At 39.3% G+C, this 144,179-nt stretch overlaps 1 long non-coding RNA gene and 2 pseudogenes across 1 annotated transcript; all 3 read right to left on the bottom strand.

Moving 5' to 3' along the window:
- Nucleotides 1-89,127: 89,127 nt before the first annotated feature.
- LOC140627477 (uncharacterized) lies at nucleotides 89,128-136,780 on the bottom strand. The gene is made up of 5 exons (XR_012026193.1): nucleotides 136,520-136,780; nucleotides 133,571-133,648; nucleotides 92,957-93,010; nucleotides 90,679-90,839; nucleotides 89,128-90,280 (listed from the first exon to the last, which is right to left on the bottom strand). It is a non-coding gene; the product is annotated as an uncharacterized lncRNA (long non-coding RNA).
- LOC140628684 (ubiquitin-conjugating enzyme E2 E3 pseudogene) lies at nucleotides 104,417-105,116 on the bottom strand (annotated as a pseudogene).
- Nucleotides 120,327-122,090, bottom strand: LOC140627819 (zinc finger protein RFP pseudogene; annotated as a pseudogene).
- Nucleotides 136,781-144,179: the final 7,399 nt, after the last annotated feature.

The raw sequence follows: 144,179 nt of genomic DNA, 5'->3' as shown, positions 1-144,179 counted from the left end.
TCTTTTTTCCTTTTTTCTTCCTTTTTCCTTTTTCTCTTTTCTTTCCTTCTCTCTCTCCCTTTTTCTCCTTTTCCCAATACAACTTGTCTTTGGCCACTCTGCACTGAGCAAAATGACTAGGACTAGAAGGAAAACCTCACCTCAAAAGAGAATCAGAAAAAGTTCTCTCTCCCACAGAATTACAAAATCTGGATTACAATTCAATGTCAGAAAGCCAGTTCAGAAGCACTATTATACAGCTACTGGTGGCTCTAGAAAAAAGCTTAAAGGACTCAAGAGACTTCATGACTGCAGAATTTAGATCTAATCAGGCAGAAATTAAAAATCAATTGAATGAGATGCAATCCAAACTAGAAGTCCTAACGACGAGGGTTAACGAGGTGGAAGAATGGGTGAGTGACATAGAAGACAAGTTGACGGCAAAGAGGGAAACTGAGGAAAAAAGAGACAGACAATTAAAAGACCAGGAAGACAGATTAAGGGAAATAAACGACAGCCTGAGGAAGAAAAACCTACGTTTAATTGGGGTTCCCGAGGGCCCCGAAGGAGACAGAGGGCCAGAATATGTATTTGAACAAATCCTAGTTGAAAACTTTCCTAATCTGGAAAGGGAAACAGGCATTCAGATCCAGGAAATAGAGAGATCCTCCCCTAAAATCAATAAAAAACATTCAACACCTCGACATTTAATAGTGAAACTTGCAAATTCCAAAGACAAAAGAAGATCCTTAAAGCAGCAAGAGACAAGAAATCCCTGACTTTTATGGGGAGGAATATTAGGGTAACAGCAGACCTCTCCACAGAGACCTGGCAGGCCAGAAAGGGCTGGCAGGATATATTCAGGGTCCTAAATGAGAAGAACATGCAACCAAGAATACTTTATCGAGCAAGGCTCTCATTCAAAATGGAAGGAGAGATAAAGAGCTTCCAAGACAGGCAGGAACTGAAAGAATATGTGACCTGCAAACCAGCTCTGCAAGAAATTTTAAGGGGGACTCTTAAAAATCCCATTTAAGAAGAAGTTCAGTGGAACAATCCACAAAAACAAAGACTGAATAGATATCATGATGACACTAAACTCGTATCTGTCAATAGTAACTCTGAACCTGAACGGGCTTAATGACCCCATCAAAAGGCGCAGGGTTTCAGACTGGATAAGAAAGCAGGACCCATCTATTTGCTGTCTACAAGAGACTCATTTTTGACAGAAGGACACCTACAACCTGAAAATAAAAGGCTGGAGAACCATTTACCATTCAAATTGTCCTCAAAAAAAGCAGGGGTAGCCATCCTTATATCAGATAAACTAAATTTACCCCGAAGACTGTAGTGAGAGATGAAGAGGGACACTATCTCATACTTAAAGGATCTATCCAACAAGAGGACTTAACAATCCTCAATATATATGCCCCGAATGTGGGAGCTGCCAAATATTTAAACCAATTAATAACCAAAGTGAAGAAATACTTAGATAATAATACACTTATACTTGGTAACTTCACTCTAGCTCTTTCTACCCTCGATAGGTCTTCTAAGCACAACATCTCCAAAGAAAGGAGAGCTTTAAATGATACACTGGACCAGATGGATTTCACAGATATCTACAGAACTTTACATCCAAACTCAACTGAATACATATTCTTCTCAAGTCCACATGGAACTTTCTCCAGAATAGACCACATACTGGGTCACAAATTGGGTCTGCACCGATACCAAAAGATTGGGATCGTCCCCTGCATATTCTCAGACCATAATGCCTTGAAAGTAGAACTAAATCACAACAAGAAGTTTGGAAGGACCTCAAACACGTGGAGGTTAAGGACGATCCTGCTAAAAGATGAAAGGGTCAATCAGGAAATTAAGGAAGAATTAAAAAGATTCATGGAAACTAATGAGAATGAAAATACAACCATTCATAATTTGGGATGCAGCAAAAGCAGTCCTAAGGTTGAAATACATCGCATTACAACCATCCATTCAAAAACTGGAAAGAACTCAAATACAAAAGCTAACCTTACACATAAAAGAGCTAGAGAAGAAACAGCAGGTTGACCCCACGCCCAGCAGAAGAAGAGAATTAATTAAAATTCGAGCAGAACTCAACGAAATCGAGACCAGAAGAACTGTGGAACAGATCAACAGAACCAGGAGGTGGCTCTTTGAAAGAATTAATAAGATAGATAAACCATTAGCCAACCTTATTAAAAAGAAGAGAGAGGAGACTCAAATTAATAAAATCATGAATGAGAAAGGAGAGATCACTACCAACACCAAGGAAATACAAACGATTTTAAAAACATATTATGAACAGCTATAAGCCAATAAATTAGGCAATCTAGAAGAAATGGACACATTCCTGGAAAGCCACAAACTACCAAAACTGGAACAGGAAGAAATAGAAAACCTGAACAGGCCAATAACCAGGGAGGAAATTGAAGCAGTCCTCAAAAACCTCCCAAGACACAAGAGTCCAGGGCCAGATGGCTTCCCAGGGGAATTCTATCAAACGTTTAAAGAAGAAATCATACCTATTCTACTAAAGCTGTTTGGAAAGATAGAAAGAGATGGAGTACTTCCAAATTCGTTCTATGAGGCCAGCATCACCCTAATTCCAAACCAGACAAAGACCCCACCGAAAAAGAGCATTACAGACCATTATCCCTGATGAACATGGATGCAAAAATTCTCAACAAGATACTAGCCAATAGGATCCAACAGCACATTAAGAAAATTATTCACCATGACCAAGTAGGATTTATCCCCGGGACACAAGGCTGGTTCAACACTCGTAAAACAATCAATGTGATTCATCATATCAGCAAGAGAAAAACCAAGAACCATATGATCCTCTCATTAGATGCAGAGAAAGCATTTGACAAAATATCGCATCCATTCCTGAATAAAACTCTTCAGAGTGTAGGGATAGAGGGAACTTTCCTTGACATCTTAAAAGCCATCTACGAAAAGCCCACAGCAAATACCATTCCCAATGGGGAAGCACTGGGAGCCTTTCCCCTAAGATCAGGAACAAGACAGGGATGTCCACTCTCATCACTGCAATTCAACATAATATTGGAAGTCCTAGCCTCAGCAATCAGGCAACAAAAAGACATTAAAGGCATTCAAATTGGCAAAGAATAAGTCCAACTCTCCCTCTTCGCCAATGACATGATACTCTACATAGAAAACCCAAAAGCCTCCACCCCAAGATTGATAGAACTCATACAGCAATTTGGTAGCATGGCAGGATACAAAATCAATGCCCATAAATCAATGGCATTTCTATACACTAACAATGAGGCTGAAGAAAGAGAAATGAAGGAGTCAATCCCATTTACAATTGCACCCAAAAGCATAAGATACCTAAGAATAAACCTAACCAAAGAGGTAAAGGATCTATACCCTCAAAACTATAGAACACTTCTGAAAGAAATTGAGGAAGACACAAAGAGATGGAAAAATATTCCATGCTCATGGATTGGCAGAATTAATATTGTGAAAATGTCAATGTTCCCCAGGGCAATTTACACATTTAATGCAATCCCTATCAAAATACCATGGACTTTCTTCAGGGAGTTAGAACAAATTATTTTAAGTTAGAACAAATTATTTTATCCTTTGCACAGCAAAGGATACAGTCAGCAAAACTAAAAGACAATCTACAGAATGGGAGAAGATATTTGCAAATGACGTATCAGATAAAGGGCTAGTTTCCAAGATCTATAAAGAACTTCTTAAACTCAACACCAAAGAAACAAACAATCCAATCATGAAATGGGCAAAAGACATGAAGAGAAATCTCACAGAGGAAGACATAGACATGGCCAACATGCACATGAGAAAATGCTCTGCATCACTTGCCATCAGGGAAATACAAATCAAAACCACAATGAGATACCACCTCACACCAGTGAGAATGGGGAAAATTAACAAGGCAGGAACAACAAATGTTGGAGAGGATGCGGAAAAAAGGGAACCCTCTTACACTGTTGGTGGGAATGTGTACTGGTACAGCCACTCTTGAAAACTGTGTGGAAGTTCCTCAAATAGTTAAAAATAGACCTGCCCTACGACCCAGCAATTGCACTGTTGGGGATTTACCCCAAAGATTCAGATGCAATGAAACGCTGGGACACCTGCTCCCCAATGTTTATAGCAGCAATGTCCACAATAGCCAAACCGTGGAAGGAGCCTCGGTGTCCATCGAAAGATGAATGGATAAAGAAGATGTGGTTTATGTATACAATGGAATATTGCTCAGCCATTAGAAACGACAAATACCCACCATTTGCTTCAAAGTGGATGGAACTGGAGGGTATTATGCTGAGTGAAGTAAGTCAATCGGAGAAGGACAAACAGTGTATGTTCTCATTCATTTGGGGAATATAAATAATAGTGAAAGGGAATATAGGGGAAGGGAGAAGAAATGTGTGGGAAATATCAGAAAGGGAGACAGAACATAAAGACTCCTAACTCTGGGAAATGAACTGGGGGTGGTGGAAAGGGAGGAGGGTCGGGGGTGGGGGTGAGTGGGTGACGGGCACTAAGGGGGGACACTTGACGGGATGAGCACTGGATGTTATTCTGTATGTTGGTTAATTGAACACCAATAAAAATTATTTTATAAAAAAATAAAATAAAATAAAATATCTATACTCTATCCAAAGCAATTTACACATTTAATGCAATCCTTGTCAAAATACCCACAGTATTTTTCAGAGAGCTAGATCAAATAATTGTCAAATTTGTATGGAAACATAAAAGACCTCCAATAGCCAAAGCAACATTGAAAGAGAAAAACAGGGATGCCTGGGTGGTTCAGTGGTTGAGCATCTGCCTTTGGCTCTGGGCGTGATCCCCAAGTGTAGGGATCAAGTCCCACATCGGGCTTCCTACAGGGAGCCTGTTTCTCCCTCTGCCTATGTCTCTGCCTCTCTCTCTCTCTGTGTGTGTCTATCATGAATAAATAAATAAAATCTTTAAAAAGGAGAGAAAAACAAAGCTGGAGGCACAACAACCCTGGACTTCAAGTCATATTATAAATCTGTGGTAATCAAAACAGTATACATAGTTCTGCCTATTTCTTAAAATGGTTAATTGCTCCAGTGGTATACTCTTTCTCTTTGTGTATCCAGCATACTAAGTTACATTACAGAACACATATTAAACAGTTAGTTTCAGGATGATACTAACTTATCTTTGAGTGCGTATAAAGGTTCCACCCTTTTTCTCCTCTCTTTTATATGTAAGATAGATTATTTATTATTACAATTTGACTATTTTTATGTCTTGTGCTCATTTGAAATTTATATTAGATATTAGTTACTGTTTTTTATTTTTTCTTTGACATTTATACTATGGTTGAATTTTTAATATACTATCCTAATACAGTAACAGTTTTCTAATTCATTTTTCAGTTTTATAAGTTTGTTGTGTACTTTCATATGTTTTCACGTTTTTTAGCATCATGTTATTTCAGCTGAAGAACTTTGTTAGGAGGTGGATGAAGGTCAGAACTGTAGTCTCTTGATGGAAAAGGTACTTCTTAAAAAATATTTTCTCTTTTTTTGAGAGAGAGAGAGAGAGAGAGAAAGAGAGAGTGGGGTGGGGAGACTGCAGGGCAGGGAGAGCAAAAAGAGAGGGACAAACAGACTCTTTGCTGAGTGCAGAGCCCAACGTGAGGCTCAATTCCACAACCTGAAGACCATGACCTGAGCCAAAGAGTTGGATGCTCAACAGATGGAGCCACCCAGGCACCCATGAAAAGGTACTTTAATACAGAAAAACAAAACAAGCCACTCCATACTACTCACAGAGTTATATTCCGGGTAACTTAGAGAGATAATTGGGGGGGCGGGCAGCAGATGGACAGATGATCCAGGTGGTATACCTATTTTTTAACGCTTTTTTCCAGACCTTAATTCCCAGTTTTTATGGAGTGAGTGGGATGGTGGTGAGGTAACAGAGAAATTTTCTAAAGTGATTCCAACTTTGTGCCAGAGGGGATTATACTAACCACTTAAAGTGGCCCCCATTGTATGCCAGAGGGAAGAACAAGATAGAGGGTCAATAATGGAGTCATTGTAACCAGCACTACTCCAAACACCTTTCAACATTTTTTATCAAGGCATATAATGAACTTTCTCAGCTTTTGTTTGTCTTAGAATGTTTTTGTTTCTCCTTAATATGTGAAAAATAATTTTGTTACCTGAAATATTCTTGGCTGGCAATTTTTGTCTTCCAATATTTTGAATATGTCACTCCATTCATTCCTGGCCTAGAGGAATTCTGCTGAGAAATCAGCTAATATCAAAATGGAAGACCCTTGGTAGGTAACTTTTTTCCCCTCTGGATGATTCTTAGATTCTTTGTCATTGATTTTTTACTTTTTTTTCTTTTTTTCATTGAGAATATAGGGTGTTTTATTAGCCCCACTGACATCTTTGTCCAAATCCTTCCCAAGGTTTCAGAGTTCCCAACTTTTACTTTTAAATATACTGTCTGCCCTATCTCCCTCTTTTCTCCTTCTGGAACCCCAATATTCCTACATTTGCTTTCTTCATCTAAATAATTAATTACCTTTCATTTTTAAACTGCATTATTTCTATATTTCTATCCTCCAAGTAATTTATTCTTTCTTCAATATGGTCTTCTCCACTATTTATCTGATTCTTTTAATTCTTTAGATCCAGAATTAATGTTTTTAAGTTTTAGTCCCTCCTCAGGCTGCTAAATGTATTATTTCTAAATTCCTATAATCCATGTCATTTTATTTATTCTTTCTTCCATGCGGTTTACCCTTTTACAGATATTCTCCATTGCTCTCTTTAGTTCATTCATTGAAATCTTCAACAAAAGAATTAATATGTTTCTTTTTTATAAATAATTTCAATCTTATTGGTAAATAATTCTTTGTTAAACTTATTCCTGATTTCATTGAATTGTCTTTCTGAATTTTCTTGTAGCTCATGCAGTTACTTAATACCAGTGATTTTGAATTTTTATCAATAATATTGCAATATTATGTGCCTATGGTTTCATTACCTAGAGAATTATAATTTGCTTTTTGTAGTACCATAGTTACCTTAATTTTGATATTGTTTGTAGCAGTGTGCTTCTGCTTCCATTTTTAATATAGCAATAAACTCCTTAACCAAGCTTTAATTTATTTTTGTCGTTACAATTCACCAGGGTGACTATTAGAAACGTTTCTTTTATATCCCAGAAATCGTGCTATAGCTCAAGCTTGTGGTTTCTCTTTTGTCTCCTGACCATGGCCTCTTTACTGAGCATGAATCCTATCTAGAGAAGCTTGAGGTTGTGGATACACTCACGAGAATGCCCACAGAACCAAGAGAAGAGTAGAGATATATGTGGGTTTACCACTTAGTGCTTTGAGGATGCCCACAGGTTTGTTGGAGTTTTCCAGTAGGGTACTCCCAGATATACATGGGTAGTCTTCTTGTTGAAGTCCTGAAGCTGATAACAGTAACCATGCTCCTTAAAAAAATCTTTTTATTAAAATTAAATTTGGTTAATATATAGTGTATTATGAGTTTCAGGGGTAGAATTTAGTGGTTCATCAGTTGCATATAACACCTAGTGCCCATTACTTTAAGTGCCCTCATTAAATTGATGACCCAATTACACATCCCCCCCAACCATCTCCCCTATGTAACAGTCCATTTGTTACCTGGAGTTAGGAGTCTCCATGGTGGGGGACAGGGCAAGATGGTGGAGGAGTAGGGTCCCCAAGTCACCTGTCCCCCAACTGACCTAGACAACTTTCAAAGCATCCTGAAAACCTACAAATTCAACCTGAGATTTAAAGAGAGAACAGCTGGAACACTACAGAGAGAAGAGTTTGCACTTCTAACAATGTAGGAAGGTGGAAAAAAGATAAAAAAGAATGCACGGGGGGAGGACCCCCATGAGGAACCAGTCTAAGGCTAGGCAGCAAAAGCCTCCCAGAACAGGAAAGCCCAGTCCCAGAGAAGCAGGAACTTTAAAAATCTGAACCAAATTCTTCCCAGAAGGAAAGGCGCTCAGCAGGGAAATTGGGCAGAATTGCAGGGCAGGCGGTGGAACCTCCAGACTCCTGGAGTCCCTAACAGAGGAAGTGTGCTGGGGTGAGAGCACAGTACAGTCGGTGGGCCCAGCTCGATAAAGGGGCTGGAGCATGTTCCCAGCAGGGCCTCAGAAGAAGCTCAGGCAGCAGCTCCGGGTGGAGGGGGCTGCACCCTGCTGCCTTTGGGAGCTTTGGCCCCAGAGCGAGATTCCAGCAGTGCAATCCCCAGACCCCAGGACACCAAGCAGACACAGCCAAGGATCCTCCACCCCCGGGACGGGTGGAGGCAGGTAGGGCCAAGGACAAGGGGGATGCACCTGCCACCAGGTGCCCCCCCAGCAGTGCAGATCACCCCAACCCACCCCGGGAGCATCTAGGCCAGGGCCAACAGGAAGCTAAGGTAGTTACTGTGGGATCTGACTCCAGAGCTAGAGAGCTGGCCACTGCCAGTGTTGTTGTTCCTCCTGGTGTCACCATATACCTGGGACAGAACCGGGCCTCCAGTGAACAGGGGCCTCACAGGATAAACAGCTCCCACTGAGCCGTGCACCTGGCAGGGGGCAGGGCAGCTCCCCCAGATGCACACACCTGAGAAACAGCACAGCAGGCCCCTCCCCCAGAAGACCAGCTGGAAGGACAGGGAAAGAGCAAGTTCTTGGCCAAGTATGGCTGGAAAGCTCCAAGGTAGTCGAGGGATTTACAGTATATACAACCAGAGGATGCCTCTCCTTTTATTTTTTTCCCTTCTTTTTCCAATACAACTCGTTTTTAGCCACCCTGCGCTGAGCAAAATGACTAGAAAGAAGAACTCACCACAAAAGAAAGAACGAGAAACAGTGCTCTCTGCCACAGAGTTACGGAATTTGGATTACAATTTGATGTCAGAATGCCAATTCAGAAGCACAATGATAAAGGTACTGGTGGCTCTAGAAAAAAGCATAAAGGATCAAGAGACTTAATGACTGCAGAATTTAGATCTAATTAGGCTGAAATTAAAAATCAACTAAATGAGATGTAATCCACACAAGTCCTAACGACAAGGGTTAATGAGGTAGAAGAAAGAATGAGTGACAAAGAAGACAACTTCATAGCAAGGAAGGAAGCTGAGGATAAAAAAGAAAAACAATTAAAAGACCACAAGGAAAGGTTAAGGGAAATAAATGACAGCCTCAGCAAGAAAAATATATATTTAATTGGGATTCCAGAAGGCCCCAAGAGGGACAGAGGACCATAAAGCATATTTGAACAAATCATAGATGAAAACTTCCCTAATTTGGTGTAGGAAATAGGTATTCAGATCCAGGAGATAGAGGGGTATCCCCACCACTAAAATTAATAAAAACCATTGAACACCTCGACAGTTAATAGTAAAACTTGCAAATTCCAAAGATAAAGATAAAATCCTTAAAACAGCAAGAGACAAGAGATCCCTAACTTACATGGGGAAAACTATTAGATTAACAGCAGACCTCTCCACAGAGACCTGGCAGCCCAGAAAGGGCTGGAATATTCAGGGTCCTAAATGAGAAGAATATGCAGCCCAGAATACTCTGTCAAGCAAGGCTCTCTTTCAGAATAGAAGGAGATATAAAGAGCTTTCAGGATAGGCAGAAACTGAAAGAATATGTGACTACCAAACCAGCTCTGCAAGAAATATTAAGGGGGACTCTGTAAAATAAAGAGGAAGTCCAAGGAAACAATCCACAAAAACAGGGACTGAATAGGTATCACGATGACACTAGATTCATATCTTTCAATAGTAACTCTGAATGTGAATGGGCTTATTGATCCCATAAAAAGACACAGAGTTTCAGACTGGATAAAAAAAAACAAGACCCATCTATTTGCTGTCTACAAGAGACTCATTTGAAACTACAGACAGCCACAGTCTGAAAATAAAAGGTTGGAGAACCATTTACCATTCAAATGGTCCTCAAAAGAAAGCTGGGGTAGCAATCCTCATATCAGATACATTGAAGTTTATCCCAAAAACTGTACTAAGAGATGAACAGGGACACTATATCATACTTAAAGGATCTATCCAAAAAGAGGATCTAACAATCATGAATATTTATGCCCATAATGCGGGAGCTGCCAAGTATATCAATCAATTAATAAGCAAAGTTAAGACATATATAGATAATAATACACTAATGCTGGGAGACTTCAACACAGTGTTTTCTGCAAATGACAGATTTTCTAAGCACAACATCTCCAAAGAAACAAGAGCTTTAAATGATACACTGGACCAGATTTCAAATGTATACAACTTTACATCCAAACTCAACTGAATATACATTCTTTTCAAGTGCACATGGAACTTTCTCCAGAATAGACCATATAGTGAGTCACAAATCAGGTTTTACCCAATACCAAAATATTGGGATTGACCCCTGCATATTTTCAGACCATACAGCTTTGAAACGGGAACTCAATCACAAGACGAAATTTGAAAGAAAATCAAACATGTGGAGGTTAAAGAGCATCCTGCTAAAAGATGAAAAGGTCAACCAGGAAATTAGAGAAGAATTAAAAGATTCATGGTTGAAGATACAACCGTTCAAAATCTTTGGGATACAGCAAAAGCAGACTAGGAGGGAACTACATCACAATACTAGCATCCCTCAAAAAATTGGAAAAAAAAAACCCTCAGATACAGAAGTTAACCTCACACCTAAAGGAACTGCAGGAAGAACAGCAAATAAAACCTACACCCAGCAGAAGAAGAGAGTTACTAAAGATTTGAGCAGAACTCAGTGAAATAGAGACCAAAAACCTATAGATAAACAAAACCAGGGGTTGGTTCCTTGAAAGAATAAGATAGATAAACCATTAGCCAACCTTATTGAAAACAAAAGAGAAAAGACTGTACTAAAATCACGAATGAAACGGAGAGAACACCACCAATACCAAGGAAATAAAATCTATTTTAAAAACATATTATGAGCAGCTATATGCCAATAAGTTAGGCAATCCAGAAGAAATGGATGCATTTCTGGAAAACCACACACTACCAAAACTGGAAGAGGAAGAAATAGAAAACCTGAACAGGCCGATAACCAGGGAGGAAATTGAAGCAGTCATCAAAAACCTCCCGAGACACAAAAGTCCAGGACCAGATGGCTTCCCAGGGGAAGTCTATCAAACGTTTAAAAAAAAAAAACATACCTATTCTACTAAAGCTGTTCAAAAGATAGAAACGGATGGCATACTTCCAAACTTGTTCTATGAGGCCAGTATCACCTTAATTCCAAAATGAAAGACCCCACCAAAAAGGAGAACTATAGACCAATATCCCTGATGAACACAGATGCAAGAATTCTCAACAAGATACTAGCCAATAGGATCCAACAATACATTAAGAACATTATTCACCATGACCAAGTGGGATTCATCCCTGGGATGCAAGGCTTGTTCAAGACTTGTAAAGCAATCAATGTGATAGATCATATAAACAAGAGAAAAAACAGGAACCATAGGATCCTCTCAATAGATGCAGAGAAAGAATTTGACAAAAGATAGCATCCATTCCTGATCAAAACCCTTCAGAGTGTAGGGATTGAGGGAACATTCCTCAGCATCTTACAAGCCATCTACGAAAAGCCCACAGCAAATATCGTTCTCGATGGGGAAACACTGGGAGCCCTTCCCCTAAGATCAGGAACATGATAGAGATATCCACTCTCACCACTGCTATTCAATATAGTACTAGAATCCTAGCCTCAGCAATCAGGCAACAAAAATAAGTAAAAGGCATTCAAATGGCAAAGAAGAAGTCAAACTCTCCCTCTTCGCTGATGACATGATACTGTACATAGAAAACCCAAAAGATTCCACTCCATAATTGCAAGAAGTCATACAGCAATTCAACAAGTGTGGCAGGAAACAAAATCAATGCCCAGAAGTCAGTGGTATTTCTATACACTAACAATGAGATTTATGAAAGAAAAATTAAGGAGGCAATCCAATTTGCAATTGCACCCAAAAGCATAAGATACCTAGAAATAAACCTAACCAGAGAGATAAAGTATTTATACCCTAAAAACTACAGAACACTTCTGAAAGAAATTGAGGAAGACACAAAGAGATGGAAAAATATTCCATGCTCATGGATTGGAAGAATTAATATTGTGAAAATGTCAATGTTACCCAAGGGCAATTTACACATTTAATGCAATCCCTATCAAAATACCATGGAATTTCTTCAGAGAGTTGGGACAAATCATCCTAAGATTTGTGTGGAATCAGAAAAGACCCCGAATAGCCAGGGAATATGGACAAAGAAAAGTAGAGCCAGAGCCATAACAATGCTGGATTTCAAGTTGTACTCCAAAGTTGTGATCATCAAGAGAGTGTGTATAGGACACGCACAGACACATAGATCAATGGAACAGAATAAGGAATCCAGAAATGAGCCCTCAACTCTATGGTCAACTAATATTTGAGAAAGCAGGAAAGACTATCCCCTGGAAAAAGGACAGTCTCTTCAAAAAATGGTGCTGGGATTATTGGACATCCACGTGCAGAAGAATGAAACTAGATCATTCTCTTACACCATACACAAAGAGAAACTCAAAATGGCTGAAAGATCTAAATATAAGATAATAATCCATCAAAATCCTAGAGGAGAACACAGGCAGCACCATTTTGAACTGGCCACAGCAACCTATTGCAAGATATATCTCTGAAGGCAAGGGAAACAAAAGTAAAAATGAATTATTGGGACTTAATCAAGATCAGAAGCTTCTGCACAGCCAAAGAAACAGTCAACAAAACTAAAAGACAACCTACAGAATGGGAGAAGGTATTTGCAAATGACGTATCAGATAAAGGGCTAGTATCCAAGATTTATAAAGAACTTATTAAACTCAACAGCAAAGAAACAAACAATCCAATCCTGAAATGGGCAAAAGACATGGACAGAAATTTCCCAGAGGAAGACATCCACATGGCCATCAAGGACATGAGAAAATGCTCCACATCACTTGTCATCAGGGAAATACAAATCAAATCCACAATGAGATACCACCTCATGCCAGTGAGAATGGGGAAAATTAACAAGACAAGAAACAACAAATCTTGGAGAGGATGTGGAGAAAGGAGAACCATTCTGCACTGTTGGTGGAATTTGAAGTGATACAGCCACTCTGGAATACAGTGTGGAGGTTCCTCAAAGAGTTAAAAATAGAACTATCCTACAACCCAGCCATTGCACTGCTGGGGACTTACCCCATACATACAGATGCAGTGAAACACCGGGACACCTGCACCCCGATGTTTATAGCAGCAATGTCCACAATATCCAAACTGTGGAAGGAGCCCCGGTGTTCATCGAAAGATGGATAAAGAAGATGTCGTCTATGTGTACAATGGAATATTACTCAGCCATTAGAAACGACAAATACCCACCATTTGCTTCGACGTGGATGGAACTGGAGTGTTTTATGTTGAGTGAAATAAGTCAATCGGAGAAGGACAAACATTATATGGTCTCATTCATTTGGGGAATATAAAAATAGTGAAAGGTAATAAAGGGGAAAGGATAAAAAATGAGTGGGAAATATCAGAAATGGAGACAGAACATGAGACTTCTAACTCCGGGAAATGAACTAGGGGTGGTGGAAGGGGAGGTTGGTGGGGGGTTGGGGTGACTGTGTGATGGGTACTGAGGGGGACACTTGATAGGATGAGCACTGGGTGATATGCTATATGTTGGCAAATCAGTCTCCAATAAAAAATTATACCAAAAAAGTCTCTATGGTTTACCTCCCTGTCAATATTCCCCTTATTTTAATTTTCCTTCCCTTTCCCTAATGTCCATCTGTTTTGTTTCTTAAATTTCACATATGAGTGAAATTATATGGTATTTTCTTTCTCTGGCTGAGTTATTTCACTTAGCATAATACATTCTAGTTTTATCTACATCATTGAAAATTGCAAGATTTCATTCCTTTTGATGGCTGAGCAATATTCCATCATAAATATATATACTGCCTCTTCTTTATGCATTCATCTGTCAATGGACATCTGGGTCTTTCCATAGTTTGGCTATTGTAGACATTACTACTATAGAATTTGAGATGCATGTGCCTATTCAAATCACTCTGTTTTAATCCTTTGGATAAATACCGTAGTGCAATTGCTGGGTCATAGGGTAGCTCTATTTTAAACTTTTTGAAGAACCTACATATTGTTTTGTAGAGTGGCTACACCTGTTTTCATTCCCAGCAACAGTGTAAGAGGGTTCCCCTTTCTCCACATCCTCAGCAACATCCGTTGTTTCCTGGGATGTTCAGTTTAGACATTCTGACTGTAGTGAGGTGTATTTCTTTATAGTTTTAATTCAGATTTCCCTGATTGCAAGTGATATTGAGGATTTTTTCATGTGTCAGTTAGCCATTTGTACATCTTCACTGGAGAAATGTCTGTTCATCTCTTTAATTTCTTGACTGGATTTTTTTGTTGTTTTTTGGTGTCGATTTTGATAGATTCTTTATAGATTTTGGATACCAACCCTTTATCTGATATGTCATTTGAAAATATTTTCTCCTATCTCATAAGTTGCCTTTTAGTTTTGTTGTGTTTCCTTTGCTGTGCAAACGCTTTTTATCCTGATGAAGTACCAATAGTTCAGTTTTTCTTTTGTGTCCTTGGCCTTTGGAGACGTGTCTAATGAGAAGTTGCTGCAGCCCAGGTAAACAAGGTTGCTGCCTGTGTTCTCCTCTAGGACATTCTGATGGATTTCTATCTCACATTTGGGTCTTTCATCCATTTTAAGTTTATTTTTATGTATGGTGTAATAAAGTGGTCTAGTTCCATTCTTCTGCATGTGGCTATCCAATTTTTCTCAACACCAGTTGTTGAAGAGATTATTTTTTCCATTGTGTATTCTTTCCTGACTTGTTGAAGATTAGTTCACCATAGAATTGGGGGTCCATTTATGTGTTCTCTATTTTTTCCATCAATCTGTCTGATTTTCTGCCAGTACCATACTGTCTTGATGATTACAGCTTTGTAATACAGCATAAAGTTCGGAAATATGATGACTCAGGTTGGTTTTCTTTTTCAACATGTCTTTGGCTATCCAGAGTATTTTTGTGGTTCTATATAAATTTTATCAGGTTTTTCCAGATATGTCAAATATTTTGATGGTACTTTGATAGGGATTGCATTGAATTTATAGGTGCTTTGTGTAGCATAGACGTCTAAACAATACTTCTTATTCCAATCCATGATCATAGATTTTTTCCCCATTTCTGTTTCTTACTCAATTTCTTTCATAAGTATTCTATAGTTTTCAGAGTACAGATCTTGTACCTCTTTGGTTAGCTTTATTCCTAGTTATGTTATGGTTTTTGGTGCAATTGTAGACTATATTGATTCCTTGATTTCTCTTTCTATTACTTCCTTGTTAATGTATAGAAATGCAACAGACTTCTGTGTCTTGACTTAATAGCCTGCAATTTTAATTCCTGTATCATTTCTAACATTTTTAAAAAAGATTTTATTTATCTATTTATTCATGAGAGATGAGAGAGAGAGAGAGAGAGAGACAGAGACACAGGCAGAGGGAGAAGCAGGCTCCAAGCAGGGAGCCTGATGTGGGACTCCATCACAGGTCTCCAGAATCACACCCTGGGCTGAAGGTGGTGCTAAACCGCTGAGCCACCTGGGCTTCCCCATTTCTAGCAATTTTTTGGTGGAGTCTTTGGTTTATATAGAGTATCATGTCATCTGCAAAGAGTGAAAACTTGACTTCTTTGCTGATTTGGATACTTTTTATTTATTTTTGTTTTCTTATTGATGAGGCAATGACTTCCAGTACTATTTTGAACAACAGTGGTGAGATGGGACATCCCTGTCATGTTTCTGACCTTAGGGGAAAGGCTCTCAGTTTTTCCCTGTTGAAGATGATATTCACCCTGAGTCTTTTGTATATGACTTTTATGGTGTTGAGGCATTTTCCCTCTATCCTTACATGGTGGAGGGTTTTTATCATGAAAGGATTCAGCATTTTTTCAAATGCTTTTTCTACAGTATGAGAGGGTCATATGGTCTTTATCCTTTAATTATTAATGTAATGTATCATGTTGATTGATTTGTGGAGGTTGAACCATCCATACAGCACAGGAAAAAAATCCCTGGTCATGTTAAATAATAATTTTAATGTATTGTTGGATCGTATTAGCTAGTCTCTTAGTGACAATTTTTGCATCAATGTTCATCAGATATATTGGTCTTTAAATATTTAGTGGAGTCTTTGTCTGGTTTTGGGACTAAGGTAGTGTTTGCCTCAGAGAATGAGTTTGGCAGTTTCCCTCCCATTTATACTTTTGGAACAGTTTCAGAATAGATATTAATTCTTCGTAAATGATTAGTAGAATTCCCCTTGGAATTTAAGAGGAATCTACTATTTAAGGCCTATAGTCTTGTTTGTTAGGAGATTTTTGATTATTGATTCAATTTCTTTGCTGGTGGAGATAAAAGAACTAAAATCTAGTAAGGCCAAAATTTAAAATCCTATTGCCTAGATGCAGTCCCAAGTGCAACCATAAAAATGATGATGGATGAAACAGACAATAAAATCAGTGACATAGAAAATAAAATTATGTGGGTGGGGGGAGAGGAAGCTGAAAAGTAAATAAAACTATTAGATCACAAAGATAGACTTAGGAAACTCAGTGATTCAATAAAGCAAAACAACATCTATACTAATGGAGCTGAAAAGTAAATAAAACTATTAGATCACAAAGATAGACTTAGGAAACTCAGTGATTCAATAAAGCAAAACAACATCTATACTAATGGAGTCCTGTTTCTTTGGTATTTATACTAAATAAAACTATTAGATCACAAAGATAGACTTAGGAAACTCAGTGATTCAATAAAGCAAAAACAACATCTATACTAATGGAGTATACAAAGAGCAGAAAAAGGGGGAAGAATGTTTATTTGAATAAATTATAGCTGAGGACTTCCTTAGTCTGGTGAAGGAAACACATTCAAGTACATGAGGCACAGAAAAGTCCCATCAAAATTAACAAAAATTATTATTTTTTTTAATAAATTAATTTTTTATTGGTGTTCAATTTACCAACATACAGAATAACAGACAGTGCTCATCCCGTCAAGTGTCCCCCTCAGTGCCCATCACCTACACACCCCCACCCCCTGCCCTCCTCCTCTTCCACCACCCCTAGTTCCTTTCCCAGAGTTAGGAGTCTTTATGTTCCATCTCCCTTTCTGATATTTCCCACACATTTCTTCTCCCTTCCCTTATATTCCCTTTCACTATTATGTATATTCCCCAAATGAATGAGAACATATAATATTTGTCCTTTTCCGATTGACTAACTTCACTCAACATAATACCCTCCAGTTCCATCCATGTTGAAGAAAATGGTGGGTATTTGTCGTTTCTAATGGCTGAGTAATATTCCATTGTACACATAAACCACATCTTCTTTATCCATTCATCTTTCAAAGGACACCAAGGCTCCTTCCACAGTTTGGATATTGTGGACATTGCTGCTATAAACATCGGGGTGCAGGTGTCCCGGTGTTTCATTGCATCTGAATCTTTGGGGTAAATCCCCAACAGTGCAATTGCTGGGTCGTAGGGAAGGTCTATTTTTAACTCTTTGAGGAACCTCCACACAGTTTTCCAGAGTGGCTGCACCAGTTCACATTCCCACCAACAGTGTAAGAGAGTTCCCTTTTCTCCGCATCCTCTCCAACATTTGTTGTTTCCTGCCTTGTTAATTTTCCCCATTCTCACTGGTGTGAGGTGGTATCTCATTGTGGTTTTGATTTGTATTTCCCTGATGGCAAGTGATGCAGAGCATTTTCTCATGTGCATGTTGGCCATGTCTATGTCTTCCTCTGTGAGATTTCTCTTCATGTCTTTTACCCATTTCATGATTGGATTGTTTGTTTCTTTGGTGTTGAATTTAAGAAGTTCTTTATAGATCTTGGAAACTAGCCCTTTATCTGATACGTCATTTGCAAATATCTTCTCCCATTGTGTAGGTTGACTTTTAGTCTTGTTGGCTGTATCTTTTGCTGTGCAAAAGCTTCTTAGATTGATGAAGTCCCAATAGTTCATTTTTGCTTTTGTTTCTTTTGCCTTCGTGGATGTATCTTGCAAGAAGTTACTATGGCCAAGTTCAAAAAGGGTGTTGCCTGTGTTCTTCTCTAGGATTTTGATGGAATCTTGTCTCACATTTAGATCTTTCATCCATTTTGAGTTTATCTTTGGGTATGGTGTAAGATAATGGTCTAGTTTCATTCTTCTGCATGTGGATGTCCAATTTGCCCAGCACCATTTATTGAAGAGACTGTCTTTCTTCCAATGGATAGTCTTTCCTCCTTTATCGAATATTAGTTGACCATAAAGTTCAGGGTCCACTTCTGGGTTCTCTATTCTGTTCCATTGATCTATGTGTCTGTTTTTGTGCCAGTACCACACTGTCTTGATGACCACAGCTTTGTAGTACAACCTGAAATCTGGCATTGTGATGCCCCCAGATATGGTTTTCTTTTTTAAAATTCCCCTGGCTCTTCGGGGTCTTTTCTGATTCCACACAAATCTTAAGATGATTTGTGCCAACTTTCTGAAGAAAGTCCATGGTATTTTGATAGGGATTGCATTAAATGTGTAAATTGCCCTGGGGAACATTGACATTTTCACAATATTAATTCTGCCAATCCATGAGCATGGAATATTTTTCCATCTCTTTGTGTCTTCCTCAATTTCTTTCAGAAGTGTTCTATAGTTTTGAGGGTATAGATCCTTTACCTCTTTGGTTAGGTTTATTCCTAGGTATCTTATGCTTTTGGGTGCAATTGTAAATGGGATTGACTCCTTCATTTCTCTTTCTTCAGTCTCATTGTTAGTGTATAGAAATGCCATTGATTTCTGGGCATTGATTTTGTATCCTGCCATGCTACCAAATTGCTGTATGAGTTCTAGCAATCTTGGGGTGGAGGCTTTTGGGTTTTCTATGCAGAGTATCATGTCATCGGCAAAGAGGGAGAGTTTGACTTCTAAAAGAGCTAGAGAAAAAACAGCAGATGGACCCTACGCCCAGCAGAAGAAGAGAGTTAACTAAAATTCAAGCAGAACTCAACGAAATCGAGACCAGAAGAACTGTGGAACAGATCAACAGAACCAGGAGGTGGTTCTTTGAAAGAATTAATAAGATAGATAAACCATTAGCCAACCTTATTAAAAAGAAGAGAGAGAACACTCAAATTAATAAAATCAAGAATGAGAAAGGAGAGATCACTACCAACACCAAGGAAATACAAACGATTTTAAAAACATATTATGAACAGCTATACATCAATAAATTAGGCAATCTAGAAGAAATGGACGCATTCCTGGAAAGCCACAAACTACCAAAACTGGAACAGGAAGTAATAGAAAACCTGAACAGGTCAATAACCAGGGAGGAAATTGAAGCAGTCATCAAAAACCTCCCAAGACGCAAGAGTCCAGGGCCAGATGGCTTCCCAGGGGAATTCTATCAAACGTTTCAAGAAGAAATCATACCTATTCTACTAAAGCTGTTTGGAAAGATATAAAGAGATGGAGTACTTGCAAATTCGTTCTATGAGGCCAGCATCACCTTAATTCCAAAACCAGACAAAGACCCCACCCAAAAGGAGAATTACAGACCAATATCCCTGATGAACATGGATGCAAAAATTCTCAACAAGATACTAGCCAATAGGATCCAACAACACATTAAGAAAATTATTCACCATGACCAAGTAGGATTTATCCCCGGGACACAAGGCTGGTTCAACACTCGTAAAACAATCAATGTGATTCATCATATCAGCAAGAGAAAAACCAAGAACCATATGATCCTCTCATTAGATGCAGAGAAAGCATTTGACAAAATACAGCATCCATTCCTGATCAAAACTCTTCAGAGTGTAGGGATAGAGGGAACATTCCTCGACATCTTAAAAGCCATTTTTCAAAAGCCCACAGCAAATATCATTCCCAATGGGGAAGCACTGGGAGCCTTTCCCCTAAGATCAGGAACAAGACAGGGATGTCCACTCTCACCACTGCTATTCAACATAGTATTGGAAGTCCTAGCCTCAGCAATCAGACAACAAGAAGACATTAAATGCATTCAAATTGGCAAAGAAGAAGTCAAACTCTCCCTCTTCGCCGATGACATGATACTCTACATAGAAAACCCAAAATTAACAAAATTTAGTCAACACTTCGACATATTATAGTGAAACTTGCAAATAAAAAGGATAGAGAGAAAATCTCTAGTGTCTTCTATGCTTTTTTTCATGCCCAGCTATTATAACAGTTTTAAATTCTAGTTCAGGGCAGGGCAAGATGGCAGAGGAGTAGGTGCCTCAACTCACCAGGTCCCATCGACTTACCTAGATAACTTTCTTTCTTTCTTTCTTTCTTTCTTTCTTTCTTTCTTTCTTTCTTTCTTTTCTTTTTCTTTCTTTCTCTCTCTCTTTCTTTCTCTCTTTCTTTTTTCTTTCTTTCTTTCTTTCTTTCTTTCTTTCTTTTTCTTTTTTCTTTTTTTGATAATTTTCAAATCATCCTGAAAACCTACGAATTCAACCCAAGATTTAAAAAGAGAAAAGCTGGAACGTTACAGAGTGAAGGGGTTTTGCTTCTAACAAGGTAGGAAGGCTGAAAAAAAAATCAAGCGGGGGAGGGGCTCCGCGAGGAGCCAGGCTAAGGCGGAGCAGCAAAAGCCTCAGGGACAGGAAAGCCCAGCCCCGGAGAAGTGGGAACCTTAAAAAATCCACACTGAGTTCCTCCAGGACGGAAAGTCGCTTAGCAGGGAAATCGGGCAGAGTTCTCCAGGAGGGTCATTGGAGCCTCCAGTCTCCCAGAGTCACCAACAGAGCAAGTGCGACCCGGAGGAGAGCGCACCATAGACCGTGGGACGATCTCGATGAAGGGCTGGAGTGCGCGCCCCGTGGGGCATCGGGAGAAGACCGTCAGTCAGGCGGCAGCTCCAGACAGAGGTGTCTTCGCCCTGCTGCCTTTGGTAGCCACGGCCCCAGAGCGTGATTCCAGCAGCACAGGCCCCGGATCCAAGGGTCCTGGGCAGAGAAATCTGGTGATCCTGCACTACCCCTGGGACGGCGGAGGAGGGGAGGGCACAGGACAGCTAGGACACTCCTGCCGCAGGGGACCCCTTAGCTGTGCAGATCAGCACACCTGCGCCACCCCTGGAGCACCTAGGCCACTGCAGACAGGGAGACTGCAGTAGTTACTACAGGGAGCTGACTCCACAGCTGGAGACCTGGCCACTGCCAGCGATATTGTTTCTCCAGTGTCATGGTGTGCCTCAGAGAGGCAGGGCTGCAAGAGAAAAGAGGCCTCATACGGTAAACAGCTCCAACTGAGCCCAGCACCCGGTGGGGGGGGGGCGGGGCAGTTCCCCCAGGTGCACATACCTGAGAATCGGCACAGCAGGCCCCTTCGGGAGAAGACCAGCTGGAAGGACAGGGGAAGAGCAAATTCTTGATCAAGCAGTGCTGGAAATCTCAAGCAGAAGTCGAGGGATTTACAGTATATAGGACCAGAGGGTACCCCTCCTTTTTGTTTCTTCCTTTTTCCAGTACAACTCGTTTTTATATCAGACTGTAAATTTCCATTTCTTTCTCTTTTCCCATCTTAACTACAATATTTTACCACCTCTTCATTTTTAAGATTCTTCCTTTTTCATCTTAAAAGCCATATACTAAAAGCTCACAGCAAATATCATTCTCAATGGGGAAACACTGGGAGCCTTTCCCCTAAGATCAGGAACAAGACAGGGATGTCCGCTCTCACCACTGCTATTCAACATAGTACTAGAAGTCCTAGCCTCAGCAATCAGGCAACAAAAAGAAATAAAAGGCATTCAAATTGGCAAAGAAGTCAAACTCTCCCTCTTCATAGATGACATGATACTGTACATAGAAAACCCAAGACTCCACCCCATGATTGCTAGAACTCATACAGCAATTTGGCAGTATGGCAAGATACAAAATCAATGCCCAGAAGTCAGTGGCATTTCTAGACACTAACAATGAGACTGAAGACAGAGAAATTAAGGAGTCAATCCCATTTACAATTGCACCCAAAAGCATAAGATACCTAGGAATAAACCTAACCAAAGAGGTAAAGGATGTATACCCTAAAAACTACAGAACACTTCTGAAAGAAATTGAGGAAGACACAAAGAGATGGAAAAATTTTCCATGCTCATGGATTGGAAGAATTAATATTGTGAAAATGTCAATGTTCCCCAGGGCAATTTACACATTTAATGCAATCCCTATCAAAATACCATGGACTTTCTTCAGAGAGTTGGAACAAATCATCTGAAGATTTGTGTGGCACCAGAAGAGACTCTGAATAGCCAGGGGAATATTGAAAAAGAAAACCATATCTGGGGGCATCACAATGCCAGATTTCAAGTTGTACTACAAAGCTGTGATCATCAAGACAGAATGGTACCAGCACAGAAACAGACACATAGATCAATGGAACCGAGTAGAGAGTCCAGAAATGGGCCCTCAACTCTATGGTCAGCTATCCACTGGAAAAAGAACTGTCTCTTCAATAAATGGTGCTGGGATTATTGGACATCCACGTGCAGAAAAATAAAACTAGACCATTCTCTTACACCATACACAAAGAGAAACTCAAAATGGATGAAAGATCTAAATGTGAGACAAGATTCCATCAAAATCCTAGAGGCAACACGCTTTTTTGAACTTGGCCACAGCAACTTCTTGCAAGATATATCTATGAAGGCAAGGAAAATGAAAGCAAAAATGAACTATTGGGTCTTAATCAAGATAAAACGCTTCTTCACAGCAAAAGAAGCAGTCAACAAAACTAAAAGACAACCTACAGAATGGGAGAAGATATTTGCAAAAGACCTATCAGATAAAGGGCTAGTATCCAAGATCTATAAAGAACTTATTAAACTCAACAACAAAGAAACGAACAATCCAATCATGAAATGGTCAAAAGACATGAACAGAAATTTCATCAAAGAAGACAGACATGGCCAACATGCACATGAGAAAATGCTCTGCATTCACTTGCCATCAGGGAAATGAAAATCAAAACCACAATAAGAAACCACCTCACACCAGTGAGAATGGTGAAAATTCACAAGACACGAGACAAATGCTGAAGAGGTTGTGGAGAAAGGGGAACCCTCTTGCACTGTTGGTGGAAATGAGAACTGATACAGCCACTCTGGAAAACTGCCTGGAGGTTCCTCAAAGAGTTAAAAATAGAACTACCCTACTCCCCAGCAATTGTACTGCTAAGGATTTACCCCAAAGATACAGATGCTTTTAAAAACAAGACACCTGCATCCCATTGTTTATAGCAGCAATGTCCACAATAGCCAAACTGTGGAAGGAGCTTCGGTGTCCATTGAAAGATGAATGGATAAAGAAGATTTGGTCTATATATACAATGGACTATTTCTCAGCCATTAGAAACGACAGGTACCCACCATTTGCTTCAACATGGATAGAACTGGAGGGTTTATGCTGAATGAAGTAATTGGAGAAGGACAAATATTATATGGTCTCAGTCATTCAAGGAATATAAAGAATAGTGAAAAGTATTATAGTAGAAAGAAGAGAAAATGAGTGGGAAATATCAGAGAGGGTGACATAAAATGAGAGACTCCTAACTCTGGAAATGAACAAGGAGTAGTGGAAGGGGAGTTGGGGGGGGGATGGGGTGACTGGGTGATGGGCACTGAGGGGGGCACTTGATGGGATGAGCACTGGGTGTTATGCTATATATAGGCAAATCGAACTCCAATTAAAAAAAAAAATCTAGGGGCAGTCCCGGTGGCTTAGTGGTTTAGCGCCACCTTTAGCCCAGGGTGTGATCCTTGAGATCCTGGATTGAGTCCAACGTAGGGCTCCCTGCTTGGAGCCTGCTTCTCCCTCTGCCTGTGTCTCTGCCTCTCTCTATCTGTGTGTGTGTTGTGTCTCATGAATGAATAAATAAAATATTTTAAAAGAAAGTATACAGAAAAAAATTCTACTTCAGCCATCTTAGTTTTATCCATATTGATTAAGTCTCTGAGTACCACCTCCTGTTCTTTCTTTTGAGATGAGTTTCTTCTTCTTGTCATTTTGTCCATAAAAGAAAAGAAGAAAAAGAAACCTACAGAAACAACTATAAGAACAAGAACAATAACAACACAGAATAAGCAACTATATCTGGTTGTGTTTTACTCTGCTTGTTACAAAAAAGATCCCAAAATAAGAAAGGACCCCCCCCACACACACACACAATGAAATACAATGAAAGGATATAAAAATTTAAAACTATATTGGTTTTTAGGAAAATATGAATTTAAAATGAATAAAAAAGAATTTAAAAATAATAAAATAATTGAAAAAATAATACTAAGAGTCTAAGGAATAAAAGTTCAAAGAATGCTATATGCTGTTTTCCCCAAAAGCAGAAACTTTGCTTTATGATCAGTAAACTTGGTGAGAGTACATTGTTTTTTCTGGTCATCTGGTAGATGAGTCTGTTGTGCTGATTTTCAGGTGCATTTGCCCTAGTGGCAATGCTTCTCCAAGACACAGGGAGGCAGGGCTTGCTTGGTATAAGAATCTCCAGACTACACTAGATGGCGCTGTTTTACTCCCTTAAGGCTTTCAGCACTGATGGGCAGGATGAATATGGCTGCACCCTGTCTCTAGCCCCAGAGCTGAACATTAGCACCTCTCACTCTTCAGTAAGCCTTCACAGTAGAGCAATCAATCATTTTTGTCTTCCCAGTTTCCATCAGAATTCTGTGTTCACCTGCCCTGTGACTGAGTTTCAAAACTCCAAATTTTGTGACTCCTGTGGTGTGTATCCCTGCTTTTCCTCCCGCGGTTGGGGAGGAGGGTTTTGCCACTCTTCTGCCTTTTGCTGGACCCATCCCAGGAAAGCTGTTGCACAACCATACAGTAGTTTGCAGTTTATGGCAACATAGAGTAGAAAACTAGCACCTAGACTTGCTTGTCTCAGCTGGCTTCTCCACTCCTATGCCCAGGAACTCTACTACACTCAGGAACCACCTATTCTTCTTGCAACCCTGGAGATGCTCAAACCAGGCTGTCACACCTGGGATTCCACCCTGCTTCACCACCTGAGCACCTTTAAATTAGAGATATCCTCCACTGTAGCAGACTTTTAAGAGTTCTGACTTTTCACTCTACTGTTTATAATAGCTCACAGTAGCCTCCTTAAGCAGGCTCCCTCCCCTCCACCATATCCTCAGCTGTATCACAGGGGATTCAAGTCTCTGCACCTCCTGCCTTCCAATAGATGGTCACTTTTCTACTTACCTATTTGAAGCATTTTTTTCACTCAGATTTCTGGTTGATTTCTCCAGTGTTCAGAAAGATTTGAAAACTATCTAGTTGAATTTGAGGGACAAGACAAACTAGGGTCCTCCTACTCCTCTGCTATCTTAACCTCTCCTAGCATCTATGCTCCTTTAATCCCCTTTGATATTCTTATCTGCTGTCTTTCCTTTTTCCTTCTTCCCCTCAATCATGGCAGTCCTCCCTCAAAAATAAGGGTATTGTTCAGGGAAACAGTTTTCTCCAGCCATGACCTTCAAATTTAGGGTAGCCAGGCAGTCACTCACTGTTTTTCACCTCCTCTATGAGAGAAATTGCTGCTGCTGTTGGCACTGAACTTTAACATCTGTGGTATCACTTTGGGGAGGGGTCAGTTTTAGCAGAGATCCTCCCTCACCTCTGTGCTCAAACTAGTTTCCACCCCACTCTCATTCTGTACTGGAATCTCCCCTGAGACAGGCTAGACTTCTAAGCACTCTGTCTCACTCATGAGTATGTGCCCCAGTCAGTAATTTCCAGGTTTTTTAATTAATTAATTAATTTTTCATAAACTGTGGTAAGTATGGCAGGTTTTCTAACATGCTTTGATCCTCAGTTCTTACCAAGGTCTTGTTTATTTTCAGATACAAAGCTGGGCACAGTTCTTCCTAGTTTGCTTGATTTAGGGTGTTGAGATACTGTTTTTAATGTATGAATATCTACTTAGTTTTTTTAAAAAGGGGCAAGATAGGATGAACAACTTATGCTGCCATGATATTCTGTTTGAGCCATTTTAAAACAAAATATATAAGAATTGATTATGTCAGGCTTCTTAGCTACTAGATCTCAGCTTGCAGTGAAATAATAAACAACATTGGATAATTTACATAAAATACATTCGATGGTCTCAGGCTTTTTATAATTTAAAGTATATTTCATTTCATAATGCCTGAGTTTGGAGCCAGCAATTAAACATCTTTAAGACCCAGAATCATGATGGGCACAAACTAGGATTTCAAAACCTATTCTTCAGCCAGCCTTTTCATTTAGCGGGAGAAAAAAGAGAAATAAATTAGAAAAAAGAAACTACAGATTTTATTAAATTTTTATTTATTTATTCTTTTGTTTAGTCTCTGCTTTATTATGGCCCCTTTCTCTTTAGTGTATGTCCCTGGCTATCTATAAAACATAGTGAGTACTTTTCTACCCACATGCACCAGGTGTGTTAACAAGTTAACAGATCTCTCCTTTAGCAGCCAGAAAGTAATGTAGGGCTTGAATAATATACCTGTGGATGTGTCAACACTGGCAATAGGTCAATACTGGCAAAAGTAGAAACTTCTTAGTTAAGAAAGAGGCACAGCAACAGTGTAGGGGTTAATATAAGCAAACATAGTCCTGTTTAGCTCATATAGAAGTCTATACTTAAACTTTACTCGTTAGTAATAGTTTTACACCTAGAACACACTGGATAATTAAAAGGTGAGGTGGTCACAATCAGTAACCTTTCTTTAATATATTAAGTCAACTATGAAAGTCCATTAAGTGTTCAGTAGCATTATGTCTACAAAAACTACATATCTTAATTTAAAAACACTATTGTTATAAATGCTAACTTTTATCTGAGCTTTCAGTGAATCAATCTTTTTCCTTATGGAGGGCCTTCATGTTTCATCAGGGTTGATCGTTGCTGACTGAGAAGTGTAATAGTTGCTGAAGGTTAGATTGGCAATCTCTTAAAATAAGAAACAATGGTGTTTTCCATATCATTTGACATTTCTTTTCATGAAAGATTTATCTGTAGCCCACAAGGCTACTTCATAACATTTTATCCAAAAAACTTCTTTGAAAATTGGATTCAAACTTCTCAAAGCCTGCTGCTGCTATATCAACTAAATTGGTTGAAATTTCAACCATCTTCAAAGCATCTTCACCAGGAGTAGATTCTATTCTAAGAAACCATTTTTTATGCTCATCCATAAGGAGGAACACCTCATCCATTAAAGTTTTATCATGAGATTTCAGCCATTCAATCACATCATGAGGCTCCACTTCTAGTTCTACTTTTCTTGTTATTTATACCACATGTGCAGTTACTTCTTTCTTAAAGGAAGAAGCCTTGAGCCCTTTAAAGTCATACATAAGGGTTGTATTTAACTTCATTTAATTTCCAGCTAATGTTAGTATTTTGACATCTTCCCGTGAATCATGAATGTTCTTAATGACTCCCAGAATAAGTCCTTTCCAGAAGGTTTTCAATTTACTTTGCCAGATCCATCAGAGGAATCTATGTAAACTATAGCTTCACACAATGTATTTCTTAATAAGATGTGAAACTAAAAATTACTTCTTGATCCATGAGCTACATAATTGCTGTTGTGTTAGAAGGTGTGAAAACATTAGTCTTGTTGCTCATTTCCATCATAGCTCTTTGGTTACCAGGAGCATTGTCAATGAGAAGTAATAGTATTTTGAAAGGATTCTTTTTTCTGAGGACTAGATCTTAAATGTGGGGTTAAAATACTCAATAAACCACCAACTGGAAAACCGTGTGGAGGTTCCTCAAAGAGTTAAAAATAGAGCTACCCTACAACCCAGCAATTGCATTACTGGGGATTTGCTCCAAATATACAGATGCAGTGAAAAGCCAAGACACCTGCATCCCAATGTTTATAGCAGCAATGTCCACAATAGCCAAATTGTGGAAGGAGCCTCAGTGTCTATCAAAAGATTAATGGGTAAAGAAGATGTGGTATACATACACACAATGGAATATTACTCAGCCATTAGAAACTATGAATACCCACCATTTGCTTTTAGGTGGATGGAACTGGAGGGTATTATGCTGAATGTAGTAAGTCAGTTGGAGAAGGACAAACATTATATGGTTTCACCCATATGGTGAATATAAAAAATAGTGAAAGGGATAATAGGAGAAAGGAGAGAAAATGAGTGGGAAATAGCAGAGAGAGTGACAGAACATGAGAGACTCCTAACTCTGGGAAACGAACAAGGAGTAGTGGAAGGGGAGGTGGGCAGGGGGATGGGGTGACTGGGCGACAGGCACTGAGGGGAGCACCTGATGGGATGAGCACTGGGTGTTATACTATATGTTGGCAAATCGAACTCCAATAAAAATATACAAAATAAAATAAAATATTCAATAAACCATGTTGTAAACAGATGTACTGTCATTCAGGCTTTGTTGTTCCACTTATGGAACACAGGAAGGGCATATTTAGCATAATTCTTAAGGTCCTTAAAATTTTCAGAATGTTTTTTTTTTTTTTTGTCTTTTTTTTTATTTATTTTTTTATTTTTTTTAATTTATTTTTTTATTGGTGTTCAATTTACTAACATACAGAATAACACCCAGTGCCCGTCACCCATTCACTCCCACCCCCCGCCCTCCTCCCCTTCTACCACCCCTAGTTCGTTTCCCAGAGTTAGCAGTCTTTATGTTCTGTCTCCCTTTCTGATATTTCCCACACATTTCTTCTCCCTTCCCTTATTTTCCCTTTCACTATTATTTATATTCTCCAAATGAATGAGAACATATAATGTTTGTCCTTCTCCGACTGACTTACTTCACTCAGCATAATACCCTCCAGTTCCATCCACGTTGAAGCAAATGGTGGGTATTTGTCATTTCTAATAGCTGAGTAATATTCCATTGTATACATAAACCACATCTTCTTTATCCATTCATCTTTCGTTGGACACCGAGGCTCCTTCCACAGTTTGGCTATCGTGGCCATTGCTGCTAGAAACATCGGGGTGCAGGTGTCCCGGCGTTTCATTGCATTTGTATCTTTGGGGTAAATCCCCAACAGTGCAATTGCTGGGTCGTAGGGCAGGTATATTTTTAACTCTTTGAGGAACCTCCACACAGTTTTCCAGAGTGGCTGCACCAGTTCACATTCCCACCAACAGTGTAAGAGGGTTCCCTTTTCTCCGCATCCCCTCCAACATTTGTTGTTTCCTGCCTTGTTAATTTTCCCCATTCTCACTGGTGTGAGGTGGTATCTCATTGTAGTTTTCATTTGTATTTCCCTGATGGCAAGTGATGCAGAGCATTTTCTCATATGCATGTTGGCCATGTCTATGTCTTCCTCTGTGAGATTTCTGTTCATGTCTTTTGCCCATTTCATGATTGGATTGTTTGTTTCTTTGCTGTTGAGTTTAATAAGTTCTTTATAGATCTTGGAAACTAGCCCTTTATCTGATATGTCATTTGCAAATATATTCTCCCATTCTGTAGGTTGTCTTTGAGTTTTGTTGACTGTATCCTTTGCTGTGCAAAAGCTTCTTATCTTGATGAAGTCCCAATAGTTCATTTTTGCTTTTGTTTCTTTTGCCTTCGTGGATGTATCTTGCAAGAAGTTACTATGGCCGAGTTCAAAAAGGGTGTTGCCTGTGTTCTTCTCTAGGATTTTGATGGAATCTTGTCTCACATTTAGATCTTTCATCCATTTTGAGTTTATCTTTGGGTATGGTGAAAGAGAGTGGTCTAGTTTCATTCTTCTGCATGTGGATGTCCAATTTTCCCAGCACCATTTATTGAAGAGACTGTCTTTCTTCCAATGGATAGTCTTTCCTCCTTTATCGAATATTAGTTGCCCATAAAGTTCAGGGTCCACTTCTGGATTCTCTATTCTGTTCCACTGATCTATGTGTCTGTTTTTGTGCCAGTACCACACTGTCTTGATGACCACAGCTTTGTAGTACAACCTGAAATCTGGCATTGTGATGCCCCCAGATATGGTTTTCTTTTTTAAAATTCCCCTGGCTATTCGGGGTCTTTTCTGATTCCACACAAATCTTAAAATAATTTGTTCTAACTCTCTGAAGAAAGTCCATGGTATTTTGATAGGGATTGCATTAAACGTGTATATTGCCCTGGGTAACATTGACATTTTCACAATATTAATTCTGCCAATCCATGAGCATGGAATATTTTTCCATCTCTTTGTGTCTTCCTCAATTTCTTTCAGAAGTGTTCTATAGTTTTGAGGGTATAGATCCTTTACATCTTTGGTGAGGTTTATTCCTAGGTATCTTATGCTTTTGGGTGCAATTGTAAATGGGATTGACTCCTTCATTTCTCTTTCTTCAGTCTCATTGTTAGTGTATAGAAATGCCACTGACTTCTGGGCATTGATTTTGTATCCTGCCACGCTACCGAATTGCTGTATGAGTTCTAGCAATCTTGGGGTGGAGACTTTTGGGTTTTCTATGTAGAGTATCATGTCATCGGCGAAGAGGGAGAGTTTGACTTCTTCTTTGCCAATTTGAATGCCTTTAATGTCTTTTTGTTGTCTGATTGCTGAGGCTAGGACTTCCAGTACTATGTTGAATAGCAGTGGTGAGAGTGGACATCCCTGTCTTGTTCCTGATCTTAGGGGAAATGCTCCCAGTGCTTCCCCATTGAGAATGATATTTGCTGTGGGCTTTTCGTAGATGGCTTTTAAGATGTCGAGGAATGTTCCCTCTATCCCTACACTCTGAAGAGTTTTGATCAGGAATGGATGCTGTATTTTGTCAAATGCTTTCTCTGCATCCAATGAGAGGATCATATGGTTCTTGGTTTTTCTCTTGCTGATATGATGAATCACATTGATTGTTTTACGGGTGTTGAACCAGCCTTGTGTCCCAGGGATAACCTACTTGGTCATGGTGAATAATTTTCTTAATGTACTGTTGGATCCTATTGGCCAGTATCTTGTTGAGAATTTTTGCATCCATGTTCATCAGGGATATTGGTCTGTAATTCTCCTTTTTGGCGGGGTCTTTGTCTGGCTTTGGAATTAAGGTGATGCTGGCTTCATAGAACGAATTTGGAAGTACTCCATCTCTTTCTATCTTTCCAAACAGCTTTAGGAGAATAGGTATGATTTCTTCTTTAAACGTTTGATAAAATTCTCCTGGGAAGCCATCTGGCCCTGGACTCTTGTGTCTTGGGAGGTTTTTGATGACTGCTTCAATTTCCTCCCTGGTTATTGGCCTGTTCAGGTTTTCTATTTCTTCCTGTTCCAGTTTTGGTAGTTTGTGGCTTTCCAGGAATGCGTCCATTTCTTCTAGATTGCTTAATTTATTGGCGTATAGCTGTTCATAATATGTTTTTAAAATCGTTTGTATTTCCTTGGTGTTGGTAGTGATCTCTCCTTTCTCATTCATGATTTTATTAATTTGAGTCTTCTCTCTCTTCTTTTTAATAAGGCTGGCTAATGGTTTATCTATCTTATTAATTCTTTCAAAGAACCAACTCCTGGTTCTGTTGATCTGTTCCACAGTTCTTCTGGTCTCGATTTCGTTGAGTTCTGCTCGAATCTTTATTAACTCCCTTCTTCTCTTGGGTGTAGGATCTATTTGCTGTTTTTTCTCTAGCTCCTTTATGTGTAAGGTTAGCTTTTGTATTTGAGTTCTTTCCAGTTTTTGAATGGATGCTTGTATTGCGATGTATTTCCCCCTTAGGACTGCTTTTGCTGCATCCCAAAGATTTTGAACGGTTGTATCTTCATTCTCATTAGTTTCCATGAATCTTTTTAATTCTTCCTTAATTTCCTGGTTGACCCTTTTATCTTTTAGCAGGATGGTCCTTAACCTCCATGTGTTTGAGGTCCTTCCAAACTTCTTGTTGTGATTTAGTTCTAATTTCAAGGCATTATGGTCCGAGATTATGCAGGGGACAATCCCAATCTTTTGGTATCGGTTCAGACCCGATTTGTGACCCAATATGTGGTCTATTCTGGAGAAAGTTCCATGTGCGCTTGAGAAGAATGTGTATTCAGTTGAGTTTGGATGTAAAGTTCTGTAGATATCTGTGAAATCCATCTGGTCCAGTGTATCATTTAAAGCTCTCGTTTCTTTGGAGATGTTTTGCTTAGAAGACCTATCGAGTATAGAAAGAGCTAGATTGAAGTCACCAAGTATAAGTGTATTATTATCTAAGTATTTCTTCACTTTGGTTAATAATTGATTTATATATTTGGCAGCTCCCACATTCGGAGCATATATATTGAGGATTGTTAAGTCCTCTTGTTGAATAGATCCTTTAAGTATGATATAGTGTCCCTCTTCATCTCTCACTACAGTCTTTGGGGTAAATTTTAGTTTATCTGATATAAGGATGGCTACCCCTGCTTTCTTTTGAGGACCATTCGAATGGTAAATGGTTCTCCAACCTTTTATTTTCAGGCTGTAGGTGTCCTTCTGTCTAAAATGAGTCTCTTGTAGACAGCAAATAGATGGGTCCTGCTTTTTTATCCAGTCTGAAACCCTGCGCCTTTTGATGGGGTCATTAAGCCCGTTCACGTTCAGAGTTACTATTGAGAGATATGAGTTTAGTGTCATCATGATATCTATTCAGTCTTTGTTTTTGTGGACTGTTCCACTGAACTTCTTCTTAAAGGGGAATTTTAAGAGTCCCCCTTAAAATTTCTTGCAGAGCTGGTTTGGAGGTCACATATTCTTTTAGTTGCTGCCTGTCTTGGAAGCTCTTTATCTCTCCTTCCATTTTGAATGAGAGCCTTGCTGGATAAAGGATTCTTGGTTGCATGTTCTTCTCATTTAGGACCCTGAATATATCCTGCCAGCCCTTTCTGGCCTGCCAGGTCTCTGTGGAGAGGTCTGCTGTTACCCTAATACTCCTCCCCATAAAAGTCAGGGATTTCTTGTCTCTTGCTGCTTTAAGGATCTTCTCCTTATCTTTGGAATTTGCAAGCTTCACAATTAAATGTCGAGGTGTTGAACGGTTTTTATAGATTTTAGGGGGGGATCTCTCTATTTCCTGGATCTGAATGCCTGTTTCCCTTCCCAGATTAGGAAAGTTTTCAGCTAGAATTTGTTCAAATACATATTCTGGCCCTCTGTCCCTTTCGGCGCCCTCGGGAACCCCAATTAAACGTAGGTTTTTCTTCCTCAGGCTGTCGTTTATTTCCCTTAATCTATCTTCATGGTCTTTTAATTGTTTGTCTCTTTTTTCCTCAGTTTCCCTCTTTGCTATCAACTTGTCTTCTATGTCACTCACTCGTTCTTCCACCTCGTTAACCCTCGTCGTTAGGACTTCTAGTTTGGATTGCATCTCATTCAATTGATTTTTAATTTCTGCCTGATTAGCTCTAAATTCTGCAGTCATGAAGTCTCTTGAGTCCTTTATACTTTTTTCTAGAGCCACCAGTAGCTGTATAATAGTGCTTCTGAATTGGCTTTCTGACATTGAATTGTAATCCAGATTTTGTAACTCTGTGGGAGAGAGGACTGTTTCTGATTCTTTCTTTTGAGGTGAGGTTTTCCTTCTAGTCATTTTGCTCAGTGCAGAGTGGCCAAAAGCAAATTGTATTGGGAAAAAGAGAAAAAGAGAGGAGAGAAAGAAGGAAAGAAAAGAGAAAGAGAAAAAAAAGGGAAGAAAAGAAAAAAAAACGAGAAAAAAGAAAAAAAAAAGAAGAAAAAGAGAACGAAAAAGAAAGGAGAAAAAAAGGGGGTGGGGGAAGGAAACAAATCAAAAAGCAAAACAAAACAAAAAAAAAAAAAAAAAAAAAGAACCACAGGGGAGTATCTTCTGATTCTGTGTTCTTTAAGTCCCTTGGCTTCTCTTGGAAGTTGTCAGTCTAGCTGATCTTCTGGGGGAGGGGCCTGTTGTGCTGATTTTCAGGTGTTAGCAGTTGGGGGAGCTGCTGTGCCCCTGCCTGGTGCAGGTCTCAGTGGGGGTTGTTTACCCCGTGAGGCCGCAGGAGGAGCAGCCCCAGTGGCGGGGCAGCTCTGGAAACCTGGATTCAGCTCCGGCAGGAACTCCGTCTGCAGGGCCTGGAGGCTCCGGGCGGGGCCGCTGATCTGCTCAGCTGGGGCAGGAGCGTCCTTGCTGTCCTGGGCCCTCCCGGCCTCTGCCTGTCCCGGGGGAGGCGGGATCCTGGGCTGTGTCCCGCCGCCCTGTGCTCCGGAGCCTGCGCTGGTGGATTCGCGCTCCCGGGCCGCGCAACCCCCTCCGCGGAGCCGCCGCCCGAGCCCCTCCGAGCTGCTCCCGGGGCCCCGCAGCCCCCTCCGCGGAACCGCCCCAGAGCCCCTCCAGCTGCTCCGGGTCCCCCGTGCGCGCTGCAGCCCTTAGGGAGCTCGGCGCACTCTCCTGGGCGCGCAGTTGCTCTGTCACTGTCCCAGGGAGCCCGAGGGCATCCCCGCCCTCCTGGGGTCCTGCTCCAACTCCCCGCGAGCCCCTTTCCGCCCGGGAAGGTCGGTGCAGCTCCTGCTCCTCCGGGACGGGGCTCTCCTGTCCTGGGGACACTCGCCCCGGCCTCAGCCCGGCTCCTCGCGGGGCCCCTCCCCCTTGGAGGCCTTTGTTCCTTTACTTCTTTTTCCCCGTCTTCCTACCTTGATAGATGCGCGAACTCTTCTCACTGTAGCATTCCAGCTGGTCTCTCTTTAAATCTCAGGCCGAATTCATAGATTTTCAGGATAATTTGAAGGTTTTCTAGGTAGTTTGGTGGAGACAGGTGATTTGGAGACCCTACTCTTCCGCCATCTTGCTCCTCCCAAAATTTTCAGAATGTTAAATGAACTTCACCTTAAAGTCACTAGCTTTATTGGCCCCTAAAAAGAGAGTCAGCTTGTCTTTTGAAGCTTTGAAGTCAAGCATTGACTTCTCTTTAGCTATGAAAGCCCTAGTTGGCATCTTCTTTCAATAGAAGTCTGTTTTGTCTACACTGAGAACCTTTTGTTTAATGTAACCACCTTTATTAATTATCTTGGCCAAATCTGGATAACTTGTTGCAGCTTCTACATCATTATTGGCTGTTTGACCTTGCACTCTTGTTTTGGAGATGGCTTAATTCTTCAAATATCATGAGCAATCTTCTGCAAGCTTCAACCTTTTTATATGTAGTTTCCTTACCTCTTTCAGGCTTCATAGAGTTGAAGAGAGTTAGGGCCTTACTCTGAATTAGGCTTCACCTTAAGGAAATGTTGTGGCTGGTTTGATCTATCCAGACCACTAAAACTTTCTTTCATATAACCAATAAGACAGCTTTACTTTTTTTTTACCATTCATGTGGTCGCTGAAGTATCATTTTTAATTTCCTTTAAGAACTTTGCCTTTGCCTTCACTTTACTGTTTGTTGGAAGAGGCCTAGCTTCTGGCCTATCTTGGCTTTAAACCTGCCCTCTTCACTAAGCTTAATCATTTCTATCTTTTGATTTGAATTGAAAGATGTATGACTTTGTGTGTGTGCGTGTGTGTCTGTGTGTGTGCATGATCATTTTGAGGCCATTGTAGGGTTACTAATTTTTCTAATTTCAATACTGTCATGTCTCTGAGAATAGAGAGGCCTGAGTGGAGAGACAGAGAGGGAGAGAGAGAGAGAGAAAGAGAGAGAGAGAGAGAGAAATATGAGGGAGGGAACTGCTTGGTCAGAGGACCAGTCAGAATACACAACATATATCCATTAAGTTTCCTGTCTTATATGAGAGTTTTCACTGGGAAAACAGAGGACAAATTATCCCAGTCTTTATTATGGTTACATCATGCTGTTCTTTTTTCCTCTTGAAGACACCATTCCTATTCCCTAGGCTTATCCCTCCTTTTGATCTCTTGGGTATATTCCTCCATCTCCTCTTCTCTCTTTTAGGAGTTTGATTTCCTAGATCCTCTCTGTGAGACATCTTCACGAGAAACTGCCATAAACAGGCCCCAAACAAATCTCCTGGTGTGAAGAATTCTTTTTTTTAATTATTTATTTATTCATGAGACAGAGAGAGGCAGAGACACAGGCAGAGAGAGAAGCAGGCTCCACGCAGGGAGCCCGATGTGGGACTCGATCCCGGGTCTCCAGGATCAGGCCCTGGGCTGAAAGCGGCACTAAACCACTGAGCCACCAGGCTGCCTGAGAATTCTTTTAATAGAATGGTCATATCTGTTGTAGGCTTCGGAAGGGCAGAAATATATATTTTCTGGACTTTGGCTACTTTAAGTAGTGCCTGCATTATCTACCTTATCCATTCTTTTTTTTTGCCATAGTGTTCTCAAGGGATAGGATGTCTTCTCATCAGAGTATTTCAAGTTACCAGTGGCTATGAAGAGTTCCTTCTGACTGGGTGATCCCTATATATATTTCCTCATCTCAGATATCCCATTCTGATTGCTATATGCTGGAGTTTAAGGGTTTTAGGGCCAATTAAGAGAAAATATAACCAGTTACACACACAAGAGGGAGGGGATCATAGAGAGGGGGCTTGCATGTCTAGATGATATTGCTTTGTAACATGATCAGAATCTCCAATGGGCATAGAATCTTGGGGGGCTTATAACTGCAAGTGATAATGCCTTTGAGCATGGTTTCATAGGGTACATAAATCACAAAGTCTCTAAATGGCTAAATACATGCTTGTTTCGGGTATTTTTAAAATAATTGGATGTGTAGAAATTTGAAATTTAAGCAGGCTGACTTTTGAGCCCATGTATCTCAATCAGCCTGTAGTGAATAAGCCACATGGAGGCTACTACAAGAAGAATAACTTTGGCTCATTTATGTAACTATTTTGGTATGCCTTCAGGCCAGATTCTTTTTTCTTCATTCTTTTTTTAATTAGGTGTTTGTTTTTTTTTAATTTAAGTATAATGAACATACTGTGTCATACTAGATTCAGATGTACAATATATAATGATTCAACAATTCTATACGTTACTCTCTGCTCACCACAAAAAGTGTATTTTTAGTCTCCATCTAATTCACTGATTTATTTCACTTAGCATTATACACTTAAATATATCAAGTTGTTTAAAATGACAAGATTTCATTTCTTTATGGATGAAAAATATTCATTTATATATCTTCATATACAAATATTTGTATATATTTATATATATTCAAATATATATATCACATCTTTTTGTCCCTTCATCTAAGGATAGATACTTGGTTTGCCTCCATATCTTGGTTATTTTGAACAATGCTACAGTAAACATAGGAGTGCATATTTCTTTGCAAATTAATGTTCTCATTTTCTTTGGGTAAATATCTAGTAGTGGAGCTACTGGATCATATAGTAATTCTATATTGTTTTTTCTTTTCAATACTCATATTGAATAATTTCAATGACTTATCTTCAAATTCATTGATTTGTTCCTTCTGCCTGCTCAAATCTTCTACAAAAACCCTTTAGTGGATTTTTCATTTAAATTATTTTTTTCAGTTTCAAAAATTTTTAAAGATTTATTTATTCATTTTAGAGAAACAGAGAAATAGAGAGCGTGGGCTGGGGAGGGGCAGAGGGAGAGGGAAAAGAAGAGAAGTAGACTCCCTTCCAAGGCTCTATCTCATGACCTGAGCTGAAATCATGAATCTGACACTTAACCAACTGAGCCATCCAGCCACACCCCAGAATTTTTTAAAAGATATTTATTTATTTTTAGTGTGAGAAAGTGAAAGCAGGGAAAGGAGCAGAGGAAAAGAGTCTCAAAGAGACTGCTCCCCCCCCACCCCAGGAGTGGGAAGCCTGACGCAGGTCTCAATCTCAGGACCCTGAAATCAAGACCTGAGCTAAAAACAAGATTCAACACTACAAACGATGTATCAGACAAAGGGCTACTATCCAGGATCTATAAAGAACTTATTAAACTCAACACCCAAGAAACAAAAAATCCAATCATGAAATGGGCAGAAGACATGACCAGAAATTAAACCAAAGAAGACACACACATGACCAACAAGCACATGACAAAATGCTCTTAATCATTTGTCATCAGGGAAATACACATCAAAAACTCAATGAGAAAAAACCCAATGAGATACCACCTCACACCAATGAGAATGGCGAAAATTAACAAGACAGGAAATAACAAATGTTGAAGAGATGTGGAGAACGGGGAACCCTCTTGCACAGTTGGTGGGAATGCAAACTGGTACAGCCACACTGGAAAACAGTGTGGAGGTTCTTGGAGAGTTAAAAATAGAGCTACCCTACAACCCAGCAATTGCACTACTAGGTATTTATCCTAAAGATACTGATGTATTGAAACTCCAGAAACCTGCACCTCAATGTATATTTCTTTATATTTTTTAAAATTTTATTATTGGAGCTCGATTTGCCAACATTTAGCATGACACCCAGAGCTCATCCTACCAAGTGCCCCCCTTATTGCCCATCACCCAGTCACCCCAATCACCTGCTCACCTCCCCTTCCACTACCCCTTGTTCATTTCCCAGAGTTAGTTGTCCCTCATGATATCACCCTCACTGATATTTTCACTCATTTTCTGTCCTTTCCCTTTATTCCCTTTCACTAATTTTCATATTCTCCAAATGAATGAGACCATACAAAGTTTGTCCTTTTCTGATTGACTTATTTCACTAAGCGTAATACCCTCCAATTCCATCCACGTCAAAGCAAATGGTGGGTATTTGTCATTTCTAAAGGCTGAGTAATATTCCATTGTATACATATACCACATCATCTTTATCCATTCATCTTTTTTTTTATCCATTCATCTTTTGATGGACACCGAGGCTCCTTCCACAGTTTGGCTATTGTGGACATTGCTGCTATAAACATTGGGGTGCAGATGTCCCAGAGTGTCACTGCATCTGAATCTTTGGGGCACATCCCCAGCAGTGCAATTCCTGAGTCGTAGGGCACACCTATTTTTAACTCTTTGATGACCCTCCACACAGTTTTCCAGAGTGACTGTACCAGTTCACATTCCCACCAACAGTGCAAGAGGGTTCCCCTTTCTCCACATCCTCTCCAACATTTGTTGTTTCCTGCCTTGTTAATTTTCCCCATTCTCGCTGGTGGGAGGTGGTATCTCATTGTGGTTTTGATTTGTATTTCCCTGATGGCCAGTGATGCGGAGTATTTTTGTCATGTGCTTGTTGGCCATGTCTATGTCTTCTTTGGTGAAATTTCTGTTCATATCTTTTGCCCATTTCATGATTGGATTGTTTGTTTCTTTGCTGTTGAGTTTAAGAAGTTCCTTATAGATCTTGGATACTAGCGCTTTATCTGATAGGTCATTTTCAGATATCTTCTCCCACTCTCTAAGTTGTCTTTTAGTTTTGTGGACTATTTCTTTGGCAGTGCAGAAGCTTCTTATCTTGATGAAGTCCCAATAATTCATTTTTGCTTTTGTTTCCTTGCCTTCAGGGATGTATCTTGCAAGAAGTTGCTGTGGCCGAGTTCAAAAAGGGTGTTGCCTGGGTTCTCCTCTAGGAATTTGATGGAATCTTGTCTCACATGTAAATCTTTCATCCATTTTGAGTTTATCTTCGTATATGGTGTAAGAGAATGGTCTAGTTTCATGCTTCTGCATGTGGATGTCCAATTTTGCCAGCACCATTTGATGAAGAGACTGTCTTTTTTCCAGTGGATAGTCTTTCCTGCTTTGTCAAATATTAGTTGAATGTAGAGTTGAGAGTCCACTTCTGGATTCTCTATTCCGTTCCACTGATCTATGTGTCTGCTTTTGTGCCAAAACCAAACTGTCTTGATGACCACAGCTTTGTAGTACAACCTGAAATCCGGCATTGTGATGCCAACAGCTATGGTTTTTTTAATATTCCCCTTGTTTAGGAGTCTTTTCTGATTCCACACAAATCTTAAGATGGTTTGTTCCAACTCTCTGAAGAAAGTCCATGGTATTCTGACAGGTATTACATTAAATGTGTAAATTGCCCTGGGTAACATTGACATTTTCACAATATTAATTCTTCCAATCCTTGAGCATGGAATATTTTTCCATCTCTTTGTGTCTTCCTCAATTTCTTTCAAAAGTGTTCTGTAGTTTTTTTGTTAATAAATTTGTTTTTTATTGGTGTTCAATTTGTTCTGTAGTTTTTAGGGTAGATATACTTTACCTCTTTGGTTAGGTTTACTCCTAGATATCTTATGCTATTTGGTGCAATTGTAAATGGGATTGAGTCCTTAATTTCTCTTTCTTCAGTCTCATTCCTAGTGTATAGAAATGCCACTGTTTCCTGGACCTTGATTTTGTATCCTGCCACACTGCCGAATCACTGTGTGAGTTCTAGCAATCTTGGGATGCAGTCTTTTGGGTTTTCTATGGACATTATCATGTCATCTGCGAAGAGGGAGAGTTTGACTTCTTTGCCAATTTGAATGCCTTTTATTTCCTTTTGTTGCCTGATTGCTGAGGCTAGGACTTCCAGTACTATGTTGAATAGCAGTGGTGAGAGTGGACATCCCTGTCTTGCTCCTGATCTTAGGGGAAAGGCTCCCAGTGTTTCCCCATTGAGAATAATATTCGTTGTGCAATTTTCATAGATGTCTTTTAAGATGCTGAGGAATGTTGCCTCTATCCCTACACTCTGAAGAGTTTTGATCAGGAATGGATGCTGTATTTTGTCAAATGTTTTCTCTGCATCTAATGAGAGGATCATATGGTTCTTGGTTTTTCTCTTGCTTATATGATCAATCACAATTTGCTTTACAAGTGTTGAACCAGCCTTGCAACCCGGGGATAAATCCCACTTAGTCATGGTAAATAATCTTCTTAACATACGGTTGGATCCTATTGGCTAGTATCTTGTGGAGAATTCTTGCATCTGTGTTTATCAAGGATTTTGGTCTTTAATTCTTCTTTTTGGTGGCGTCTTTGTCTGGTTTTGGAATTAAGGTGATGCTGGTCTCATAGAACGAGTTTGGAAGTACTCCATCTCTTTCTATCTTTCCAAACAGCTTTAGTAGAATAGGTATGATTTCTTCTTTAAACGTTTGATAGAATTCCCCTGGGAAGCCATCTGGCCCTGGACTTTTGTGTCTTGGGAGGTTTTTGATGACTGCTTCAATTTCCTCCCTGGTTATCATCCTGTTCAGGTTTTCTATTTCTTCCTCTTCCAGTTTGGGTAGTTTGTGGTTTTCCAGAAATGCGTCCATTTCTTCTAGATTGCCTAATTTATTGGCGTATAGCTGTTCATAATATGTTTTTAAAATCGTTGTATTTCCTTGATATTGGTGGTGATCTCTCCTTTCTCATTCATGATTTTATTAATTTGAGTCTTTCCTCTCTTCTTTTTATTAAGGCTGGCTAATGGTTTATCTATCTTATTAATTCTTTCAAAGAACCAGCTCCTGGTTTTGTTGATCTGTTCCACAGTTCTTTTGGTCTCTATTTCATTGAGTTTTGCTTGAATCTTTATTAACGGTCTTCTTCTGCTGGGTGAAGGTTTTATTTGCTGTTCCTTCTCCAGCTCCTTTAGATGCAAGGTTAGCTTTTGTTTTTGAGTTGTTTTCAGTTTTTGGATGGATGCTTGTATTGCAATGTTTTTCCCCCTCAGGACTGCTTTTGCTGTATCCCAAAGATTTTGAACGGTTGTATCTTCATTCTTATTAGTTTCTATGAAACCTTCTAATTCTACTCTAATTTGCTGGTTGGCCCTTCCATCTTTTAGCAGGATGGTCCTTAACCTCCACGTATTTGAAATCCTTCCAAACTTCTTCTGTGATTGAGTTCTAGTTTCAAAGCATTATGATCTGAAAATATGCAGGGGACACTCCCAATCTTTTTTATCGGTTAAGACCTGATTTGTGACCCAGTATGTGGTCCATTCTGGAGATAGTTCCATGTGCACTTGAGAAGAATGTGTATTCAGTTGCGTTTGGATGCAAAGTTTTATAAATATCTATGAAATCTTTCTGGTCTAGTGTATCATTTAAAGCTCTTGTTTCTTTGGAGACGTGCTTAGAAGATCTAACGATTGTAGAAGCATGTGTTCAAGTCTCCAAGTATAAGTGTATTATTATCTAAGTATGTCTTATCTTTGGTTATTAATTGATTGATATACTTGGCCGCTCCCACATTCAGGGCATGAATATTCATGATTGTTAGGCCCTCTTGTTGGATAGATCCTTTAAGTATAATATAGTGTCTATCTTCATCTCTTACTACAGTCTTTAGGGTAAACTTTAATTTATCTGATGTAAGGATGGCTACCCCTGCTTTCTTTTGAGGACCATTTGAATGGTAAATTGTTCTCCAACCTTTAATTTTCAGGCTCTAGGTGTCCTTACATCTAAAATGAGTCTCTTGTAGATAGCAAATAGATGGGTCTTGCCTTTTTATCCATTCTGACACCCTGCACCTTTTGATGGGATCATTAAGCCCATTCATCTTCAGAGTTACTATTGAACGATATGAATCTAGTGTCATCATGATACCTATTCAATCCCTGTTTTTGTGGATTGTTTCCTTGGACTTCCTCTTTCTTTGAGTCCCCTGATTTCTTGCAGAGCTGGTTTGGTAGTCACTTATTCTTTCAGTTTCTATGTCTTGGAAGGTCTTTATCTCTCCTCCTATTGTGAATGAAACCCTTGCTGGGTAAAGTATTCTTGGCTGCAGGTTCTTCTCATTTAGGATCCTGAATATATCCTGCCAGCCCCTTCTGGCCTGCTAGGTCTCTGTGGAGAGGTCTGCTGTTAACCTAATATTTCTCCCCATAAAGGTTAGGGATCTCTTGTCTCTTGCTGCTTTAAGGATCTTCTCTTTTTTTTGGAATTTGCAAGTTTCACTATTAAATGTGGAGGTATTGAACGGTGTTTATTGATTTTATGTGGAGATCTCTCTATCTTCTGGATCTGTAATGCCTGTTTCCCTTCCCAAGTTAGGGAAATTCTCAGCTATGATTTGTTCAAATACACTTTCTGGTCCTCTGTCCCTTTCGGCGCCCTCCAGAACCCCAATTAAAAGTAGATTTTTCCTTCTGAGGCTGTCATTTATTTCTCTTAACCTATCCTCATGATCTTTTAATTGTTTTTCTCTTTTTTCCTCAGCTTCCTTCCTTGCCATCAACTTGTCTTCTATGTCACTCACTCGTTCTTCTACCTCGTTATCCCTCATCTTTAGGACCTCCAGTTTGGATTGCATCTCATTTAATTGACTTTTAATTTTGGCCTGATTAGATCCAAATTCTGCAGTCATGAAATCTCTTGAATCCTTTATGCTTTTTTTCTAGAGCCACCATAGCTTTATCATTGTACTTCTGAATTGGCTTTCTGACATTGAATTGTAGTCCAAATTTTGTTACTCTGTGGGAGAGACTACTGTTTCTGATTCTTTTGTGGTGAGTTTTTCCTTCTAATCATTTTGTTCAGTGCAGAGTGGCTAAAAACAAGTTGTCTTGGAAAAAATGAGAAAAAGATAGAAAAAGGGGAAGGGGAGTAACAAACAGAAAACAAAAAACAAAGGGCAATATCCTCTGATTCTATATACATTAAACCCCTTGACTTCTCCTGGAACTTTCCAGCACTGCTTGCTTTTCCCCTGTCTTTCTAGCTGGTCTTTTGGGGGAGGTGCCTGTTGTGCTGATTCTCAGGTGTGTGGACCTGGGGGAGCTGCCCAGCCCCCTGTGAGGTACATGGCTCAGTGGTAGCTATTTATCCTTTGAGGCCAATGCTCCCTGTCCCCATCTTGCCCCACCTACCACCCCAATGTTTTTAGCAGAATGTCCCCAATAGCCAAACTCTGGAAGAAGCCACGATGTCCTTCAACAGATGAATGGATAAAGATGATGTGGTAAATATACACAATGGAATATTATTCAGCCATCAGAAAGGATGAATACCCACCATTTGCTTTGACATGGATGGAACTGAGGGGATTATGCTGAGTGAAATAAGTCAATCAGAGATGGACAATCATATGTTTTCACTCATACATGGAATATAAGAATATAAGAAATAGTGAAAGGGATTATAAGGGAAAGGATGGAAACTGAGTGGGAAATATTAAAGAGGGAGACAAACCATGAGAGACTCCTAACTCAGAGAAACAAAGGGTTATAGAAGGGGAGGTGGGCGGGGGGATGGGGTAGCTGGGTGGTGGACACTGAGGAGGGCACTTGATAGGATGAGCACTTGGTGTTATACTGTATGTTGGCAAATCGAACTTCAAACAAATAAAAAAATAAAAATAAAAACAAAAGATATTGAGAAAAAAGAGTCATCACTACATCTGAAACTATATGTTGGCTAACTGAATTTAAATTTAAATGTTTAAAAAAATTGTTTGCTCAATTGACTGAGTCATTCAAGTGTCCTATCAGTTCCAGATGTTTTAATTAATTCATTTTTCATAGTTTCTCTCTTTTTATTGGTATTCTTTGTTAGTTGAGACATCACTTTACTGGTTTCCTTTAACCCTTTGTCCATGATTTCTTTTACTTTTCTTTTAACATATTTAAGGCAGTTTATTTAAATCTCTTGTCTAGGAAATCAAATCTCTATGTCTTCTCAGTGACAGTTTATGTTAATTCTTTTGTGAATAAACCATTCTTTCTTGTTTCTTTCTGTACTTCACAATTTTTAGTTGAAGCCTGAGAATTCTGAACATTTTTGTGTGGTAAATTTGGAAATTGGATACTTTCCCACCCTCCAGTTTTGTTTGTTTGCTTGTTTCTGCTGTGGTCCATAGCTGTTTTTTATTTTTTTATTTTTTTTATTTTTATTATTTTTAAAATATTTTATTTATTTATTCATGAGAGACAGAGAGAGAGAGAGAGAGAGAGAGAGAGAGAGAGAGGCAGAGATGCAGGCAGAGGGAGAAGCAGGCTCCACGCAGGGAGCCCACTGTGGGACTCGATCCCGGGACTCCAGGATCACGCCCTGGGTTGAAGGCAGGTGCTCAGCCGCTGAGCCACCCAGGCGTCCCCATAGCTGTTTTTTAAATTAGTTTTCTAAAGTATTTTGGTGTAATATGCATTCTTTTTCATTATGTCATTTCTGAGGTTCTAATGTATTCCATTAGTGTTTTGACAGAGATTTCCTTGAATACAAGTAGCCAAAAGAAACAACTGTCTCTGTTTTGTAGATGACTTCCATATTGGGAGTATTCTTTCAACTCAGCCAGGACATTTATACCTCTACCTCAACTTTTACTCTGCTTGTCTTGAGCTCAGTTAATAGCCAGGGGTAAAAGCTAAGGGTATTATCTGTTGTTTTGGTTTCTTTTTTAATTAATTGAGATAGAATGGACATATAGCATTGTGTAAGTTTTAGATGCACAGTTTGTTGATTTAATAAATTTATATATTGCAATATGATTATAATTGTATTGTTAGCTAACAAATCTATCATATCAGATAAATTATCATTTCTTTTTTTGGTGAGAAGAATTATGATGTAGTCTCAACAAATTTTAAGTATAAAATACAGTGTTATTTACTAAATCACTATATTGTACACTGTATCTCTAGGAATTATCTATTTGTTGTAGATTCAACATCATCAATCATCAGGAAAATGCAAATTAAAACTACAATGAAATATTACTTCACACCTATTAGAATGATTATCATCAAGAAGACAAGACATAATGAGCACTGGCGAATAAGTGGAGGAAAAGCAACTCTTGTTGTTGGGGATGTAAATTTGTTCAGCTACTATAAAAAAAACCACATGAAGCTTTCCCAAAGAAATTAAACATAAAACATATGATTCAGCCATTTCACTTCTGGATATATATCTGAAGGAAACGCTATCACAATATTGCCATATTTATTGCCCCATTATTTATAATAGCTAAGATATAGAAACTACTTAAGTGTATGTCAAAGGATAAACAAAGAAAGAAGATGCCAGGTCTTTTTTGAACAGTTGTTTTGCCTTGGGCAATAATGTGGTTTTCTAAATTCTACATTTTAAGTAGGTACTTTTGGATTATTTAATTTCACACATGAAAGGTGTTCACTGGGATGCCTGGGTGGCTCAGTGGTTGAGCACCTGCCTCTGGCTCAGGGCATGACCTGTAGTCTCAGGATCGAGTTCCACATCAGGCTCCCTGCCTGAAGACTGCTTCTCCCTCTGCCTATGTTTCTGCCTTTCTCTCTATGTCTTTCATGAATAAATAAATAAAATCTTAAAAAAATAAAAGTGTTCACTATCTTTTTCTCCCAGCCAATTAGCATGTGTATTGCTAGCTTCAAGTATAAAATTTTACCCAGGTAAGCAGCTGGTTTTTAATTTGCTTTACTATATTTTCAGATAGTTCCCCATTCATAGCCACTTTATTGCCATGCATGAGTTTAAAGACACCCCTGCATTAGTTCTTCATGTGCCTCATTGCATAAACTTTAAATTTAAAACAAAGAATTTTTAATCAATTCACAATAAATTTATTTTACATAAAAGAAAAAGCTTACCATTAATGAAAAATCCAGCAGAAAATAGTTCTTCTACTTTAAGTTGGAGCTCAAAAGTAGAAGCTTGTTATTAGTGAAAGCTCAGTAGAAAGAGAATTTTGTAAGAAAACATTCTTGAGGGATCCCTGGGTGGCGCAGCGGTTTGGCGCCTGCCTTTGGCTCAGGGCGTGATCCTGGAGACCCGTGATCGAATCCCACATCGGGCTCCTGGTGCATGGAGCCTGCTTCTCCCTCTGCCTGGGTCTCTGCCTCTCTCTCTCTCTCTGTGACTATCATAAATAAATAAAAATTAAAAAAAAAGGAAAAGAAAACATTCTTGGCATGAAAGCACTAACATAAATTCTGCAATGAAATATTTACCATGCAATTTTATTGGCAGAAAGGCTGGTTTCTGATGGCTTGTATTTTCTTTTCAGTCTCCTAGGAATATTAACATGGAAGATACTTAAACCTGTTTCATTTAGAGTTAATTGTATATAAATACTGGTGTCATGATGGATAATCTTTCCATAGTCCACCTATTTAATTGAGCAGTTCTGAGTTGGTAATTGGCACCCTGCCTTTCTGATTTCCCCTTTCCCCCACTAACCAGTCTGAATCCATTCCAAAGACACTGAACACAGTGAATACCTCATCTACCAGAAGTGTTAATTCACTACTGTTTGCAGCATCATAATAATACAGAACCCTGGCCTTCCTTCTTCCTTAATAAGAGTAAGGTCTACTCTGCTACCTCTAAAACCAGGGACCAGAGTTTCACACTAAATGTCAGGTACTATCTACAAATCCATTGTTAAGCTGAAGGAAATTTGAACAAAAACAGTTAAAAACACTGCAAATGTTTCCTAACATTTAAAAGTTGCCTTTTCTTTTAGTGTGTTCTTGATTGCTGTAACCTTTCATATTTTCCTAAGCTCTACATAGCTGGCTCTGAAGAGTTTTGTTTGACATTGTGATATTCATCTTAATGTGTAGGCCTTTGAATCTATCTACTTCTTTTCTCACATCACTCCTCTCTTTTATTTTTTTGTGACAGTTTGAGAAATTGTGTTAACTTTTCATCAAACAATTGATACAATTCAGTAGAGCCAGCTGATCCTGGGATTCTCTTTCTCAGTAGTTTTTATTAACTCTATCTTTGTATTTGCTATAGGTCCATTCATATTTTATATTACTTCTTGATCCAGAATAGATAATCAGTATGTTTGTAGGAATTTGCCCATTTTACCTAGGTTTGCATTCAATTACTTATAGTGTTCCTTAAAAATCCTTTCTGTTTATGTATGATCAACAGTATTGCCTCGACATTCATTCTTGATATCTCTAGTTTAAGTAGTTTATTTTTCTTAATTAGTCCAGCTAAATTTTTGTCAATTTCTATAATTAAAAAAAAACAACACTGAGAGCTAGAACAAACAATCCTAAAGTTTGTATGGAATTAAATACCCCAAATAGCCCATACACTCCTGAAAATGAAAAAGAATAAAAAACAAAGAAAGAGAGAAAGGGGGAAAAAGAGAAGAATAAAAGAAAACTGGAGGCATCATGATCATGGATTTAAAGCTATATAACAAAGCTGTATTTATCAAAACAGTATGGTACTGGCACAAAAACAGACACCTAGATCAATAGAAGAGAATAGAAAACCCAGAAATGGACTCACAACTATAGGCAACTGATCTTCAACAAGGCAGGAAAGAATATCCAATGGAAAACAATTTCTTCAACAAATGGTCCTGGGAAAACTGGACAGCAACATGCAGAAGAATGAAACTGGATTATCTTCTTAAACAATACACAAAAATAAATTCAAAATGGATGAAAAACTTAAATGTGAGACAAAAAAAACACCAAAATCCTAGAGGACAACACAGGCAGCAACCTTTTTGACCTCAGCTGTAACAACTTCTTACTAGACATGCCACTACAAGTGAGGGAAACAAAAGCAAAAATGAACTCTTAGGACTTCATCAAGATAAAATCTTCTGCACAGTGGAGGAAACAATCAACAAAACTAAAAGGCAGCCTACAGAACAGGAGAAGGTATTTGCAAATGACATATCTGATAAAGAGTTAGTATTTGAAATCAATAAAGACCTTATCAAACTCAACACCACTACTCCCCCCAAATATTCCAATGAAGAAATGAGTATATATTTTTTCAAAGAAGACATACAGATGGCTGGCAGACACATGAAAAGATGCTCCACATCACTCATCATCAGGGAAATACAAATCAAAACTACAGTATGCTATCCCCTCACAGCAGTCAGAATGGCTGAAATTTATAATCCAGAATACAATGGGTGTTGGTGAGGATGAAGGGAAAGGGAACCCTCCTACACTGCTGGTAGTCATGCAAACGGGTGCAACCACTGTGGAAAACAGTATGGAGATTCCTCAAAAAGTTAAAAAGAATTACCTTACAACCTAGGAATTGCACTACTAGATATTTACCCAAAACATTTAAAAATTCTGATCTGAACAGATACATGCACCCTGATGTTTACTGATGCATTATCAACAATACCAAATTATGGAAAAAGCCCATATGCCATTGAGTGATGAATGGATAAAGAAGAAATGATGTATATATGAAATGGAATATTACCATAAAAAGAATATAATCTTGCCTTTTGCAATGCCGTGGAAGGAGCTAGAGATAATTATGCTGTGAAATAAGTCAGTCAGAGAAAGACAAATACCATATGATTTCACTCATATATGAAATTTAAGAAATAAAACAGATGAACATAGGGGGAAAAAGAGAGAGGCAAGCCATAATGCAGACTTAACTATAGAGAAAAAAATGAGGGTAATTGGAGGGAAGGTGGGTGGGTACATGGGTTAAATTGGTGATTGTTATTAAGGAATGGGCTTGTGTTGAGCACTGGCTGTAGTATGTAAGTGATGAATCACTAAATTCTACACCTTAAACCAGTATTACACTATATGTTAACTAACTGGAATTTAAATAAAGTCTTGAAAAAAATCAAATTTAATATTCATGGTTTTAAGGAGTATCCACTTCGTTTGAATAAAACAATGTGTTTTTAAGTTTTTGTTTAAACTCCAATTTGCATCCCCAAACAGCATCCTTTCTGGTAACCATTAGTTTGTTCTATAAAATTAAGTCTAACTTTTGGTGTAGTCTCTCTCTCTCTCTCCTCTCTCTCTCTCTCTCTCTCACTCTTTCTATCTCTCTCTTTATCTCTCTTCCTCTCTTTTTAACTTTGCTCATTTGTTTTGTATCTTGAATTCCACATACATCTTCTCTGTGCATTAATCAATCAATGCACACTTGGGCTGTTTCTATAATTTGACTACTATAAACAATTCTGCTATAAACATGGGAGTGCATGAATCCATTTGAGTTACTGTTTTTGTATTCTTTGATGAAATACCCAGTAGTGTGATTGCTGGATAAGATAGTTCTAGCATGGGATAATTCTATTTTAAACTTTTTGAAACCTTCATACTGTTTTCCACAATGAATGCAATGGTTTGCGTTCCCATCAACAGTGCATGTTTCCATTTTCCTCACATGCTTGCCAATACCTGTTGCTTCATATACTGTTTTTTTAATAATAAATTTATGTTTTATTGGTGTTCAATTTGCCAACATACAGAATAACACCCAGTGCCCATCCCGTCAAGTGCCCCCCTCAGTGTCCACCACCGAGTCACCCCCACCCCCACCCTCCTCCCCTTCCACCACCCCTAGTTTGTTGATTTTAGCCATTCTGACAGGTGTGAGGGGATCTCTCTTTATAGTTTTGATTAGTATTTCCCTAATGATGAGTGATATTGACCATCTTTTCATTTTCTACATATATCAGTTTATATTAAGTTTATGATCATTTAGGAGGCAGGGCAAATGGCGGAAGAGTAGGGTCCCCAAGTCACCTGTCCCCATACCCAGTAGTGTGATTGCTGGATAAGATAGTTCTAGCATGGGATAATTCTATTTTAAACTTTTTGAAACCTTCATACTGTTTTCCACAATGAATGCAATGGTTTGCGTTCCCATCAACAGTGCATGTTTCCATTTTCCTCACATGCTTGCCAATACCTGTTGCTTCATATACTGTTTTTTTTTAACTTACCTAGATAACTTTCAAATCGTCCTGAAAACCTACAATTTCGGCCTGAGGTTTAAAGAGAGAACAGCCGAAATGCTACAGTGAGAAGAGTTTGTGCTTCAATCAAGGTAGGAAGACAGAAAATAATAAAGAAATAAAAAAGGGGGGAGGAGACACCCGGGAGGAGCCCCCGGTAGGAGCCGAGCTAAGGCCAGGCGGCTAGTGCCCACAGGACAGGAAAGCCCAGTCCGGGAGAAGCAGAAACTTTACCAATCTTCTGGGATGGAAAGATGCTCGCAGGGAGCTCAGGCAGGATCCCAGGAGGGGCAGGGATGCCCTCAGGCTCCCAGGGGCACTAACAGAGGAACTGCACCCCGGGGGAGAGCGCGCCACACACCTTGGACCGAGCTCCATAAAGGGCTGGAGCACTCGCTTGTGGGGCCCCAGGAGCAGCTCAGGCGGCGGCTCAGGCTGCAGCTCCACGTGGAGGGGGCTGAGCAGCTCCGGGAGCACGATTCCAGCGTGCAGGCCCCAGAGCCAAGGGCGCCGGGGGACACAGTCCAAGATCCGGTGCTCCCACCAAGAAAGGCTGAGGCCAGGAGAACACAGGACAGCAAGGACAGTCCTGCCGGCAGGCGGCCCCTAGCTGTGTATATCGGCGTCCCCCGCCGCCAGGAGCATCCAGGCCCCTGCAGACTGGGAGCTGTGGTAGTTACTGCAGGAGCTGACTCCAGAGCTGGAGAGCTGGCTGCTGCCAATGTTGTTGGTCCTCCTGGGCTCACTTTGTACGAGGGACTGAGCAGGGGCCTTACAGGATAAACAGCTCCCAATGAGGCATGCACCTGGCAGGGGGCTGGGCAGCTCCCTCACCTGAGAATCAGCACAAGAGGCCCCTCCCCCAGAAGACCAGATGGAAGGACAGGGGAAAAGCAAGATATTGACCAAGCAGCGCTGGAAAGTTCCAGGGGAAGTCGAGGGTTTTACAGTAAATAGAATCAGAGAATAATCCCCCTCGTTTTTTGTTTTCTGTTTGTTCCACCCCCCGTTTTTTTCTCTCTTTTTCTCCTTTTTCCAGTACAACTTGTTTTTAGCCACTCTGCACTAAGCAAATTGACTAGAAGGAAAAACTCACCACAAAAAAATCAGAAACAGTAGTCTCTCCTACAGAGTTACAGAATTTGGACTACAATTCAATGTCAGAAAGCCAATTCAGAAGCACAATTATAAAGCCACTGGTGGCTCTAGAAAAAAGCATAAAGGATTCAAGAGACTTCATGACTGTAGAATTTATATCTAATCGGGTAGAAATTAAAAATCAATTAAATGAGATGCAATCCAGACTGGAGGTCCTAACGATGAGGGTTAAAGAGGTAGAATAACGCGTGAGTGACATAGAAGACAAGTTGATGGCAAGGAAGGAAGCTGAGGAAAAAAGAGAAAAACAAAAGATAATGAGGAAGGGTAAAGGGAAATAAATGACAGCCTCAGAAGGAAAAAAAAATCTATGTTTAATTGGGGTTCCTGAGGGCACCAAAAGGGAGAGAGGACCAGGAAGTGTATTTGAACAAATCATAGCTGAGAACTTCTCTAACTTGGGATTGGAAACAGGCATTCAGATCCAGGAGATAGAAAGGTCCCCCTCTAAAATCAATAAACACTGTTAAACACCTCCACATTTAATAGTGAAACTTGCAAATTCCAAAGATAAAGAGAAGATCCTTAAAGCAGCAAGAGATAAGAGATCCCTAAACCTTATGGGGAGAACTATTAGGCTAACAGCAGACCTCTCCACAGAGACCTGGCAGGCCAGAAATGGATGGCAGGATATATTCAGGGTCCTCAATGAGACGAACCTGCAGCCCAGAATACTTTATCCATCAAGGCTCTCATTCAGAATAGAAGAAGAGATAAAGACCTTCCAAGATAGGTAGAAACTGAAAGAATATGTGACCACCAAGCCATCTCTGCAAAAAATCGTAAGGGGGACTCTGTAAAAGAAAGGAGAAGACCAAAGAAATAAGCCACAAAAACAGGGACTTAATAAGTATTATTATGACACTAAACTCATATCTTTCAATAGTAACTCTGATGGTGAATGGGCTTAATGATCCCATCAAAAGGCGCAGGGTTTCAGACTGGAAAAATAAGCAAGACCCATCTATTGCTGTCTACAAGAGACTCATTTTAGATGTAAGGACACCTAGAGCCTGAAAATAAAAGGTTGGAGAACCATTTACTTCAAATGGTCCTCAAAAGAAAGCAGGGGTAGCCATCCTTACATCAGATAAATTAAAGTTTACCCCAAAGACTGTAGTAAGAGATGAAGACAGACGCTGTATTATACTTAAAGGATCTATCCAACAAGAGGGACTAACAATCATGAATATTCATGCCCTGAATGTGGGAGCAGCCAAGTATATCAATCAATTAATAACCAAAGATAAGACATACTTAGATAATAATAAACTTATGCTTGGTAACTTGAACACAGCGCTTTCTATAAACGACAGATCTTCTAAGCACAACATCTCCAAAGAAACAAGAGCTTTAAATGATACACTGGACCAGATGGATTTCACAGATATTTTTAAAACTTTACATCCAAACGCAACTGAATACACATTCTTCTCAGGTGCACATGAAACTTTCTCCAGAATAGACCACATACTGGGTCACGAGTCAGGTCTTATCAGATACCAAAAGATTGGGATTGTCCCCTGCATATTATCAGAACATAATGCTTTGAAACTAGAACTCAATCACAAGAAGTTTGGAAGGATTTCAAATACGTGGAGGTTAAGGACCATCCTGCTAAAAGATGAAAGGGTCAACCAGGAAATTAAGGAAGAATTAAAAAGATTCATGGAAACTAATGAGAATGAAGAAACAACCATTTAAAATCTTTGGGATACAGCAAAAGCAGTCCTGAGGGGGAAAAACATTGCAATACAAGCATCCATCTAAAAACTGGAAAGAACTCAAATACAAAAGCTAACCTTGCACAGAAAGGAGCTAGACAAAAAACAGCAAATAGATCTTACACCCAGGAGAAGAAGAGAGTTAATAAAGATTCGAGCAGAACTCAATGAAATAGAGGCCAAAAGAACTGTGGAACAGATCAACAAAACCAGGAGTTGGTTCTTTGAGTGAATTAATAAGAAAGATAAACCATTAGCCAGCCCTATTAAAAAGAAGAGAGAAAAGATTCAAATTAACAAAATCATGAATGAGAAAGGAGAGATCACCACCAACACCAAGGAAATACAAAAAAAGGGAAATACAAATGATTTTAAAAACTTATTATGAGCAGTTATACACCAATAAATTAGGCAATCTAGAAGAAATGGATGCATTTCTGGAAAACCACAAACTACCCAAACTGGAACAGGAAGAAAAATAAAACCTGAACTGGCTGATAACCAGGGAGGAAATTGAAGCAGTCATCAAAAACCTCCCAAGACACAAGAGTCCAGGGCCAGATGGCTTCCCAGGGGAATTCTATCAAACAGTTAAAGAAGAAACCATGCCTATTCTACTAAAGCTGTTTGGAAAGATAGAAAGAGATGGAGTACTTCCAAAGTCGTTCTATGAAGCCAGCATCACCTTAATTCCAAAACCAGACAAAGACCCCACCAAAAAGGAGAATTAAAGACCAAAATCCTTGATAAACACAGATGCAAGAATTCTCCATAAGATACTAGCCAATAGGATCCAACAATACATTAAGAAAACTATTTGCCATGACCAAGTAGGATTTAGTAGGAGATGCAAGCCTGGTTCATGACTCTGTAAAGCAATCAATGTGATTGATCATATCAGCAAGAGAAAAACCAAGAACCATATGATCCTCTCAATAGATGCAGAGAAAGCATCTGACAAAATACAGCATCCATTACTGATCAAAACTCTTCAGAGTGTAGGGATACAGGGAACATTCATCAGCATCTTAAAAGCCATCTATGAAAAGCCCAGCAAATATCATTCTCAAAGGGGAAACACTGGGAGCCTTTCCCCTAAGATCAGGAACAAGACAGGGATGTCCACTCTCACCACTGCTATTCAACATAGAACTGGAAGTCCTAGCCTCAGCAATCAGGCGAAAAAAGGAAATAAAAGGCATTCAAATTGGCAAACAAGAAGTCAAACTCTCCCTCTTCTCATATGACATGATACTCTACATAGAAAACCCAAAAGCCTCCACCCCAAGATTGCTAGAACTCATACAGCAATTTGGCAGTGTGGCAGGATACAAAATCAATGCCCAGATATCAGTGCCATTTCTACACACTAACAATGAGACTGCAGAAAGAGATATTAAGGACCCAATCCCATTTACAATTGTACCCCAAAGTATAAGATACCTAGGAATAAACCTAACCAAAAACGTAAAGGATCTATACCCTAAAAACTACAGAACACTTCTGAAAGAAATTGAGGAAGACACAAAGAGATGGGAAGATATTCTGTGCTCGTGGATTGGAAGAATTAGTATTGGGAAAATGTCAATGTTACCCAGGGCAATTTACACGTTTAATGCAATCCCTACCAAAATACCATGGACTTTCTTCAGAAAGTTGGAACAAATTATTTTAAGATTTGTGTGGAATCAGAAAAGACCCCGAAGAGCCAGGGGAATTTTAGAAAAGAAAACCGTATCTGGGGGCATCACAATGCCAGATTTCAGGTTGTACTACAAAGCTGTGGTCATCAAGACAGTGTGGTACTGGCACAAAAACAGACACATAGATCAAAGGAACGGAATAGAGAGCCCAGAAGTGGACCCTGAACTTAATGGTCAAGTAATATTCGATAAAGGAGGAAAGACTATCCATTGGAAGAAAGACAGTCTTCTTCAATAAATGGTGCTGGGAAAATTGGACATCTACATGCAGAAGAATGAAACTAGACCACTCTCTTGCACCATACACAAAGATAAACTCAAACTGGATGAAAGATCTAAATGTGAGACAAGATTCCATCAAAATCCTAGAAGAGAACACATGCAACACCCTTTTTGAACTTGGCCACAGTAACTTCTTGCAAGATACATCCACAAAGGCAAGAGAAACAAAAGCAAAAATGAACTATTGGGACTTCATCTAGATAAGAAGCTTTTGCACAGCAAAGAATACAGTCAAAAAAACTAAAAGACAACCTACAGAATGGGAGAAGATATTTGCAAATGATGTATCACATAAAGGGCTAGTTTCCAAGATCTATAAAGAACTTCTTAAACTCAAACCAAAGAAACAAACAATCCAATCATGAAATGGGCAAAAGACATGAACAGAAATCTCACAGAGGAAGACATAGACATGGCCAACATGCACATGAGAAAATGCTCTGCATCACTTGCCATCAGGGAAATACAAAGCAAAACCACAATGAGATACCACCTCACACCAGTGAGAATGGGGAAAATGAACAAGGCAGGAAACAACGAATGTTGGAGAGGATGTGGAAAAGGGAACCCTCTTACACTGTTGGTGGGAATGTGATCTGGTGCAGCCACTCTGGAAGACTGTGTGGAGGTTCCTCAAAGAGTTAAATATAGACCTTCCCTAGACCCAGCAATTGCACTGTTGGGGATTTACCCCAAAGATACAGATGCAATGAAACACCGGGACACCTGCACCCTGATGTTTCTTTTTTTTTACCCTTTATTTATTTATGATAGTCACACAGAGAGAGAGAGAGAGAGAGAGAGAGAGAGAGAGAGAAGCAGAGACATAGGCAGAGGGAGAAGTAGGCTCCATGCACCGGGAGCCCGACGTGGGACTCGATTCCGGGTCTCCAGGATCACGCCCTGGGCCAAAGGCAGGCGCTAAACCGCTGCGCCACCCAGGGATCCCCCACCCCGATGTTTCTAGCAGCAATGGCCACAATAGCCAAACTGTGGAAGGAGCCTCGGTGTCCATTAAAAGATAAATGTATAAAGAAGATGTGGTTTATGTATACAATGGAATATTACTCATCCATTAAAAACGACAAATACCCACCATTTGCTTCAACATGGTTGGAACTGGAGGGTATTATGCTGAGTGAAGTAAGTCAATCGGAGAAGGACAAACAGTGTATGTTCTCATTCATTTGGGGAATATAAATAATAGTGAAAGGGAATAGAAGGGAAGGGAGAAGAAATGTGTGGGAAATATCAGAAAGGGAGACAGAACATAAAGACTCCTAACTCTGGGAAACGAACTAGGGGTGGTGGAAGGGAGGAGGGGTGGGTGGGGGTGAATGGGTGATGGGCACTGAGGGGGGCACTTGAGGGGATGAGCACTGGGTGTTATTCTGTATGTTGGTAAATTGAACACCAATAAAAAGTAAAGGTATTTAAAAAAAAATTGTGTGTGGAATCAGAAAAGAACCAGAATGACCAGGGGAATTCTAAAAAACAAAAGCATAGCTGGGGGCATCACAATGCCAGATTTCAGGTTGTACTACAAAGCTTTGGTCATCAAGACAGTGTGGTATTGGCCCAAAAACAGACTCATAGATCAATGCAACAGACTAGAGAACCCAGAATTGGACACTCAACTGTACGTTAAACTAATATTCAGCAAAGCAGGAAAGACTATCCACTGGAAAAAAGACAGACTCTTCAATAAATGGTGCTGGGAAAATTGGACATCCACATGTAGAAGAATGAAACTAGACCAATCTCTTACACCATACACAAAGAGAAACTCAAAATGGATGAAAGATCTACATGTGAGACAAGATTCCATCAAATTCCTATTGGAGAACACATGCAACACCCTTTTTGAACTTGGCTACAGTAACTTCTTGCAAGATACATCCATGAAGGCAAGGGAAACAAAAGCAAAAATGAATTATTGTGACTTAAGCAAGATAAAAAGCTTCCGCACAGCAAAAGATACAGTCAAGAATACTAACAGAGAACCTACAGAATGCAAGAAGATATTTGCAATGGACATATCAGGTTAAGGGGCAGTTTCCAAGATGTATAAAGAACTTATTAAACTCAACAGCAAAGAAACAAATAATCCAATCATGAAATGGGCAAAAGACATGAGCAGAAATTTCACCAAAGTAGACATAAGCATGTCCAACAAGCACATGAGAAAATGCTCCTTATCACTTGCTATCAGGGAAATATAAATCAAAACCACAATGAGATACCACTTCACACGATTGAGAATCGTGAAAATTCACATGACATGAAACAACAAATGTTGAAGAGGATGTGGAGAAAGGGGAACCCTCTTGCACCCTTGGTGGGAATGTGAACTGTACAGCCACTCTGGAAAACTGTGTATAGGTTCCTTAAAGAGTTAAAAATTGATCTGCCCTACAACCCAGCAATTGCACTGCTGGGTATTTACCCCAAAGATCAGGATGCAGTGAATCGCTAGGACTCCTGCACCCCGATGTTTATAGCAGCAATGTCCACAATAGCCGAACTGTGGAAGGAGCCTCGGAATCCATCGGAAGATGAATGGATAAAGAAGATGTGGTATATATATATATATATATATATATATATATATATATATATATATTATGGAATATTACTCAGCCACTAGAACCAATGAATAGCCACCTTTTGCCTTGGTGTGGATGGAACTGGAGTATATTTTGCTGAGTGAAGTATGTCAATTGGAGAAGGACAATCATTATGTTGTTTTCAGTCATACAAAGCATATAAAAATAGTTAAAGAGATTATAGGGTAAAGGACAGAAAATGTGTGAAAAAAGTCCGATGGTGACAAAACATGAGACTCCTAACTCTGGGAAATGAACAAGGGGTAGTGGAAGGTGAGGTGGGCGGGGCGATGCGTGACTGGCTGAGGGATACTGAGGGAGGCACTTGCGGAATGAACACTCGGTGTTATACTGTATGTCGGCAACTCGAACTCCAATTAAAAATTATACAAAAAAAAGAAAGCATGCTCAACATTACCAGGCATCAGGAAATGCATATAAATACCATAATTAGATATTATGTATAACATCTATTACAGCAAAGTCAAAAAATAACACGTTTTTCCAATGATGTGAGAAATAGTAAACCCTTGTGCACTGTTACTAGAAATGTAAATTGGTAGTGTCATTATGTAAAACACTGTTAAAATTAATCAAAGAATTAAAAGTAAAGCTACCATATGATCCAGTAATATCCCTCCCATATTTATTGCAACATTATTCCCAGTAGCCAAGTTATAGTAACATGAAAGTGTCTGTTCACAAGTCAATGGATAAAGAAAACGAGATATATCTATATATCTCCATTTCTATCTATATACAATTGAAAAGTATTGTCTTTAAAAATTGGAAACCCTGTTATTTGTAATATGAAAGAACTTGAAGAACATTAGAGTAAGCAAAATAATCCAGATGCAGAAAGAAAATATCACATAATCTCACACATGGGATTAAAAAAAAAGTCAAGTTCATTGTAATACAGAGTAAAATGGTAGTTACCTGCATGGGAGGGGGGCAGTAGTAAAAGAAGATACACCAAACAAAGGATTATAGGATGGATAATTTTGGTTGACCCAATGTACAGTATGGTGACTATACTTTAATAATGTATAATTTACTGGAAAATGTCTCAGAGTAGACTCATTTTCTCACCACACACACACACACACACACACACGGTGCATATGGAATGTCATGAATATATTAGTTTGATTGTAGTGATCATTTAATTTAATTTTTTATTAATTAATTTATTTTTTTAATTAATTTATTTTTTATTGGAGTTCAATTTACCAACACATAGCATAACACTCAGTGCTCATCCCACCAAGTGCCACCCTCAGTGCCCATCACCCAGTCACCCCAACCCCCCGCCCACCTCCTGATCCACTACCCCTTGTTCATTTCCCACAGAGTCAGGTGTCTCTCATGTTTTGTCACCCTCACTGATATTTTCACTCATTTTATCTCTTTTCCCTTTATTCCCTTTCTGTAGTGATCATTTTATAATGTATGCATATACCAAATCATCACAATGTATATCCGAATTATATACAATTTTGTCATTATTACCTCAAAAAAGCTAAACAAATAAAACGTAGCAAAGGAAGTGACAAGGAAATTTAATAGATGTACCAGAAAGTCTCTTTAATACCAAAAAAGTTGTAATGGAAAAATAAATGTTTAAGGAATAAGAAATTTAGAGATATAATAGCAAAATGCCAAAATAACTTATCTATCATTACATGGAATACAAAGGGATTAAACACTTAAAATTAAAGTGGGGGTTTTGCCTGGGTATCTCAGTTGTTTTGGCTTGTGACTCTTGATATTTGCCCCAGGTCATGATCTCAACATTGTGGAATCTAGCACTGCGTCAGGTTCTGTTGTTGCTTGGGCTCAGAGCCTGCCTATGATTATCTCTTTCCCTTTACGTCTTCCACTACCCTCTATTTTTCTTCCTCTCCCCTTCTCTAAATAATAAATAAATAAATAAATAAATAAATAAATAAATAAATGCAAAGATGTAGAATTGATTTTTCAAAATGATTCAACTATATTACTTTTAACTCATTTATATTTTTTATTATTTTTTATTTTATTTAAAATCAATTTGCCAGCATACACTATAACACCCAGCGCTCATCTCATCATGTCCCCTCCTTAATGTCTGTCACCCAGTTACCATATCCCCCCACCCACCTCCCCTTCTGCAGCTCTTTGTTTCCCAGAGTTAGGAGTCTCTCATGATTTGTTTTCCTCTCTAACTTTTCACCTCTTAGTTTCTCCTCTTCCCTTAGGGTCCCTTTCACTATTTCTTATATTCCACTCATGAATGGAACCATATAATTTTATCCAGCCATCAAAAAGGATGGATACCTACCATTTACATTGACATGGATGGAACTGGAGGGTATTATGCTGACTGAAATAAGCCAATCAGAGAAAGACAATTATATTATATTAAGAGACACAATAAAAAACACATATAGATTGAAGGCAATAGGGTGGAAAAGATCTACAATGCAAACAGTACCAAAATGGAATTAGGTTAACTATACTAATAACAGCCAAATTGACTTAAAAATTTGTTACTATAGACAAAGAATGGCATTGTATAATGACAAGAGATTCAACATGGAATATGTAACAGTTATAAACATATATTCACATGGCTTCAAATCCCCAAAATATATGGAATAAAATGGATGAATTGAAGAGAGAAATAGACAATTCAGAAATAATAGTTAAAAATTAATTTTATTATTCTTTTTTTTCAGAGGAAGCAGAAAATTGCAAAACCTCAAAGATTCACACCCAAGATATTCATTTATTGCTGTGAAGATTTTAATATTTCTTAAATTTCCTCCAGGCAGGAGGTGCAGCTTATTTTCAGGCTTTTTGAATTTCAACTTTACATAGGTCCTGGATTCCTCAGAAAAAAGTAAGAAATTGAAAAATAAAATAGTAACTTACCAGCAGAGAAACCACATTAATCATTTATCATGTCAACAAAATGTAACCCCTGATATTATGCAATGAGAAGGACACCCTCTCTCTGTGATATTCTTGCTGAAAATACAAAACTCCACTCTGTTCTTGGGGAAAACATCAGACAATCCCAAATAAATAGATATTTTACAAAATATCTAATGAATACTTTTTAAAGATTTTTTTATTGCTTTATTTTTAATTTTTATTTATATTCAATTTGGTTAACATATACTGTATTATTACTTTCAAAGGTAGAGTTCAGTGATTCATCAGTTGCATATAACACCCAGTGTTCATTACATCAAGTGACATGTAAAGGAGCTAGAAAAACAACAGCAAATAAGGCTTAAATCCAGTCGGAGAGAAGAGATAATAAAGCTTTGGGCAGAAATCAATGATATGGAAATCATAGAAAAAGTAGAATAGGTCAAGGAAACTAAGAACTTGTTCTATGAAAGAATTACATGTAAAATTAGCTTGTGTGTTTGAGATATATCTTGTTTCTTGAGGAAGGTATGTATTGTTATATACTTCCCTCTTAGGACTGTTTATCCTGTATCCCAATTTTTTTGAACAGTTGTGTTTTCATTTTCATTCAGTTATATATATGTATGTATAATGTATACACACACACACACACACACACACATATATATATTTAAGTTATCTTTAATTTCCTGGCTGACCAATTCATTCTGCAGTAGAATGCTCTTAAACCTCCATGTACTTGTGCTCCTGTCAAATTTTTACTTGTGGTAGAGTCCAAGTTTTATGGCGTTGCAGTCTGAAAATATGCATGGTATGATCTCATTCTTTCTGTACCTGTTGGGATCTGATTTGTACAGCACCAAGTATGTGTTCTATTCTGGAGAATATTCCATGTGCAATTGAGAATAATGTGTATTCTGATGCTTTAGGATGAAATGCTCTGAATATATCTGTTAAGTTCATCTGGTCCAGTATACCATTCAAAGCCCTTGTTTCCTTGTTCATCTTCTGCTTAGATGATCTATTCATTGCTGTTAGTGGGGTTTTGTAGTCCCCTACTATTATACTATTATCAATGACTTTCTTTAATTTACTTATTAATTGCTTTACATATTTGGCTGCTCCCAAGTTAGGGGCATAAATACTTATAATTTTTAGAACTTCTTGTTTGGATAGACACATTTATTATGATCCTGCCTGCTTCCAGTCTACTGTGTCAATCCTTTTATGTTAAGGACCTCTTCCTCTGAGCTGCTTTCAGGATTTTCTCTCTTATCTTTTCAATTTGCAAGCTTCACTATAATATTTTGAGTTATTGACCTATTTTTATTGATTTTGAGGGGGCTTCTCTGTGCCTCCTGGATATCAATGCATGTTTCCTTCCCCAAATTAGGTACACCCTCAGCTATAATTTTTTTCAAAGAAACCTGTCACTTTCATCTATGCCTCATTTTCTGAGACCCCTATTATTCAGATATTATTTCACTTTATGTAATCATTGTATTCTCTATGACTCACTTCCTGATCAATTAGCTTTCTTTCTCTCTCAGCTTCCTTATTTTCCACAATTTTATCCAATGCATCACTAATTTGCTATTCTGCCTTCTTCATCTTTGTTTGTATAACCTTCAGTTGGGACTGCATTTCTGTAATAGCATTTTTAATTTTGGCATCAGTAGATTTTCATTCTTTTATCTCTTTCATTTCATTCTTTTATCACTAGTGAATCTCTTGTGCCTTCTAGGCTTTTTATTTTATTCTAGGTCAGACATATAACTTAAGTCTGCATTGACTAAATACTTGGCAGTGATTATTACCTTCTGTTATTTCTTTGGGGGTGAAATTCTCCATCTTACCCAGAAAGGAAAAGATGGAAGGAGAAAAAGCAAGAATAATGATGACAAGAGAAAAAAAGCAAACAAAAACAAGAAAGTAGTCCATCGAAAGATGAATGATTAAAGAACATGTGGTATGTATATACAATGGAATATTACTCAGCCATTAGAAACGACAAGTACCCACCATTTGTTTCAACATGGATGGAACTAGAGAGTATTATGCTGAGTGAAGTAAGTCAATTGGAAAGGGACAAACATTATATGGTCTTATTCATTTGGGGAATATAAAAAATAGTGAAAGGAAATGAAGGGGAAAGGAGAGAATATGAGTGGGAAATATCAGTGAGGGTGACAGAACATTAGAGACTCCTAAATCTGGAAAATGAACAAGGGGTGGTGGAAAGGGAGGTGGGCAGGAGGTTGGGGTGACTGGGTGACGGGCACTGAGGGGGCACTTGATGGGATGAGCACTGGGTGTTATGCTATACGTTGGCAAATCAAATTCCAATAAAAAAAAGAAACTAGATCCTGGGTGTGTTTTGGTCTGCTTGTTAAAAGAATGTGGATCCCCAAATAAGAAAGAAATAAAAACCTCATATATTTATATATAAATAATATATATAATATAATAATATTATATAAATATATAATATATAATATATTATATAAACAATATGAATTATAAATATAAATTATATATATTATATACAATATAAACGTTATATATGGATAGATGATAGATACAAACACACACATATACAATTCAATGAAAGGAAGCAAAATAAAAATAAAAAATATATATTTATAGCAACACAAATAAAAATATATAAAAAAACTGAAAATATAAAATAACTGAAAAAATAATACTGAAAGACTAAGGCATAAGAAAACAAGGAATACTATATACTGATCTGAATCTCAGTAGATTTATACTGATCTGAATCTCAGTAGATTTAGTGAGAGCTAGTTCTTGCTGGTCTTCTGTGGGAGGGGCCTGTTGCTCTGATTTTCAGGTGGACTTGCCCTATTACAAATATGCCTCCCTTATGCAGAGGCAGAGCTCAGTGTAAGCACCTTCAGATCCCACTATGCACCACCCTTTTGCTCCCTGAAGGCTTGAAAGCTTCATGCTGAAGCATCCTTGGACAGATGAATATGGTGGCACCCCTCTATCCCAAAAGTTAAAAGTTCACAACCCCCACAAAAGTGAGCACTCACAGGAAAGCAGTCAGTCACCCTTGTCTCTTAAATTTACATCAAAACTCTATGGTCACCTGGCACATGACTGAATTTTTACCACAGACATTTGACTGAGTTTCAAAACTCCACATTTTATGGATGGACTTCTGCAACAGGGACCCATTCTGGTCTTCCCAGGGAGTGAGGGGGCCTCCCCATGCTTCTGCCTTTTACTAGACCACTCCCAGAAAAATCATTGTACAGTGGTTCACAGTTTATAGCAACAGAGGAGAAAGCCAGTGCCTAGGCTTGCTGCTTTCAGCTGGTTTCCATGCACCTACACCCAGGAAATCTGCTGCACTCAGGCACCACCCATTCTTCTTGAGACCCCAGGTATCCCGAGGCAATGCTGTCACACCTGGGATTCTGCCTGGCTTTACCACCTGAGCACCTGTAAGTCAGGGATATACCCCACTGTAGTAGACTTCTAAAAGTCCAGATTTTGTGCTCCACTGCTCGTAATACTTTGCAGTAGCCTCCATCAGCAGGTTCCATTCCCTTCACCGTATCCTCAGATATATCACGTGGGATTCAAGTCCCCATAAAACCTGACTTCCAAAAAAGTGGTCGTCTTTCTACTTGTAGAATTGCAGCAATCCTTTTCTCAGATAGATGATTAATTTCTCAGGTGTTTGAAAAGATTTGATAACTATCCAGCTGAATTCGAGAGACCAGACATACTTAGGGTCCCCTACTCACCTTCCATTTTAAAATCTTAACTCTTTTCCCACAAATTAGTCTTGTATAAAACAACATGAGGTGGACATGATTTATTAGTCACTCAGGAATTTTTTTTCATATTTTTGATCTAAATTATAGTTAACACACAGTGAAATTTTGGTTTCTGGAGTAGAATTCAGTGATTCATCACGTGCATACAACACGCAGTGCTTGCCTCATTACTACAGGTGTCCTCTTTAATAGCCATCACCAACTAGCCCAATCCCCACCCACCCCCCTCTATCAAACCTCAGTTTGTTCTCTAAGGTTAAGAGTCTCTTATGGTTTATTTATTTCACTCTCATCTTTTTCCCCCCTTTCCTGACCACCTGTTTTGTTTTTTAAATTCCACATGTGAGTGAGATCATATGGTATTTGTCTCTCTCTGACTGGCTTATTTCACTTAGCGTAGTACACCCTGGCTCCATCCATGTTGTTACAAATGGCAAGATTTTATTCATTTTGATGGGTAAGTAATATTCCATAGCATCCATATGGAATAAATTCCATATTATTTTCCATAATATTCCATACTGTATTTGTGTGTGTGTGTGCGCACTGGTGTGCATGTGTGTACACGTCTTCTTTATTCATTCATTCATTGTCCACTTGATGGACAATTGGGCACTCTACATAGTGTAGCTAATGCTGATAATGCTGCATTAAAAATCAGTGTTCATGCACCCCTTCAAATCTGTATTTTTTTTAGTTCTTTGTGTAAATACCTAGCAGTGCAATTCCTGGATCATAGCCTAGTTCTACTTTTAACATTTTGAGGAACCTCCAAACTGTTTTCCAGAGTGGCTGCACAAGTTTTCATTTCCACCAACAGTGTAAGAGGGTTCCTCACTCTCCCCACCCTTGACAACAACTGTTTTTTCTTGTGTTGTTAATTTTAGCCATTCTGACAGGTGTGAGGTGGTATCTCATCATGGTTTTGATTTGTTTTTCCCTGATGACAAGTGATGTGAAGCATCTTTTCATGTGTCTGTTACCATCTGTATGTCTTTGGAAAAGTACCTATTCATGTCTTCTACCCATTTCTTCATGGACTATTGGGTTTGGGGTGCTGAGTTTCATAAGTTCTCTACAGATTTTAAGTACTAACCTTTTATCAGATACGTCATCTGCAAATAATCTTCTCCCATTAGTTAGGCTGCCTGTTAGTGTTGTTGATTGTTTCCTTCACTGTGAAGAAGCTTTTTATCTTGACGTCCCAGGGTTCCTTTTGCTTTTGTGTCCTTTGCCTCTGGCGATGTGTCTAGAAAGTAGTTGCTCTGGCCAAGGTCCAAGTGAGGTTTCTGCCTGCATTCTCCTCTAGAATTTTAATGGTTTCCTTTCTCACATTTAGGTCTCTCATCCATTTTGAATTTATTTTTTTATGTATGGTGAAGAAAGTGGTCCAGTTTCATTCTTCTGCAATTTGTAGTCCAGTTTTCCTAACACCATTTGTTGAAGAGACTGTCTTTTTTCCACTGCTTTGTTGAAGATTAATTGACCATATAATTGTTGATCTACTTCTGGGGTTTCTATTGTGTTCCATCGATCTGTGTGTCTGTTTTTGTGCCAGTACCATACTCTCTTGATGACTACAGCTTTGTAATATAGCTTCCAATCTAGAATCACGAGGCCTTCAGTTTTCTTCTTTTTCAGGATTGCTTTGGCTATGTGGGGTCCTTTATTGTTCCATAAAAATTTTAAGAATGTTAGTTCCAGCTCTGTGAAAAATGCTAGTTGTATTTTGATAAGATTTCAAGTAATGTGTAGATTGTTTTGGGTAGTATAGACATTTTAACAATGTTTGTTTTTCCAATCCATGAGCGTGGAGTGCTTTTCCATTTCTTTGCAAACAGTGAATTATGATAATAATTATTCATAATAATGGATTAGTATGGTGAACAATCTTTAATTTCTTTTAAGTGTCCTATAGATTTTAGGGTACAGATCTTTTTCCTCTTTGATTAGGTTTATTCCTAGGGGTCTTACTGCTTTTAGTGCAGTTGCAAATGGGATCGATTCCTTCATTTCTTTTTCTACTGCTTCATTATGGGTGTACAGAAATACAACTAATTTCTGTACGTTGATTTTATATTCTGTGACTTTGCTGAATTCATGCATTAGTTCCAGCAATTAAATTGGGGTAGTCCTTCAGGCATTGTAATTAAAGTATCATGTTTTCCATAGAAGTCAAACCTGCAGAAGGCTTGACTTCTTCCTTGCCAATTGGGATTCCTTTTATTATTTTGTTGTACGACTGCTGAGGCTAGGACTTTCAGTATCCTCCTAAATAGTAGTGGTGAGAGTGGATATCCTTGTCTAGTTCCTGATCATAGGGGAAAGGCTCTCAGTGTTTCCCCACTGAGGATAATATTAGCTGTGGGTCTTTCATATATGGCCTCTTTGATCTTGAGGTATGTTCCATCTTTCCCTGCATTGTTGAGGTTTTTAATCAAGAAAGGATGCTGTATTTTGTCAAATGCTTTGTCTACATCTATTGACAAGATCATATGATTTCTTATCCTTTCTTTCATGAATGTGGTGTATCATGTTTGATTTGCAAATGTTACTTTCTTTCATTAATGTGGTGTATCATGTTTGATTTGCAAATGTTAAGCGAATCCTGCAGCCCTGGCATAAATCCCACTTGATTGTGGTGAATAATTATTTTAATGTACTGTTGAATTTGATATGCTTGCATTTTATTGATAATTTTTGCATCCCGTTCCTCAGGGATATTGGCCTGTAATTCTCCTTTTTGGTGGGGTCTTTGTCTGGTTTTGGAATCATGGTAATGCTGCCTTTGTAGAATGAGTTTGGAAGTTTTCCTTCCAGTTCTATATATATATTTTTGGAACAGCTTGAGAAGAGTAAGTGTTAATTCTTCTTTAATTGTCTGGTAGAATTTCCTTGGGAAGCCATCTGGACCTGGACTTCTATTTGTTGGAGATATTTGTTTATTGATTCAAGTTCTTTGCAGGTTTCGGGCCTTTTCAAATTTTTTATTTCTTCCTGTTTCACTTCTGGTAGTTTGTAACTTTTTAGGAATTCATCCATTTCATCCAGACTGCCCAGGTTGTTGGCATATAATTTTTCATATTTCCTTGTAATTGTTTGTATTTCTGAGGTGCTGGTTGTGATCTCCCATCTTTCATTAGTGATTTTACCTATGTGCCTCATTTCTCTTTTCGATAAATCTGGCCAGGGGCTTATCAATTTTGTTAATTCTTTTGAAGAAGCAGCTCTTACTTTCAATAATCCATTCTACCGGTTTTTTTTTTTAATTGTATATCATTTATTTCGGCTCTAATCTTCATTACCTCTGTTCTTCTGCTGGTTTAGGCTTTATTTGTTGTTCCTTTTCCAGCTTCTTTAGGTGTAAGGTTAGGTTGTGTATTTGAAACTTTCCCTGCTTCTCAAGTTAGGCCTGTATTGTAATATGCTTCCCTCTTAGGACTGCCTTTGCTGTATCCCAAAGGTTTTGGACTGTCGTGTTTTCATTTGTTTCCATGTATTTTTTTTTTAAATTTCACTTTTTTTTTAAATTTTTTATTTATGATAGTCACACACAGAGAGAATGAGAGAGAGAGAGAGGCAGAGACACAGGCAGAGGGAGAAGCAGGCTCCATGCACCGGGAGCCCGACGTGGGATTCGATCCCGGGTCTCCAGGATCGCGCCCTGGGCCAAAGGCAGGCGCCAAACCGCTGCGCCACCCAGGGATCCCTGTTTCCATGTATGTTTTAATGTGTTTTTTAAATTTCCTGGTAGCCCATTGATTCCTTAGTGGGATGTTCATTAACCTCCGTGTATTTGAAGTCTTTCAAAACTTTTCCTTGTTGTTGACTTCAAGTTTTATAGTTTTGTGATCTGAAAATATGCATGGCATGATCAATTTTCTTGTACTTTTGAGGCTGATGTGTGATCGAGTATGTGATGTATTCTAGAGAATGTTTCATGTACACTCAAAAAGACTGTATTCTGCAGCGTTAGAATGAAATGTTCTAAATATATCTGTTAAGTCCATCCGGTCCAGTGTGTCATTTAAAGGGGTTGTTTCCTTGTTGATGTTTTGCTTAGGTGATCTGTGCATTGCTGTAAAGGGGGGTTTTTAAGGACCCCTACTCTTATTGTATTATTATCAACGAGTTTCTATCCATTTGTTATTAATTGATTTAAATATTTGGGTGCTCCCAAATTGGGGGCATACATATTACAGTTGTTAGATCTTCCTGATAAATAGTCCACTTAGTTATGATATAATGCCCTTCTTCATCTCTTATTACAGTCTTTGGCTTAAAATCTAGTTTATCTGATATAAGTATGGCTACTCTGGCTTTCACTTGACATCCATCAGCATGATACATGGCTCACCATCACCTCACTTTCAATCTGCAGGTGTCTTTAGGTCTAAAATGAGTCCCTGGTAAGGCAGCATATAGGCGGATGATTTTTAAACATTCTGATCCCCTATGTCTTTTTTTTTCCCTATGTCTTTTGATTGGAGCATTCAGTCCATTTGCATTTAGAGTGGTTTTTGAAGGATATTAATTTAGTGCCATTGTGTTACCTGTAGAGTTCACGTTTCTGGTGATGTTCTCTGGTCCTTTCTAGTCTTTGTTGCTTTTGGTCTTTTTTTCTCTACTCAAAGAGTTCCCCCTTAAAATATATTTCAGGACTAGTTTGTTGGTCATGAACACCTTTAGTTTCTGTTAATCTGGGAAGCTCTTTCTTTCTCCGTATATTCTGAATGACAGCCTTGGCAGATAAAGAACTCTTGGCTGCGTATTTTTCCAGTTTAGCATGTTGAGGCTTTCCTGACATTCTTTCTTATCTGTCCTGTCAAGATTCTTTGGACAGGTCTGCTGCAAACCCAATCCATCTTCCTTTATAGGTTAAGGAATGTTTTGTTTTGTTTTGTTTTTCCCCTAGCTGTTTTTGGGATTCTTTTCTTGTCCATGCATTTTGTGAATTTGACTACTATATGCCTTGGCAATGGTAGGCCTTTGTTGAATTTGATGGGGGTTCTCTGTGATTCTTGGACTTTGATGTCTGTGTCCCTCTCTAGATTAGGGAAGTTTTCAGCTATGTTTTGTTTGAAGAAACCTTCTGCTCCCTTTTGTCTCTCTCTTCATCTTTTAGGACTCCTATGATATGAATGTTACTAAATTTTAATAAGTCACTGAGTTCCATAAGTCTGCTTTCATGATCCATTATCTTTCCTTCCTTCCTTCTTCTTTTCAGCTTCATTATTCTCCATAATTTTATCTTTCATAGCACTGATTCACTCCTGTGCTTCATCCATCCTCATTTTTGTGGTCCCTCCATTTGTGCTTGTATCTCATTATAGCATTTTTCATTTTGGCCTGACTAGATTGTAGTTCTTTTATCTCTACTGTAAAGGATTCTCTAGTGTCATCTATGCTTTTTTCAAGCCCGGGCAGCATCCTTATAATCATTGTTTAAAATTCTAGTTCAGACATCTTACTTATGTCTGTATTGATTAAATCCCTGGCCTTGAGTTCTACTTCTGGTTCTTTCTTTTGGAGTGAATTTCTCCATCTCGTGACTTTGTCCAGAAAAGGACAGAATAAAGAACAAGCAAACAAAAACAAAACATAAAATAAAGAAAAAAGAGAAAAATTAGATTCTGGGTGTGTTTTGGTCTACTTGTTAAATGAATCCCGATCCCAAACTAAAACTAAAACTAATAATAATAATAATAATAATAATAATAATAATTTTTAAAGGAAAATAGAAAATAAAATTACATATATGTGAAATATACGTAAAAATAAATATCTAAAGGGATCCCTGGGTGGCTCAGCGGTTTGGCAACTGCCTTTGGCCCAGGGCGGGATCCTGGAGTCCCGGGATTGAGTCCCACATCCGGCTCCCAGCATGGAGCCTGCTTCTCTCTCTGCCTCTCTCTCTCTCTCTCTGTCTATCATAAATAAATAAATAAATCTTTAAAAAAATATCTAAAACATTTAATAATAAGAAATAAAACAAGGAATTGAAAAAAGTAAGAAAATAAATGAAAAAAATAATATAAAAAGGTAAAGAATACAAGTAAAAAAAGGTAGCTAGGTCATGTTTTCCCTAGAGTTGGAGTTTTGCAGCACTCTATAATCAGTAGACTTTGTGTGCACTAGTTTGTGCTGATCTTCTAGGGGAGGAATCTGCTGTGCTGATTGCTTCTCTGGGTGACTTGTTTCAATGGAAATGACCCTCCAGGGCAAGGAGAGGTGGGGCTTGATGTAAGTGGCTCTAGTCTCCGCTAGATGGTGCTGTTTTGCTCCCTGAAGTCTTTCAGCTTTGATGGGGGGGGGTGAATATGGCAGTGCCCTGCTCTGTAGACCTGGAGCTGAAAAGTCCACACCCCCCACGCTTCAATAAGGTCTCACGGAAGAGCAATCAGTCACTCTTCTTGTGTCCTGGGTTTCCATCTGAACCCTGAGTTCACCCTGCCCGTGTCCAAGCTTTCTTATCTCAGGTGTATGACTGAGTTTCAAAACTCCAAAATTTAGGGACCCCAGAAGTGCGGACCTGTGCTCTTCCTCTGGGGGAGTTCTCACCCTGCTTTTGCCACTTGCAGCCGGTCCCAGGAAAGAGGCTGCATGACCTCGCAGCAGTTTGCAGTTTATGGCAAAACAGAGGAGAAAGCCAGCATCAAGTCTTGCTGTTTTCAGCAGGCTTCCCCACTCCTATGCCTGAGAACAATGCAGCATGTTGGCATCACCTATTCTTCTGGCAAAACAGGGGATCCTCAGACCACCCTGTCACTCTTGGGATTCCTCCCTGCTTTGCTACCTGAGCACCTTTAAATCAGGAACATCCCCCCCCCCTCCAGGGTAGGAGACTTCTAAAAGTTCAGATTTTGTGCTCCACTGCTTCTAATACCTCTGTAAGCAAGCTCCCTCCCTGCCGCCTTACCCACAGCTATTTCTCCCCCAGGAAAACTCTCTGTACCTTTTACCTTCCAAAAGTTGGTCACTTTTCTACTTGTAGACTTGCAGTTTTTGTTCTCTCAGACCTAAGATTGATTTCTTGGGTGTTCGGAATGATTTGATAACTATCTAGCTGTGTTCCAGAGACAAGAGAGGCTTAGGGTCCCCCTACTCCTCCATCATCTTCTAATCACTCAGGAATTTTAGATGATCAGTCATTGTTATCCATCTTTGGAACAAAGCTGTTCATAAGAATGATATAAAGACAACTATTTGTACTTGGTAAATTTTTTAAAAAGATTTTATTTATTTACTCATGAGAGACACAGAGAGAGAGAGAGGCAGAGAGAGAAGCAGACTCCATGCAGGGAGCCTGATGTGGGACTTGATCCCAGGTCCCCAGGATCATGCCCCAGGCTGAAGGCAGGCGTTAACCGCTGAGCCACCTGGGCTGCCCTACTTGATGAATTTTGACTAAATTATACCCAGGAGAATTTTGCAATCTTTTAAATCAGTATCTTCTGAGCATGTTTGTGTAGAGAGTTATCCAAATTAATTGTGTACATTTGCTTGTAATCTGTATAAGTCATAGTACCGGTTAATTAGCTAATACAACAATACCCCAAATAAAATGTAATAGTCTAAGTCATCCAAGGTCTGTGTGGTGACTCCATAGTAACAGGGACCCAGGTTCTTTCTCTCTTGCTCTGATGTTGAAATACTTAACTTTGAAGATGCAGTGTGAAAGCAACTGTAGACAATATGTAAATAAATTATTGTGGCTGTGTTCCAATAAAACTTTAATTTTGGATGCTGCAATTTTAATTTCATATAATTTTGACATTATTATTCTTTTAATCTTTTCAATCATTTAAAATGTAAAAATCATTCTTAGCTTTCTGGCCATACACTGATTGCACACCGGATTTGGCCATCGACATCTGCTTAGTAGCTCACGTTAGCATTTCCCAATCTTAGTCAAGTTGGATTTCAATTTTTGTTGTGAGCTTCCTCACTCCAGATCTCTAAGGCATCTGTCATTGTTTTCTAACATTACATTTCTAACATAACAATCATTGTTAGCTTCACAATACAATAATTGCACAAGATTTCCCTACTTTAAATGCCTTGATGAGATCTCTGGTGGTGTTCATGAATTTTATTTACTTTAGGCTGGGGATGTAGCTATGTGTTGGTTTACCTTTTAATTTTCCCAATCTTAAATGAACAAGGGGTAGGGGAAGGGGAGGTGGGTGGGGGGATGGGGTGACTGGGTGATGGGCACTGAGGGGGGCACTTGACAGGATGAGCACTGAGTGTTATATGTTGGCAAATCGAACTCCAATGAAAAATATACAAAAAATAACAATTTTCCCAATCTTTTCTGCCTCTTATTTTTAATTTTAATCCATATTTATATAGTACTTATGGGCCAGGCATTATTATAAACATATTACATATATTAATTTGTCACAAAAAAACTTATAGAATAGGTACAATAATTATTTCTATTTTACATATGGGGAATTTGAACCCCAGGAAGGTTAAGTAACTTGGACTAATAGCGTAGCAGAGCTGGGATCCACATCTAGGCAGCTTGGATCCAGAGTCTTCTCTGCCTTTTGACACTTGGTATGTTTTTTCACACCAAAAATAATGTAGAAAGCCTCCTTTCCAAATCCTGAGATCCTTATGCCAGCTACACAGGACACTTCCTTCTTGTGCAGCTAAATTAGCATGGCCAGTATTTTTGGAGGCTTAGGATTGTTTATTAAAGTACCCCTATGCCACGTCAGCAAGGCTCTTGAGGGACCTGGTTAAGTTTCATTCTCAGAAGATTAAATCTATCGTTCTAAATTTTCTTAATCTGAACTACATGCTCCAGATTTGTCTGGCTCCACTTGCTGCGCTTTTTCTTCTTAAATGGTGCTCAGTGGAACAAAAACCAGACCAAACCAAACCAAACCAAACCTAACCAAACCAAACCAAACCAAACAAACAAAAAGGAATGTTCTGATTTTCCAGTTTTTATTTAAATAAATGAATGAGGAAGAACATTTCAGAAAGAAGCTATGTTATAAAGAAAATAGAACAGAGCGAATGATAAGGGAATGTGGCAGAAAGTAACTATAGTGATTGTATAGGGTTAGAAGATTAGGGAGAAGCCCTCACTAGGTGACATTTGAATCAAGACACAAATGTCAAAATGGAGTCAACTTTTCAAAGATCTAGAGACAGATGTTTTGGGCAGAGAGGATAATAAGAGGAAAAGCCCTAAAGCAGGAAGGAGTTTGTTTGCATGGTTGAGAAAGGTTTTTTTCACCTTTGTCCATAAAAAAGTGTAAATATGTAAAGTGTTTTATATAAAAATATATATATATCATAGACAATATAATACATACTACATAAACATACAAAATGAATATGTTATATGTATATATAATATATACAATATGCATTCCTGTATTTTATATTTTTACATTTTAAAACATACACAAATATACATTAAAAGTGATAAGATGAAAACTAAGCAAAAATAAATTTTAAAAGCGCATATGATGTAGTTTTGGAATACAGGTGAGGTTCGGAGCCTACAACCAAAAAAGAATTCTTGAGATGTCTTTGGTGCAAAAAGGTGGTTTTATTAAAAGCAGGGGGACAGGACCCCTGGGCAGAAAGAACTGCTGCACTGGGGTTGTGAGGGGTGACTGACTATATATTTGGGAGTTGGGGGAGGTAAGGAAAAGAGAGGTTTTAAAAGGATTTTCACATGTTAAAAAAGACTCACAGGATACTGGAGGCCTTGCCATTGTCAAGTTAAGGTTGTTTTTCCTTCTAGCAAGGCATTAACATCAAGATAGTGGAGGGAGCATTGCACTCTGCCTGCTTCAAGTATCTGTCAATGGGCTGCAGGCTATAAGGACATTTAATTGTATCTACATTTCCTTCTGGAAACTAGGCTATTGATAAAAATGCTTTGTTCTTGTAAAGTACTAAGACACTTGTAATCTGAGGGAGACTCCTGTTTTGCAGGACTGTAATCTCTATAAATTAACTATCTGTTTTTTTCTTTCCTTAGCTTTAGGGCAGCCAGGAGTGCCCTGAGGAATGTCACACATGTCCCACCTAAGGGGGTGTCAGCTTCTGCTTTGTCCTCAGCTTGCCTTCTGTTCCCTCATCACATATGCAAGTGTATCTTCTGGCATATGCACTCCCTACTTTTGTAATTGTAAATCTGATCTACAGTATCAGGACGCCTGGGGGGCTCAGTGTTGAGGGACGCCTGGGGGGTCAGGGGTTGAACATCTGCCTTTGGCTCAGGGCAAGATCCCAGAGCCCTGGGATTGAGTCCCACATCGTGCTCCCTGCATGGAGCCTGCTTCTCCCTCTGCCTGTTTCTGCCTCTCTCTCTCTCTCTCTCTCTCTCTCTCTCTCTCTGTGTGTGTGTGTGTCTCTCATGAAAAAATAAATAAAATCTTTAAAGTAAAAAAGTAAATTTGATCTATAGTATCAATAGTTAAATATAATTTAGGTCCTAGAGCCATGCTGTCCAACAAAAATATGTGAGCCACATTTGCAATTTTAGATTTTCTAGTGGCCATGTTTTAAAAAGTTCAAAGACATAGGTAAAATTAATTTTAATAATATATTTTGTTTAATCTACTATATCTCATGTATTATCACTTCAACCCATAATCAATGTTAAAAAAGGAATTTATGAATGAAATATTTTACATCTGTTTCTGTACTTAGCCTAAGAGATCTGGTATGCATTTTATACTTACAGGGCATCTCAATTTGGACTAGCCACATTTCAAGTGCTCAATAGCCACCTCTGGTTTGTCATCACTATATTGCATGCTGTCAACCTCAAGGGCTAATTTTTGCATGAAAATGATGAAGTTTTGAAATATAGGTGAAGTCCGGAGCCGATGACCAAGAAGGAATTATTGAGACATCTTTGGTGCAAAATGGTGGTCTTATTAAAGCACGGGGACAGGACCCGTGGGCAGGAAGAGCTGCTGCCCCGGGCCTGTGAGGGGTGGCTGATTATATACCTGGGCGTTGGGAGGGGTTTGAGGATAGTGTACTCTCTAAGGAATTTTGGGAGCAAGGTTTCCAGGACCTGGAGAGGGCTAGCTATTGTTGGGAAAAGGTAATTTATTACTGTCTAATAAAACCTGAGTCATGAGACCCTTCAGATGTGTATTGGTGGGCCATGTGCTTGGAGGATGATTGCCAACACGTATCTTGGGGGTTTAGAGATAAAGGGAAATTTCTAAAGGAATTTTTATATGTTAAAATAGACTTACAGGCTCCTGGGGGTTGGGCTAAGATTACCTTTTGCCCTTGGCAAAGTATTAACCTGGAGGCAGCTGAGTCTGTAGAGGAATGTCACTGTCCCTGTTTCAGGGACTTGTCAATGTGTTTTGTCCTCAGCTAGTCCTCTGTCCCCCCACCAAAAGTCCCTAAGAAATTCCCATCTCTCTTTCTAATCATCTAACACACTTACACCCTACTTCTGTTGAGCCCATGACTAGAGCCTCTTTATCTTAGGAGAGCAATTTGTCTTTAACTGTCCTAAGCTACCTTACCTAAAATGATTGTCCCTGTGCCCCAAAGAGAAGTGAGTAGAACGTTGGAGACAGAGGTGCTGTGTTTGAAAAAGTTAAGACCATTGTGCCCTATATGAAGGGATGCCCAGGGTACATGTATCACTTGTTTAAAGAGCACCATAAGTTTCTGACAAGGGGAATATGGGCTATATCAGCATCCCTAAAACTGTTCTAAAGATCTGAATTTTTAGATTATTTGTGATAGTACTATGTGTCATATGTGCTATATTTGCATCACATGTAAGGGTCTTCTTGTATTGCCTGCCAACTTAGGAATGATAGATGGCTGGACATTTTGTATTTGCTTAAGGCTTTAACAGAGAAAGATAGGAATGGACCGCATAAGAACATAGTTATATAAGTGGGGGCTGCTTACTTGATCTTACCCACTCTCAGTACCAAACATTGATTTTGATACCCAGGTGGGACCCATCTGGTGCTGGTGGAATTGGCCAACTCTGGACTTTATGCAAATGACAAAAGGCTGTGTCCAAGCCATAGCAACAAACCCAATAAACGGCTTACTCATGTGGTTCTTATTACTAAGTGTGGTTCACAGTTCTCTTCTGATACATTTTGGCTCTCTGTGTCCCACATCTTACTTAGTTAACAAACATAGGACTTCCTTCCCACTTGCCAGACATTGTTTTAAGTGCCTTACAAACACTAATTTGCTAATTTAACCCTCACGACAAACAATGAACAAATGAAGAAACCGAGACCCAGAGAGGTTAGCTAACTTGCCGGAGATCACATAACCTAGCAAAGAGCAGAGCCGGATTCTAACCAAGGGAATGAGTTAGGGACAGATGGGGCTAGGCAGGGAAAGATAAGGGAAAGGCCCAGAGTCAGGCTCCTATAAATCCCAAGGAAACAGAGATAAGGCAACAAAAACAAAGACAAGGAAGTAAATCTGGCCCCCTGGCTCCAAAATACTAGGGAATATCTTTCTTTGAGGGCTATCAAGTACTCACCAGAGACTCAAAACAGTCATATGTCGTTCACTCAATAAATCTCAAGGCCATCAACTCCCTAGTCAGGTTTTTCTATAAAAGGCCAGCCAGAAAAGCCCTCAGGGGCAACCACCTCGGGACTTCTCTCACTTCTGAGAGCTTTCTCTGTATCTTTGCTTAATAAGCTTCTATGGCTTTACTCACCCTCCTTTGTCCGCGAAATTCATTCTTTGACTCCATGGGACAAGAACCAAGCTCTCCCGCTTCAGTAGCATGGTTTCAGAGTCTCTGAGCTCAATATTTCTGCATGGTCTAAGTCTCCCAATTTCTAATATGCTTGGTTTTCTCCTCTCTTTCTTCTCCCAGGGGGCCATTTTGTGACTGTGATTTTGTGACTGGTCACAAAGGTTCTCTGGCAGGATCTCTGTCTTTCTGACAGAAGTGCTCAGAGTATCAGGTCCTTCTAGGCCCCCTGACGATAAATAGAGGGCTTTTTAAAATCTCTCATCTGAAGATTAACTCTACTTGAAGTCTGAACTGACGTTTGCACACTGTCATGACCCTTTTGTAAAACATTACATATTTCTAAAGCTACATAAGTTGCTGTAAGCATAGGATTTTTTCTGTATACATAATAAACTTTTTATTTATTCATCATTCTTTTCCCTTAGTTGATTTAATTAGAAAAATAGCACATGCTCATTCTAAGAATCCTAACAATACAGAGCTATGCATTGGTAAAAGTCTCCAATTCCTTCCATTCTTTTATTTGTATTTCCCAGCTAATTTCCATAGAAATAGACGAAACTTTCAGCAGGCCAGTCTATATTTCACTGGTTATAGCTGAGCTTTAGCACTCTTTCAGTTTCTTGGCGGCTACCTCCAGGAGGAAGGAACCGTTGCCAGGGAAACGACGTCACGTGGGAACCCCTGGACCCAGACTAGGTGTAGGGAACCTGATCTGAGCTGGGGTCTGTGCTTCCGGTGGGTGCTGTGGGGGTCAGAGTGCTGGAGACAGGGCAGGGGACGACCCTGGTGAAGGCCTAAAGGCGCTGGACGGGCCACCTGTGCGGGCTGGAAGGCTTGGATCCTGGGGCCGAGGGCGGAGACCTCAGTGAAATGGAGACTGGCAGGCAGCCGAATGGAGGCAACTACTGCGCGGTAAGCTGGATTTGAACACCTGGTGGGATGTAGGAAGGGAAGATGAATTTAGGCTCAGATCTTTATGACTTGCTTTTTTCCGGAGTGACGTTGACTTGACTAGGGAGCCGCTACGGGTGGGGGTGCAGGAGGCGGAATGAAAATTGGTGCCAGAACAGGGCCAGTGGGTGAGGGGACCCAGAGATGATCTGGTTCTATTTTGTTGTTCCTCTCTCACTCCCTTTTCTGTTGCTGCAGAAATCCAATTCAAATGTAAGTAGTTTGGCTCCTGAGCCAGTTCTCTGTTAACCTTCCCTTCAGGTACAAAGAGGTATTAAAATATGGAAAAATGGGCAAGGAATTAGAAGAAGCTATCCACACATGGCCAGTAGACATTTGAAGAGTCACTTAATTAATAAGCACACATGAAAAAAAAAAAAACAAAAGATGGCAAAAAACAAGATGGCATATTAAGAATGACAAGGGCGGAAAAAGATTGTTTATGTCTAACGTTGTGCAGGGTTTGGGAAAACTAGCACTCAATTACGGTATTGATAAGAGTGTAAATTAGCAAAACAATTTATTGTTAGGCAGTTTGGCTTATGTTACAAACTTGGAAAGTTGTTACTCTTTGGCCTAGAAATTCTATCTTGTAGGAATTTATCCAAAACCGTTACTAATAAAAATGAAAACATACTCATACGTACACATATAATGCATTCATTGCAGCATTATTTGTGATAGCAATTGGGCATATCTGAACACTGAATATTTGATGATATTAAGAAATTATTGTTAATTTTTTATGTGATAAAGATGTGGGAAACAAAGGCAAAAGAAAAATTAAATTTCCTTACTACCTGTAAGGACAAGTCCTTACCTACCCACTGACAAGTCCTTGAAGCAGGCAGAGTGACATTCCTCTAGAAACTCAGCTGCCTGGATGTTAATACTTTGCTAAGGGCAAAAGGCAATCTAAGCCGGACCCCCTAGGATCCTGTAAGTCTACTTTAACATATAAGAATTCATTTGGAAACTTCCTTTATCTCTATCCACCACCACAACCACCCTCTGCTCAAGATACCTGTTAGCAATCATCTCCCAAGCATATAGCCCACTGATATACATCTGAAGAGTCTCATGACTGAGTTTTTACTAAGTGGTAATAAATGACCTTTTCCTAACAATATCTAGCCCCCTTGGGATCCTGGAAACCTTGTTTCTGAAATGCCTGGGAGGCTTACGCTATTCCTAATTCATATTATATGAAACCATATAATCAGTCACTCCTCACAACCCCAGTACAGCTCTTTCTTCCCATGGTTCCTGTCCTTGTGCTTTAATAAAACAACCTTTTTTGCACCAAGATGTCTCAAGAATTCTTTCTGGGCCATTGGCCTCAAACCTTTAACATCTTTCCTACATCAATAATAGGATCATGGTTATGCTTTAAAATAATCTTTGTCTTAGAGATTAATTCAGATATAGAGAATAATTTGGTATCTGTGATTTGCCTGAAAATAATTGGTGTTGGCTAATGGATTAAGAAAAAAAAAAAGATAACCATTGAAGCTGGGTGATGGGAACATGGAAGGTCCATTCTGTCTTCTTTGTATGAGTTCAGAATTTCTCATGGTAAGAGAAACTAGTTCAAGGTAGAAAATTGGAAAATTATAGAAAAGTGTAAGTCAATAATAATAATTTTGAAATCCACTGTCAGTTTTCCTGGGTAAGAATCCCATCTCTGTCATTTATTAGCTGTCTAATGTTGGACAGGGTACTTATGTTCCCTAGTCTCAGTGTTTCCATTTATGCAATGAGAATGATACTGTACTGTATATTGCCAAATCCAGTCAATAGTAAGATGCACTATTATTATTTATTTGGTCTACCATGGGAAAAAAAAAACCCTTCCAAGTATACTGATGCACATCTTGAATTCAGAGTTGATAGAATATGACAATATATGAATCTTAGATTTAAGGAAATATAGTGGCGACTACCTCATAGGTTTTTTTTGACAAGTAAATAATTTTAATAACCATCAAATGTGTGATACCTGGGTACTCATTAAATATGAGTTATCATTATCCTCATTGCCATCATCATGAGTGCCATCTAGGAGTGCTTATGTAGTCAGCTTCATGCATGTTTCTCCCACTTAAACAAGAAGGGCAAATTATCTGGATCTTGTTTGGGGTTTAATAGCCATAATACTGGGTGGTGGATTCTCTTGGAAAATTCTAAATTGATAACGTATGAAAATATCATTGCATTATGGTTGATGAAGGGGAAATATTTGTAATAGTCTAAATGCCCAGCACAGGAAATGTCCCAAAGACATTATGGAGATTACTCTCTAAGATATTTAGACTATGCAATATGGGGAAAGAATGAGGGAGGAGCTAGATGTACTGACATGGCAAGATATCTCTGTCATAATGATTAGTAAAGAAAGCAAATCATTAAATAAAATGTATAGTTGAAGTAGGAAATAGCTTATCTTCTTTATACATGTGTGTATGTGTGTGTGTGCATGATGATAGGTAGGCTCCAAAACTCTTAAAATGCTTGCCTCTGAAGGATGAGATTTGGATCAGAGGGAGCTGAAATGACACTTTTATTTTTCCCCCTATGTAATTAGTATTGTTTGATATTTTATACTGTGTATTACTTTTGTAATTAAAACATAATTTGGGGGACGTCTGGGTGGCTCAGCGGTTTGGAGCCTGCCTTCGGCCCAGGGCGTGATCCTGGAGTCCTGGGATTGAGTCCCACATCGGACTCCCTGCATGGAGCCTGCTTCTCCTTCTGCCTGTGTCTCTGCCTCTCTCTCTCTCTCTCTCTTCCCCTCTCTCCCTATCTCTCTCCCTCTCTCTGCCTCTCATGAGTAAAAAAATAAATAATCTTTTAAAAAAGCATAATTTTGAAAGAGTCAAGCATGAAATTTTTTTTGAGAGTATACGAATCTACTCAGTAAGTTTTTCTACTAAAATATGTCCCTTTAACAGCTTGTCATAAGCTTGTACCATGAAACTTTTAAGAATAAAATGAGTAAAGCTTAACACACTCTATATTTTTGCCAAACCCACCTTCTACAAACTGCGACGTTCTCACAGCCAGGACATTGTGGCAAGTCCTCAAGTGTTAAGCCCGTTAATAATGGACCGTGTATGTTATTAATATAGAACACATGACTATTACCATAGCCTAAAACTATTAATTACATTTGTCCCCAAACAAGATTTGATAAGAGATATCATAGACATTAACTTTAGGGTTCCTCACACTAAAATTGGAATACAGAGAAATTTTATTCCATCTATAGGGAAACCACAAAGTATTTTTCAAAAGTCTTCACAACGAGTTCATGTGAAATTTGAGCTGCCTATAGTCTGATTTTTTTAGGTTGATTATTCCAGTATACCTCACAGGAATATATACCTTAAGGGTTTGGGTTGGTGGGAGATCCTTTCTTAGTGACCTAAAGCTTCAATACGGCTCTAAGCTCCCTCTCTCTGCCCTCTCATATTAAGCATAGATTTTTTTTTTGTTTATTTTCACTTTTATTTTAGATTTTACTTATTTATTCATGAGAGACACAGAGAGAGGCAGAGACATAGGCAGAGGGAGAAGTGGGCTCCTCACTAGGAGCCCGATGCGGGACTCGATCCCCAGACAGGGAGTACGCCCTGAGCCAAAGGCAGATGCTCAACCACTGAGCCACTCAGGTGTCCCAAGCACAGATTTTTTATAAGATATATTCTAAAATAGGAGTTACCATGATCGCTTAATTTTTTGCTAGTCAAGCCTTGAGAATGAACAAATAGCCCTGAGAACTCACTAACTTACAACAACAAAGATTTGTTTCTTGTTCACATTACTCGTTAGCTGTGGGGATGTTCTATGTATCATTTTATTTTAGAATCCAGGTTGGATGACTAGCCCTTATCTGAGACAAGCTATTCTTGTGATACAATGAAAAGAGGAATGATAGAGCCATGTGATGTCTCTTAAAGCTTAGACATGGAACACATCAACCTTCAACTTGACATCAGTAGGTCAGGAAAATATAATCCTCCTACGGAAGAAGTAGCAGATAGTGTGCAACACTAAGGCAATATACTGCACACGGTATTTGACACGTTGTAATAATTTTGCAACATGATATGCATCAATTTATATGGATACACATTAATAATTACAATCAAAAGGGAGGCCGATGTGGGACTCGATCAGGACCCGGGGATCATGACTTGAGCCAAAGGCAGACCCTCAACCACTGAGCCACCAGGCATCCCAGGATGTGATCTTTAATCTCATTTTTCAAAATAACTCAGAGCTCTACCGTCAGTCCATACTCCTTGCAGGAGAAAGAAAAGAAAAATGGTGCAACTTGTTGGTCGTAGGCAGAAGTTGCATACCAGCTATCTTTTAATGAGGTTTTTAGGAATCTGTCACATAGTCTTTCTACTTAAAACCCATTGACCAGGGGGCAAGATGGTGGAAGAGTAGGGTCCCCAAGTCCCCACCAAATTACCTAGATAACCTTCAAATCATCCTGAAAATCTATGAATTCGGCCTGAGATTTAAAGAGAGAACACCTGGAATGCTACAGTGAGAAGAGTTCATGCTTCTATCAAGGTAGGAAGACAGGGAAAAAAGAAATAAAGAAACAAAAGGCATCCAAGGGGGAGGGGCCCGCGAGAAGGCGGGCTAAGGCCGAGGCCAGTGTCCCCAGGACAGGAAAGCCCCGCCTGGAGAAGCAGGAGTTTCACTAATCTTCCTGGAGGGAAAGGCGCTCCCAGGGAGTTAGAGCAGGATCCCAGGAGGGGCGGGGATGCCCTCAGGCTCCCTGGGACACTAACAGAGCACCTGCGCCCCAGGAAGAGCGCGCCACACCCCGCGGCCAAGCTCCCTAAAGGGCTGCAGCGCGCGCAGGGCGCCGCCAGGGAGCAGCTCAGAAGCGGCTCTGGCAGAGGCTCCGCGCCGAGGGGGCAGCGCGGCCAGGAGCACGAATCCAACAGCACAGGCCCAGGACCACAGGGCGCCGGGGACACAGCCCAAGATCCGGCACTCCCCCCGGGACAGGCAGAAGCCAGGAGAGCACAGGACAACAAAGACACTCCTACCCCAGGCTGAACAGATCAGCGGCCCCGCCCCCGGAGCATCCAGGCCCCTGCAGACTGAGAGCTCCATAGTTACTGCTGGAGCTAAATCCAGGGCTGGAGACGTGGCCCTCCGCTGCCACTGTTGTTCCTCCTGGGGCCTCACAGGATAAACAACCCCCACTGAGCCTCACAGTGGCCTCACGGGATAAACAGGATAAACATCTTTGCCTGAGCCCTGCACCAGGCAGGGGGCTGAGCAGCTCCCCCAAGTGCTAACACCTGAAAATCAGCACGGCAGGCCCCTCCCCCAGAAGACCAGCTAGACAGACAGGGGAAAAACAAATTAATGACCAAGCAGCACTGGAAAGTTCCAGGGGAAGTTGAGGGACTTACAGTATACAGAATCAGAGGATACTCCCCCTTGTTTTTATTTTGTTTTTTGATTTCCGTTTGCTACCCCCCTTTTTTCTTTTGTTTTTCTTTTTTTTTCTTTTTTCTTCCTTTTTTCTTTTTTCTTTTTCTTTCCTTCTTTCTCTTCTCTCCGTTTCTCCTTTTCCCAATACAACTTGTTTTTGGCCACTCTGCACTGAGCAAAATGACTAGAAGGAAAACCTCACCTCAAAAGAAAGAATCAGAAACAGTCCTCTCTCCCACAGAGTTACAAAATCTGGATTACAATTCAATGTCAGAAAGCCAATTCAGAAGCACTATTATACACCTACTGGTGGCTCTACAAAAAAGCAGAAAGGACTCAAGAGACTTCATGACTGCAGAATTTAGATCTACTCAGGCAGAAATTGAAAATAAATTGAATGAGATGCAATCCAAACTAGAGGTCCAAGCGACGAGGGTTAATGAGGTGGAAGAACAAGTGAGTGACATAGAAGACAAGTAGATGGCAAAGAGGGAAACTGAGGAAAAAAGAGGAAAACAATTAAAAGATCATGAAAATAGATTAAGGGAAATAAACGACAGCCTGAGGAAGAAAAACGTACGTTTAATTGGGGTTCCCGAGGGCGCTGAAAGGGACAGAGGTCCAGAATATGTATTCGAAGAAATCCTAGCTGAAAACTTTCCTAATCTGGGAAGGGAAACAGGCATTCAGATTCAGGAAATAGAGAGATCCCCCCCTAAAAGCAATAAAAATCGTTCAACACCTCGACATTTAATAGTGAAGCTTGCAAATTCCAAAGATAAAGAGAAGATCCTTAAAGCAGCAAGACACAAGAAATCCCTAACTTCTATGGGGAGAAGTATTAGGTTAACAGCAGACCTCTCCACAGAGACCTGGCAGGCCAGAAAGGGCTGGCAGGATATATTCAGGGTCCTAAATGAGAAGAACATGCAACCAAGAACACTTTATCCAGCAAGGCTCTCATTCAGAATAGAAGGAGAGATAAAGAGCTTCCAAGACAGACAGGAACTGAAAGAACATGTGACCTCCAAACCAGCTCTGCAAGAAATTTTAAGGGGGACTCTTAAAATTCCCCTTTAAGAAGAATTTCAGTGGAACAATCCACAAAAACAGGAACTGAATAGGTATCATGATGACAGTAATCTCATATCTTTCAATAATAACTCTGAATGTGAATGGGCTTAATGACCCCATCAAAAGGCACAGGGTGTCAGACTGGAAAAAAAAGCAGGACCCATCTATTTGCTGTCTGCAAGAGACTCATTTTAGACAGAAGGACACCTACAGCCTGAAAATAAAAGGTTGGAGAACCATTTACCATTCAAATGGTCCTAAAAAGGAAGGCGGGGTAGCCATCCTTATATCAGATAAACTAAAATTTACCCCGAAGACTGTAGTGAGAGATGAACAGGGATACTATATCCTACTTAAAGGATCCAGCCAACAAGAGGACTTAACAATCATCAATATGTATGCCCCGAATGTGGGAGCTGCCAAGTATATCAATCAATTAATAAGCAAAGTTAAGACAAACTTAGATAATAATACACTTACACTTGGTGACTTCAATCTAGCGCTTCTACACTTGATAGGTCTTCTGGCACAAGATCTCCAAAGAAACAAAGGCTTTAAATGATACACTGGACCAGATGGATTTCACAGATATCTACAGAACTTTACGTCCAAACGCAACTGAGTACGTATTTTTCTTAAGTGCACACGGAACTTTCTCCAGAATAGACCACATACTGGGTCACAAATCAGGACTGAACCAATACCAAAAGATTGGGATTGTCCCATGTGTATTCTCAGAAAATAATGCCTTGAATTTAGAGCTAAATCACAACAAGAATTTTGGAAGGACTTCAAACACATGGAGGTTAAGGACCATCCTGCTAAAAGATGAAAGGGTCAACCAGGAAATTAAGGAAGAATTAAAAAGATTCATGGAAACTAATGAGAATGAAGATACAACCGTTCAAAATCTTTGGGATGCAGCAAAAGCAGTCCTGAGGGGGAAATACATCGCAATACAAGCATCCGTCCAAAAACTGGAAAGAACTCAAATACAAAAGCTAACCTTGCACGGAAAGGAGCTAGAGAAAAAACAGCAAATATATCCTACACCCAGCAGAAGAAGAGAGTTAATAAAGATTCGAGCAGAACTCAACGAAATCGAGACCAGAAGAACTGTGGAACAGATCAACAAAACCAGAAGTTGGTTCTTTGAAAGAATTAATAAGATAGATAAACCCTTAGCCAGACTTATTAAAAAGAAGAGAGAGAAGACTCAAATTAATAACATCATGAATGAGAAAGGAGCGATCACTACCACACTAAGGAAATACAAACGATTTTAAAAACATATTATGAACAGCTATACGCCAATATATTAAGCAATCTAGGAGAAATGGACGCCTTTCTGGAAAACCACAAACTACCCAAACTGGAACTGGAAAAAATAGAGAAAGATTGCTAGAACTCATCCAGCAATTTGGCAGTGTGCCAGGATACAAAATCAATGCCCAGAAGTCAGTGGCATTTCTATACACTAACAATGAGACTGAAGAAAGAGAAATTAAGGAGTCAATACCATTTACAATTATACCCAAAAGCATAAGATACCTAGGAATAAACCTAACCAAAGATGTAAAGGATCTATACCCTACAAACTATAGAACAGTTCTGAAAGAACTTGAGGAAGACACAAAGTGATGGAAAAGTATTCCATGCTCATGGATTGGCAGAATTAATATTGTGAAAATGTCAATGTTACCCAGGGCAATTTACACGTTTAATGGAATCCCTATAAAAATACCATGGACTTTCTTCAGAAAGTTAGAACAAATTATTTTAAGATTTGTGTGGAATCAGAAAAGACTCCGAATAGCCAGGGGAAAATTACAAAAGAAAACCATAGCTAGGGGCATCACAATGCCAGATTTCAGGTTGTACTATAAAGCTGTGGTCATCAAGTCAGTGTGGTACTGGCACAGAAACAGACACATAGATCAATGGAACAGAATAGAGAATCCAGAAGTGGACCCTCAACTTTATGGTGAACTAATATTCGACAAAGGAGGAAACACTATCCACTGGAAGAAAGACAGTCTCTTCAATAAGTGGTGCTGGGAAAATTGGACATCCACATGCAGAAGAAGGAAACTAGACCACTCTCTTGCACCATACACAAAGATAAACTCAAAATGGATGAAAAATCTAAATGTGAGAAAAGATTCCATCAAAATCCTAGAGGAGAACACAGGCAACACCCTTTTTGAACTTGGCCACAGTAACTTCTTGCAAGATACATCCACAAAGGCAAAAGAAACAAAAGCAAAAATGAACTATTGGGACTTCATCAAGATAAGAAGCTTTTGCACAGCAAAGGATACAGTCAACAAAACTGCAAGACAACCTACAGAATGGGAGAAGATATTTGCAAATGACGTATCAGATAAAGGGCTAGTTTCCAAGATCTATAAAGAACTTCTTAAACTCAACAGCAAAGAAACAAACAATCCAATCATGAAATGGGCAAAAGACATGAACAGAAATCTCACAGAGGAAGACATAGACGTGGCCAACACGCACATGAGAAAATGCTCTGCATCACTTGCCATCAGGGAAATACAAATCAAAACCACAATGAGATGCCACCTCACACCAGTGAGAATGGGGAAAATTAACAAGGCAGGAAACCACAAATGTTGGAGAGGATGCGGAGGAAAGGGAACCCTCTTGCACTGTTGCTGGGAATGTGAACTGGTGCAGCCACTCTGGAAAACTGTGTGGAGGTTCCTCAAAGAGTTAAAAATAGACCTGCCCTACAACCCAGCTATTGCACTGCTGGGGATTTACCCCAAAGATACAGATGCAATGAAACGCCGGGACACGTGTACCCCGATGTTTATAGCAGCAATGTCCACAATAGCCAAACTGTGGACAAATACCCACCATTTGCTTCTACATGGTTGGAACTGGAGGGTATTATGCCGAGTGAAATAAGTCAATTGGAGAAGGACGAACATTATATGGTCTCATTCATTTGGAGAATATAAATAATAATGAAAGGGAATAAAGGGGAAAGGAGAAAAAATAAGTGGGAAATATCAGAAAGGGAGATAGAACATGGCAGACTCCTAACTCTGGGAGACGAACTAGGGGTGGTGGAAGGGGGAGGAGGGCGGGGAACGGGGGTGACTGGGTGTCGGGCACTGAGGGGGGCACTTGATGGGATGAGCACTGGGTGTTGTTCTGTATGTTGACAAATTGAACACCAATAAAAAATAAATTTATTATTAAAAAAAAAATAACATTGACCAGGGCAGCCGCGGTGGCTCAGTGGTTTAGCTCCGCCTTCAGCCAGGGGCGTGTCCTGGAGTCTGAGGATCGAGTCCCGCATCTGGCTCCCTACATGGAGCCTTCTTCTCCCTCTGCCTGTGTCTCTGCCTCTTTCTCTCTCTCTGTGTCTCTCAGTGAATTAAATCTTAAAAAAAAAATTGGACCGGGGATCCCTGGATGGCTCACTGGTTTAGTGCCTGCCTCTTCCCAGTGCGTGGTCCTGGAGTCCTGGGATCGAGTCCGACGTCAGTCTCCCTGCATGGGAGCCCGCTTATCTCTCTGCCTGTGTCTCTGCCCGCCCCCCCTGCTCTGTGTCTCTCATGAACAAATAAATAAAATCTTAAAAAAAAAAAAAAAAACATTGACCTTGGGGCACCTGGGTAGCTCAGTGGTTGAGTGTCTGCCTTTGGCTCCAGTCAGGTCGTTATCCTGGGGTCCTGGGATTGAGTCCCATATCAGGCTCCCCCACGGGGAGCCTGCTTCTCCTTCTGCCTATGTCTCTGCCTTCCTCTGTGTGTCTCTCATGAATAAGTAAAATCTAAAAAATAAAAATAAATAAATAAAACCCATTGACCGGAATTTATTCTCATGGCCACAGATGACAAGAAAGGCTGGGAAATACAATCTTTAATCTAGAAAATCATGCATTCATTTGAAGTCTATTCTTGAGAAATGACAGTACACGATTACCAACCTTTGCTCTATTTATTTGTAGGGTTATAGTAATCACTAAGTGTATGTCAGCTTTTTCTCCTCCATTAAATTTTTTAATTACAAAGATAATATTTACAGTTCAAGCTCATTATAAGAATCCAAATAATACACGAGTATATACAGTCAAGAATCTCCTCCCTTTCTCTGAGGAGTTTAGCATGTATTCTTTACACCTATTGTTATGGTCGATGGTCTGCACATGTATACATGTATCCATCCATTCATCCAGACATACATACCTACATATGTATATAACTTTTTGTTTCTGTGTTGTCCCCTTAAGCAAGAACAAGCTTGTGTAATAACATCTTACTCTGTGACAGACAATATATCATGTAGCCATTCCTGTGTCATGATTGCAATTGTTCATGTTTCATATCACTTAATGATATGTGCCTGCTCATATAGACAGCTTGTCCAGAAATGTCTTAATGAAACTAATTTCTTTTTGCAATAACATGTTTTAGTTCTTTTCTTACGTATAAAAGTAATATCTCATCGTTATAGGAAATTTGAGTAAGTATACATGTGATTGCATAATAAAGCAAGAGCAAAATAAACTAGAATAGACTGCAGTTGCTTTGCTTTCCAGAGTAAATGGCATAATTCATAGCAGTGTGGAAATAAATATCTTTATTGCTCTCTTCTCTCCAGAGTAGTAGGAACAGGAAGAAAGAAGTGTGACATTAAAATGTCAAGGCCTGTGCTGATTTTTGTGTGTGTGCTTCTGTAGTGTGGGACTGAAACAGATGGTCTGCCTTTTAGCTGTTTATCGGAGCCCATTAGTCAGTCTTTGGATAGGTAGAAGAAGATGCACAGTATAACTTAATATTTATAAGGAGTGGTGGTGAGTGTTATGTGTGTGGCGGATGAGGCCTGAGGGAAAGGTCCTTAGAAAGAGGGGAAGCAAAGCATCTAGAAGTGATAAATGGGGCCAAGAAAGAAGGTGCAAGATTGGAGCCCACAAAAGCAGTGAACAAGTGAAAAATTACACCTTACAATGTCTCCTTTTAGGTTGTAAATGTTCAGTGTTGATTATTTCCCATGTCTTCTTGTAATCTCCCCCTCTGCTTCTCAGACCATCGGTAATGTGTAAACTCACACAAATATCTTGGTTAAGTGATTCTGAAGTGTGACTATCATGGAAACAGCTGTTTATCTGCAAGTAAATTAAAACAATGATGAGTTGGCATTTTATTTTTTCATATTGCCATGGAATAAAAAGAATGACAGGTGAGTGATCATCATGCATTAGTTTCCAGTCCATTTAATCGGTCTGACAAAGCAGTAGAGACCATTCCTGGGTTCTTGACTCATTACACTGTGATCCCAGTACACAGGATGTATTTTTGTGTCCAGTCAATATTTCTACTTTCATTTTAAAATTGTGGTCTTTTGGGGAGAATGTAGGCTAGGGAAATGGGAAGTGAGAGGAGGTAAGCCCTGACTAGAGTGCTAGAATATGTGATCTTGGTAAGGTTTATTGCCCAACTGTTAATGAAGGAGAGAAAAGGAGAGATCAGAAGTGGGAATAGGAGAAAGGAATTAAACTTAGACCTTTTATTTCTCAACGAAATGTCTTCCTACAGATGAAGAGTATCCAATGGCTGGAATTATGCAGTATTGTAACATCTAAAAATATTGATGACTTCTACTCCAATTAGGAAGGCAGTTTTGGGGCAGACCGTGACCCCAGGCTTCCTTGATGAGATCACCACCTAGATATTCAGGAGAATAATCATAGATTAGTCAACTCTCCAATTATGGCAGTATATTTGGAAGTATAGAATAACTTTTTAAAAAATATTTTATTTATTTATTCATGAGAGACACATAGAGGCAGAGACACAGGCAGAGGGAGAAGCAGGCTCCCTACGGGGAGCCTGATGTGGGGCTCAATCCCAGGACCCCGGGATCACACTCTGAGCCAAAGGCATACGCTCAATCACTGAGCTACCCAGGTGCGTCTAGGATATCTTTTTTAAAAAGAGTTTTTTTACTATTTATTCATGAGAGAGAGAGAGAGAGAGAGAGAGAGATAATGAGAGCATGAGCAGGGGGAGGGTCAGAAGAAGATGAGAAGCAGACTCCCTGCTGAGCAGGGAGCCCCACACTGGGTTTGATCCCAGAAATCCAGGATCTTGACCTGAGCTGAAGACGGATGCTTAACAGACTGTGCCACCAAGGCACTATAGAATATCATTTGTGACATTTGTGAAAGGTCCAGAAAATATAAGATAAATATTACCTTAGCATCCTCTCTTTCCCTGATGGGGTGACCGAAGCCTCCCCAGTTTGCCCAGGTTTTCCTGGTTTTAGCACTGAAAGATGTGCATTCTTGGAATTCCCTCAGGCCTGGGCAAACTGGGGTTGGTCACTGTACTCCAAGCCTTCCTCTCTTGCCCCCCCCCCACCCCCATCATCCACCTCTTCCACTGACCTAGTTTTTGGAGCCTTAGCGCGGTCTTTTCCTTCTTCAGGAAACCTATCATCCAGGATGCCTGGGTGGTTCAGTGGCTGGGTGTCTGCCTTCGGCTCAGGGCGTGATCCCGGAGTCCCGGGGTGGAGTCCCACATTGGGCTCCGTGTATGGAGCCTGCTTCTCCCTCCGCCTATGTCTCTGCCTCTCTCTCTGTGTCTCTCACGAATAAATAAATAAAATCTTAAAAAAAAGGAAACCTATCATCCAAACAACATGAGGAAAATGAAGGTGCTCCAATGACATTACGAATAAGGAAAACCTAAGATTGTTTTCTATCCTTAACAGCAACAAGAAAAATTAAGTAGTCATGCCCAGCATGGAGCCCAACATGGGGCTCGAACTCACAACTGTGAGATCAAGACCTCAGCTGAGATCAAGAGTCAGATGCTCAACCAACTGAACCACCTGGGTGCCCTAACAAAAACATTTTTTAGTATTCCCTCATTTAAATTTCAATCATATTAAACTTTAAGGTTTTTCCTGAGCTGTTACCCAACTATTAGAGTTGTCTATAGTTTTACATTCCTTTTGTATATATATAAAACAATGTTTTTTTTTTGTATTCTTTACTGGAGTGTAATTGACACACGATGTTACATTAGTTTCCAGTGTACAGCATAGTGATTCAACAACAACTGTGTGCTTTATGCTATATTCACCACAACTGTAGCTATCATCTGTCACCATGCAACACTGTTATAATACTACTGACTGTATTCCCTATGCTGTACTCTTTTTTCTGATTTATTCCTTCCATAACTGGAAGCCTGCCTCTTCCATTCACCTTCAACCATTTTGCACCCACCATTGGAGCACCTAAATACATAAAACAAATGTTTTTTTCTCAGTTAGCTATAATCTTTTTTTAAAAAAGATTTTATTTATTTATTCATGAGAGACACACACAGAGAGAGAGAGAGAGAGAGAGGCAGAGACACAGGAAGAGGGAGAAGGAGGCTCCATGCAGGGAGCCCGACGTGGGACATGATCCCGGGTCTCCAGGATCAGGCCCTGGGTAAAGGCGGCGCAAAACCCCTGAGCTACCTGGGCTGCCCACATAAAGCAAATCTTAAGGGACATAAAGAGAGAAACTGATGGTAATACAATAATAATAGGGGACTTTAACACCTCATATCAATGGATAGATCATCCAGGCAGAAAATCAATATGGAAGCTGTCTTTGAATGTCACATTAGACCAGTTGGACATAGCAGATACATACAAAATATTCCATCCCAAAAGAACAGGATACACATTATTTTTCAGGTGCACATGGAAAATTCTCCAGAATAGATCACATGTTAGGCAAAAAAACAAGTCTCAGTAAATTTAAGAAGATTGAAATCATACTTACATATGTTTTCTGACCACAACAGTATGAAACGTGTAATCAGTTGCAAGAAGAAAACTGGAAAAACCAAAAATATGTGGAGGCTGAACATGCTACCAAACGGCAAATGGGTTGATGGAGAAGAAATCAAAGACAATTTAAAAAATACGTGCTTTAATTCTTCTTTAAATATTTGATAGAATTGTCCAGTGAAACTATCAAGGCCAGGAAATTTCTTTTTGACAGTTTTTAAAATATAAATATGGAAACTATTTCCATCACAATTAAAGGAATATTAAACCTATGTATTTCATATCAGATGAGTTGTGATAGTTATTTGTTTCCTACAAATTGGTGAGACTTGTAAGTTGTCATATTCATTTGTGTAGTTATTCATTGTATTCTTTTATTATTCTGTTGTCTGTAAGACTTGTAGTGACAGTCCTTTTCATTCGTTATACTGATGATTTGTTTCTTCTCTCCTTTTGTTTATGTCAGTCTTGCTAGAGGTTGTCCATTTTTATCTTTTCCAAAGAACCACTTCCAACTCTGGCAACCACTAATACATTTTCTATATTTGTGAGGGATTTTGTTTCTGTGTTTGTTTTAATTTCAAATATAAGTGAGGTCATATGGTATTTGTCTTTCTCTGGATGACTTATTTCACTTAGGATAAGGCCCTCAAGTTTCCTCCATATTGTCACAAAAGGAGGGTTTTCACATTTTTTGTGGCTGAATAATATCCAATTATATATAATATATGAAATATTATATATAAAATCACATTCTCTTTCTTTATTCATCTGTTGTGGGCAATTAAGTTGTCCTCATGTCTTGATTATTGTAAATAATGTTTTAATGAACATGGGGCTACAGATACAGATAACTCTTTGACATCATGATTTCATTTCCTATAGATAAATATGTAGAAATGTAATTATTGCTGGACCATGTGCCAAATTTATTTTTAACTTTTTTGAGGAAACTCCATATTGTTTTCTGTACTAATTGCACTAGCTTATATTTCCACCAACAGTACACATGGGTCCCCTATACTCCACATCTTAGTCAACAGTTATTATTATTGTTTTTTGTAATAGCCATTCTAACAGGCTTAAGGTGATATATTGCTGTGGCTTTGATGTGCATTTCCTCAGTGATTAGTAATGCTGGGCACTTTTTCATGTACCTATTGGCCATTTGTTTGTCTTTGGAAAAATAACTATTCAGATCCTCTGCCCATTTTTTTAAAAAGATTTTTTAAATTTATTTATTCATGAGACAGAGAGAGAGAGAGAGAGAGAGGCAGAGACACAGGCAGAGGGAGAAGCAGGCTCCATGCAAGGAGCCCGACATGAGACTCAATCCTGAGACCCCAGGATCACATCCTGGGCCGAAGGTAGGCACTAAACCACTGAGCCACTCAGGAACCCTCCCCCCCTGCCCATTTTTAATTGGATCATTTGCTTTTTATCCTATTGAGTTGTGTAAGATATTTTTATATTTTGGATATTAAACCTTTATCAAATATATGACTTGTAAATATTTTCTCCAATTCTGTAGGTTGCCTCTTTATTGGCTGATAGCTTCCTTTGCTGTTGAGAAGCTTTTTAGTTTGCTGTAGCCCCCCATGTTTATTTTTGCTTTAGTTGCCTTTGCTGCTGGTGTCCAATCCAAAAATATCATTGCCAAGATTGATGTCAAGGAGCTTAGCCTCTTGTGCATTCTTCTAAGAATTTTATGGCTTCGGGTCTTATGTTAACTCTTTAGTCCATTCTGAGTTTATTTTTATCTATGGTGTATGATAGTGATCCAGCTTCATTCTTTTGCATGTAGCTGCCCATTTTTCCAGTAGCCATTTATTTAAAAAATATAAATATTTATATAAAAAATAAAAATATTTATTATATATTCTTGTCTTCCTCTAAATTAATTCAGTATTGTGTACACACACACACACACACACACACACACACACATATATATATTTTTTTCTGGACACTTTATTCTTTTCCATTGACTTATGTATCTGTTTTTATGCCAATGCCACACTGTTTTAATCATGCTAGCTTTCTAATATAGTTTATTTTTTAAATTTTTTTAAGATTTTATTTATTTATTCATGAGAGACACAGAGAGAGAGAGACAGAGAGAGAGAGGCAGAGACACAGGCAGAGGGGGAAGCAGGCTCCATGGAGAGAGCCCGAGGTGGGACTTGATCCCGGGTCTCCAGGATCACACCCTGGGCCGAAGGCAGATGCTCAACTGCTGAGCCACCCAGGCGTCCCTCTAATATAGTTTAAAATCTGGAAGTGTGATGCCTCCAGCTTTATATTTCTTTCTCAAGACTATTCTGGATAATCTAGGTCTTCTGTGGTTCCATGCAAGTATTTGGATTATTTGTTTTAGGAGTAATTTTCTAAATTTCCTTTCAGGATTTTTTATTGCTAATGAATAGAAATACAACTGATTTACTTTTTTTTTCAACTGATTTACTTTGTAGATTATTTTTTGTCCAGCAAATTTGCTGAATTTATTAGTTCTAACATTTTCTTGGGTAAATCTTTAGATTCTCTTACATACAAGACTATTTTATTTCCACGTATAAATGATTCTAGACCTTCATTTCCAAATTTTATTTCTCTTTCTTGCCTAATTGTCCTGGCTACAAATTCCACTTTATTGTTGAATAAAATTGTCAAGAGCAGTCATGTTTTTTCGGATTTTTATATCAGAGTAAATGTTTTTGGGTTCTCTATTCAGTATGATGTTTGTGGTGGGCTTTCTTCATTTGTTAGTTTTTTTTAAGATTTATTTATTTATTTGAGAGAGAGAGACAGAGAGACAGAGAGAGAGGTGGAAGGAAAGAGAATAAGAGAGTCTCAAGCAAACTCCCCGCTGAGTGGGGAACCCAACAGGGGGCTCGATCTCATGACCCTGAGATCATGACCTGACCTGAAATCAAGAGTCAGATGCTTAACCGTTGAGTCACCTAGGTGACCTTGCTGTGGGCTTTCTATATATGGCTTCTATATATATGGTTAGAGAGTTGTCTTCTAGTTTTTTTTTAAGATTTTTAATTTATTTATTCATGAGAGACACAGAGAGAGAGAGATAGAGAGAGAGACAGAGATACAGGCCGAGGGAGAATCAGGCTCCATGCAGGGAGCCCGATGTGGAATTTGATCCCAGGACTCCAGGATCATGCCCTGGGCCGAAGGCAGGCTCTAAACCACTGAGCCACCCAGGCATCCCATCTTTTAGTTTTTTAAATTGTTTTTGTGTGATAAAAGGGTGTGGAATGTTCTCAAATGCTTCTTCTGCATTGATATGATCCTGTGTCTTTTTCTTCATTCTGTTAATGTAGTCCATTTCAATGATTGATTTGTACATGTTGAACCATCCTTGCATTTCAGGAATTAATTCCACTAGGTCCCACTGTATAATCCTTCTTTTAGTGTGCTGTTGAATATGATTTGCCAGTATTTTTCTAGGGATTTTTATGTGACTATATAACATGAATATTGTTCTCTAGCTTTTGTTGTTTTTCTATTGTCCGGTTTTGATATCAGGGAAATGCAGGCCACATTGAATGAGTGGGATATGTTTTATCCTCTTTGGGCTTTTTGAAGAGGTTGGTGAGATTGGCATAAATTCTCATTTACGTGTTTTGTTGTAGTAGTAGTAGCAGTAGTTGTTGTTGTCATTTTAATTCACCAGTGAACCTTTGGACCCGGGCAGTTTTAGTTTTTGGATGTTTTTGGATTAGCGATTCAATCTGTTTACTTAGCACAAGGTCCATTTAGGTTTCCCATTTAGTCATGCTTCTGTTTTAGTAGTTGAGTGTTTTGAAGAATTTATCCATTTCTTGTAAGTTATCCAATTTATTGTTCAACAATTGTTGGTAGAATTTTTCTTTTCTTCTAAGCTTTTATTTAAATTCCAGTTAATGGGCATACAGTATAATATAATTTAAAGTGTAAAATTTATTGATTGAACACTTGGCTAAAACGTCTAGTGCTCATCACAAGTGCACTCGTTAGTCTCCATCACCTATTTAACCCACCCCACCACCCACCTCCCTGCTGGTAACTATCAGTTTATTTTCTATAGTTAAAAGAGTCTATTTCTTGGTTTGCCTCTCTCCCTCTCTCTCTCTTTCTTTACGCTCATTTGTTTTCTTTCTTAAATTCTACATATGAGTGAAATCATAATGGTATTTGTCTTTCCTGACTGACTTGTTTTGCTTACCATTATGTTTTCTAGCTCCCTCCATGTTTTGGCAAATGGCAAGATTTCATTCTTTTTTGTGGCTGAGTAATGTTCTGTCGTATATATACACCACCTCTTTTTATCTATTTTGTAGTCTTTGACATCTGGACTCTTTCCATAACTGGGCTATTGTAGATAATGCTGGTAAAATCTTAGGATGCTTGCATTATGTCTAATTAATATTTTGTGTTTTGGGGGTAAATACCTCGTGGTGCAATTGCTGGATTATAGGGTAGTTCTATTTTTAACTTTTTGAGGAACCTCCATCCTGTTTCCCAGTGTTAGTGCACCAGTTTGCATTCCCACCAACAGTGTAAGAGGGTTCCTTTTTCTCTACATCCTCAGCAACACCTGTTGTTTCTCGTGTCGTTGATTTGTATTTCCCCAGTGATGAGTGATTTTGAGCATCTTTTCATGTGTCTCTTGGCCATCTTCATGTCTTCTTTGGAAAATGTTTATTCATGTCTTCTGCCCATTTTTATAATTGTATTATTTGATGTTAGGGGATGATGAGTTTGCTAAGTTCTTTATAGATTTTGGATTCCAAACCTCAGATATGTCATTTGCAAATATCTTCTCCCATTCTTTAGGCTGCATTTAAGTTTTGCTGATTGCTTCCCTTGCTGTGCAGAAGCTATTTATTTTGATGAAGTCCCAATAGTTTATTTTTGTTTTTGTTTCCCTTGCATCAGGAGACATATGTAGTAAGAAGTTGCTAAGGCCAACATCAAACGGGTTACTGCCTGTGTTTTCCTCTAGAAATTTAATGGCTTCCTGTCTTATCTCTTCCTTTTGCATGTTAGTCCAGTTTTCCCAACACCATTTGTTGTAAATACTGTTTTTCCCCCCTTTGGATAGTCTTTCCTATTTTGTAGAAGATTAGTTGACCATATATAGTGGTAGGTTCATTTCTGAGTTTTCTATTCTGTTCTAGTGATCTAGGTATCCATGTTTGTGGCAGTACCATACTGTCTTGATCACTACAGCTTTGTAATGTAAGTTGAAGTCCAGAATTGGGATGCCTCCAGATTTGATTTTCTTTTTCAAGGTTGCTTCATTTATTTGGGATCTTTTGTGGCTCCATACAAATTTTAAGATTATTCTAGCTCTGTGAAAAATGATCTTCGTGGATGGCATTAAATGTGTAGATTGCTTTTTGTGTAGCATAGACATTTTAACAATATTTCTTCTTCCAATCCATGAGCAGGGAGTGTCTTTCCAATTCCTTGTATCATCTTCAATTTCTTTAATCAATGTTTTATAGTTTTCAGAATATAGAACTTTTACCCCTTTGGTTAGGTTTCTTCCTTGGAATCTTATGTTTTTTGGTGCATTTGCAAATGAGTTTGATTCCTTGATTTCCGTTCCTGCTGCTTCATTATTGGCGTATAGAAATGCAACAGGTTTGTACGTTGATTTTATATCCTGTGATTTTCTGAATTTGTGTATCAGTTCTAGCAATTTTTTGGTGGAGTCTTTTGGGTTTTCTACGAAGACTATTGTGTCTTCTGCAAATAGTGAAAATTTGACTTCTTCCTTGCTGATTTGGATGACTTTTATTTCTTTTTGTTATGTAATTTCTGTGGCTAGGACTTCAATGTTAAGTTACAGTGGCAGGAGTGGATATCCCTGTCCTGTTCCTGACCATAGAGGGAAAGTTCTCAGGTTTCCATCTAGTAGGATGATATTAGCTGTGGGTTTTTGGTATATTTCATATATTCATGTATTAATTAGGTTGAGGTATGTTTCCTCTTCCTACTTTGTTGAGGGTTCTTATTTTGAAAGGTTGTTGTACTTTGTCAAATGCTTTCTCTGCATCTATTGAAATAATCAAATGGTTCTCATCATTTATTTTATTAATGTGGTGTATCACATTGATTGATCTGTGAATATTTTTTTTATGATTTTATTTATTTATTCATGACACACACACACACACACACACACACAGAGAGAGAGAGAGAGAGAGAGAGAGAGGCAGAGACATAGGCAGAGGGAGAAGCAGGCTCCATGCAGGAAGCCTGACATACGACTGGATCCCGGGTCTGCAGGATCTCCTGAGCTGAAGGCGGCGCTAAACCGCTGAGCCACCTGGGCTGCCCTGATCTGTGAATATTGAACCACCCCTGCGGTTCAGGAATATATCCCACTTGATTGTGGTAAATGAATCTTTTAATGTACTGTTGGATTTGGTTTGCTAGTATTTTATTGAGAATTTTTGTATCCATATACATCAGGGATATTTGGCCTGTTGTTTTCTTTTTTAGTTGAGTCTTTATCTAGTTTTGGTATCAGGGTACTTCTGGCCTCATAGAATGAATTTGGAAATTTCCCTTTCCATTTTATTTTTTTTATTATTTTACTTTTACATAGTTGGGGAAAAATAGGTATTAACTCTTCTTAAATGTTTGGGAAAGTTCATCTGTGAAGCCAGGTGGCCCTGAACATTCGAACGGTGGGATTTTTTTTTTTTTTTTTGATGACTGATTCGATTTCTTTACTCTTGCAGTTTTCTATTTCTTTTTCTTTTAGTTTTGGTAGATTATAGATTTCTAGGATTTATCCATCTTTTTTTCTGGTTGTCTGAATCCTTGGCATATAGTATTTTATAATATTTTCCTAGATTTGTTTGTACTTCCGTGGTGTTGGTTATTACTCCTCTCTCATTTGTGATTTTGTTTATTTGGATCTTTCCTCTTTTCTATTTGATAAGTCTGGCTAGAGGCTTATCAATTTTATTTTATTTTTTTCAAAGAACTAGCTCCTGGTTTCTTTGATCTGTTCTATTGGGGTTTTGTTCGTTTGTTTTGTTTTGTAGTATGTGTGTGTTTGTTTTTAGTTTCTATATCCTTTGCTTCTGCTCTAATCTTCATTATTTCCTTCCTTCTACTTGCTTTAGGCTTTGTTGGTTTGTTGTTGTTGTTTTGTAGCTCCTTTAGGTGTAAGGTTAAGTTGTTTTGGGGATTTTTCTTGCTTCTTAAGATGGGCATTTATTGCTCTATACTTCCCTCTTAGGACCACTTTTGCTTCATCCCAACGGTTTGGGACCATTGTGCTTCATTTTCATTTGTGTCCATGTATTATTATTTTTTTAAATAACTTCCCTGATTTCTTGGTTGACCTATTCATTCTTTTCTGACATGTTGTTTAGCCTCTATATATTTGTGGTCTCCCCAGGTTTTTTTTCTTGTGGTTGACTACAACTTTCATAGTATTGTGGTCAGAAAATATGCATGGTATGATCACAATCTTTGTGTACTTTTTAGTACTTGGTCCTGATTTGTGACCTAGTATGTGATCTATTCTGGAGAAGGTCCCAGTGCACTTGAAAATAATGTGCGGGGAGGCCTGGGTGCCTCAGTGGTTGAGCGCCTGCCTTTGGCTTGGGGCATCATTCCAGGGTCCTGGGATCGAGTCCTGCATCATGCTCCCTGCGAGGGGTCTGCTTCTCCCTCTGCCTGTGTCTCTGCCTCTCTCTCTGTGTCTCTCATGAATAAATAAATACAATCTTTAAAAAAATGAGAGAAAAGAATGTGTATTCTGCTGCTTTAGGATGAAATGTTCTGAATATATCTGTTAAGTTCATCTGGTCCAGTGTGCCACTGAAAGCCATTCTTTCCTTGTTGATTTTCTGTTTAGATTATCTCTCCATTGATGTAAGTGGCATGTTAAATTTCCATACTATTTTTGTATTATTATCAATGAGCTTCTTTTGTTTTTGTTATTGTTTTACATATTTGGCTGCTCCTATGTTGAGTGCACATTTATAATTGTTAGATATTATTGTTGGATTGTCTCCTTTATTTTTATTTCTTTTAAGATTTTATTTATGTATTCATGAGAGACAGAGAAAGGCAGAGACACAGGTAAAGGGAGAAGCAGGCTCCATGCAGGAAGCCCGATGTGGGACTCGATCCTGGGACTCCAGGATCACACCCTGAGCCGAAGGCAGATGCATTCAACTGCTGAGCCACCCAGGTGTCCCGATTGTCTCCTTTATTATGATATAGTGTAGTGTGCTTCTTTACCATCTTTGGTTTAATGTCTAGTTTGTCTGATATAAATATTGCTAATCTGGCTTTTTTTTTACATCCATTTCCATGATAAATATTTGTCCATCCTCTCACTTTCAATGTGCAGGTGTCTTTAGGTCTAAAATGAATCTCTTGCATGCAGCATATAGATGGGTCCTGTTGTTTTTTTTTTTTTTAGTCCATTCTGACACCCCATGTCTTTTGATTGGAGCTTTTAGTCCATTTATATTCATTAATTATTGGTAGACGTGTATGTATTTCCATCTTGTTATTTGGCTTGTCATTGTTTCTGGAGATTTTCTCTGTTCCTTCCTTGCCTTTGTTGCTTTTGGTCTTTCCTTTGCACTCAAACAGTCCCCCTTAATATTTCTGCAGGGCTGGTTTAGTGGTCATGAAGTCCTTTTGTATTTGCTTGTCTGGGAAACTCTTTATCTCTCCTTCTACCCTGAATGATAGCCTTGCTGGGTATTTTTCCCATTCAGCACGTTGAATATGTCATGTCACTCCCTTCCCACTTGCCAAATTTTGTTGAAAGATCTGCAGCTAGTCTTATGGGTCTTCCCTTGTCAGTTATGTACTTTTGTCTACCTTCTCTTAAGATCTTTTTTCGTCACTATAGTTTGCAAATTTAATTAAAAGATGTCTTGGTGTTGGCCTGCTTTTGTTGATTTTGATGGGATTTTTTTCTGTACCTCCTGGATCTGAGTGTCTCTTTCCTTCCCCAGATTAGGGAGATTTTCAGCTGTTATTTCTTCAAATATATTTTCTGCCCCCTTTTCTCTCTCTTCTTCTGAGACTCGTATAATATGAATGATGTTACATTTGATGGAGTCACTGAGTTCCCTAAGTCTATACTCATGTTCCATAATTCTTCTTTCTCTCTTTTGTTCAGCTTCATTATTTTCCATTATTTGTCTTCTTTATCACTGATTCATTTCTCTGCTTCTTCCATCCTATGTCCATTGCATCAAGCTTATTTCCACTCTCAGTATTTGTCTTCATTTCTGACTTGTTTTTTAACTCTTTTTTTCTTTGTTAGCTTTTTTTTTTCTCTTGTTATCTATTCCCGTTCATGCGATCTCTCTTTTTTTCTTTCTTTTTTTGTTGCTTTAAATTGGCCATCAGGCATGTTACTTACATTTGTTTCACCTGGATCTCTGGCCATGACCTTACCTTGTTGTTTCATTTGGGATGAATTCTTCCATGTTGGTGCATTGTCGAAGTCTCTGCCTTCTTCTCTGTGTTAGAAAAGCCCATTATATTTCCTGCTCTTGAGAGTAATGACTTCATGAAGAAGAGGTCATAGAGTGTCCAGGGCCTGACACTTCAGGGAGTCTCTCCGGTGTGTGCTGCCTTCACTCTGCTGTTGTGTTTTGGCTGCTCTGTCCTTCAGGGTGGTCTTCTGCAGAGACTCTCCTTGCCTGTAGTGGCAGTGTTTGGTCCTCGGCCGGTGTGGTGAATTTTAACTAAATGTACTCTGGTCTGCTTGTGAAATGAGACCCAATGCTATTTCGACTAGATTTGAAGCTGTGTAGAATTCTGTTCAAGGGATATGGTGTGGGTGGAGGTTTCAGCTGGTCCTCTGGGGGAAGGGGCCTGCCACACTGGGACTGAGGCAAGCTTGACCAAGAGGGGCAGTCTTGCATGACTGCAAGCGTGTGGGACTTGGTGTGAGCAGGTTAGGACACCCGCATTGGTGCTTGCACTGCTTACTGCAGGTGGTTTTGTGATTATGCTGAGGGGTAGGCATTGGAAATGTCCTGTGTCTTAAGGGGCCAATCCCTGAATGCTGCCTCTCCTTTCTGTGTAGCCCCAGGCATTCTCCAGATTGCTGTTTCCACAGTGTCTGCCCCAGTATTATTTGCCCACCTTCTCTCCAGGAGTAGGGCAGAACCCTGCCCTCAGGGTTCTGTCTCAGCCAAGCCTGGTGACTTTTAAAACTCCAGTCTTTACGCCCTGCTGTTTGAAAAACTGATGAAAATCAGCCCCTCTCCTCTCATTTTCCCTGCCAATGGCTTTGGGGAAATGTTCTCCTCTTGCATTCCATTTTGTGCTCCTCCCTTTCTCTCTCTCTCTCTCTCTCTCTGTCTCTCGCTCTCGTTCTGCTCTCACTCTTGCTCTCTTACCCCCAATCCCCCGCTCCCCCCAGCCCAATCTACAGCACCCAAGATCCATTTCTCCCCTAAACCATGTCTCTGCACTTTCTACTTTCTTCAGTGTGGCTTCCTCTCTTCCTTTAGTTGTGGAGTTTCTTCTGTCAGGCTTCAGATTGATTTCTGGGGTATCTAGAATGATTTGATAGTTATCTAGTTGTGTTTGAGGAAAGAGATGAGCCTAAGGTAATCCTGTTCTGTTGCCATCTTCAACCTCTCCTCCACAGTATTTCCTTATACTGCTTTATTTCTTCCTTGTGACCTCAGTGGTAATAACTCCTCTTCCATTTCTGATTTTAGTATTTGGGTCTTGTTTTTTTGTTTGTTTTGTTTTGTTTTTTGTAGTTGTTAATCTCACTGATGTCAGTTTTAGTGATCTTTTCAAAAAGCCTACTTATTTTTTTCAATTTAACAATTCATTTATTCGTACTCGTCCTTAATAGTCAGTCTTCATATCCACATTTTTATTTCATCAACAATCATCTCAGACACACCCTCTAACAGGAGTGACTTAAAATATTACGACAGGAAACTATGCCATGCTTATTGTGTTTGAGATGATACATCAGGTGCTCTCTGAACTACAAAGGGTAAAAGGAAACCCTCTCATTACAAACTGACAAAGGTAAAAGGTACAACATTTCTCACAACACATGAACCACATATTCACAAATAGATCTGAGTTTAATACAAATGACATAATTCCTAGTCAACTACGGCTACTTTTATAACTTCATATAGATAAAGAATTAGGCTACAATGCACTATAATATTCGGTAGACTTCAGGGCCAGTATCCTTAGTACATCACAAAATACATTTTGATATCCCAAAGAAGCAAGACTTGCAAGTAGGCATTTTAAACATAACTAATCTACAGCTACAAAGTTCTACTCTTGATAGCATTTACCTTTTTGGGGAGTCTCCCAGTCTCCAAAGGATAAAGGCAGAGAGTAGAATCAGTATAACAACAACAAAAGGAATCAGTATAACATTTACACAGAAGTCCGTATTGTAAAAGCTATAAAGACTTGCAGCATAGTGGGAAGGGGCCTTCCACTCCTTCACACTGCATACAAGTTCTGTAAATTATGTGGCATATCTCTTGGTCCACTGTCTGGCTATCCTGTCATGTTCTGCTCTGTTGGTCAAATAATGAGTGGCTATGCTTCCAACCAGAGGATCCACAGGGTTGCAATCTGTCAAAAGAGAACAAATCGACAGCAAAATCTTTGAAATAGTCGAAGCAGGACTCCAGTTGTCTTTTAGGATGTCCAGACAGATGACTGCCTGACTGTTGATGTTGCAGTGATAGATTCTGGTGCAGAAAGTAACTTTCGGTGGTTTAAATGGATAATCAGATGAAAAAGTGATATCCAGAAAAAACACACCACCTTCATATACAGAACCTGGTGGACCAAGTATAGTCCATCTCCATTCATAAATGTTATCTCCTTTAGGCCCAGCACTGCAGTTAGGAGGAAGATCAAGAGATATTTCAGCTAGCTCCTTCTGAATTCTTTTAGCACTAGTGGATAACAGCAGTGGTTTTGCTAGAGAGTTTGGTGTTTTTCTTCTGCTGGGTGGCAGAAGGTTTTCTTTCTTCTTGTTCTTCAGGTTCTGGAGCGGCCGAGTCTCGCTGGTCTGCATCTGAACTACCACTGCCAGTGCTGGGGCTCTCATCATTGGACCTTTGCCTATCACTGGACATCTTGGTGAAGTTATTTCTTGGAAAACTCGGCCGCCTGCCTGGCCCGCTCACACGCCGCTACCAAGCCTACTTAGTTTTTTTAAATTTTTCTTCTCTTTGGTTGATTCTGCTCTAATATTATTACTTTCTGTAGATTTGGGTTAACATTTCCTTTTTTTTTTTACTTCTGTGACGATAGCTTTGGATTTTTGATTGGAGATGATTCTTTTTAAATATAAGTGGTCACAGCTATCAACTTCTGTCGTAGCACTACTTTTACTGTGTTCCATAAGATTTGGTAGATTTTGTTTTGTTTTGTTTTCTCAATATGTTTTATAAGTCCTATTTTCAATTCTTCAGTCTATCAGTTGTTGAATACTGTATTGTTTACTTTCTACGTATTTGTGAATTTCTCAGTTTTCTGTCTGCTACTGATTCATTCCATTATGGTTTAAAAAAAGGTATTTTGTATTATTTCCATCTTTTTAATTTTGTTCTGTGGCTTAATATGTGGTTTATATTGGAGAATATTGCATATGCACTTGAGTAGATTATGTATTCTGCTTTTCTATATGTTTATTAAGTCCAATTGTTCAATAGTGTTTTTTAAGTCTTCTGCTTCTTTATTGATCTTTTGTTTGGTTGTTCCATCCATTATTCAATGTGATTATTAAAGTCTCCTTTATTGTTGTGTTCTTGTCTTTTTCTCCCTTAAATTCTATCAATGTTTGCTTCATTTGTTTATTGGTTCTGATATTTGGTGCATATACATTTATTATTATATATTTCTGGTAAATTAACTCTTTTATTATATAATGTCCTTCTTTGTATTTTCTGTTGAACTTAAAGTCTGTGTTGTCTGATATTATCAGACCCCTGCTTGCTTGTGGTTCCCATTGGCATAGGATTTTTTTCATCCTTAGAGAGAGAGAGAGAGAGAGAGAGAGAGAGACAGGCAGAGGGAGAAGCAGACTCCCTGTGGGGAGCCCTATGTGGGACTCGATCCCAGGATCCCAGGACCATGACCTGAGCCAAAGGCAGACACTCAACCACTGAGGCACCCAGGTGCCCCTTTAAGTCCCTTTTAAAAAAAACAATATTATGCCCATCTGTGTTTTCTATTCAGGAGTTTAATCCACTTACATTTAAAATAATTATTGATGGTGAAATAGTTACTACTGTCATTATCTTAATTGTTTTCTATATACTTGGTATGTTTTCTGGTCCTCATTTCCTCTCTAACTGATTTCCTTTATATTTTGTTACTTTTCTAGTGTTGTGCCTTGACTCTCTTCTCATCTCCTTTTATGTGTATTCTATATACATTTTCTTTGTGGTATGAGAAATATATAAAATATCTGAAAGAACAATATATTTAAAATGAATAGGAACTCAATTTCAATCACATGGAAACTGTTCTTTACAGTGCTGCCCCACCGACTTTATGTTATTGATAACACAAACTACATTTTTATATTTTATGTACTCATTACATATATTTTCAGTGCTTTCTATGGCTTTGGTTTTGAAATTATATTCCAGAATTAAACACACCAAAATTGGCATATACAAGATTCTCTATTTATTCATATATTTACTTCATCTGAAAATTTTATATTTTCATATGGCTTCATGTTTTTATCTTGTGTCCTTTTATTTCAATTTGAATTCAACATTTCTCATAAAGCAACTCTAGACTTAATGAATTCCCTCATCATTTGTTTCTCCAGGAAGGCTATAATTTCTTCATTTCTGAAGCACAGGTTTACCTATATCTGTACTCTGGGCTGAAATTTTGTTCTTTCATCTTTTAAATATATGACCTCACTGCCTCTGGCCTGCATGGTTTTTGCTTATAACTTCATAAAAGCTCCTTTGTACATGACACATCACTTTTCTCTTGCTGCTTTCAAGGCTTTCTTTTTTCATTTGACTTTCTACTATTGAAGTGTGTCTCAATATGGGTCTCTTTGGGGCGGAATGGGGGGAGGCTGGGTGGATTAGTTGGTTAAGCATCTGCCATTGGCTCAGATCATGATCATGGGGTCCTGGGATCTAGCCCCACATCAGATTCCTTGCTCAGTGGGGAACCTATTTCTCCCTCTCCCATCAGCTCCTGCTCTCTCTTGCTATCTCTGTGACTCTCTCTGTGTCTCAAATACAAAAATTAAATCTTTAAAAAAAACCCAAATGTTTAAAACATTGTTTAGGGATCCCTGGGTGGCTCAGCAGTTTAGCGCCTGCCTTCGGACCAGGGCGTGATCCTGGAGTCCTGGGATCAAGTCCCACATCGGGCTCCCTGCATGGAGCCTGCTTCTCCCTCTGCTTGTGTCTCTGCCTCACTCTGTGTGTCTCTCATGAATAAATAAACAACAAAAAAAATTTTGTCCCTCTCTCTCCCTCCTTCCCCCCAGCTCTCTCTTTCATTTGACTGCCTAGCAAAATGTTGTCAATTTGAAAAAATTTTAATTCAAGAAACCGAGTTTTTAAAAATTTCTTCTTTTGCATTTTTTTCTCTATTTTATTTCTATCATAATATAATAGTTTTCCTTCCCTCTGCTTTCTTTATGTTGAGTTTGCTCATTTATTTTAGTTTTTTAGTGTGGATTTGGGGGGTTTGATCTGAGATTTTTATTATTTAATAATCTAGGATATCAGAGGTGTTAAATTTTTCTTAGATCTTTTTTTCTTTCCTTTTCTTATTTTATTTATTTATTTATGTATTTATTTTCTGTATATTTTTATTGGAGTTTTGTTTGCCAAAATATAGCCTATCACACAGTGCTCATCCCGTCAAGTGTCCCCCCTCAGTGCCTGGCAACCAGCTACCCCATCCCCCTATCCACCTCCCCTTCCACTACCCTACGTTCCTTTCCCAGAGTTAGATGTCTCTCATGTTCTGTCATCCTCTCTGATATTTCCCACTCATTTTCTCTCCTTTCCCATTTAATCCCTTTCTTTTTTTTTTTTTTTAAAGATTTTATTTATTTATTCATGAGAGACACAGAGAGAGAGAGAGAGGCAGAGACACAGGCAGAGGGAGAAGCAGGCTCCATGCAGGGAGCCCGACGTGGGACTCGATCCTGGGTCTCCAGGATCACACCCTGGGCCGAAGGCAGTGCTAAACCACTGAGCCACCCGGGCTGCCCGTTAATCCCTTTCCCTTTTTTTTGTATTTCCTGTGTGAATGAAACCATATGTTTGTCCTTCTCCGATTGACTTACTTCACTCAGCATAATACCCGCCAGTTCTATCCACGTTGAAGCAAATGGTGGGTATGCATCACTTCTAATGGCTGAAGAATATTATATATATATACTACATCTTCTTTATCCATTTATCTTTCGATGGACACTGAGGTTCCATCCACAGTTTGGCTATTGTGGACATTGCTGCTATAAACATCAGGGTGCAGGTGTCCCGGCGTTTCACTGCATCTGTATCTTTGGGGTAAATTCCCAGCAGTGCAATTGCTGGGTCCTAGGGTAGTTCTATTTTTAACTCTTTGAGGAACCTCCACACAGTTTTCCAGAGTGGCTGCACCATTTCACATTCCCACCAACAGTGCAAGAGAGTTCCTCTTTCTCCACATCCTCTCCAACATTTGTTGTTTCCTGTCTTGTTAATTTTCCCCATTCTCACTCCTGTGAGGTGATACCTCATTGTGGTTTTAATTTGTATTTCCCTGATGGCAAGTGATGCGAAGCATTTTCTCATGTGCTTGTTGGCTATGTCTACGTCTTCTTTGGTGAAATTTCTGTTCATGTCTTTTGTCCATTTCAGGATTGGATTGTTTCTTTCTTTGCTGTTGAGTTTAATAAGTTCTTTATAGATCTTGGATACTGGCCCTTTATCTTGAAATGTCATTTGCAAATATCTCCTCCCATTCCGTAGGTTGTCTTTTAGTTTTGCTGACTGTTTCTTTTTGCTGCACCGAAGCTTTTAATCCTGAGTAAGTCCCAGTAGTTCATTTTTGCTTCGGTTTCCCTTGTCTTCATAGATGTATCTTGCAAGAGTTTGTGCTGTGGCTAAGTTCAAAACGGGTGCTCCCTGTGTTCTTCTCTAGGATTTTGATGGATTCTTGTCTCACATTTAGATCTTTCATCCATTTTGAGTTTATCTTCATGTCTGTTGTAGGAGATTGGTCTAGTTTCATTCTTCTGCACGTGGCTGTCCAATTTTCCCAGCACCATTTATTGCAGAGTCTGTCCTTCTTCCAGTGGATAGTCTTTCATGCTTTGACAAATATTAGATGACCAGAGTTGAGGGCCCATTTCTGGGTTCTCTATTCTGTTCATTGATCTATGTGTCTGTCTTTGTGCCAGTACCACACTGTCTTGATCAGAGCTTTGTATTGCAACCTGAAATCCGGCATTGTGATACCCCCGACTCTGGTTTTCTTTTTCAGTATTCCCCTGGCTATTCGGGTTTTTTTCTGATTCCACAGGAATCTTAAGATGATTTGTTCCAACATGGTATTTCGATAAGGATTTATTTGAATGTGTAAATTGCCCTGGGTAGCATTGACATTTCACATTATTAATTCTTCCAATCCAGGAGCATGGAATATTTTTCCATCTCTTTGTGTCTTCCTCAATTTCTTTCAGAAGTGTTCTGCAGTCTTTACCTCTTTGGTTAGGTTTATTCCTAGGTATCTTATGCTTTTTCGGTGCAATTGTGAATGGGATTGAGTCCTTAATTTCTCTTTCCTCATTCTCATTGTTAGTGTATAGAAATGCCACTGATTTCTGAGCATTGATTTTGTATCCTGCCACACTGCTGAATTGCTGCATGAGTCCTAGCAATCCTGGGGTGGAGTCTTTTGGGTGTTCTATGTACAGTAACATTTTATCTATGAAGAGTGAGAGTTTGACTTCTTCTTTGTCAATTTGAATGCCTTTCATTTCTTTTTGTTGTCTGATTGCTGGGCTAGGAGTTCTAGTACTATGTTGAATAGCAGTGGTGAGAGTGGACATCCCTGTCTTGTTCCTGAATGTAGGCTCCCAGTGTTTCCCCATTGAGAATGATATTTGCGGTGGGCTTTTCGTAGATGGCTTTTAAGGTGCTGAGGAACATTCCCTCTATCCCTACATTCTGAAAATTTTTAATCAGAAATGGACTGTATTTTGTCAAATGCTTTCTCTGCATCTATTGAGAGGATCATATTATGGTTCTTGTTTTTTATCTTGTTCATATGATCTGTCACGTTGATGGCTGTACGAGTGTTGAACCAGCCTTGCATCCCTGGGATAAATCCCACTTGAATAATGTTCTTAATGTACTGTTGGATCCTATTGGCTAGTATCTTGTTGAGAATTTTTGCATTTGTGTTCATCAGGGATATTGGTCTGTAATTCTTGTTTTTCGTGGGGTCTTTGTCTGGTTTTGGAATTAAGGTGATGCTGACCTCATAAAATGTGTAGGAAGTATTCCACCCCTTTCGATCTTTCGGAACAGCTTTAGTAGGATAGGTATTGTTTCTCTTTACGTGTTTGATAGAATTCCCCTGGGAAGCCATCTGGCCCTGGACTTTTGTGTCTTGGGAGGTTTTTGCTGACTGCTTCAATTTCCTGCCTGCTTATTGGCCTGCTCATGTTTTCTGTTTCTTCCTGTTCCAGTTTTGGTAGTTCGTGGTGTTCCAGAAGTGTGTCCATTTCTTCTAGTTTGAGTTGTTTCGAATTTTGTGAGGGATGCTTGTATGGCGATGTATTTCCCCCTCAGGACTGCTTTCGTTGTATCCCAATGATTTTGAACAGTTGTATCTTCACTCTCCTTAGTTTCCATAAATATTTTTAATCCTTCTCTAATTTCCTGGTTGACCCATTCATCTTTTAGCAGGATGCTCTTTAATCTCCACGTGTTTGATTTTCTTCCAAATCCCTTCTTGTGATTGAGTTCTAGTTTCAAGGCATTGTGGTCAGAAAACATGCAGGGGACAATCCCAATCTTTGGGTATTGGTTGAGACCTGATTTGTGACCCAGTATGTGGTCTATTCTTGAGAAAGTTCCGTGTGTACTTGAGAAGAATGTGTATTTGGTTGCGTCGGGATGCAAAGTTCTGTATATATCTGTGAAATCCCTGTGATCCAGTGTATCACTGAAGGCCGTTGTTTTTCTGGTGATTTTGTGCTCAGAATATCTGTCTGTTGCAGAAATTGCCTTGTTGAAGTCTCCCAGTATTAGTGTATTATTATTTAAGTATGCGTTTGCTATGGTTGTTATTTGATTGATATACTTGGCAGCTCCCACATTACGGGCATAAATATTGATGATTGTTAGGTCCCCTTTTTGGATAGATACTTTAAGTATGATATAGTGTCCCTCTTCATCTCTTACTACAGTCTTTGGGATAAACTTTCATTTACCTGAAATGAGGATTGCTACCCCAGCTTTCTTTTGAGGACCATTTGAATGGTCAATGGTTCTCCAACCTTTCATTTTCAGGCTGGAGTTGTCCTTAGGTCTAAAATGAATCTGTTGTGGATAGCCAATAGATGGGTCTAGCTGTTTTGTCCAGTCTGAAACCCTGCATTTTCGATGGGATCATTTAACCCATTCATGTTCAGAGTGAGTATTGAAAAACATGAATTTAGTGTCACTGTAATAACTATTCAGTCCCTGTTTTTGTAGATTATTTTTTTGTGCTTCCTCTTTCTTTTACAGGGTCCTCCTTAATATTTCTTACAGAGCTGGTTTGGTGGTCACATATTTTTTTCAGTTCCTGCCTATCTTCGAAGCTCTTTATCTCTCCTTCTATTCTGAATGAGATCCTTGCTGCATAGAGTCTTCTTGGCTGCATGTTCTTCTCATTTCGGACCCTGAGTATATCCTGCCAGTGCTTTCTGGCCTGCCAGGACTCTGTGGATAGGTCTGATGTTAATATAATAGTTCTCCCCATATAAGTTAGGGATCTCTTGTCTCTTGCTACCTTAGGATTTTCTCTTTATCTTTGGAATTTGCCAGTTTCACTATTAAATGGTGAGGTGTTGAATGGTTTTTATTGAATTGGGGGGGGGGGACTTCTCTATCTCCTGGATCTGAATGCCTATTTCCCATCCCAAGTTAGGAATGTTCTCAGCTATGATTTGTTCAAATATGCTTTCTGGCCCTCTGGCCCTCTCGGCGCCCTCTGCAACCCCAATTTAATGTAGATTTTTCCTTCTGAGGCTGTCATTTATTTCCCTTAAGCTTTCCTCATGGTCTTTTCATTGTTTTCTCTTTTTTCCTCAGCTTTCTTCTTTGCCATGGACTTGTCTTCTATGTTGCTCACCCTTTCTTCTACCTCATTAACCTTCGTCTTTAGGACCCCCAGTTAGGATCTGGTCTCATTTAATTGATTCTTAATTTTGGCCTGATCGGATCTAAATTCTGCAGTCATGAAGTTTCTTGAATCCTTTATGCATTGTTCCAGAGTCACCAGTAGCTTTATATTCATGTTTCTGAATAGCTTTCTGACATCGAATTGTAATCCAAATTCTGTAACTCTGTTGAAAAGAGTATTGGTTCTGATTCTTTCTTTTGAGGTGAGTTCTTCTTTCTCGTCTTTGCTCAGTGTAGAGTGGATATATGAGCGGGCTGAGTCAAGAATATCAACCACTTCCTATGTAAATTTCACGCTAGATGATTCTGCTGAGGTCAGAGACCAGATATTGAATACAGAAATCAGAATGAAATAAAACCAAAGGATCAATAAAGTGAAAAACAAATTTTAAAACACAGTGGTAAAAAAATAAAAGGCAAAGAATCCCAAAGAGCAAGAGGGGAAAAAAGAAAAAAGAAAAAAAAAGTGGAAGAAAAAAAAAGGGGGGGGGTTACTGGGAGATGGTGGTGGTGATGAAGTTGTAGTGGAGGGAAAATGTAGTCAACCTGAGGGATTTTAGAGGGTAATCCTCTTGTTTCTGAGTATATGAAGTTCTCTATGGTAGAAGTTGCTAAGTTCCAAATCCATATAAACCAGAAATACTTGTGGAGGACCCCAACATTGACCACCAAAACATAAAAGAGATAAAAGATGGGCCAGAATGAGAATTAGAAGTCTCACAGAATGAACCAGCATGGTATACCACTTGGTTCTGGGTGAATGCCAGTCATGTTTTAGAAGGTATTGACTTCTGCCATTTTAGAACCAAATGAGTCAGAGAAAACAAAAAATATAAAACAAATATATCTTGTGTATGTCCCAAAATTAAGTTCAATATGTTGAGGGGAATCTAGAAGTGGAAAATATATCTAGGACCTGTAATTATAGAAGTATGGAAGTCAAGAAGGAAGAATCTTAAAAATGAAGAGGTGGTAAAATATTGTAGTTAAGGTGGGAAAAGAGTAAAAAAAATTGGAAATTTACAGTCTGATATAAAAACGAATTGTACTGGAAAAAGGAAGAAAAAAAATAGAAAGGGTACCCTCTGGTTCCATATACTGTAAATCCCTGAACTTGTCTTGGAATTTTCCAGGGCTGCTTGGTCAAGAACTTCCTCTTCCCCTGTCCTTCCAGCTGGTCTTCTGGGGGAGGGGCCTGCTGTGCTGATTCTCAGGTGTCTGCACCTGGGGGAGCTGCCACGCCCCCTGCAGGTGCTGGGCTCAGTGGGCGCTGTTTACCCTGTGAGTCCTCTGTTCCCTGGTGGCCATGTCTCTCCCAGGCACAGGGTGATACCAGGAGGAACAACCATACTGCCAGCGGCCAGGTCTCCACCTCTGGAGTCATCTCCCCCCCCCCCCCAGTAACTACTGTAGTCTCGCAGTCCACACTGGCCTAGGTGCTCCTGGGCCAACATGGGTGCACTGATCTGCACAGCTTGGGTGGCGGCCAGTGGCAGAAGAGTCCTCGCTGTCCTGTGCCCTCCCCGCTTCCGCCTGTCCTGCGGGGAACTCAGGATCCTGGGCTGTGTCTGCTCGGCTCCCTGGGACCCGGGCCCTGTGCTGCTGGAATCGCGCTCCCTGGGTGCGCAGCTCTGGAAGGCAGCAGGGTGCAGACGCCTCTACCCAGAGCCACTGCAAGACTGATCAACTTCTCCCGGATGCCCCGCCAGGTGCATGCCCCAGCCCTTTACTTAGATTGGCCCACAGACTGGGGTGCACTTTACTCCGGGGCACACTTCCTCTATTAGTTACTAGGAAACTGGAGGCTCCACTGTCCCTCCTGCGATTCTGCTCGATTTCCCTGCTAAGCGCCTTTCGGTCTGTGAAGAATCCCGTGCCCATCTTTTAAAGCTCCTGCTTCTCTTCTGCATGTGGATGTCCAATTTTCCCAGCACCATTTATTGAAGAAACTGTCTTTTTTCCAGTGGATAGTCTTTCCTCCTTTGTCGAATATTAGTTGACCATAAAGTTGAGGGTCCACTTCTGGATTCACTATTCTGTTGCATTGATCTATGTGTCTTGTTTTTGTGCCAGTACCACACTGTCTTGATGACCACAGCTTTGTAGTACAACCTGAAATCTGGCATTGTGATGCCCACAGCTATGGTGTTCTTTGTTAATATTCCCCTGGCTATTCGGGGTCTTTTCTGATTCCACACAAATCTTAAGATAATTTGGTCCAACTCTCTGAATAAAGTCCATGGTATTCTGATAGGGATTGCATTAAATGTGCAAATTGCTCTGGGTAGCAATGACATTTTCACAATATTAATTCTTCCAATCCATGAGCATGGAATATTTTTCCATCTCTTACACCATACACAAAGATAAACTCAAAATGGATGAAAGATCTAAATGTGAGACAAGATTCCATCTAGAATTCTAGAGGAGAGCACAGGCAACACCCTTTTTGAACTTGGCCACAGCAACTTCTTGCAAGATACGTCCATGAAGGCAAGAGAAACAATAGCAAAAATGAACTATTGGGACTTCATCAAGATAAGAAGCTTTTGCACAGCAAAAGGAAGAGTCAACAAAACTCAAAGACAACCTACAGAATGGGAGGAGATATTTTCAAATGACATATCACATAAAGGACTAGATTCCAAGATCTATAAGGAACTTATTAAACTCAACAGCAAAGAAACAAACAATCCAATCCTGAAATGGGCAAAAGACATGAACAGAAATCTCACAGAGGAAGACATATGCATGGCCAACAAGCACATGAGAAAATGTTCCGCATCCCTGGCCATCAGGGAAATACAAACCAAACCACAATGAGATACCACCTCACACCAGTGAGAATGGGGAAAATTAACAAGGCAGGAAACCACAAATGTTGGAGAGGATGTGGAGAAAGGGGAACCCTCTTGCACTGTTGGTGGGAATGTGAACTGGTGCAGCCACTCTGGAAAACTGTGTGGAGGTTCTTCAAACAGTTAAAAATAGATCTGCCCTACAACCCAGCAATTGCACTGCTGGGGATTTACCCCAAATATACAGATGCAGTGAATTGCCGGGACACCTTCACCCTGATGTTTAATAGCAGCAATGTCCATGATAGCCAAACTGTGGAAGGAGCCTCGGTGTCCATGGAAACATGAATGGATAAAGAAGATGTGGTATATGTATACAATGGAATATTACTCAGCCATTAGAAACGAGAAATACCCACCATTTGCTTCGACGTGGATGGAACTGGAGGGTATTATGCTTAGTGAAATAGGTCTATTGGAGAGGGACAAACTTTATATGGTCTCATTCATTTGGGGAATATAAAAAATAGTGAAAGGGAATAAAGGGGGAAAGGAGAAAAAATGAGTGGGAAATATCAGAAAGGGAGACAGACCATGAGAGACTCCTAACTCTGGGAAACGAACAAGGGGTGGTGGAAAGGGAGGGGGATGGGGGTGACTGGGTGGCAGGCACTGAGGGGGCACTTGATGGGAGGAGCCCTGGGTTTTATGCCGTATGTTGGCAAATTGATCTCCAATTCAAAAAAATATGTAAAAAAAAAATAAAAAAATAAAGACCTCTGTCCTTGGAAAAAAATAAATAAGTAAAGTTCCTGCTTCTCCAGGACTGGCCTTTCCTGTCCCAGAGGCTTTCACTACCAGGCTTTTGCCTGGGTCCTCGTGGGGCCCCTCCGCCACTTGATTCTTTTTTATTTTAGTTTTTCTGCCTTCCTACCTTGTTAGAAGCGAAAACCCTTCTCTCTGTAGCATTCTGGTTCTTCTCTCTTTAAATCTCAGGTCGAATTTGTACGTTTTCAGGATGGTTTGAAAATAATATAGGTAATTTGGTGGGGCCAAGTGAATTGAGGACCCTGACTCCTCCGTCATGTTCTTAGCTCCAATTTTTTCTTAGTTCTGCTTTTCGTGCATTTTGTAAGTTTTAGTTTGTTGCATTTTTTTTCACCTCAAAATATTTTGTAGATCTCCCTGTGATTTCTTCTTAATCCCGCTGGTCCATGAAATGTGTTTTTTGAGGCACCTGGAGTGCACAGTCAGTTAAATGTCAGACTTCTTGGTTTTGGCTCCGGTCCTATTCTCAGGGTCCTGAATTGAGCCCTGTGTCGGGCTCTGCACTCAGCACAGACTCTGCTTAAGTTTCCCTCTCCCTCTCCCTTTGCTCCTCCCCCCCATGTTCACGTGCCTGTGCTGTATCTCAAATAAATAAATAAATCTTTTAAAAAATGTTTAAAAGATCTCACTCTAAGTACATGGAATGTAATTCCATGCACATTCTATGATTTCAAGAATTTTAAATTTATTGGTAATTGTTTTGTGTCCTAATGTGTATCCTGTCCTTCAGAGTGTTTTATGGGCCCTGGTGAAATATGTCTATTTCAACCTTTTGCTGTTTTGGTTTTGGCTTCATCTGTTCTGGAGCTCTGTGGCTAAGTTTATAATTATATGTTTATAATTATATTTTTTGAGGGATTGCCCTTTTTATTATTATATAATTACTTTTTTCCTCTTTTATAGCCTATTTTCTATTTACATCTGTATACTAGCCCAGCTCTCTTTAGTTTACTGTTAGCATGGAATATTTTCCATTCTTATAGTTGCTTTTTTTTCATTCTTATAGTTTCAACCAATTTGTGTCTTTGAATGTAAAGTGAGCTTCTGTTGAACCGTATATTTTTAAATTCATTCCATCAATGTCTGTGTTTCATTTGGAGATTTTGAAACCCATTTACATTTAATGTTATTACTGCTATGATGGAATTTAATCCTGCCACTCTGCTTTTTGTTGTCTTTATGTCGTATATCTTTTTCTTTCTATGTACCTCTATTGCCAACTTTTTGTAAGTAGATATTTTCTCTTGTGTCTTTTTAATTCCATTGTCCCTTCCTTTATATAGATTCTTAAGTTTTTGTTTAAATTCCAGTGAGTGAATACAGTGTAATATTAGTTTAACATAGTGTTTCACCATTTCAAGTGTACTCTTTAATCCTCATCACCTGTTTACCCTATCTGCCCGCCCCCCCACCTTCCATTCTGGTAACCATCGGTTTGTTCTCCTTAGTTAAGAGTCTGTTTCTTGGTTTACCTCTCTTTCTCTCGCTCTTCCCCCCCCCCCCCGATCATTTATTTTGTTTCATAAATTCCACACACGAGTGAAATAATCTGGTATTTGTCTTTCTCTGACTTATTTCACTTAGCATAACACTCTCTAGCTCAATCCATTTGAGCGACATGGATGGATTCGTTTTTATGGCTAAGCAGTATTTGATTGCATGAGCATACCATATCTTTATCCACCTATCAGTCAAAGGACACTTGGGCTGTTTCCATAATTTGACCATTGTAAATAATGCTGCGATAAGCATTGTGGTGTGTGTATCCATTTGAATTAATAGTATTGTATTATTTGAGCACCTAGTAGTGCAATTGCTGGAAGGTAGGGTAGATCTGTTTTTAACTTTTTGAGGAATTCCATACTATTTCCAGAGAAGCTGCACTATGTTGCATTCCCATCAACAGTGCAAGAGGCTAGTCCTTTCTTCACATCCTTGCTACCACCAATTGTTTCTTGTCTTGTCGATTTTAGCCAATCTGACAGTGTGAGATGATATCTCATTGTAATTTTGATTGGCATTTCTGTGATGATTAGTAATGTTGAGCATCTTTTCATGTGTTTGTTGGCTATCTGTATGTCTACCTTGGAAAAGTGTCTATTCATGTCTTCTGCCCATTTTCTATTATTTATTTATTTATTAATAATAAATTTATTTTTTATTGGTGTTCAATTAACCAACATAGAGAATAACACCCAGTGCTCATCCCGTCAAGTGCCCCCCTCAGTGCCCATCACCCATTCACCCCTATCCCCCACCCTCCTCCCCTTCCACCACCCCTAGTTCGTTTCCCAGAGTTAGGAGTCTTTATGTTCTGTCCCCCTTTCTGATATTTCCCACACATTTCTTCTCCCTTCCCTTATATTCTCTTTCACTATTGAATGAGAACATACATGAATGAGAACATACAATGTTTGTCTTTCTGCCCATTTTTGAATCAGATTACTTATTTTTTTGGGACTTGAATTTTATAAGATCTTTATAGATTTTGGATTCTTTATAGATTTTGGATCAGATATGTCATTTCCAAATATCTTCTCCTATCCTGTAAGTTATGTTTTAGTTTCCTTGATTGTTTTCTTTGCTGTGTAGAAGCTTTTTTTCTTTAATGAAAACCCAACAGTTAATCTTTCTTTTTGTTTCCCTAGCCTCAGGAGACATATCTAGAAAGAACTTGCTAAAGCCAATGTTAAAGAAGTTACTACTTATGTTCTCCTCTAGGATTTTTATGATTTCAGGGGTCACATTTGAGTCTTTAATACATTGTGAATTCATTTTTGCATACAATATAAGAAAGTGGTCCAGTTTAATTCTTTTATATGCTGCTGTCCAGGTTTCCCAACACCATTTGTTGAGGAGACTGTCATTTTCCCATTGGATATACTTTCCTGTTTTGTCAAAAGTTGGCCATATAGTGTGGGTTCATTTCTCAGTTTTCTATTTTGTTTTATTATTCTATGCATCAATTTTTATGCCAGTACCACACTGTCTCGATCACTATAACTTTTAGTTTTTTATAGAACTTGAAGTACACAATTGGGACGCCTCTAGCTTTGGTTTTCTTTTTCAAGGTTGCTTTAGCTATTTGGGGTCTTTTGGTGTACTGTACAAATTTTACGGTTCTTTCCTTCCTCTAGCTGTGTGAAAAATGTTTTTATTTTGATGGCAATATAATTAAATTTATAGATTGCTTCGGGTTGTATAGACATTTTTACGATACTTGTTCTTCCAGTGCATGAGCAGGAAATGTCTTCCCAATTCCTCATATCACCTTCAATTTCTTTCATCAGTGTTTTATCGTTTTCAGAGTACAGGTCTTCCATGTCTTTGATTAGGTTTAACCCTAGGTATCTTATGGGTTTTGGTGCAATTATAGATGGGAACAATTCCTTAATTTCTCTTTCTGCTGCTTCGTTATTGGTATATAGAAATACAATAGATTGCTGTACATTGATTTTGTATCCTACAACTTTACTGAATTTGTGAATCAGAGCTAACATTTTTTTTTTGGTGGAATCTGTTGAGTTTTCTACGTAGAATATCTTGTCTGCAAAGAGTGAAAGTTTGATTTTGTCCTTGCTGATTTAGATGGCTTTTATTATTTCTGTTGGATGATTGCTGAGGGTTGGACTTCCGGTACTACGTTATAAAACAGTGGTGAGAGTGGACATCCCGTCTTCTTCCTGACCATAGAGGGAAAGTTCTCAGCTTTTCCCCATTGAGAATGATACTAGCTGTGGGATTTTTCACATATGGACTTCATGATTTTGAGGTATTTTCTTTCTATGCCCAGTGTGTTGGTGGTTATTATTATTTTTTTTAATCAAGAATGGATGTTGTACTTTGTCAAGTGCTTTTTCTGCATTCACTGAGAGGATCATATGGTTCTTCTTCCTTTTATTAATATGGTGTATCACATTGATTGGTTTGTGAATGTTTAGCCCACCTGGCAATCCAGGAATAAATCCTAGTTGATCATCATGAATGATTCTTTTAATGAACTGTTGGATTCTATCAGCTGGTATCATGTAGAGAATCTTTGCATTCTTGTTTACCAGGGATATTAGCCTGCATTTCTCTTTTTAACGGGTTCTGTGTCTGTCTTTTGTAACAAGGTAATGCTGGCCTCATAGAATGAGTTTGGAAGTTTTCCCTCCATTTATATTTTTTGAAATAGTTTGAGAAGAATAGGTATTAACTCTTCTGTATGTATGTATGTATGTATGTATGTATGTATGTATGTATGTATTTTGATCATCTGGTTTTTATTTCCAGGCAATCTTGTTACTTCTCATTTATCTCACAATTTGCATGGCTGGGTGCTTATGCACCTCATCAACAGAAGGTCTCCATGGAATTGAGCATGATTGCCTACATGGCCAGAAAACCCATCAATCCCACTCAAGAGGCAGATGATGAAAGTGGCTGCACTCTTCCCTCCCAAGTAACTCAGACTGAATTCAGGCTGGACAGGCCCGCAGAAGGTAGCATGAGAGAAAGTAAAAATTTGACACCTGTCTGTCACGTTGTAGAAGGAGACCTCACCAGAATCATAGTCCAAGAAAATCCCCACCCACTGGAGAGGGGTCCACTGGGGGAGGGAAGTCCCTGGGGAGGTAAGAGCCCAGTATTCTTTCCCATACCACAAAGACACTGTCCAGAATCCATTCTGGGTGGATAAAATTACTCTACCTTTTCTGCACACTGAGTTTTCACATACATCAAGGTCTGCTTGCCTTATCTCTCATCTCTACCTCCCAATGGTGTCTCCCAGCGACAATCTTGGAGCACCAAAGACGCAGGGAAACAGATTTAACAGCTCTGGGTTGTTGGGCAGGTCCTGCTAGAAGTAACTATGCCAAACGTACATGCTGCAGGAAAGGATTCAGGTGGGGTAGGCTGTGTCTGGGTCTAGAGTCATACCTACTGAGTATGATTGAGCCTCTCTCAATTTTTGAATTTTCCCCATATTGGCTGAATTTTTCCTGTGAACTGCTTCAGATTTTCAGGCAAGAAGAGACGGTTTGGGGTGAAAATGTGGCTTTTTTTCCTTCCTGCAGATCTATTAGTGTGATCGAAGGATCAGGGATCCTGATTGTTTCACGTATGTTCAATGTGTCCCTGATGTTCTGCAGGAGCTCCCTGGTAGGCTGCTGCTGCTTCTCTTCCAGCTGGGTGATCAGGCTACTCGGGTGGGAGACATTGCAGGAGATCTGGTGTTGACACCATTGATGCTGTTGTAGGTAGCTAAATCTAGCTCCTCAAGGTGGGCCAGGAGATGATACTCATGATCCTTTAAGGAGTGAGAGAGCTGCTCAAACTTCCAGACGATCTTCTCCCTCTCCATCTGGTTCAGGCTCAAGAGTTCAGCTCGTGTCTGCTCCCCCTGTGCCCAGAACCTCTTCTTTAAGTCTTTCAGTGTTTCCAGGTGGTCCAGCTGGTTCTGGATTTGCTCCTTGAAGTCCTCCACTGCCTTCTTGAGCGGCAGCATGCTATGGCCAATGTGCTTGCAGAAGCAGCCACACACCACACAGATGGGCACATGGTCCGCCTCACAATACACCTTCAGGGACTTGTGGTGCTTCTCCCACACCCCCATCTCGGCCAGGGCCCCCAATGACCACAAGGTGCACATCTGTTTCACTAGCTGTGTTATGTTGGCCGGGTGCCAATTGGGTCTCATGTGACGCTGCAGGAAGATCTCCTGGCGCTGTGGGCATCACCTGTCGGTCTCCATCTCGCCCTAGCAATGGGTGAGGCATGCACAACAGTTGTTGCACCTGCAGTCGAGCCTCATGGGGTTGGCAAAGTACTGCAGACACATTGGGCAGGTAGACTTCTGCACACCCTCCTGATTGCCCCTTCCTGGCAGCCTTGCAAGTTGGGCAGGCAGAGGGCTGCACCTCTGCCTGGATCTCAAATGCATGCACTGGCCCCAACTGTTGCTGGTCATCCCTGTGCAAGTGCCCTGCTGAGTGAGCATGAATTCTTGTCTCCCAGCAGAGTCCTGTGACTGTACCAGGGGGCTGCCAAGGTGGGCTTCCTGTGGGACTGGGACAGTCATTGTTCGGATCCCTGTAACTCCCCTTTAAATGTTTGGTAGAGGGACATCTGGGTGGCTCAGTTGTTGGGCATCTGCCTTCGGCTCAGGGTGTGGTCCCAGAATCCCGGGATTGAGCCTCACATTGGGCTCCCCCGCGGGAAGCCTGCTTCTCCCACTGCCTATGTCTCTGCCTCTCTCTCTTTGTCTCTCAGGAATAAATAAATAAAATCTTTAAAACAAAAATAAATGTTTGGTAGAATTCAGCTGTGATCATCTGGCCCTGCACTTTTGTCTCTTGGTTGATGTTTGATTACTGTTTCTATCTATCTATCGTCTATCCATTTATTAATTTTTGCTTGTTCTGGATCTGTTCAAGTTTTCTTCCTGTTTTAGTTCTGCTAGTTTAGAAGATTCTAGGAATGTATCCATTTCTTGAGATTTCCCAATTTGTTGCCATTTAATTTTTCATAATATTCTCTTATAATTGTTTGTATTTCTGTGGTGTTGGTTGTGATTCCTCCTCTCTCACTCATGATTTTATTTATTTGGATTATTTTTTATATATGACTTTTTTGAAAGTTTTATTTATTTATTCATGAGAGATACAGAAAGAGAGGCAGAGACATAGGCAGAGGGAGAAGCAGGCTCCCTGCTAATAGCCTCATGTGGGACTCGATCCCGGAACCCCGGGATCATGCCCTGGGCCGAAGGCAGATGCTCAACCATTGAGCCATCCTGGCTTCCTTATTTAGATTTTCCCTCTTTTGATGAATCTGGCTAGGAGTTTATCAATTTTTTTAGTATTTTTCAAAATCCACCTCCTGGCCTCATGGATCTGCTTTACTGCATGTGTCTGTGTGTGTGTGTGTTTCTCTATCACGTATTTCTTCTCTAATCTTTATTATTTCCTTTCTTCTGCTGACTTTAGGTTTCATTTGTTGTTCCTTCCCTATCTCCTTTAGGTATCAGTTTATGTTTTTATTTGAGATTTTTCTTGCTTCCTGAGGTAAGCCTTTATTGCTATATAGTTGCCTCTTAGGGCTGCCTTTACTGCGTCACAAAGGTTTCTAAGTATTGTGTTTTCATTTTCACTTGTTTCCATGTATTTTTATTTATTTATTTAATTTCCTTATTGATCCTTTCATGCTTTAGTAGATTGCTTTTTAGTCTCCATGTATCTGTGGTCTTTCCAATAATTTTCTTGTGATGGAATTCAAGTTCATAGTATTGTGATGAGAAAATATGCATGGTATGATCTCAATCTTTTTGTACTTGTTGAGGACTGATATGTAACCTGATACATGATCTATTCTGGAGAATGTCCTATGAGCAATCAAAAAGAATGTGTATTCTGCTGCTATGTGATGGGATGTTCTGACTACATATATTAAGTTCATCTGGTCCAGTGCGTCATTCAAAGCCATTATTTCCTTATTGGTTTTCTGCTTAGATGACCTGCCCATTGTTGTAAGTGGGATGTTAAAGTCCCCTACTTTTATTGTATTATTATCAATGACTTTATGTTTCTTATTACTTGTTTTATTCATTTGAGTATTCCCAAGTTTGCAGCATAAATATTTGCAATTGTTAGATCTTCTTGTTGAATGGACCCCTTTATTATGATGTAGTGTCCTTCTGCATCTCTTCTTATGCCTTTGGCTTAAAATCTAGTTTCTCTGATATTCCCCATTGTTACTTGGTCTTTCTTTTGACAACTTGGTCTTTCTTTTGACATGGTAAGTATTTCTCCATCTCTAGTTTTCAGTGTACTGGTGATTTTAGGTCTGAAATGATTTTCTTGTAGGCAGCATATAAATGGGTCTTGTGTTTCTTTCTTTTTTTTTTTTGACAACTTGGTCTTTCTTTTTTTTTCTTTTTTTTTTTTTAAATACTTTTTTAAACTTTTATTTATTTATGATAGGCACACAGTGAGAGAGAGAGAGGCAGAGACACAGGCAGAGGGAGAAGCAGGCTCCATGCACCGGGAGCCCGACGTGGGATTCGATCCCAGGTCTCCAGGACCGCGCCCTGGGCCAAAGGCAGGCGCCAAACCGCTGCGCCACCCAGGGATCCCGGTCTTTCTTTTGACATGGTAAGTATTTCTCCATCTCTAGTTTTCAGTGTACTGGTGATTTTAGGTCTGAAATGATTTTCTTGTAGGCAGCATATAAATGGGTCTTGTGTTTCTTTCTTTTTTTTTTTTCATCCATTCTGACACACTATGTCTTTTGATTGAATTATTTTGTCCATTTTCATTCAGCATAATTATGGCTCGATATGAATGTACTGCCATTTAATACTTTTTTGGTCATCGTTTCCGGAGATATTCTATGTTCCTTTCTAGTCTTTGTCATTTTTGGTCTTTCCTTCCCACTCGAAGAGTCCTCTTTAATATTTCTTGCAGGGTTGGTTTAGTGGTCACAAATGCCTTTAGTTTTTGTTTGCCTGGGAAACTCTTTATCTCTCCTTCAATTCTGAATGATAATCCTACTGGATATTCTTGGGTGCATATTTTTTTTTCTATTCAGCCTGTTGATCATATCATGCCACTTCTTTCTGCCCTGCCATGTTTCCGTGGAAAGATCTGCTGTTAGATTATTTGTCTTCCCTTGTAAGTTAAGGACTTGTTTTTTTGTCTTGCTGTGTTTAAGATTTTTGCATTATCTCTATAGTTTACAAAATTTAACTGTGTTATGTCTTGATGTTGATCTGCTTTTGTTGATTTTGATGTGAGTTTTCTGTGGCTCCTGTATTTGGAAGTCTGTTTCCTTCCTCAGGTTACGGAAGTTTTCACCTCTAATTTCCTCAAATAAATCTCCTGCCCTCTCTTCTTCTGGGACTCTAATGAATATTATTATGCTGTATGGAATCACTGAGTTCCCTATTTCTACATTTGTGAGCCAATGTTTTTCTTTCTGTTTCTTTTTCAGCTTCATTATTATTTTCCATTATTGTATCTTCTATATCACTTATTCGTTCCTCTGCTTCTTCCATCCTACGTTCATTACATCCAGTCACTTTGAATCTTGGTTTTTGCATTTTCATTTTGGCCTGGGTAGTTTTGTTCTTTTATCTCTGCAGTAAGGGAGTCCCTGTAGTCTTCTATGCTTTTCTCAGGCTCAGCTAGTATCTTTATGATTGTTGCTTTAAATTCTAGATGAAACATACTACTTATAACTGTTTCTATTAGATCTGTGGATGTGACCTTTCCTTGCTCTTTCTTTTGGTATGAATTCCTTTGTCTTGACATTTTGTCTAGGTCTTCATTTTCTTCTTTGTGTTAGAAAAGTCTATTAGGTCTTCTGCCCTTGAAAGTACTAGTCTTATGAAGAAGATGTTACATAGCGACCAGGGCTTAGAGCTTTAGAGATTATCTCTGGGTGTGCTGTGTGTGTTCTGCGTTTTTTTTTTTTCCCCTACTCTATCTTTTAGGCCATTTGTCTGCAGAGACTCTCCTTTCCTTCTCTGGACATTGTTTGGTCCCTATTCTGAATGTGATGAGCTTTAAGTAAGTGTATTCTGGTATGCTTGTGGAATGAGACCTGACAGCACCTCCAGCAGAACTGAGACCCTGCATGTCTCTATTTGGTCAACATGTATTGGGCAGGTGTCTCTGCTGGAGGAAGGATCTGCTGCACTGGGACTGGTGCAAGGTTGACTGAGAGGGGCAGTCCCACAAGAGTGTTTAGGAGGTGATGCCTGATGCATGCACATTAGGCATTAGGCAATCGGTGTCCGTGCTTTGCTGCTTCCTGCAGGTGACTCCACGTTTATGCTGATCAGTGGGCAGTAGAAATGATTCTAGCCACCTTCTTTGTTTCCATAGATGTGTTTCTGTGAATGCTGCCTTTCAAGGATGCATTCTAAGTAGCGCAAATTACGTCCTTCTGTGTGATCCAAGTATTCTTCATATCACTGTTCCCATGCTCTCTGCCCCAAGGTTGTGTGACTGCCTTCTCTCCAGGTGCAGTGCAGTGCTCACAGGCCCTATCTCAGCCAAGCCACTGACCTTTAAATCTCCAGGCTTTAAGTCCTGCTGGTTGTATGAACTCATGAAATTCAGCCTCTCTCTCAATTTGCAAGCCAATGGCTTTGGGGAAACCTTCTCCTTGTGTATTCCCCTGTGTTTTCCTTTCTCTCTTGCCATGGCTCCCTCCATTTCATAGTACCTGAAATCTGTTTCTCTACTAATCCATGTGTCCACATTTCCTACCTTAGTCAGTATGGCCTCTAGTCTCCCTTTACTTGTGGAGTTCTTTCAGTGTTCATGTTGATTTCTGGGTGATTTAGGGTTTTATAGTTTTCTATTTGTGTTCTTGGGTCCAGGTGAGCATAAGGCCCTTCTATTCCACCATCATCTTCTTCTTTTACTTTTACTCTACATTTTTGAGTTGTTTTGTTGTTCTCCTGGGTAAATACAACTAATATCTTAATTTATAACACTATAGGTTAATGCCAACTTAATTTCAGTAGATATGAAAGCTTTCCTCCTATATTGCTTCATCACCTTATGTTGTTATTGTCACAAATATCATCTTTATACAATCTGTACCCACTAATGTAGATTTTAAATTATTGTTTTATTCGTTTGTGTTTCTAATCTGATTGGAATAAAGTGGAGCTATGAATGGTAATGATATTAATACCAATCGTCATATACCAACTTTTATATTTACCTATGTAGGCGTCTTTTCTGGTGTTCTTTATTTCCTTATGCAGATTTGGGTCACTCTTTAGTGACCTTTCAATTCATCCTGAAGGACTGCTTTTATCACATCTTATGAGGAAGTTTTACTAGTGACAAACATATTTTGTTTAGTTTAGATTATCTTAATTCTTTATAACAAAAGTAATTATACTTAGTGGGAAGAATAGGAAAAAAATGTTATACCCACTCTTCCTGGATGTGGAAGTACATATGGCATTTTGTATATACTTGCTCTGCCTAGATTTACATCATTACAAGTCTAAATAGAGAATTTGTGGGCCTCATGATGTAACTAAAATAATGAAAAGATCAGTAGGTAACAAGTGTTCATGCAAAAGACACCATTGAGAAAATCCCAGAACATGAAGGTGAGGCTAAAGCAACCCCTTATACCACAAAGATGGAGATGGATCACATTAGAAGGGTAATAGTAACAGCTATACATGACCACTTGGCCTCTCCTCCAGTTTAGTATAGCATCACACTGAAAGGTCCCTCTGAGCCTAAAATTCCTCTAGTGGGAAAAGATATCCCAGGACAAATTTCTGTCTCTCCCAGCATTGTGAGTTACCTCCTAGGAGTCCTACTCTGGTTTTGCCTACTGGAGATTATGGGGGAAATCTGCAGAGCTTGACCAGTGGGAATCAGATTATGATGGAGATGTGGGGAAGGACTTCCAACATCAGCAGTTGAATCTTGGCAGACCAAGGTCATACCTGCAGGACCCAAGTACTAGTCTCAGTCAATAGCTCTTCTTTATCTGCAGACCCAAGACAGTGGTGCAGTCTGATTAGAGAACTTGTCAGAATACAGGTCTGCCTCATTTGGTACCTCAAACAAAGAGCCTTGTAGGCCCTAGACTCTGATTGGCCCCCCTCCTCAGGCAGGGGTGATAATTCATAGCCCTATCCATGGATGAGTGTTGTTCCTGTTCCCACATGACCCGAAAGCCTGACCAAAACACCTAGGAGGCTGTTTGGATCTGGATCTCCTGCTCTGCCTGGGCAGAAGAGATCATATAATCCTACCCACTCCTGAGTGTAGCTCCTGGCTTCTCACAACCAGAAAGCCTTTTCTACACCTAGGGAAGGTATAGAGTCCAGCAATGCTTGAGTAGAGAATCCAGCAGGCAGAGCTGATTGTTTGCATAGCAAATCCAGTGGGCCCATTTGGCCAGAAGATTTAGGGATCAGATTATTGTGGATCAAGACCAGAAACAAAGCGCTTTGTCATCTTTAGAGCTGGCTGTCCTGCTCTACCTGGGCAGGGGAGCTAATTCATAGCTCCACCCTCTGCTAAGTGTAGCTCCTCAAAAAAAGGGGCCTGATCTGAGCACCTGGAAAGCTGTATGGCTTTCAGTAATCCAGAATCTCCCAACAAAGAAAAACCCAGGACCAGATGGCTTTACTGGTGACTTTAAGGATGAAAGACATTACTCTTTCTACATGACCTCATATATATGGTATATGTTTTAGACTTTGTTTTTATTAATTTCCCTTTGATGATAGTAAGGAGTTGCAGTGCAAATTTGGAAAGTAACTTATTCTTGAGATTCAAACATACCTTGTTTAATTATACTTTATTACGTTTTACAGATATTTTCTTTTTTACAGATTGAAGGTTTGTAGCAACTCTGCATTAGCAAATATATTGCCACCATTTTTCCAAGAACATTTTCTTACTCTGTGTCCCTGTGTCACATTTTGATAATTATCACAATATTTCAAAATTTATAACTATTATTATATGATAACGACATATAAGTATTACTATATTTGTTATGATGATCACTGTTCCTTGATATTAGTGTTATAATTGTTTTTGAGGCATGATGGGCCACATATGAGGTGGTAAATTTAATCAGGAAATATGTGTGTTCTAACTGCTCCACTGACCACCTGTTCCCAAATTTTTCTTCCTACCACTGGGGCTCCCTATTCCATAAGACACAATATTGAAATTAGGCCAATCAATAACCCTATAATGGCCTCTACATTTTCAGGTTAATGAATGAGCCACACATCTCTTACTTTAAATTAAAACTTAGAAATGATTAAACTTAGTAAGGAAGGCACGTTAAAAGTGAAGATATACCAAAGCATTTGGCCTCTTGTGCCAAATGGTGATCCAAATTGTGAATGCAAATAAAAGCTTTTGAAAGAAATTAAAAGTGTGAGCCAAGTGAACACATGACTGATAAGTAAACAAAACAGATTTGCTGGTGACATAAAAAAACATTTCAGTGGTCAGGATAGGAATCCAAACCACCTACAATATTCTCGTAAGCCAAAGGCTAATCTAGAACAAGGCCCTAACTCTCTTCAATTCTTTGAAGACTGAGAGAAGTAAGGAAGCTGCAGAAGAAAAGTTTGAAGCTAGCAGAAGTCGATTCATAAGGTTTAAGGAAAGAACACATCTCCAAAACAAAAACATACAAGTTGAAGCATTAAGTGGTGATATAGAAACTGCAGAAAGTTATCCAGAAGATCTAGCTAAGATAATTAACCAAAGTGGCTACACTAAACAAGAGATTTTCAGTGTAGATGAAATAACCTTTTATTGGAATAGGATGGCATCTACGACTGTCAGAGAGGAAAAGTGAATGGTTCACTTCAATACTTCAAAGGACAGGATAACTCTCTCGCTGGAGTCTAAGAAAGCTGGTAACTTTCATTTGAAGCCAATGCTTATTTGCCATCCTGAAAATCCTTAAGAATTATGCTAAATCTTTTACACAGCAAAGGAAACAGTTAACAAAACTAAAAAACGACCTCCAGAATGGGTGAAGATATTGGCAAATGTCTTCTTAGATAAAGGACTAGTATCCAAACTCTATAAAGAACTTATCAAACTCAAGACCCATAAAACACACACACACACACACACACACACACATCAGGTCAAGAAATGGGCAGAAGACATAAATAGCCATTTCTCTAAAGACATACAAATGGACAACAGATAAAATGATCAACATCTCTCGGCATCAGGGAAATCCAAATCAAAACCACAATGAGATACCAACTCACACCAGTCAGAATGGCTAAATTTAGCAATGGAGGAAACAACAGATGCAGAGAAAGGGGAATCCTCTTACATTCTTGGTCAGAATGCAAACTGGGGCAGCCAGTTTGGAAAACTATGGAGATTTCTCAAAAAGTTAAAAATAGAACTACCCTATACCCCAGCAATTGCACTACTAAGTATTTACCCCAAAGGATACAAATACAGTGATTCAAAGGGGGCACATACACCCCAATGTTTACAGCAGCAATGTCCATAACAGCCAAAATATGGAAAGAGTCCAGATGTCCATCAACAAATGAATGGACAAAGAAGAGGTGAGATATGTATATAATGGAATATTACTCAGTCATCAAAAAGAATGAAATCTTACCATTTGCAATGATTGAATAAGACTGGAGGGTATTATGCTGAGCAAGATAACTGAGTTGTTATATATATATATATTTTATATATATACACACACACACACACACATTTATTTATTTATTTATTTATTTGTCCATTAGCATGATGCATGTGTCCTTACCCCCCTCAGGTACAATCTTTATTTTGGTCTAAATTGAATGGTCTTGTCAGCAGCATATTGATCGTTCTTTGCTTTTTCCATTTTGATATTCTATACTTTTTTGGAGTGTTTAGTCCCTTTATATTCAGAGTAATTATTGAAAGATATTAACTTAATGCCACTCTATTACTTGTAAAGTGCTCTTCCTTTAGATTGTTTCTGTTTCTTTGTGGTCTTTGTTATTATTTGCTCTCTCTGCTAAAAAATCCTTTTCAAACTTTTTTGCATGGCTAGTTTAGTGTTCACAAATTCTTTTGGTTTTTGTTTGTCTTGTACTGTTTATATTTCCTTATGTTCTTAATGATAGCCTTGCTGTATAAGCTTTTCTTGGCCGCATATGTTTTCCAGTTAACATGTTGAGCAGTATATCGTGCTAGTCCTTTCTGGCTTGCCAGTTCTTCATGACCGGTCTGCTGCCAGGCTTATGTGTCTACACTTGAAGGTTAAGGAATCTTGTCCCAAGCTGCTTTCAGTATTTTTTCTTTATCTTTGAAATTTTCAAGCTTCACTCTAATATGTGGAGGGGTTAGACTATTTTTATTGATTTTGATGGGGTTTTCTGTGCCTTCTTGTATTGAGTGCCTTTTTCTTTCCCCAGATTAGAGAAGTTGTCAGATATAAATTGTTCAAATCAACTGTCTGCCCCTTTCTCCCTCTCCTCATCTTCTGGGATCCCTATAAGATTGACGTTATTTCACTTTATGGAATTGCTAAGTTCCCTATATCTCTCTTCATTATTTAATATTTTTATTTTTCTCTTCTTTTAATTCTTTTCCCCCTCATCATTTTATCCTCTATATCACTAATTTTCTCTTTTAGTTTGTTTATTCTCCTTTTTATGGCCTCCACTTGAGACTGAATCTTAATAATAGCATTTTTAATTTTAGCATGAGGAAATTTCAGTTTTTCTCTATAGGTAGGGATCCTCTAGTGTTTTTAATGCTTTCTTCAACAAGCCTATCTTGTGTCTTTATAATTCTTGTTTCAAATTCCAGTTCAAACATCTTACTTATATGTGTATTGATTAAATTCCTGGCAGAGAGTGCTACCTCATGTTCTTTCTTTTGGTGTGAGTTACTCTCTCTTGTCATTTTGTTCAGAAATGAAAGAATGCAAGAAGCAGAAAAAGAACAAAACAACACTAGCAACAACAACTTCAAGAAATGTTTTTGGTGTATGCCATGTGCAGTCAGTCTGCTGTTGCAATTAGGCTGCACTTCCCCTCTGGTTTGTCCTTGCAGTGGGGGTTGTTTGGACCTTTAACAAGGTGTACTTTGATTTATTTGCGTATGTAAACCTGGAAATTGTTTAAAAAAAGCCTAATCCTAGATAAGAGAACACTAAAAATAACAAAAATACAAACAAGGAGACAAACAAATGACTACGAACCTAATTCAAAGAATAAAAAGAAAATAAGGAAAAAAACAATAAGAGGAGAGAGAGAGAGAGAGAGAGAGAGAGAGAGAGCCTGATTGAAAAAATAAGAGAACTAAACAAGCAAACCAACAAATGAACAAAAGGTTATAAGCTTGATATCCAAAAAAAAAAAAAAAAAAGATAATGGAGAAACATATGGGTGTGTGTGTGTGTGTGTGTGTATAGATAGAAGATTTAAAAAATAAATAGAAAAATTAAAAAATTTAAATTAAGAAGAAAGAAAAAAACAGAAGCAAATCTGGTTCTCTTTCCTTTTTTTTTTTTAAAGATATTATTTATTTATTCATGAGAGACACCGAGAGAGAGAGAGAGAGAGAAAGAGAGAGAGAGAGAGAGGCAGAGACACAGGCAGAGAAAGAAGCAGGCTCCAAGCAGGGAGCCCGATGTGGGACCTGATCCTGGGACTCCAGGATCACGCCCTGGGCCAAATGCAGGCACCAAATCACTGAGCCACCCAGGGATCCCTGGTTCTCTTTCCAACAGAATCTGATGTTTTGGCATACTCTCTAATCAATAGACTTGGTATATGCAGGGGGTCTGTATTGGTCTTCTGAGGGAGAGGCTTGCTGGACTGGGTCACAAACTGGCTTGCCCTTTTATAGATTCCCATGCCAGGTGCAGGGGGTTTGGGTTCAGTGAACTCCATCCTCCACAGAAGGCAATATATTTCTCTCTGAAATCTGACTGTGCTAATGGATGGAGTGAGGGATGGGTAGTGGAGAAGGAAGAATATGGCATCATCCCACCCTCTTATCCCTGGAGAAGGGAACTCTTGGCTATTACTGTTCAGAAGGTCCTGTGAAAATAAAACAATCTCCTATTAATCTTTCTGTTTTCAGTCTGTCACTGTGCCTGCACCACAGAAATCTCTTGTATTTTTATCTCTGGCCAGTGGCCAGGATTCAAAACTCCCACGGTTTTATGGGCCTTGCAAGGTGTAGACCCACTCTCCTCCCCTGGAGGAGAGCCTTGCAAATGCACCCAGCACTGTCCTGTCCCAAATCAGTAGTCATACAGTGTGCTCATGGACGCTAGTTTGTGAGGCACAGCAAAAAGCTGGATCCAAGTTACTGGCCCTCTGTGTCTGACTCAGTCCCCTACTCTGTTCTGTCCCAAAAAAGCACTTTCTCAGAGGCTTGTATCCATTGTGGCAGACAGTGAAAAGTGGTGATCAGGTTATGTGCAGTATACCAGTGAGTGTCTCTGCTCTTTTCTCAGTTATGTCACAGGGGCCCTGTGGCTTTTTTGTCCCCCAATTCACAGTTGTGAAACTTGCTTCCGTTTTCTTAATCCTCATTGTATTTTGAGTTATTCGAAATAGTTGGATGTTAATCTCACTGTGTTTGAAGGATGAGGCAAGCTCAAAAGCCTCCTACTACTCTACTACATTAACTCTGCCTATGTATTTTAGAGAGAGAAAGCACGAGCAGGGGGAGGGACAGAGGGAGAGAGAGAGGCAGAAAATCTCAAGCAGGCTCCATGCTGATCATGGAGCCTGAGGGGAGGATCAGTCTCACGACACTGAAATCATGACCTGAGTGAAAACCTAGAATCAGATGCTTAACTGACTGAGCCATTCAGGCATCCCTCTAATGAATACTTTTTATAGGCATAAGCTTATAAAACACTGTAAAGCCTGAGAAACTGTCACTAGAGACTAAGGAATATGAACTGGGTCCTGAAACAAATATAAACTGAAAAAGAACATTAGTTTTTAAAAAAATATGGAAAAAATAATAAGAAGAACAAAGTTGGAGTACTTACATTATCGGATTTTAAATTTTGTATGAAGGTACATTAATCAAGGTAGTATTCTAATGTCAGAAGAATAGACAAATACATCTATAAAACACAATAGAATACAGGATAAGACTATATTATAAGGTAAAATAGTTTCATAAAATACACTAATATATGAAGGTACATTAATCAAGGTAGTATTCTAATGTCAGAAGAATAGACAAATACAGCTATAAACACAATAGAATACAGAATAAGACTACATTATAAGGTAAAATAGTTTCATAAAATACACTAAGAAACTCAGTGATGAAATGAATATTTTTCGATAAATTTTGCTGGAATAATTGGAAATAAAACAATTTAAAAACCTATCGGTCTATCTAACTACCTATCTATGTATCTGGACTCATACATCACACCCTAGACAAAAATGGACTCAAAGTGGATTAAGGCATAAGCATGAATGTTAGAACAATAAAGTTCCTAGAAAACACCTAGGAGAAAATCATTGGTACTTTGGAGAATGAAAGTATATCTGAAAAAGCACAAAAAAAAATTAATAAAGTGAGTTTTATCAAATTTAAACATCTTGCTCATTGAAATGAATTATAAAAATAAATAGCGTACAGAAAATGAGAAAGCATTTGTTACATATATATGTATGTATTTTATAAAGAACATATTTGTATGTATATGATAAAAATTTGTATTTAGAATATATAAAGATTTCTTACAACAAAATTCTAGTAAGACAAAGACCTCAATAAAAACAGGAGAAAAGACTTGAAAGAGACATTTCTCCAGAAATAGAGCCAATAATCATATGAAAAGATGCTGAACATGATTAGTTGTCAGAGAAATGCAAGTTAAAACCAAGGAAGAACGTGACAATAGGAAAATGACAGAGTAGGCAGATCAGTGCTCTAGTACTTTCATAGAAACATAGAGCAACAAGCAGATATTGTGTGAAGGAATTTTATCAGAACTCTGGGAAACAATAGAAAAATACTATAACAAAGTAAAAGGTGAAACAAACAGACTCCTCAAAACTTTAGGAATTTTTGCTTACTTTACTTTCTGTTGCTACACCCTCTCTCTGGCACAATAGTGGTGTTGATTTGGAAGCCACAATAGCCTGTATTGCCAGTTTGGGGACCTTTCTTTTCCTAGTTTATTAGAGTTAAAAGCAAACCTTAATTTAAAAAAATATTGTATATGTATGTTCTATACTTTCTTGGCACTGTCTGAAGGACTGACACAAGGCTCTGACCTATGTTTTACTTAATGTGTAACTCAGGCCAAAAAAGCTACAAGAATTGACAGAACAATGGTGTCAGGGAAATGGTGGAGCAGGCAGCATCCGGAATCTATCTCCACCTATACAACAATTGTACTGACCGATTCTTTCTGATGTAATGCCTTTGGAACTTTAGAAAACATTGAGGACTTGTAATTTCCAGAAGAAATCTTAGATAGTAAATTGGGTTTATTTGTTTTAGTATCAGCTCTTAGCATAGCACCAGGTACGAATCCCCCACCCCTGGCCCATAAAAGACAGATGTGAATAATTTTCCATATCAGCTTGCATGCAGCTTGGACAAAATAGACCTTGTCCTTCAAACACTGGGGAACTATACTATGCTGATTGCTGCTTCTGAGCACAGAGATGCAAAGAAGATGGTGGCCATTGTTGTTGCACCTTCACCTACTGTTGCAAATCTCTCTCTCTCTCTCTCTCTCTCTCTCTCTCTCTCTCGGCTGAGTGACTTCTGTGGTATTTAAAGGGTTACCTCCTTTCCCCTTTCATTTTTCTCCTTTAGGAATTCAGACATTAAAGACTTAGACATTACAAAACCACATCTTATATGGGGAAAATTAGAACAAGATCATCAGTGAAAAGTTCAGAAAAAAAATCTGAGATCTTAAATTTATACCTCAGGCTGATGGTTGGAACAGTTTATAAAAATTAAAAAGTATATCAGAAACCACAAAAATTACAAACACTCGGGAAGGAGGATAAACTGATTGCCAGTTACCATGTTATTTAATTCCAATATCCAGCTTTTAACAAAAAATGCAAAACATACAAAGAAACAAATATTGCCCTTTTTTGAAATATTACACTTTTAAGGGGAAAAATAACTGAAACTGTCCTTGTAAAAGTCTTGATGCTAGATATATAATGGTGTATATACTCAACAATGATTTGAGAATGACTGTCTTAAAGATTCTCAACTAAAAGATGGTGTAGACAAAGTCAAGAAAACAATATATAAATAAAATGGAAATAACAGTAAAGAGATACAAAAACTAAAAAAAAATAAAGGAACTCTGAAGTAACATATAATATCTGAAATGAAAAATTCACTAGAGAGATTCTAAAGCAGATTTGAGCAAGAAGAAGAAATAATTTGTAAACTGGAAGAGTGGAAATTATTGAGTCTGAAGAACAGAAAGAAAAAAAATGAATAAAAGTAAACAGAGTGTTGAGAATGTGTGGAAGACCATCAAGTGTATTAATGCACATATTGTGGCAGTACCAGAAAGGGAAGTGAGAAAGAAAAGAACAGAGAGATATTTAGAGAAATAATTGTTGTTAGTATAAATTTAAATAAGAATGTTAAAGGTTTAGGTTGCTAAATGAAATCATCATGGTAACCAGAAGGAAAATATCTATACAATACAGACAAAATGAAATGGAAAAGGAATTCAAACATTTCACTACAAAAAAATCAGTGACACCCAAACGTTTCACTACAAAATATCAGTGACAATGATTCAAGAAATGAGGGAGAAAAAATCTATAAGAAATATAGCAAATAAATAGAACAATCTTTGAAATAAGTACATTTCTCTATATAAGTAATTACCTAAAACATAAAATAATTAAACTTTTCAAGCAAAAGACAAAGCTAGATAGAACGGATTAAACCACATGATCTAACTATATGCTATGTGCAAATGACTCACCTGAGATCAAAAGACATAAATAGGTTAAAAGTGAAAAAATGAAAAAAAAGTGGGAGAGGAGTTAAGATGTCTGAGCATTGGGAGGACGTTATGCTTGCTTCAGTACTCCAACACAGCTAGACAATTGTCAAATCATTCCAAATACCAGAATTATCAGTCGGAGGACCCAGAGAACCTACTACACAATGAGAGGGAGAAAAGAGGCTACATCGTAGAAGATAGATGAGGTGATATGATTTGGGAGAAAAAAAATCATGAGTTCTGTGGAGGGGAGAGAACCTTGGTCATGGAGAGAGGAGAGAGAGAGAGAGAGAGAGAGAGAGAGAGAGAAGCACACATTGTACAAGAAAAACATTTCCCCCAAACAATTGACTGATTATTACCAAGGTTTAAAAGTAGCACAACCGAAAAGTCTGAAGTTGTAGAAATCTGCAACAATGTCAGAGTGGAACCTGGTGGGTGTGGCAGTATTCCTGTGGAGAAGGAGGGCAGAAGCCCAGAAGCAGACAGACAGTATGCTCTGAACATCCCATGGATCTCCCTGAGAGAGAGAAAGTTCCCCTCCTTGGAGTGCTTTTGGAAGAGGTGGCATTGTTTCTCAGAGGAAAAAAGTGCCAACAAGCATCTTTTAGGTGTCCTGTTTAATAGCATACATGGAGAGACACCTGCTGAAGGCGGTGTCTAACCTGGATGCTGGCTTTTTACTACACATTACTATAAAATTCAAATACTTGTGAGTTCATGCAACTGCTTTTCTGGGAAAAAGTGAGACCAGCCACAGTACATAGAGACCCTCCCTAAGGGATCAGTGCAGATCCATTGCAAGCCAAGTACCTAAAGTTTGCAGTTAGAAATGCAGAGCTGCACCTCAGATAAAACCAAGGAGCACAGCACTGCCAGGTGGGCAGTCAGCTCAGACAAAGACAGGGTGAAGGCATTGATCAAACTGAAGCCTGGGATACTCCCTTCTTAAGGAGGAGAAGGGGCTAACCCCATTTTTCATCACTCCCATCAGCACAGACAAACATCACAAGTGGCATAGCACAAACAATGGTGGATGCTTGCACTAAGCCCTATCCCCTTACGCTTTGCAGGAACATTTTTTCTTAGGGCAAGTGTGATCAAGAGCCAGAGCAGCAGTAGGTGTCTCCATAAGAAGATAAGGATAAACCTGCTTCCCCACCCCGCCCCCCCCACACACACACAACAGGTCTATTGATCATAGAGGGCTACAAAGTTTCAGCTCTGGCAAAAATAGGATAAACAACAAGCTTTCCCAACACACAAAGAACAGAGACCTAGAAAAAAAATCACAAGACAGAACAAGAAGAGGTCACAGCCAGAAGGCTAATCAAAATAGATATTGAAAACAACAATCAGAAGGATACTAGCTGGGCTTGATAAAAGCATAGAACAGAGGGAGGGGCAAGATGGCTGAAGAGTAGGGATCCTCAACTCACCTAGCCCTACACACTTACCTAGATAACTTTCGTTTTTTATTTTAAGATTTTATTTATTTTTTCATGAAAGACAGAGAGAGAGAAAGAGAGAGAGAGAGAGAGAGAGGCAGAGACACAGGCAGAGGGAGAAGTAGGCTCCACGCAGGGAGCCTGATGTGGGACTCGATCCCAGGACTCCTGGATCACACCCTGGGCCAAAGGCAGGTGCTAAACCACTGAGCCACCCAGGGATTACCCCCTAGATAACTTCAAAATATCCTGAACACCTATGAATTTGACCTGAGATTTAAAGAGAGAGCATCTGGAAAGTTAGAGAAAAGCTTTCACTTCTAACAAGGGAGGAAGGAGGAAAAATAAATAAATAAATAAGTAAGTAACTAAATAAATAAATAAAGTGGGGGAGGGGAACCGTAAGTAGCCAGGCTAAAGCAGAGTGGCAAAAGTCTCCAGGGCTGGAGCCCAGCTCTGGACAAGTGGGAACTTTAAAAATCCACGCTGGAGTTTTCCCTGACAGAAAAGTGATTAGCAGGGAAATTGGGCAGAATCACAGGAAGGGCAGTGAAGCCTCAAGATTCCCCGAGTCACTGTAAGAAGAGGGGCGTGTGGGGGAAAGCTCACTGCAAACCTCAATCTGATATCGGTAAAGGGCTGGAGAACCACAGCCCTCTGGGGCATTTGGAAGAAGCCAGTTGGTTAGGCAGGCCAGCTCTGGGCGGAGGTGGCTGTGCCCCATTCCCTTTGGGAGAGGCAGTCCCCAAGAGCTCGGGTCCAGCAGCACAGGGCCCGGGATCCCAGGGCCTCCAAGCTGACAAAGCCAGTGATTCTACATTCCCCCTGGGACAGGCGGAATCGGGGAGAGCACAGGAGAGCAAGAACTCTCCTGCTACTGGGGGCCCCACAGGCTGTGCAGATCAGTGCACTTGCACCTGCCCCCAGGAGCATCTAGGCCAGTGAGGACTGGTAGCTGCAGGTAGTTACTTGCAGGGAGATCAACTCCAGAGCTGGAAATCTGGCCACCTTCATTGTTTTTCCTCTTTGTTTCATCTTGTGTCTGGGAGAGGTTGAGGCTCTAGGGAACAGAGGCATCACAGGATAAACAGCTCACATGGAGACTGGCACCTGACAAGGGGTGGGGCATCTCCGCCCAGGCACAGACCCCTGAGAAACAGCACAGCAGATCCCTCCCGCAGAAGACCAGCTGGAAGAACAAGGAAAGATCAAGTTTACTCACCAAGAAGCACTGGAAAGCTCAAAGATTGAGAGAAAATAGTATATAGGACAAGGAGATCCTTTATTATTTCTTTTTTTTTTCCATTTCTTTTTTTATTACGACTCATTTTTTTCTTTCTTTTATTTTTGTATACTTTTTTATTGGAGTTCGATGTGCCAAAATATAGAATAACACTCAGTACGCATCCAGTCAACTGCACCCTCAGTGCCCGTCACCGAGGCACCCCAACCACCTGCCCACATCCCTTCAACCACCCCTTGTTAGTATCCCAGAGTTAGGTGTCTCTCATGTTCTGTCACTGATATTTCCCACTCATTTTCTCTGCTTTCCCCTTTATTGACTTTCATTATTTTTTATATTCCCCAAATGAATGAGACCATATAATGTTTGTCCTTCTCCGATTGACTCACTTCATTCAGCATAATACCCCCCAATTCCATCCATGTTGAAGCAAATGGTGGGTATTTGTCGTTTCTAATGGCTGAGTAATATTCCATTGTATACATAAACCACATCTTCTTTATCCATTCATCTTTCGATGGATACCGGGGCTCCTTCCACAGTTTGGCTATTGTGGACATTGCTGCCAACAATGGGGTGCAGGTGTCCTGCCATTTCACTGCATCTGTATCTTTGAGGTAAATCCCCAGCAGTGCAACTGCTGGGTGGTAGGGCACATCTATTTTTAACTCTTTGAGGAATCTGTACACAGTTTTCCAGAGTGGCTGTACCAGTACATATTCCCACCAACAGTGCAAGAGGGTTCCCCTTTCTCCACATCCTCTCCAACATTTGTTGTTTCCTGTCTTGTTAATTTTCCCCATTTTCACTGGTGTGAGGTGGTATCTCATTGTCGATTTGATTTGCTTTCCCTAAGGGCAAGTGATTTGGAGCATTTTCTCATGTGCTTATTGACCATGTCTATGTCTTCTTAGGTGAAACTTCTATTCATATCTTTTGCTCATTTCATAATTGGATTGATTTTTTTCTTTGCTGTTGAGTTTAATAAGTTCTTTATAGATCTTGGATACTAGCCCTTTATCTGATAGGTCATTTGCAATTATCTTCTCCGATTCTGTAGGTTGTCTTTTAGTTTTGTTGACTGTTTCTTTTGCTGTGCAGAAGGTTTTTATCCTGATTAAGTCCCAATAGATCATTTTTGCTGTTGTATTCCTTGCCTTCATAGATGTATCTTGCAAAAAGTTGCTGTGGCAAAGTTCAAAAATGGTATTGCCTGTGCTCTCCTCTAGGATTTTGATGCATTCCTGTCTCACATTTAGATCTTTCATCCATTTTGAGTTTCTCTTTGTGTATGGTGTATGAGAATGGTCCAGTCTCATTCTTCTGCACTTGGCTGTCTAATTTTCGCAGCACCATTTATTGAACAGAGTGTCCTTTTCCCAATGGATAGTCTTTCCTGCTTTGTTGAATATTAGTTGACCATAGAGTTGAGGGCCCATTTCTGGGTTCTCTATTCTGTTCCATTGTCTGGTTTTGTGCCAGTACCACACTGTATTGATGATCACAGCTTTGCAGTACAACTTGAACACGCGCATTGTGATGCCCCCGGCTCTGGTTTTCTTTCTCAAAATTCCCCTGGCTATTCGGGGTCTTTTCTGATTCCATACAAATCTTAAGATGATTTATTCCAACTCTCTGAAGAAATTCCATGGGATTTTGATAGGATTACATTAAATGTGTAAATTGCCCCGGTTAGCATTGACATATTCACAATATTAATTCTTCCAATCCATAAGCATGGAATATTTTGCCATGCTTTTGTGTCGTCCTCAATTTCTTTCAGAAGTATTCTGTAGTTTTTAGGGTATAGAACCTTTATCTCTTGGTTAGCTTTATCCCTAGGTATCTTATACTTTTGGGTGCAATTATAATTGGATTGACTCTAATTTCTCTTTCCTCAGTCTCATTGTTAGTGTATAGAAATGCCACTGATTTGATTTTCTATCCTGCCACACTGCCGAATTGCTGCATGAGTTGAGGTGGAGTCTTTGGGTTTTCTATGTACAGTATCATGTCATCTGCGAAGAGGGAGAGTTTGACTTCTTCTTTGCCAATTTGTTTTTTTTAAAGATTTATTTATTTATGATAGACAGAGAGAGAGAGAGAGAGAGAGAGAGAGAGAGAGAGGGAGAGACACAGGAGGAGGGAGAAGCAGGCTCCATGCCGGGAGCCCGATGTGGGACTCGATCCCGGAACTCCAGGATCGCGCCCTGGGCCAAAGGCAGGCGCTAAACCGCTGAGCCACCAAGGGATCCCTTCTTTGCCAATTTGAATGCCTTTTATTTCTTTTCATTGCCTGATTGCTGAAGCTATAACATATAGTACTATGTTGAATAGCAGTAGTGAGAGTGCACATCACTGTCTTGTTCCTGATCTTAGGGGAAAGGCTCCCAGTGTTTCCCCATTGAGAATGATATTTGCTGTGGGCTTTTCGTAGATGGCTTTTAAGGTGCTGAAGAACGTTCCCTCTATGCCTGCACTCTGAAGAGTTTTGATCAGGAATGGATGCTGTCTTTTGTCAAATGCTTTCTCTTCATCTATTGAGAGGATCATATGGTTCTTGTTTTTACTCTTGTTGATATGGTCAATCCCGTTGATCAGTTTAGGAGTGTTGAACCAGCTTGGCATCCCAGGGATAAATCCCACTTGGTCGTGGTGAATAATCTTAATGTACTGTTGGATCCTATTGGGTAGTATCTTGTTGAGAATTTTTGCATCTGTGTGCATCAGGGATATTGGTCTATAATTCTCCTTTTTGGTGAGACGTTTGTCTGGTTTTGGAATTAAGGTGACTCTGGCCTCATAAAACAAGTTTGGATGTGTTCCATCCCTTTCTTACTTTCGGAACAGCTTTAGTAGAAAAGGTATTATTTCTTCTTTAAAGGTTTGATAGAATTTCCCTGGGAAGCCATGTGGCCCTGGACTTTTGTGTCTTGGGAGGTTTTTGATGACTGCTTCAATTTTCTCCCTGGTTATTGGCCTGTTCAGGTTTTCTATTTCTTCCAGTTCCAGTTTTGGTTGTTTGTGGTTTTCCAGAAATGCGTCCATTCCTTCTAGATTACCTAATTTATTGACATATAGCTGCTCATAATATTTAAAAATCTTTTGTATTTCCTTGGTAGGGGTTGTGATCTTTCCTTTCTCATGCATGATTTTATTAATTTGAGTCTTTTCTCTTTTGTTTTTAATAAGGCTGGCTAATGGTTTTTCTATCTTATTAATTCTTTCAAAGAACCAACTCCTGGTTTTGTTGATCTGTTCTACAATCCTTCTGGTCTCTATTTCATTGAGCTCTGCTTGAATCTTTATTAGTTCTCTTCTTATGTTTGGTGTAGCTTTTATTTGCTGTTCTTTTTCCACTTCCTTTAAGTGCAAGGTTATCTTGTATATTTGAGATTTTTCCAAGTTTTTGAGGGATGCTTGTATTGTGATGTATTTGCCTCTTAGGAGTGCTTTGGCTGTATCCCAAAGGTTTGAACAATTGTATCTTCATTTTCATTAGTTTCCCTGAATCTTTTTATTCCATCTCTAATTTCCTTGTTGACCTTTTCATCTTTTAGGAAGATGCTCCTTAACCACCACGTGTTTGATTTTCTTCCAAATTTTTTCTTGTGATTTAGTTCCAGTTTGAAAGCATTATGGTTTGAAAACATGCAGGGGACAATCCCAATCTTTTGGTATCGGTTAATACCTGATTTGTGACCCAGTGTGTGGTGTATTCTGGAGAAAGTTCCATGTGCACTTGCGAAGAATGTGTATTCAGTTGCGTTTGCTATTAAAGTTCTGTAAATATCTGTGAAATCCATCTGGTCCAGTGTATGATTTAAAGGTCTTGTTTCTTTGGAGATGTTGTGCTTAGAAGATCTGTCTTTGCAGAAAGTGCCATATTAAAGTCTCCCCGTATTTTTTTAAGATTTTATTTATTTATTCATGAGAGACACAGAGAGAGAGAAGCAGAGACACAGGCAGAGGGAGAAGCAGGCTACATGCAGGGAGCCCGATGTGGGACTTGATCCCGGGTCTCCAGGATCATGCCCTGGCCAAAGGCAGACGCTCAACCACTGAGCCACCCAGGTGTCCCAAAGTCTCCCAGTATTAGTGTATTATTATCTTAGCATGTGTTTATGGGGGTTATTAATTGATTGATATACTTGGCAGCTCCCACATTAGGGGCATAAATATTCATGATTGTTAGGTCCTCTTGCTGGATAGATCCTTTAAGTATGATCTAGTGTCCCTCTTCATCTTTTATTACAGGCTTTGGTATATACTTTAATGTATCTGATATGAGGATTGCTACCCCTGCTTTCTTTTGAGGACCATTTGAATGGTAAATGGTTCTCCAAACTTTCGTTTTCAGGCTGTAGGTGTCCTTTGGTCTTAAATGAATCTCTTATAGACAGGAAATAGATGGGTCTTGCTGTTTTGTGCAGTCTCAGACCCTGTGTCCTTTGATAGGATCATTAATCCCATTCACATTCAGAGTTACCATTGAAACTTATGGATTTAGCGCCATCATGATACCTATTCAGCCCCTGTTTTTGTGGCTTATTTCTTTGGGCGTACTTAATATTTCTTGTAGAGCTGGTTTGGTGGTCACATATTCTTTCAGTGCCTGCCTATCGTGGAAGCTCTTTATCTCTCCTATTCTGAATGGGAGCTTTGCTGGATAAAGTATTCTTGGCTGCATGTTCTTCTCATTTAGGACCCTGAATATATCCTGCCAGCCTTTCCTGGACTGCCAGGCCCTGTGGAGAGGACTGCTATTAATCTAATATTTTTCCCCATATAAATTAGCCATATCTTGTCTCTTGCTGCTTTAAGAAGTTTCTCTTTATCTTTGGAATTTGCAGGTTTCACTAGTAAATTTCGAGGTGTTGAACTGTTTTTATTGATTTTAGGGGGGAACCTCTCTATCTCCTGGATGTGCATGCCTGTTTCCCTCCCT

This window comes from Canis lupus, chromosome X (genome assembly GCF_048164855.1).
Source record: "Canis lupus baileyi chromosome X, mCanLup2.hap1, whole genome shotgun sequence".
Taxonomy (NCBI): domain Eukaryota; kingdom Metazoa; phylum Chordata; class Mammalia; order Carnivora; family Canidae; genus Canis; species Canis lupus.
This window is presented reverse-complemented; position numbering and strand designations above follow the sequence as displayed.